General features: G+C 41.1%; 2 protein-coding genes across 6 annotated transcripts in view; one reads left to right on the top strand and one right to left on the bottom strand.

Moving 5' to 3' along the window:
* Positions 1-27,040: 27,040 nt before the first annotated feature.
* On the bottom strand, positions 27,041-68,816 carry LOC134321266 (uncharacterized). 4 transcript variants are annotated; one of them, XM_063002906.1, is made up of 8 exons: positions 68,691-68,816; positions 66,365-67,616; positions 61,347-61,502; positions 58,371-58,528; positions 52,594-52,732; positions 48,492-48,555; positions 47,488-47,602; positions 27,041-27,478 (listed from the first exon to the last, which is right to left on the bottom strand). In XM_063002906.1, exons 1-8 carry the CDS (start codon positions 68,712-68,714, stop codon positions 27,440-27,442), a joined length of 1,947 nt encoding a protein of 648 aa, XP_062858976.1. In that variant the 5' UTR covers positions 68,715-68,816; the 3' UTR covers positions 27,041-27,439. The 4 variants fall into 4 exon arrangements, with proteins under 4 accessions (XP_062858976.1, XP_062858975.1, XP_062858977.1 ...); XM_063002905.1 differs by lacking the exon at positions 27,041-27,478 and adding an exon at positions 38,414-40,647 and having other exon boundaries at positions 68,691-68,812; XM_063002907.1 differs by lacking the exon at positions 27,041-27,478 and adding an exon at positions 41,087-41,647 and having other exon boundaries at positions 68,691-68,815.
* A 38,786-nt stretch (positions 68,817-107,602) lies between these two features.
* The window catches only part of dock1 (dedicator of cytokinesis 1), a 469,250-nt gene continuing 432,673 nt past the window's right edge, over positions 107,603-144,179 (top strand). For both annotated transcript variants that reach the window (XM_063002899.1, XM_063002901.1), the window contains exon 1: positions 107,603-107,767. In XM_063002899.1, the coding sequence (XP_062858969.1) occupies positions 107,725-107,767 (43 nt within the window). In that variant the 5' untranslated portion in view covers positions 107,603-107,724. The remainder of the gene's footprint in view (positions 107,768-144,179) is intronic.

Raw genomic sequence — 144,179 nt, 5'->3', positions numbered from 1 at the left:
AGACCTTAACAGATCTTACTGGACCTTAACAAACCTTATTGGACCTTTCCAGACCTTAGTACACCTTAACAGGTCTTACTGGACCTTAACAGGCCTTACAGGACCTTAACAAACTATAATACCCATTAACAGGACTTAATAGACCTTTACAGACCTTACTGGACCTTTACAAACCTTACTAGACCTTAACAGATCTTACTGGACCTTAACAAACCTTACTGGACCTTACCAGACTTTAGTACACCTTAACAGGTCTTACTGGATTTTAACAGACCTTACTAGACCTTAACAGGCCTTACTGCACCATAACAGGCCTTACTGGACCTTGACAGGTCTTACTACACCTTAAAAGGCCTTACTGGACTTTAACAGACCTTACTGGACCTTAAAAGGCCATACTGGACCTTAACAGGCCTTAATGGACCTTAAAAGGCCTTTCAAAACCTTAACAGGTCTTAATGGATCTTAACAGACCTTACTAGACCTTAACAGGCCTTACTACACGTTAACAACCCTTACTGGACATTAACAGGCTCTACTGGACCTTAAAGGAACTTAATAGACTTTAACAGACCTCACTAGACCTTACTGGACCTTAATAGACCTGAAATGGCTTTACTAGATCTTAACAGACCTTACTAGACATTAACTGGCTTTACTGGACCCTAAAAGACCTTACTGGACCTTAACAGACCTTACTGGACCTTAACAGGCCATACTAAACCTTAACAGACCTCACTTGACCCTAACAGACCTTACTGGACAATAACAGACCTTACTGGACCTTAACAGATCTTACTGGACAATAAAAGGCCATACTAGACCATAAAAGACCTCAATGGACCTTAACAGAACTTACTGGACTTTAACAGACCTTACTGAAACTTACCAGACCTTACTACACCTTAAAAGGCCTTAACGGACCTTAACAGACCTTACTAGATCTAAACAGGCCTTACTGGACCATAACAAAACTTACTGGACCTGAAAAGGTCTTACTACACTCTAACAGTCCTTACTGGACCTTAACGGACCTTACTAGACTTTAACAGGCCTTACTGGACCTTAACAGGTCTTACTACACCTTAACAGGCCTTACTGGACCTTAACGGACCTTACTAGACTTTAAAAGGCCTTAATGGACCTTAACAGGTCTTACTACACCTTAACAGGCCTTACTGGACCTTACCAGACCTTACTAGATTCAACAGGCGTTACTGGACCTTAACAGGCCTCACTGGACTTTAACAGGCCTTAATGGACCTTAAAAGGCCTTAATGGACCTTAAAAGGCCTTACTAGACCTTAACAGACCCTAATGGACCCTAACAAACCTTACTGGACCCTGAGAGACCTTACTGGACCTTTAAAGGCCATACTAAACCTTAACAGACCTTACAGGACCTTAACAGACCTTACTGGACCCTAACAGACCTTACTGGACCTTAACAGACCTTACTGGACCTTAACACACTTTAGTGGACCTTAACAGACTTTACTACACCTTAACAGGACTTAATAGACATTAATAGACCTTACTGGACCTTAGCAAACCTTACTCGACCTTAACAGATTATTCTGGACCTTAACAAACCTTACTGGACCTTTACAAACCTTACTAGACCTTAACAGATCTTACTGGACCTTAACAAACCTTACTGGACCTTACCAGACTTTAGTACACCTTAACAGGTCTTACTGGATTTTAACAGACCTTACTAGACCTTAACAGGCCTTACTGCACCATAACAGGCCTTACTGGACCTTGACAGGTCTTACTACACCTTAAAAGGCCTTACTGGACTTTAACAGACCTTACTGGACCTTAAAAGGCCATACTGGACCTTAACAGGCCTTAATGGACCTTAAAAGGCCTTTCAAAACCTTAACAGGTCTTAATGGATCTTAACAGACCTTACTAGACCATAACAGGCCTTACTACACCTTAACAAACCTTACTGAACATTAACAGGCTCTACTGGACCTTAAAAGAACTTAATAGACTTTAACAGACCTCACTAGACCTTACTGGACCTTAATAGACCTGAAATGGCTTTACTAGATCTTAACAGACCTTACTAGACATTAACTGGCTTTACTGGACCCTAAAAGACCTTACTGGACCTTAACAGACTTTACTGGACCTTAACAGGCCATACTAAACCTTAACAGACCTCACTTGACCCTAACAGACCTTACTGGACAATAACAGACCTTACTGGACCTTAACAGATCTTACTGGACATTAAAAGGCCATACTAGACCATAAAAGACCTCAATGGACCTTAACAGAACTTACTGGACTTTAACAGACCTTACTGAACCTTACCAGACCTTACTACACCTTAAAAGGCCTTAACGGACCTTAACAGACCTTACTAGATCTAAACAGGCCTTACTGGACCCTAACAAAACTTACTGGACCTGAAAAGGTCTTACTACACCTTAACAGGCCTTACTGGACCTTAACGGACCTTACTAGACTTTAAAAGGCCTTACTGGACCTTAACAGGTCTTACTACACCTTAACAGGCCTTACTGGACCTTACCAGACCTTACTAGATTCAACAGGCGTTACTGGACCTTAACAGGCCTCACTGGACTTTAACAGGCCTTAATGGACCTTAACAGACCTTACTAGACCTTAACAGACCTTAATGGACCCTAACAGACCTTACTGGACCCTGAGAGACCTTACTGGACCTTTTAAAGGCCATACTAAACCTTAACAGACCTTACAGGACCTTAACAGACCTTACTGGACCCTAACAGACCTTACTGGACATTAACAGACCTTACTGGACCTTAACAGGCTTTAGTGGACCTTAACAGACTTTACTACACCTTAACAGGACTTAATAGACATTAACAGACCATCCTGGACCTTAACAAATCTTAGAAGACCTTACCAGAACTTACATCACCGTAACAGGCCTTACTGGACCTTAAAAGACCTTACCAGACCTTAACAGGCAATACAAGACCTTAAAAGGCCTTACTGGACTATAAAAGGCCTTAATGGACCTTAACAGACCTTACTAAACCTTAACAGGACTTACTGGACCTTAAAAAGCCTTACTGGACCTTAACAGGCCTTACTGGACCCTAACAGACCTTACTTGACCTTAACAGACCTTAATAGACCCTAACAGACCTTACTGGACCTTAACAGGCCTTACTGGACCTTAACAGGCTTTAATGGACCATAACAGGTCTTACTACACCTTAAAAAGCCTTTCTGGACCTTAACAAACCTTACAAGACCTTAACAGACCTTACTAGACCTTAACAGACATTCCTGGACCTTAACAAACCTTAATAGACCTTAAAAGACCCTCCTGGACCTTACCAGACCTTACTACAACTTAACAGGCTTTAAAAGACGTTAACAGACCTTACTACACCTAAACAGGACTTAATAGAATTTACCAGACCTTACTGGACCTAAGCAAACCTTACGAGATCTTAACAGACCTTCCTGGACCTTACCAGACCTTACTACACCTTAACAGGCATTAATGGACGTTAACAGACCTTACTACACCTAAGCAGGCCTTACTGGATCTTAACAGGCTTTAGTGGACCTTAACAGACTTAACTACACCTTAACAGGACTTAATAGACATTAACAGACCTTACTGGACCTTAGCAAACCTTACTCGACCTTAACAGATTATACTGGACCTTAACAAACCTTACTAGATTTAACAGGCGTTAATAGACCTTAACAGATCTTACTGGACCTTAACAAACCTTATTGGACCTTACCAGACCTTAGTACACCTTAACAGGTCTTACTGGACCTTAACAGGCCTTACAGGACCTTAACAAACTATAATACCCATTAACAGGACTTAATAGACCTTTACAGACCTTACTGGACCTTTACAAACCTTACTAGACCTTAACAGATCTTACTGGACCTTAACAAACCTTACTGGACCTTACCAGACTTTAGTACACCTTAACAGGTCTTACTGGATTTTAACAGACCTTACTAGACCTTAACAGGCCTTACTGCACCATAACAGGCCTTACTGGACCTTGACAGGTCTTACTACACCTTAAAAGGCCTTACTGGACTTTAACAGACCTTACTGGACCTTAAAAGGCCATACTGGACCTTACCAGGCCTTAATGGACCTTAAAAGGCCTTTCAAAACCTTAACAGGTCTTAATGGATCTTAACAGACCTTACTAGACCTTAACAGGCCTTACTACACCTTAACAAACCTTACTGGACATTAACAGGCTCTACTGGACCTTAAGAGAACTTAATAGACTTTAACAGACCTCACTAGACCTTACTGGACCTTAATAGACCTGAAATGGCTTTACTAGATCTTAACAGACCTTACTAGACATTAACTGGCTTTATTGGACCCTAAAAGACCTTACTGGACCTTAACAGACCTTACTGGACCTTAACAGGCCATACTAAACCTTAACAGACCTCACTTGACCCTAACAGACCTTACTGGACAATAACAAACCTTACTGGACCTTAACAGATCTCACTGGACATTAAAAGGCCATACTAGACCATAAAAGACCTCAATGGACCTTAACAGAACTTACTGGACTTTAACAGACCTTACTGAACCTTACCAGACCTTACTACACCTTAAAAGGCATTACAGGACCTTAACAGACCTTACTATACCTTAACAGGCCTTACTGGACCTTTAAAGGCCTTAACGGACCTTAACAGACCTTACTAGATCTAAACAGGCCTTACTGGACCCTAACAAAACCTACTGGACCTGAAAAGGTCTTACTACACTCTAACAGGCCTTACTGGACCTTAACGGACCTTACTAGACTTTAACAGGCCTTACTGGACCTTAACAGGTCTTACAACATCTTAACAGGCCTTACTGGACCTTACCAGACCTTACTAGATTCAACAGGCGTTACTAGACCTTAACAGGCCTCACTGGACTTTAACAGGCCTTAATGGACCTTAAAAGGCCTTAATGGACCTTAACAGACCTTACTAGACCTTAACAGACCCTAATGGACCCTAACAGACCTTACTGGACCCTGAGAGACCTTACTGGACCTTTAAAGGCCATACTAAACCTTAACAGACCTTACAGGACCTTAACAGACCTTACTGGACCCTAACAGACCTTACTGGACCTTAACAGACCTTACTGGACCTTAACATGCCATAATAGACCCTAACAAAACTTACTTGACCTTAACAGACCTTACTGGACCTTACCAGACCTTACTACACCTTAACAGGACTTACTGGACCTTAACAGACCTTACTACACCTTAACAGGCTTTAATATACCATAACAGGCTTCATTGGACCTTAACAGACCTTAATAGACCTTAACAGGTCTTACTACACCTTAACAGGCCTTACTGGACCTTAACATGCCATAATAGACCCTAACAAAACTTACTTGACCTTAACAGACCTTACTGGACCTTACCAGACCTTACTACACCTTAACAGGCCTTACTGGTCCTTAACAGACCTTACCAGATCTTAACAGGTCTTTCTGGACCGTTACAGGTCTTACTACACCTTAACAGGCCTTACTGGACCTTAACAGGCCTTAATGGATCTTAACAGACCTTACTAGACCTTAACAGGCCTTACAGTACCTTAACAGACTTTATTAGACCTTAACAGGCCTTAATAAACCTTAACAGGCCTTACAGGACCTTAACAGACCTTACTAGACCTTAGCAAGCCTTTCTGGACCTTACCATACCTTTCTGGACCCTAACAGGCCTTTTGGACTTTAAAAGGCCTTTCTAGACCTTAACAGGCCTTAATGGACCTTAACAGACCATACAAAGCCTTAACAGGCTCTACTGGACCTTAACAGACCTTTAAAGACCTTAACAGGCCTTACTAGACCTTAACAGACCTCAGTAGACCTTATAGGACCTTAACAAACCTTACTAGACATTAAATGGCTTTAACACACCTGAACAGGCCTTACTAGACTTTAACAGGCCTTACTGGACCCTAACAGACCTTAATTGACCTTAAGAAACCTTACTGTCCCTAACAAACCTTACTGGACCTTACCAGACCTTACTGGAACTTAACAGATTTTACTGGACCTTAAAAAACCTTATTGGACCTTACCAGACCTTAGAACACCTTAACAGGCCTTACTGGACTTTAACAGACTTTACTAGATTTAACAGGCATTACTAGACCTTAACAGGCCTAACTGGACCTTAACAGGCCGTAATGGACCTTAAAAGACCTTAATAGACCTTAACAGGCCTTACTCGACCTTAACAGGCCTTAGTGGAAATATAAAAACCTTACTAGACCTTAACAGGCCTTACTGGACCTTAAAAGGACTTAAAGGACCTTAACAGACCTTACTAGACCTTAAAAAACCTTAATAAATCTTAACAAGCCTTAATAGCCTTTAAAAGGCTTTTCTAGACCTTAACAGACCTTCCTGGACATTACAGACCTTACTGGACCTTAACAGACCTTACAAGACCTTAAAAGACTTTCCTGGACCTTAAAAAACCTTCCTTGACCTTAACAGACCTTAATACACCTTAATCGGCCTTACTGGACCTTAACAGACCTTACTAGACCTTAACAGGCGTTACAAGATCTTAACAGGCTTTACTGGACCTTAACAGGCCTTAATATAACTTAACAGACCTTACTAGACCTTAACAGAACTTACTGGAGTTTAACAGACCTTACTGGACCTTACCAGACCTTTCTACACCATGACATGCCTTAATGGACCTTAACAGACCTTAATACTCCTTAACAGGCCTTACTGGATCTTAACAGGCCTTAATGGACCTTAACAGACCTTACTAGACCTTAACAGGCCTTACTGGACTTTAACAGGTTTTAATACACCTTAACAGGCCTTACTGGACCTTAACAGACCTTACTGGACCTAAAAAGGTCTTCCTACACTCTAACAAGCCTTACTGGACCTTAAAAGACCTTACTAAACCTTAACAGGCCTTACTGGACCTTAAAAGGTCTTACTACACCTTAAAAGGCCTTATTGGACCTTAACAGACCTTACTAGATTCAACAGGCGTTACTAGACCTTAACAAGCCTTACTGGACCTTAACAGGCCTTAATGGACCTTAACAAACCTTACTAGACCTTTACAGGCCTAACTGGAAATTAAAAAACCTTACTGGACATTACCAGACCTTACTACACTTTAAAAGGCGTTACTGGACCTTAACAGATCTTACTGGACCTTTACAGACCTTACTAAACCTTAACAGGCGTTACTGGACCTAAACAGGCTTTAATGGACCTTAACAGGTCTTACTACACCTTAACAGGCCTTACTGGACCTTAAAAGGTCTTACTACACTTTAAAAGGCCTTATTGGACCTTAACAGACCTTACTAGATTCAACAGGCATTACTAGACCTTAACAAGCCTTACTGGACCTTAACAGACCTTAATGGACCTTAACAGACCTTACTAGACCTTTACAGGCCTAACTGGAAATTAAAAAACCTTACTGGACCTTACCAGACCTTACTACACTTTAAAAGGCGTTACTGGACCTTAACAGATCTTACTGGACCTTTACAGACCTTACTAAACCTTAACAGGTGTTACTGGACCTAAACAGGCTTTAATGGACCTTAACAGGTCTTACTACACCTTAACAGGCCTTACTGGACCTTAAAAGACTTTAAAGACATTAAAAGGCCTTAATGGACCTCAATAGACCTTACTAGAAATTAAAAGGCTTTAATAGACCTTAACAGACCTTAATGGACCTTAACAAAACTTAGTACAACTAAACAGGTCTAAATGGACCTTACCAGACCTTACTAAACCTTAATGGACCTTAACACACCTTACTAGACCTTAACAGACCTTACTGGACCTTAACAGGCCATACTAGACTATCAAAGACCTTACTGGACCTTTACAGACCTTACTGGACCTTAACAGACCTTACTGGAACTTAACAGACCTTAATGGACCCTAACAAACCTTACTGGACCTGATCAAACTTTACTGGACCTTAACAGGCCATACTAGACCTTAACAGACCTTACTGGACCTTAACAGACCTTACACGATCTTAACAGACCTTCCTGGACCTTTACAAACCTTAGAAGACCTCAACAGACCTTACTACACCTTAACAGGCCTTGATTGACATTAAAAGACCTTACTAGACGTTAGCAGGCCTTAATAGACCTTAACAGACCTTACAGGACCTTAACAAACCTTACAAGACTTTAACAGATCTTGCTGGACCTAAACAAACCTTACTGAACATTATCGAACCTTAGTACACCTTAAAAGGCCTTACTGGACCCCTAACAGACCTTAATGGACCTTAACAGACCTTACTGGACCTTAACAATACTTAATGGACCCTAAAAGACTTTACTGGACCTTAACAGAACTTACTGGACCTTAAAAGGCCATACTAGACCGTAACAGACCTTACTGGACCTTAACAGACCATACAGGACCTTACCAGACCTTCCTGGACCTTAACAAACCTTACTGGACCTTACCAGACCTTAATACACCTTAGCAGGCCTTACTGGACCTTAACAGACCTTACTAGACCTTAACAGTCCTTAATTGACATTAAAAGACCTTAATAGACCTTAACAGGCCTTACTGGACCTTAACAGGACTTAATGGACTTTAAAAGACCTTACAAGACCTTAACAGGCGTTACTAGACCTTAAAAGAACTTACTGGATCTTAACAGGCCTTTCTGGACCTTAACAGGCCTAACAGGAACTTAACAGACTTTAATACACCTTAAAAAGACTTAATAGGCCTTACTGGACCTTGACAAACCTTACTAGACCTTAACAGATCTTACTGGACCTTAACAAACCTTACTGGACCTTACCAGACCTTAGTACACCTTAACAGGTCTTACTGCACCTTAACAGGTCTTACTACAGCTTAACAAGCCTTACAGTACCTTAACAGACCTTACTAGACCTTAACAAGACTTACAGGACCTTAACAGGCCCTACTGGACCTTATAAGGCTTTACTGGACCTTAAAAGGACTTAATGGACCTTAAAAGGCCTTTGAAGACCATAACAGGCCATACTGGACGTTAACAGGCCTTACTGGACCTTAACAGGCTCTACTGGACCTCAACAGGCTCTACTGGAACTAGACCTTAAAAGACCTCACTAGACCTTGCTGGACCTTATTAGACCTAAATGGCTTAACTAGACCTTAACAGACTTTACTACACCTTAACAGGCTTTACTGGACCCTAAAACACCTAACTGGACCCTAACAAACCTTACTGGACCTTAACAGGCCATAATAAACCTTAACAGACCTTACTTGACTTTAACAGACCTTACTGGACCCTAAAAGACCTTACTAGATATTAAAAGACCTTACTGGACCTTAAAAGGCCATACTAGACCCTAAAAAACCTCACTGGACCTTACCAGACCTTACTACGCCTTAACAGGCCTTAATGGACCTTAACAGACCTAACTAGACCTTAACAGGCCTTAGTGGACCTTAACAGGTCATAATACACCTTAACAGGCCTTACTGGACCTTAACAGACCTTACTGGACCTGAACAGGTCTTCCAACACTCTAAAAGGCCTTACTGGGCTTAACAGACCTTACTAGACCTTAACAGGCCTTAATGGACCTTAAAAGGTCTTACTACACCTTAAAAGGTCTTACTACACCTTAAAAGGCCTTACTGGACTTTAACAGGCCTTACTGGAAATTAACAAACCTTACTGGACCCTACCAGACCTTACTACACTTTAACAGGTGTTACTGGACCTTAACAGATCTTACTGGAACTTTACAGACATTACTACACCTTAACAGGCCTTACTGGACCTAAACAGTCTTTAATGGACCTTAACAGGTCTTACTACACCTTTACAGACCTTACTGGACCTTAACAGGCCTTAATGGACCTTAAAAGGTCTTACTACACCTTAAAAGGCCTTACTGGACCTTAACAGGCCTTACTGGAAATTAACAAACCTTACTGGACCTTACCAGACCTTACTACACTTTAACAGGTGTTACTGGACCTTAACAGATCTTACTGGACCTTTACAGAAATTACTACACCTTAACAGGCCTTACTGGACCTAAACAGACCTTAATGGACCCTAACAGACCTTACTGGACCTGAACAAATTTTACTGGACCTTAACAGGCCATACTAGACCTTAACCGACCTTACTGGACCTTAACAGACCTTACACGATCTTAACAGACCTTTCTGGACCTTTACAAACCTTAGAAGACCTCACCAGACCTTACTACACCTTAACTGGCCTTGATTGACATTAAAAGACCTTACTAGACGTTACCAGGCCTTAATAGACCTTAACAGACATTACTGGACCTTAATAAACCTTACAAGACCTTAACAGATCTTACTGGACCTTAACAAACCTTACTAAACATTACCAGACCTTAGTACACCTTAACAGGCCTTACTGGACCCTAACAGACCTTAATGGACCTTAACAGACCTTACTGGACCCTAACAGACCTTACTGGACCTTAACAATACTTAATGGACCCTAAAAGACTTTACTGGACCTTAACAGAACTTACTGGACCTTAAAAGGCCATACCAGACCTTAACAGACCTTACTGGACCTTAACAAATTATACAGGACCTTACCAGACCTTCCTGGACCTTAACAAACCTTACTGGACCTTACCAGACCTTAATACACCTTAGCAGGCCTTACTGGACCTTAACAGACCTTACTAGACCTTAACAGTCCTTAATTGACATTAAAAGACCTTACTAGACCTTAACAGGCCTTACTGGACCTTAACATGACTTAATGGACTTTAACAGACCTTACAAGACCTTAACAGGCGTTACTAGACCTTAAAAGGCCTTACTGGATCTTGACAGGCCTTTCTGGACCTTAACAGGCCTTACAGGACCTTAAAATACTTTAATACAACTTAAAAGGACTTAATAGACCTTACTGGACCTTACTAGACCTTAACAAACCTTAATACAACTAAAAAGGTCTAAATGGACTTTACCAGACCTTAATAGACCTTAATGAACGTTAACACACCTTACTAGACTTTAACAGACCTTCCTGGACCTTAACAGGCCATACTAGACTATCAAAGACCTTATTGGACCTTAACAGACTTTACTGGACTTTAACAGACCTTACTAGACCTTAAAAGGCCTTAATGGACCTTAACAGACCTTACTAGAAATTAAAAGGCCTTAATAGACCTCAACAGACCTTACTAGACCCTAACAAACCTTACTACAACTAAAAGGTTTAAATGGACCTTACCAGACCTTACTAAACCTTAATGGACCTTAACACACCTTACTAGACCTTAACAGACCTTACTGGACCTTAACAGGCCATACTAGACTATCAAAGACCTTACTGGACCTTTACAGACCTTACTGGACCTTAAAAGACCTTACTGGAACTTAACAGACCTTAATGGACCCTAACAGACCTTACTGGACCTGATCAAACTTTACTGGACGTTACTAACAAACCTTACTAAACATTACCAGACCTTACTAGACGTTAACAGGCCTTAATAGACCTTAACAGATCTTAATAGACCTTAACAAACCTTACGAGACCTTAACAGATCTTACTGGACCTTAACAAACCTTACTGGACGTTACCAGACCTTAGTACACTTTAACAGGCCTTACTGGACCTTAACAGACCTTACTAGATTTAACAGGCGATACTAGACCCTAACAGGCCTTACTGGACCCTAACATACCTTACTGGACCTTAACAATCCCTAATAGACCCTACAAGACTTTACTGGACCTTAACAGACCTTACTGGACCTTAACAGACCATACAGGACCTTACCAGACCTTCCTGGACCTTACCAAACCCTACTGGACCTTACCAGACCTTAATACACCTTATCAGGCCTTACTGGACCTTAACAGGCCTTAATGGACCTTAGAAGGCCTTACTGGACCTTAACAGGCCTTACTGGACTTTAACAGACTTTACTAGGCCTTAAAAGGCGTTACTACACCTAAACAGGCTTTACTGGACCTTAACAAACCCTAATGGAACTTAAAAGACCTTACTACACCTTAAAAGGCCTTAATAGACCTTAAAACGCCTTAATGGACCTTAACAGGCCTTAATGGACCTTAACAGGCCTAAACAGACCTTAACAGACTTTACTACACCTTAACAGGATTTTATAGACCTTAACAGACCTTACTGGAAATTAACAAAACTTACTGGACGTTAACAGATCTAACTGGACCTTTACAGGCCTTACTACATCTTAACAGGCCTTACTGGACCTTAACAGGCTTTAATGGACTTTAACAGGTCTTACTACACCTTATCAGGCCTTACTGGACCTTAAAAGACCTTACTGGACCTTGAAAGGCCTTAATTGACCTTAACAGACCTTACTAGACCTTAAAAGGCCTTAATAGAACTTAACAGACATTACTGGACCTTACCAGACCTTACTACACCTTAACAGGCCTTACTGGACCTTAACAGATCTTCCTGGACCTTTACAGGCTTACTACATCTTAACAGGCCTTACTGGACCTTAACAGGCTTTAATAGACCTTAACAGGTCTTACTACACCTTAACAGGCCTTAATGGACCTTAACAGATTTTACTAGACCTTAACAGGCCTTACTAGACCTTAAAAAGCCTTACTGGACCTTAACAGATTTTACTACACCTTAACAGGACTTAATAGACATTAAAAGACCTTACTGGACCTTAACAAACCTCACAAGACCTTAACAGAACTTCCTGGACCTTAACAAACTTTACTGGACCTTACCAGACCTTAGTTCACCTTAACAGATCTTACTGGACATTAACAGACCTTACTGGACCTTACCAAACCTTAAGAGACCATAACAGATCTTAATGGACTCTAACAAACCTTACTGGACCTTAACAGACCTTACTAGACCTTAACATGCCTTACTGGACCCTAACAGACCTTAATGGACCTTAACAGACCTTACTGGACTTTAACAGGCCATACTAAACCTTAACAGACCTTACTGAAGCTTAACAGTCTTTACTGGTTCCTAATAGACATTACTGGACCTTAACAGACCTGAAAAGGTCTCACTACACCTTAACAGGCCTTACTAGACCTTAACAGACCTTAATAGATCTTAACAGGCCTTATTGGACCTTATCAGGTCTTACTACACCTCAACAGGCCTTACTGGACCTTAACAGACCTTAATAGATTCAACAGGCGTTACTACACCTTAACAGGCCTTACTGGACCTTAACATGCCTTAATGGACCTTAAAAGACCTTACTAGACCTTAACATGCCTTACTGGACCGTAAAAGACCTTAATGGACCTTAACAGACCTTACTGGACCTTAAAAGGCCATACTAAACCTTAACAGACATGAATGGACCTTAACAGACCTTTCTGGACCCTAACAGACCTTACTGGACCTTAACAGACCTTAATGGACCTTAACAGGCCATACTAGACCCCAACATACCTTACTGGACCTTAACAAGCCATACTAAACCTTAAAAGACCTTACTGGACCTTAACAGACCTTACTGGACCTTACCAGACCTTACTACACCTTAACAGGACTTACTGGACCTTAACAGAACTTACTACACCTTAACGGGCCTTAATGGACCTTAACAGGCTTTAATACACCTTAACAGGCCCTGATGGACCTTAAAAGGCCTTAAAATACCTTAACAGACTTTTCTAGACCTTAACAGGCCTTAATGGACCTTAACAAGTCTTACTACACCTTAACAGGCCTTACTGGACCTTAACAGACCTTACTGGACCTTAAAAGACCTTACTGGACCTTGAAAGGCCTTAATTGACCTTAACAGACCTTACTAGACCTTAAATGGACCTAATGGACTTTAAAAAGCTTTTCTAGACCTTAACAGGCCCTAATGGACCTTAACAGACCCTACAAGACCTTAACAGGCCTTAATGGACCTTAACAGCCCTTACTGGAACTTAAAAGGCTATAGTGGACCATAACAGGCTCTACTGGACCTTACTAAACCTTAAAAGGCCTTACTAGACCTTAACAGACCTCACTAGACCTTACTAAACATTAAATGGCTTTACCAGACGTTAACAGACCTCACTAGACCTTACTAAACATTAAATGGCTTTACCAGACGTTAACAGACCTTAATGGACCTTAAAAAAACCTTAATGGACCCTAACAGACCCTGATGGATCTTAACAGACCTTAATGGACCCTAAAAGACCTGACTGGACTTTAACAGACCTTACTGGACCTTAACTAACCTCACTGGACCTTAAAAGACCTTACAAGACTTTAATAGACCTTAAAAGACCTTAACAGGCCTGACTGGACCTTAACAGACTTTACTACACCTTTAAAGAACTTAAAAGAGCTTAACAGACCTTACTGGACATTAACAAACCTTACTGGACCTTACCAGACCTTACTACACCTTAACAGGCCTTACTGGACCTTAACAGACCTTACTAGATTTAAAAGGCGTTACTAGACCTTAACAGGCCTTACTGGACCTTAACAGATCTTATTAGACCTTAAAAGGTCTTACTGAACCTGAACAGACCTTAGTAGACCTTAACAGACCTTACTAGACCTTAACAGGCTTTATTTGACTTTAACAGACCTTACTAGACCTTAACATGCCTTACTGGACCCTAACAGACCTTAATGGACCTTAACAGACCTTACTGGACCCTAACAGGCCATACTAAACCTTAACAGACCTTACTGGAGCTTAACAGTCTTTACTGGTTCCTAATAGACCTTACTGGACCTTAACAGACCTGAAAAGGTCTCACTACACCTTAACAGGCCTTAAAATACCTTAACAGACTTTTCTAGACCTTAACAGGCCTTACTGGACCTTAACAAGTCTTACTACACCTTAACAGGCCTTACTGGACCTTAACAGACCTTACTGGACCTGAACAGGTTTAACTACACCTTACCAGGCCTTACTGGACCTTACCAAAACTGAACAGGTCTTACTACACCTTAACAGGACTTACTGGACCTTAACAGACCTTAGTAGACCTTAACAGGCATTACTGGACCTTAACAGGTCTTACTACACCTTAACATGCCTTACTGGACCTTAACATACCTTACTGGACCTTAACAGGCCTAATGGACTTTAAAAGGTTTTTCTAGACCTTAACAGGACTTAATAGACCTTAACAGACCTTACTGGACCTTAACAAACCTTACTACACCTTAACTGGCCTTAAGGGACCTTAACAGACCTTAATAGACCTTAAAAGGCCTTAATAGACCTTAACAGGCCTTACTGGACCTTAACAGACCTTACTGGACCTTAAAAGACTTTACTAAACCTTAACAGGACTTAATAGACTTTAACAGACTTTACTGTACCTTAACAAATCTTACTACACCTTAACAGATTTTACTGGACCTTAACAAATCTTACTGGACATTACTAGACCTTACTACACCTTAACAGGCCTTACTGGACCCTAACAGACCTTACTAGATTCAACAGGCGTTACTAGACCTTAACAGGCCTTACTGAACCTTAACAGGCCTTAATGAACCTTAACAGACCTTACTAGACCATAACAGGCCTTAAGAATAATAATAATAATAATAATAATAATTACACTTATATAGTGCCTTTCACAAAAACCCAAGGTCGCTTTACAAACAAAAATAACAAAGACCTTACTGGACCTTAACAGGCCTTATTGGACATTAACAGACCTTACTAGACCTTAAAAGGCCTTAATGGACCTTAACAGACCTTACTGGACTTTAACAGGCCTTATTGGACATTAACAGAACTTACTAGACCTTAACAGGTCTTACTACACCTTAACAGGCCTTACAGAACCTTGACATACTTTACTAGACATTAACAGGCCTTAATGGACTTTAACAGGCCTTACAGGACCTTAACAGGACTTAATGGACCTTAACAGACCTTACTTGACCTTAACAAGCCTAACTAGATCTTAACAAGCCTTCCTGGACCTTAACAGGCCTTAATGGACCTTAACGGGCACTAATGGACCTTAACTGGCCCTAATAGACCTTAACAGACCCTACAAAACCTTAACAGGCCTTACTGGACATTAACAGACCTTACTGGACCTTACCAAACCTTAAGAGACCATAACAGATCTTAATGGACTCTAACAAACCTTACTGGACCTTAACAGACCTTACTAGACCTTAACATGCCTTACTGGACCCTAACAGACCTTAATGGACCTTAACAGACCTTACTGGACCCTAACAGGCCATACTAAACCTTAACAGACCTTACTGAAGCTTAACAGTCTTTACTGGTTCCTAATAGACCTTACTGGACCTTAACAGACCTGAAAAGGTCTCACTACACCTTAACAGGCCTTACTAGACCTTAACAGACCTTAATAGATCTTAACAGGCCTTATTGGACCTTATCAGGTCTTACTACACCTCAACAGGCCTTACTGGACCTTAACAGACCTTAATAGATTCAACAGGCGTTACTACACCTTAACAGGCCTTACTGGACCTTAACATGCCTTAATGGACCTTAAAAGAACTTACTAGACCTTAACATGCCTTACTGGACCGTAAAAGACCTTAATGGACCTTAACAGACCTTACTGGACCTTAAAAGGCCATACTAAACCTTAACAGACATGACTGGACCTTAACAGACCTTTCTGGACCCTAACAGACCTTACTGGACCTTAACAGACCTTAATGGACCTTAACAGGCCATACTAGACCCCAACATACCTTACTGGACCTTAACAAGCCATACTAAACCTTAAAAGACCTTACTGGAACTTAACAGACCTTACTGGACCTTACCAGACCTTACTACACCTTAACAGGACTTACTGGACCTTAACAGAACTTACTACACCTTAACGGGCCTTAATGGACCTTAACAGGCTTTAATACACCTTAACAGGCCCTGATGGACCTTAAAAGGCCTTAAAATACCTTAACAGACTTTTCTAGACCTTAACAGGCCTTAATGGACCTTAACAAGTCTTACTACACCTTAACAGGCCTTACTGGACCTTAACAGACCTTACTGGACCTTAAAAGACCTTACTGGACCTTGAAAGGCCTTAATTGACCTTAACAGACCTTACTAGACCTTAAATGGACCTAATGGACTTTAAAAAGCTTTTCTAGACCTTAACAGGCCCTAATGGACCTTAACAGACCCTACAAGACCTTAACAGGCCTTAATGGACCTTAACAGCCCTTACTGGAACTTAAAAGGCTATAGTGGACCATAACAGGCTCTACTGGACCTTACTAAACCTTAAAAGGCCTTACTAGACCTTAACAGACCTCACTAGACCTTACTAAACATTAAATGGCTTTACCAGACGTTAACAGACCTCACTAGACCTTACTAAACATTAAATGGCTTTACCAGACGTTAACAGACCTTAATGGACCTTAAAAAAACCTTAATGGACCCTAACAGACCCTGATGGATCTTAACAGACCTTAATGGACCCTAAAAGACCTGACTGGACTTTAACAGACCTTACTGGACCTTAACTAACCTCACTGGACCTTAAAAGACCTTACAAGACTTTAATAGACCTTAAAAGACCTTAACAGGCCTGACTGGACCTTAACAGACTTTACTACACCTTTAAAGAACTTAAAAGAGCTTAACAGACCTTACTGGACATTAACAAACCTTACTGGACCTTACCAGACCTTACTACACCTTAACAGGCCTTACTGGACCTTAACAGACCTTACTAGATTTAAAAGGCGTTACTAGACCTTAACAGGCCTTACTGGACCTTAACAGATCTTATTAGACCTTAAAAGGTCTTACTGAACCTGAACAGACCTTAGTAGACCTTAACAGACCTTACTAGACCTTAACAGGCTTTATTTGACTTTAACAGACCTTACTAGACCTTAACATGCCTTACTGGACCCTAACAGACCTTAATGGACCTTAACAGACCTTACTGGACCCTAACAGGCCATACTAAACCTTAACAGACCTTACTGGAGCTTAACAGTCTTTACTGGTTCCTAATAGACCTTACTGGACCTTAACAGACCTGAAAAGGTCTCACTACACCTTAACAGGCCTTAAAATACCTTAACAGACTTTTCTAGACCTTAACAGGCCTTACTGGACCTTAACAAGTCTTACTACACCTTAACAGGCCTTACTGGACCTTAACAGACCTTACTGGACCTGAACAGGTTTAACTACACCTTACCAGGCCTTACTGGACCTTACCAAAACTGAACAGGTCTTACTACACCTTAACAGGACTTACTGGACCTTAACAGACCTTAGTAGACCTTAACAGGCATTACTGGACCTTAACAGGTCTTACTACACCTTAACATGCCTTACTGGACCTTAACATACCTTACTGGACCTTAACAGGCCTAATGGACTTTAAAAGGTTTTTCTAGACCTTAACAGGACTTAATAGACCTTAACAGACCTTACTGGACCTTAACAAACCTTACTACACCTTAACTGGCCTTAAGGGACCTTAACAGACCTTAATAGACCTTAAAAGGCCTTAATAGACCTTAACAGGCCTTACTGGACCTTAACAGACCTTACTGGACCTTAAAAGACTTTACTAAACCTTAACAGGACTTAATAGACTTTAACAGACTTTACTGGACCTTAACAAATCTTACTGGACATTACTAGACCTTACTACACCTTAACAGGCCTTACTGGACCCTAACAGACCTTACTAGATTCAACAGGCGTTACTAGACCTTAACAGGCCTTACTGAACCTTAACAGGCCTTAATGGACCTTAACAGACCTTACTAGACCATAACAGGCCTTAAGAATAATAATAATAATAATAATAATAATTACACTTATATAGTGCCTTTCACAAAAACCCAAGGTCACTTTACAAACAAAAATAACAAAGACCTTACTGGACCTTAACAGGCCTTATTGGACATTAACAGACCTTACTAGACCTTAAAAGGCCTTAATGGACCTTAACAGACCTTACTGGACTTTAACAGGCCTTATTGGACATTAACAGAACTTACTAGACCTTAACAGGTCTTACTACACCTTAACAGGCCTTACAGAACCTTGACATACTTTACTAGACATTAACAGGCCTTAATGGACTTTAACAGGCCTTACAGGACCTTAACAGGACTTAATGGACCTTAACAGACCTTACTTGACCTTAACAAGCCTAACTAGATCTTAACAAGCCTTCCTGGACCTTAACAGGCCTTAATGGACCTTAACGGGCACTAATGGACCTTAACTGGCCCTAATAGACCTTAACAGACCCTACAAAACCTTAACAGGCCTTACTGGACATTAACAGACCTTACTGGACCTTACCAAACCTTAAGAGACCATAACAGATCTTAATGGACTCTAACAAACCTTACTGGACCTTAACAGACCTTACTAGACCTTAACATGCCTTACTGGACCCTAACAGACCTTAATGGACCTTAACAGACCTTACTGGACCCTAACAGGCCATACTAAACCTTAACAGACCTTACTGAAGCTTAACAGTCTTTACTGGTTCCTAATAGACCTTACTGGACCTTAACAGACCTGAAAAGGTCTCACTACACCTTAACAGGCCTTACTAGACCTTAACAGACCTTAATAGATCTTAACAGGCCTTATTGGACCTTATCAGGTCTTACTACACCTCAACAGGCCTTACTGGACCTTAACAGACCTTAATAGATTCAACAGGCGTTACTACACCTTAACAGGCCTTACTGGACCTTAACATGCCTTAATGGACCTTAAAAGAACTTACTAGACCTTAACATGCCTTACTGGACCGTAAAAGACCTTAATGGACCTTAACAGACCTTACTGGACCTTAAAAGGCCATACTAAACCTTAACAGACATGACTGGACCTTAACAGACCTTTCTGGACCCTAACAGACCTTACTGGACCTTAACAGACCTTAATGGACCTTAACAGGCCATACTAGACCCCAACATACCTTACTGGACCTTAACAAGCCATACTAAACCTTAAAAGACCTTACTGGAACTTAACAGACCTTACTGGACCTTACCAGACCTTACTACACCTTAACAGGACTTACTGGACCTTAACAGAACTTACTACACCTTAACGGGCCTTAATGGACCTTAACAGGCTTTAATACACCTTAACAGGCCCTGCTGGACCTTAAAAGGCCTTAAAATACCTTAACAGACTTTTCTAGACCTTAACAGGCCTTAATGGACCTTAACAAGTCTTACTACACCTTAACAGGCCTTACTGGACCTTAACAGACCTTACTGGACCTGAACAGGTTTAACTACACCTTACCAGGCCTTACTGGACCTTACCAAAACTGAACAGGTCTTACTACACCTTAACAGGACTTACTGGACCTTAACAGACCTTAGTAGACCTTAACAGGCATTACTGGACCTTAACAGGTCTTACTACACCTTAACATGCCTTACTGGACCTTAACATACCTTACTGGACCTTAACAGGCCTAATGGACTTTAAAAAGCTTTTCTAGACCTTAACAGGCCCTAATGGACCTTAACAGACCCTACAAGACCTTAACAGGCCTTAATGGACCTTAACAGCCCTTACTGGAACTTAACAGGCTATAGTGGACCATAACAGGCTCTACTGGACCTTACTAAACCTTAAAAGGCCTTACTAGACCTTAACAGACCTCACTAGACCTTACTAAACATTAAATGGCTTTTCCAGACCTTAACAGACCTTAATGGACCTTAAAAAAAAACCTTACTGGACCCTAACAGACCCTAATGGATCTTAACAGACCTTAATGGACCCTAAAAGACCTGACTGGACTTTAACAGACCTTACTGGACCTTAACTAACCTCACTGGACCTTAAAAGACCTTACAAGACTTTAATAGACCTTAAAAGACCTTAACAGGCCTGACTGGACCTTAACAGACTTTACTACACCTTAAAAGAACTTAAAAGACCTTAACAGACCTTACTGGACATTAACAAACCTTACTGGACCTTACCAGACCTTACTACACCTTAACAGGCCTTACTGGACCTTAACAGACCTTACTAGATTTAAAAGGCGTTACTAGATCTTAACAGGCCTTACTGGACCTTAACAGATCTTATTAGACCTTAAAAGGTCTTACTGAACCTGAACAGACCTTAGTAGACCTTAACAGACCTTACTAGACCTTAACAGGCTTTATTTGACTTTAACAGACCTTACTAGACCTTAACATGCCTTACTGGAACCTAACAGACCTTAATGGACCTTAACAGACCTTACTGGACCCTAACAGGCCATACTAAACCTTAACAGACCTTACTGGAGCTTAACAGTCTTTACTGGTTCCTAATAGACCTTACTGGACCTTAACAGACCTGAAAAGGTCTCACTACACCTTAACAGGCCTTAATATACCTTAACAGACTTTTCTAGACCTTAACAGGCCTTACTGGACCTTAACAAGTCTTACTACACCTTAACAGGCCTTACTGGACCTTAACAGACCTTACTGGACCTGAACAGGTTTAACTACACCTTACCAGGCCTTACTGGACCTTACCAAAACTGAACAGGTCTTACTACACCTTAACAGGACTTACTGGACCTTAACAGACCTTAGTAGACCTTAACAGGCATTACTGGACCTTAACAGGTCTTACTACACCTTAACATGCCTTACTGGACCTTAACATACCTTACTGGACCTTAACAGGCCTAATGGACTTTAAAAGGCTTTTCTAGACCTTAACAGGACTTAATAGACCTTAACAGACCTTACTGGACCTTAACAAACCTTACTACACCTTAACTGGCCTTAAGGGACCTTAACAGACCTTACTAGACCTTAAAAGGCCTTAATAGACCTTAACAGGCCTTACTGGACCTTAACAGACCTTACTGGACCTTAAAAGACTTTACTAAACCTTAACAGGACTTAATAGACTTTAACAGACTTTACTGTACCTTAACAAATCTTACTACACCTTAACAGATTTTACTGGACCTTAACAAATCTTACTGGACATTACTAGACCTTACTACACCTTAACAGGCCTTACTGGACCCTAACAGACCTTACTCGATTCAACAGGCGTTACTAGACCTTAACAGGCCTTACTGAACCTTAACAGGCCTTAATGGACCTTAACAGACCTTACTAGACCATAACAGGCCTTAAGAATAATAATAATAATAATAATAATTACACTTATATAGTGCCTTTCACAAAAACCCAAGGTCGCTTTACAAACAAAAATAACAAAGACCTTACTGGACCTTAACAGGCCTTATTGGACATTAACAGACCTTACTAGACCTTAAAAGGCCTTAATGGACCTTAACAGACCTTACTGGACTTTAACAGGCCTTATTGGACATTAACAGAACTTACTAGACCTTAACAGGTCTTACTACACCTTAACAGGCCTTACAGAACCTTGACATACTTTACTAGACATTAACAGGCCTTAATGGACTTTAACAGGCCTTACAGGATCTTAACAGGACTTAATGGACCTTAACAGACCTTACTTGACCTTAACAAGCCTAACTAGATCTTAACAAGCCTTCCTGGACCTTAACAGGCCTTAATGGACCTTAACGGGCACTAATGGACCTTAACTGGCCCTAATAGACCTTAACAGACCCTACAAAACCTTAACAGGCCTTACTACACCTTAACAGGCCTTACTTGACCTTAACAGTCCTTAATGGACCTTAACAGCCTTTACTGGACCTTAACAGACCCTACAAAATTTTAACAGGCCTTAATACACCTTAACAGGCCTTACTGGACCCTGACAGGCCTTACTGGACCTTAACAGGCCATACTAGACCTTAAGAGACCTTACTGGACCTTAACAGAACTTACTGGACCCTAACAGACCATACAAGAATTTAACAGACCTTCCTGGACCTTAACAAACCTTATTGGACCTTAACAGAACTTACTGGACCTTAACAGACCATACAAGACCTTAACAGACCCTCCTGGACTTAACAAACCTTACTGGACCTCACCAGACCTTAATACCACCTTAATAGGCCTTACTGGACCTTAAAAGGCCTTACTGGTCTTTGCTGGTCTAACTCTTTGCTGGTCTAAACAGGGGGAATTCCCTGACGTCATCACAGCTGGCAAAAATGAAAAGCGCTTTATAAAAAGCTCTGCTAATTCCTCTAAAGCTACAGATACAACTGATGCCTTTGTGAAGACCAAAAGGCCTGTAAAAAGGCCAGAAATTAGCCATTTTCCATGTAATATGCATTTTGCTGTGAAATTCTAAATGTAAGGTTTGTGTTTAGCAATTTAACATTTTCCATTCGTGTAGCGTTATATGAGCAATATGAGGAGGTAATTAATCAGTTTGCAATCACTTACTCAAAATGTCAAGATGTTGAAGTCTAAAGCAGCTAAAAACACTACTCGGGTAACTGAGTTTTAAAAACAGGTGGGGCAGTCTGGGTCCTTTCTGTGTGGACTTTGCATGTTCTCCCCGTGTCTGCGTGGGTTTCCTCCGGGTGCTCCGGTTTCCTTCCACAGTCCTAAGACATGCAAGTCCATGACTGTATTCGATATAACCTTGTGAACTAATGAATCTTGTGTAACGAGTAACTACCATTTCTGTCATGAATGTAACCAAAGTGTAAAACATGACGTTAAAATACAAATGACGTGGACCAGTGGTTCCCAAACTCAATCTCTTAGACCCTGAGACAATAACCTCCTTTGAAGTACAATCTCCAGCTCCATTCACTTAGACACATTTATATGTTTGTTACTCTTTATACACTCTACTGTCACTCTACATACACTACATGGCCAGAATTTCTAAATAGACCCCCGGGACAGAGCTTATTGAGTTCTGGTGTTTCAGGTACACTCATTGCTTAGAGGTGTTTACACTGGTACCCCTTCTAATTTTTCAATGAATGTGTTTCCACAATAATTGCTAAAAGGTGTAACAAATGTAATCATATAATTTCCTTAATATTGAAATTGGAAATTATATGCTTCCAACTTTCCAGAAACAGTTTAAAAAAGGCCCTTTCCTGTTCCAGCATGACTGTGCCTCTGTGCACAAAGCCAGATCTAATAAGACATGAAGAACACCTTGTTTTATTTAAAGTAATTCAAGTGTTCTGCCCTCAGCCCCTCTGAACAGCTTTGGAATGAACTGGAACATCAGTTGAGGCTTTGCCCAGCCATACAAATGCTCTTTTGACTCAGTGGGCACAAATTCCCACAGACATACTTCAAAGTCTTGTGAGAAGCCTTCACAAAAGAATGGCTGTTAATATCGCTGAAAAGATCACATCAAGGTCAGTCTATTTAAATATCACTTGTTTTTGAAGTGGGATGTCCATCAAGCTCATGGTCAGGTGTCAAAATATTTTTATACTATGACCTGTCTAGGAGCTTGTTGGAAATCCCATTTCAAAAATAAATGGACTGTGCCCCTGTGCACTAAGCAAGACTCATAAAGACGTGATTAGGCATGTTGGTGTGGAGTCCTGACCCTGACCACATTGAACACCCTTGGGGTGAACTGAAACATAAAACTGCAAGCCATACCTTCTTCTTAAACATCAGTACATGAACTTACAAATGTTCTTTGTTTCAATGGCCACAAATTCCAACAAATACAGTTGTGGAAAATCTTGTGGAAAGTCTTCCAAGAGAAGTGGCAAGAACAGGGGGCAACTCCATAATCATGCCCATGGTTTTGGAATGGGCACATATCACTGTGGATTTCATCCAGGGACTGTACGTGAGAAAGTGAATGTGTTGCGTTGTGGATTGATGCACTTTATAGGGTGTTGTGTTTTTACAATTTAGCAAAATTGATCCCTGAAACATTAATCTGTGTGACATTAGTACTACATGCTGTACCACCACACCCTTAACAGTTTTAAAGAACTTGTACTGTTTTGAAAGAAGACAGCATGGTCATACAGCTGGGACAGTGGGGGTAACTTGGGTCATTGATTTGATACTTGTGTATGTTCTCCCCATGTGGAGTTATTTTTTTTCCAGTGGCCCCTGCTCAAAAAGATGCAGTTAGTATTAACAATAGAATGATGTACATTATGTATGCATGGTGACACAAATAATTGAGTTGATTCTGCCCAGCAACATGGGTCCTAAAGGCATGGCTCTAATCCTCACCTGTGGACATGCTTTTGCATGTTCTCCCTTTGTCTGCTCATGAGTTTCCTTCAGGTTTTTTTGGTTCCTCCTATCTCCTTAAAACAACATACAGAGGACTGGCTCCTGTACTGCACCTGGATGTAAGTATGTATTTCTTTATTAAGATTTCAATGTCATGTTTTACACACATTGGTTACATTCATAACAGAACAGGTAGTTACTGGTTACACAAAATTAACAAGTTCAATGTCAAACACAGTCATGGACAATTTTGTATCTTTAAAGCACAAGGAGGAAACCCTCACAGACACGGGGAGAACATGCAAACTCCACACAGAAAGGACCCTGACCGCCCCACCATGGGATCGAACCCAGGACCTTCTTGCTGTGAGGCGCCACTGAGCCAACTCCACCTGGGAGTAAGATTTCACCTTGCCCAGGGTGTATATTGTGTTAAGACCTGGAGGTTCATGTAAAATGAATGAATGTGTTATCACAGAGTATCAACAAGTAAAAGTGTTTGAAGTAAGTTTAGTCTTGCTCTAGTTGCTGTTTTTTCATATGAAGTCAGGGTGCCTGGTGGTTTACAACATGTTATTTGCAAAAAGATATATATATATACTGAGTTAGACTCATGGAGAATGATCTAGCACTCTGTTTATAAAGACTATATTACACATCTGTTAATATTTACTGCAATGAACACTTTACAACAGTATATTACATGTTACATATCTCATCTAACAATATTTTTTATTTTTTTATTTTTTTTATTTTTACCCCTTTTTCTCCCCTTTTAGCGCATCCAATTGTTCAATTAGCATCGTGCTTCCTCTCTGTCTATGCCGAACCCTGCCCTGACGGAGGTGATTGAAGCTAACCCGTATCCCCTCCGAAACACGAGCAGCATCCAGCTGATCCCATCAGCTTTACAAACATCCAGTCCGCTGCTGTCCGAGCAGTTCTGTGTTCATCAACTTTCCCGATCACTTCAGCGCCCTTGAGGATCCACTGAGAGCTGCACTGCTCTAGTTAACACTTTACTTCTGCGCGCAGTGAGAGAGAGAGAGGGTGAGAGACAATGACACACACAGAGGGAGAGAGAGAGGGTGAGAGACAATGACACACACAGAGGGAGAGAGGGAGAGAGAGAGAGAGAGAGAGAGAGAGAGAGAGAGAGAGAGAGAGAGAGAGAGAGGGTGAGAGAGGGTGAGAGACAATGACACACACAGAGAGAGAGAGAAAGAGAGAGAGAGAGAGAGAGAGAGAGAGAGAGGGTGAGAGACAATGACACACACAGAGGGAGAGAGAGAGAGAGAGAGAGAGAGAGAGAGAGAGAGAGAGAGAGAGAGAGAGAGAGAGAGAGAGAGAGAGAGGGTGAGAGACAATGACACACACAGAGGGAGAGAGAGAGAGAGAGAGAGAGAGAGAGAGAGAGAGAGAGAGGGTGAAAGACAATGACACACACAGAGAGAGAGAGAGCGCTGTGTCTTTGTGTGTGTGTTTTTTACGCGCACGTGTCAGTCTTAGCATGGGTTAGTTTGATCCGCGTGGTCCTAGCGCCGCATGTTCATTTTCGCTGACACGCTGTATCTTTGTCAGGGTCACAGTGGGTTCTGGAGCAAATAGCCTACTAATACTTAATACCACACAACAGTGTAGCAGACTTGACATAAGCAATACAGTTTAGCAGTAATAAACTGTTGTTATTGGTATTTATTTACACTAACATGTTTATTGTTGTTATTATTGCACTGAGAAACAGGACGAAATGCATAAGGCAGGAACACACTATGAGCAGTTTTTGAAGGGCAACACACACCCCGAGTACATACACACACAAGTCAAGTCAAGTCAAATTTATTTTTTATAGTGCTTTTTACAATAGACATTGTCTCAAAGCAACTTTACAAAATCCAGGACCAACTGATACAAAAACCCCTGTTGAGCAAGCCGAGGGCGACAGTGGCAAGGAAAAACTCCCTTAAAATTACAGGAAGAAACTTTGAGAGGAACCAGACTCAGCAGGGCCCATCCTTCTTGGGTGGTCTGGAGGATACTTTAAATGAATAAGATTTACACAAATCATACAAACACAGAATTAAATGAACTAAAAGTTATAACTAGCAATAAATAAATAAATAAATAATAATAGAGTTATTATTCAGTCCAGTCTGTAATAAAGTCTGTAGTGAATTGACGCCAGATCCCGTCACATCCGGCAGGAGCAGCATTGTTGGCAGTCTCGACTTCATTCCTTAACCTCGGGCGGGTAAACAGGTTTCCATCAGAAGGACCTCGGGGTAAAACAACAGAAACTGTAGTTAAAAATGTAAAATGTGAGTTAAGTAAAATATCAGTTTTACAGAGAGTTTTAGACTCAGCCAGCCCTAGACTGACACACACTAGACTGACCTATCTGTTAGTCACAAAAAAGGTTGAAATTAGAATTACATTGTGATGAATATCAGTGCATGGCAGCAAATTTACAGTAAATGGGCCTCATAATGCCAGCTATTGATCTGTCTTCTCTATCTCAGCAATAAGATGTGGTTGATAATCAGGTTTAAGAGTTAAAGGAATGGATCAGGGTAAAATTAAATTAAGATGAATGCTCTACCTTATATGTAATCAAGCAGTTCAGACGTGCAGTGTGTAATAGTGCTTCTTTAGTTTGGTACTGTAGCTTTACAACAATGTAAATAAGTATTTGATGTTTGTGGACACGTAGATTTTATGCAGAGACGTTCACACAATCACATTGCAAATAGACTTTGAATAGGATTTGTTTCATAGTAAAGTTGGTGCTACATAGCTCAAAAGTGATGTGTCCGTTCATTAGCTACAGTTTTATATGTGTGTAGACTTCTGGGTCTCTCTAGAACAACAGTTCTAGATTGTGACTATGTATGGATGGGGGGGGGGGGGGGGGGGGTTAACAAAGACATGATGGATACAAATGGGCATTAGAAACATCACCTGCTGATGCTTGAGTGTAAAATGATCTGCTGTTTTTTTATCTTGCCAATATTGATTTCATTATTACTGTTAACTTTAAAACATTGACATTAAAACATTGTAGTCCTTTGTGATTAAAATGTAATTAATTAACATTCTGTTTGTCACCACTGCTTTAAATGTAGACCATTTAAAATTTGGAGCAACCTACTGTCATTTGTTTCTGTTTTACCGGGCACATGATTTAAAGGGATGTACCATTATTTCACACCGGATTTGCAACGTCCGACTAGTTATGCCCACACTGACAGGCGGAAGGTGGGGTGTTCAGTGGATGACAAAAAGTGTAGTTCTCACTGAGATGCATTTCCTGCACCTTATTAATCCTTGAATTCTTTTTTGATTCCCTGTCTCTTCTGCTGGCTCTCTAGCATTCCTCAGCTCTGGCTTCCACAAACTTAGTTGTTAAACAGTACCAGCATTCTGGGTACTGTAGCTGTCATGGGCACCTTTCTGTTTTGAGTTTTCCCATGGGTGGCCTGACAGCTTTCTGTTTTATTAGCTGCTCTTGTCTGGGTGTTTAATTGGTAGAGTTGCACCCTAGTAAGTCTGTTACGTTGTTTTAGTTTTTTTCAGGCCATTATGTTGGATAGAGTTCATTGTTTCTGCTCCCATAATGTGGTTACCTACTGTTTCTTTTCCTGAGTCCTGCTTTGAACTGTGGCTTTGGTTTGATGAATTTCTCTAGTTTGATTAAGTTGTTTCTTTAATTGCTCCCTGGCTATGCTTGAATTTCTCTTACACCTTGTGTCCCTTCATGAGGTACTCACCAGCTCATTGCAACTTTTTAAAAACTTAAAATTTAAGGACACTATTATTAATGCACAGTAGCTACACCGATAGGGGATAACATTATTACCACCTTTCTAATATTGTGTTGGTCCCCCTTTTGCTGCCAAAACAGCCCTGACCCATCAAGGCATGGACTCCACTAGACCCCTGAAGGTGTGCTGTGGTATCTGGCACCAAGATGTTAGCAGCAGAACTCCTGTAAATTGAGAGGTGGGGCCTCCATTGATCGGACTTGTTTGTCCAGCACATCCCACAGATGCTTGATTGGATTGAGATCTGGGGAATTTGGAGGCCAAGTCAACACCTCAAACCCATTGTTGTGCTCCTCAAACCATTCCTGAACCTTTTTGCATGGTGGCAGGGTGCATTATCCTGCTGAAAGAGGCCACAGCCATCAGGAAATACTATTTCCATGGAAGGGTGTACATGGTCTGCAACAATGCTTAGGTAGGTGGTACTTGTCAAAGTAACATCAGCATGAATGGCAGGACCCAAGGTCATCACACTGCCTCCGCTGGCTTGCCTTCTTTCCATAGTGCATCCTGGTGCCAGGTAAGTACACGCACCCGGCCATCCACGTGTTGTAAAAGAAAACGTGATTCATCAGACCAGGCCACCTTCTTCCATTGCTCCGTGGTCCATTTTCTATGCTCATGTGTCCATTGTTGGCGCTTTCAGTGGTGGACAGGGGTCAACATGGGCACCCTGAATGGTCTGCATCTATGCAGCCCCATACACAACAAACTGTGATGCACTGTGTATTCTAACACCTTTCTATCAGAACCAGCATTAACTTCTTCAGCAATTTGAGCTACAATAGCTCATCTGTTGGATCGGACCAAGTGGTTACAAGTCAGATCCTTGAGGTGCTTTGCATAAAAAGACAAAATCCTAATCCTAATCTACATAATTATTTATTATGAAATAGCTTTTTACACTCAAAAAACAAAGAATTGGCATTCATTCTTGTTAAGCAAACAAATCAAATTGATATTAATTGATTTGACCCATTTTTAAAATGTACTTAAAATATCTGTGTTAATACAACATAATTATCCTAATTGTTAAATTGACCTAAATCAATCAACTGAAATAAAAGAGAATAAATTGAGTTTATCCAACTCTCGCAAGGTTTTAAGTTCATTAAACAAAAAAAAATTACTTTTGATTAACTTAAAAAAGTTAAGTAATTGAACAGAAAACCCCTCCCCTAAACGTGTAAGTCCGCCCCTTTTCAGCTGATTTTCTTGTCTTAGTGTAGCAATTTTTTCTTGTGTTCAAATTACTTTTTACTTTTCATTTAAAGCTTTTTGTAAAAGTAAACGTGTCTTTCTCGAATATCTTGTTAAACTAAGTCGACAAACTTTATTCCCCTGACTGTGCTGTGTTTGAGTAGCATGTACACCAGTCTGACGGAGCTTTTTCATCTTTCATCCGTTAACCCAACTCCAGTCTAATGTTGGTAAGTGTTGTACTTTACTTAACAATTTTGTTTAAAATAAATGATCTTAATGTTGACACTAAATAAATAATCAAACAGCGCTGCTTTATTTGCCGTATTTAGGCTACATGCTAGCATGCTAGCCTTCATACGAAGCAAAGAGTGTGCTGGCTTGTTTTATTGTAATCCTTAAATGAACGCTATTAATGTTTATATGAATATTTTTGTTTCTTGTTTCTTTGTTTTGTTTTAGAGAGCTGCCAGCCAAACGTTAAGAAATCAGCTTGCCGTGTGAAACAGTACAGGTTCATGGTTACTGTAAAGAGCTGTTTGTGCTTTCATACAGTTTGTAATGTTTCCTTGACATGTTGTATTTTAAGTAAATACTTCTGAAGTGAAATAAAAAAGAGAAGAATTTTATGATTGTCAGTTTTTCTATAAATAAACATTTCTAATTGATATTTAAAATGTATTTAACAAACTATTTTAAACTATTTTTTTTAATTGAGCTCAAGATAAGTAGAATTATTGGGAAAAGCAGTTGGTATAACAAAAAAAAGAATTTAATCAACTTGCCATTTATGTGTAATAACTTATGTTTTAAAATCATAAGTTAAATCAACAAAATTAACTCAATTGTTACATCAATTTTAGTACAATTAGTAGAACCAACATAAGTAAAATAAGTAAATCAACATGGTACATTATGTTTGGAACAACTTAAATGAAATAAGTTGCATCAACTTAAGGAAAATAAGTTGGACTAGAAAATCTTGTCCAGATTACCTTAATGAGTTGAGTTAAATTTAACAGATCAAATTAAGTTTAGACTACTTAAATAAATTGTGTTGGATAAACAAAATTGCTTTATGTCCAAAGAAATAAATACAATTGTGTGGAAATACTTTCCATAATTCAATGAAGTTCAGCCAACAAATTTTTTTTTTGAGTGTAGGTGCTCAAATTACACAGCAGTCTATTCTGCTAGCCCACCACTCCTGAGATCTGGGTTTGAAACTCCAGAGGTGTTACACATGGCACCTACACAGACACCACAGGCATGATTGCTACAGCAATGAAATGACACCTGCAATGGATTAACGCCTTGTCCAGGATATTTCTGTTTTGCGCCCAGCGTTTCTTGGTGGAACCAGGACCAGCGCGAATGAAAGTCAAGGATACCTTGGCTTAAAAAAAACAAGTTTAAAAATCACTGCTTTACACATTTTGGTTTGACCCAAAAAGTGTACTGCCTACTCAAAATTACACTGTTAGGTGTGAATGAATGTGAACAAATAAGTAAGTGTGGAGTCCCCAGTAATAGACTAATGCCCATGCACTTTCACACCTTGAATACTTTATAGGTTTACTTAAAATTAAGACACAAATGATTACTTTTTTATGTTCACTGACTGCTTGATATTGGTTAGGGTTATGGTGGGTCTGATGCCACTTGTAAACACCAGCCACAGAGAAGAATACACCTTGGTTTTACTAATGACTTTATAATGAAACCACAGTATATCATTGTGTAAACAATACCAACAATGTGTCAGTCAAGTCTGTGTAACAATTTGACATTTAACAAAAAAAATTAAAGTGCAGGGATGTAAAAACAAGTTGCTCCAGCATTTATAGGCACCTAGTTTTTTTTTTAGATTATTTTTATTATCTATTTGAATAACTTCAATGTACAATAAATTAACTTTAAAATGTGCAGGGGGAAACAGACCCCTGTTTTTTTTTTTTTAAGTATAAACAGCTGTCGTAAACTCACCTGTTAATACTTACTGAGTATTGGTTGCTTTGACTGTGTGTAAATAAATATTGGTTGCTGACCTTCCCAGGCTGTATTTACTGTTAGGAGTTCCACCTATGCTGCTTATTCATCAGGCACCTGTTGGAGAGGTTTGGCGACTTCTGGTGTAGCTGAGGGGAACTTCACCCCATTGACTCAGCCAATGGATCTCCTCCCAAGCTAATCAGACACACCTGTCATCAATCAGCTCATTTCCACTCAGTCTTTAAAAGCCCCTGGTTTTCATTCACTCACTACCAGATCGTCCGTTGAAGTCGGCGTTTTGCTGCTCAGCTCTACTGGTTGTTTTTCTGACGCTATTTTGACTGTTTCTGCAGTTTTTCTTCCCTGGACTCTCTGCCTCCTCGGTTCCGGTCCCAGCCGCCTCCTTTCCTGGTTCCCTGGTTCCTTGCCTCTCTCCAGTCTCCAGAGTTCCTGCAAGTTCCTTCGGCCGCCACTCCAGCCTTCTGGTTCCCTGCTGATTCTCCTGAGCTTCGCCAGCCTCATCACCCAGGCTTCTGGTTCTCTGCTGACAGCTTCACCTGCTCCTTGGTTCCCTCCCTGCTGTTCCGGTGTCCAGGCTTCCCCACTCACATCCTCCGTCGCTTCCTGGTTTCCCAGTTGTCCCTTTTGAGTTCATTTGCCCCTGGCCTGGTGTTTCAAATAAATTTTTGTTATACTCATCTCTGTGTCTGTGGTGTGGTGTTCGCCTCGGGGTTCCTCCAAAACCTTTGTGTTGGCTCAGTGCCAACCGTAACAGTACGATCTGGTCCCATGGAACCCGCGAACCCACCCTCAGAAGACCAGAGGTCCCTGGAGGCCCATCTTTGCCACCAAGCCACTCAGCTGGACCAGCATGACCAGCTGCTGAAGTCCCTGATTGAGAGCAATCGTCAACTGGTTCAACAGTTGGGGAATGTCTCCAGGCAGGTTGCCGCCCTTACCTCCTCCCAGGCCAGCTCCTCCTCAGACCCCAGTGCCATCCCTCAGGCCCCTGTTTATGTTCACCCCGATGCTGGCTTTCCTCCTCCTGCCCTGATGTCCTCTGCCCTGCCTCAATCCCTGGCAGAAGGACTCACCACCCACCCAGAGCCTTATCATGGCGAGTTGGACAAATGCCGGGGGTTTTTGTATCAGTGTGGACTGGTTTTTGCTCAACGACCCATCACATTCGCCACCGGTGCCAGTAAGGTCTCGTATATTATAGGGCTCCTTAGGGGAAGAGCTCTGACTTGGGCTGAGGCCGCCCAGTCCGTCGTTGGCCCACAGGTGGGGTCGTACGAAGACTTCCTCAGCCGGTTTCAGGCAGTCTTCGACCACCCTAACTATGCCGGGGATGCCGCCAGCCGACTGTTGGGGCTACGCCAGGGCTCCCGGCCAGTCGCTGACTATGCCGTGGAGTTCTGGACTCTGGCTGCTGACTCCGGCTGGAATGACGTGGCCCTCCGCGGCGCATTCCGTCGAGGCCTGGAGGAGCGCCTCAAGGATGAGCTGGCAGCCCGCGACGAGCCCTCCGAGCTCCAGGGGCTTATTGACTTAGCAATTCGGTTGGATGGACGCCTTAGGAACGCCGCCTGGAGAGGTTGGCGCGCCCAGTCCAGACCCCGAGGCCCATCGCTTCCAAGCCCTTTTTATCCGAAATCCCTTGTGGTCCACCTCCAGCATTCCCTACCGCCAATGCCCCTGAACCCATGCAGCTAGGTCGGGCCCGGCTTACCCCAGAGGAACGCTCCAGAAGGCTCCGCTTGGGGGAATGCCTCTATTGTGGCCAGATGGGGCACCTCATTGTTTCCTGTCCGGTGCGCCCAAAAGAGGGAGCTCGTCAGTAGGAGTGGGGACTCTGACGAGCAAGGTCCCTGATTGCCCACCTCCACAGCCCCGTCTTTTGGTCCCTGCCACCCTTTGTCTTCCAGGAGGTCCCCTCTATCTCTCCGCCTTGATTGACTCAGGGTCCGAGGACAACCTCATTGACGCTGACCTGGCTACCCACGCTGGTTGCACCGTTGAGGCCCTTGACACTCCTGTTACGGCTTACGCCCTGGACGGCCGTATCCTTGCCCGTATCACCCACCGCACCGCTCCTATAACCCTGGTCCTTTCAGGAAACCACCGCGAAACCATGACCTTCTCTATTATCAAGACCCCCAAATCCCCTCTAGTCCTGGGTTTTCCCTGGCTGGCCACCCACAATCCTCACCTCGACTGGCAGCAAGGGAAAATTACTACCTGGAGCAATTTCTGCCACTCTTTTTGCCTACGCTCTGCGAGCCATCCTTCTGGCCCTCGACGGAATTCTCCACCTCCCAACGACCCTGTAGACCTCTCTAGGGTACTCGGTGAGTACCACGATCTCCGGGAGACCTTTAGCAAAACCCGCGCCCTGACCTTACCTCCTCACCGCCCATACGACTGTGCTATAGACCTTCTCCCAGGGGCCCCGCTTCCGACTAGCCGCCTGTACCAGTTGTCTCGCCCCGAGAGGGAAGTTATGGAGAGTTACATTTCGGAGAGCCTGGCGGCAGGCCTAATCCGTCCTTCTTCATCCCCCCTCGGTGCTGGGTTTTTCTTCGTGGAAAAGCGGGACAAGACCCTGAGACCCTGTATTGACTATCGGGGCCTTAACCAAATAACGGTCAAGAATAAATATCCCCTTCCGCTGACCTCATCTGTATTTGAATCTTTACAAGGAGCTTCAATTTTTAGTAAATTGGACCTCCGCAACGCTTACCATCTTGTACGTATTCGCGAGGGGGACGAATGGAAGACGGCCTTTAACACCCCGCTAGGGCACTTTGAGTACCAGGTCATGCCTTTCGGCCTTACCAACGCCCCCGCTGTCTTCCAAGCACTTGTGAATGACATTCTGCGTGATTTCCTGTATAGATTCATCTTTGTATACTTGGATGATATCCTCATATTTTCCCAGACCCCAGAAGAACATGTCACCCATGTCCGTCAAGTTCTGACTCGCTTGCTGGAAAACCAACTTTTTGTCAAAGCGGAGAAATGCGAGTTTCATGTGGACACAGTTATCTTCCTGGGTTTTGTCATCCAGCCAGGACAAGTCAAAGCAGACCCGGAAAAGATCCGCGCGGTGGTGGAGTGGCCGACCCCCTCCTGCCACAAGGCCTTGCAGCGCTTCCTTGGCTTTGCCAATTTTTATCGGAGGTTCATTCGTGACTACAGCAAGGTAGCCGCTCCTCTTACCCGCCTGACCTCCACCAAGGCTCCTTTCTACTGGCCCCCGGAAGCCCAGTCTGCCTTCGACCATCTTAAAGAGCTATTTACCTCGGCGCCCATCCTCATCCAGCCCGATCCTTCCAAACCATTCATCGTGGAGGTCGATGCTTCTGACTGTGGAGTGGGCGCTATTCTATCCCAGCGTTCTGGCCCAAGTAATAAGTTCCATCCATGTGCCATCTTCTCCCGGCGACTTCCCCCAGCTGAATCCCACTATGATGTCGGTAACCGTGAGCTCTTGGCCATCAAACTTGCTCTGGAAGAGTGGAGACACTGGCTGGAAGGTTCGGAACAGCCCTTTGTTGTTTGGACTGATCATAAGAACTTGTCCTATGTCCAGACTGCAAAGCGGCTCAATTCCCGGCAAGCCAGGTGGGCCTTGTTTTTCAGCCGATTTAATTTCACCATGACTTATCGTCCTGGCTCTCGCAACACCAAGCCAGACGCACTTTCCCGCCAGTTCTCTTTAGAGGACTCTCCGTCTTCCTCTGAACCCATCCTACCCTCTGATCGCGTCCTAGCCAGTGTCACATGGGAAATCAAGAGAGTCGTAAAAGAGGCCCAGGAACATGAACCAGACCCTGGTAATGGACCCTCTAACCACCTCTTTGTACCCAGTATGGTGAGATCTTCTGTCCTTGAGTGGGCCCACAGCTCTAAGTTTGCTTGCCACCCTGGAGCCAACCGAACTGAATCCCTCCTAAAAAGACATTTCTGGTGGCCCACTCTAGAGGCAGACACTATGGAGTTTGTGGCCGCATGCCCCACTTGTGCTCGGAGCAAGTCCTCCCACCAGTCTCCAGCAGGCCTGCTACAGCCCCTCCCCATCCCTGGGCGTCCTTGGTCCAACATAGCCCTAGATTTAGTTACAGGCCTTCCCGAGTCACAGGGTATGACTGTCATCCTCACGGTTGTGGACCGTTTCTCAAAAGCCATTCGCCTCCTAGCACTTGCTCCTTTTGTAAGGCTTTGGGAACATCGATTAGCCTCTCATCTGGGTTTCACCCCCAATCTAATGGCCAAGAGGAAAGAGCTAATCAGGAGCTAGAGGCTGCTCTGCGCTGCGTCACTGCCAGCAACCCCTCACAGTGGTCCTCCCACCTTGCCTGGGTGGAGTATGCCCACAACTCGCTCACCTGCTCTGCCACTGGGCGATCCCCATTTGAGGCCTCCCTGGGTTACCAGCCTCCCCTATTCCCCGAACAGGAACAAGAACTGGCAGTTCCCTCCGTTGAACATCACATCCGACGATGCAGGAAGGTCTGGAAGTTCGTTAAAGCAGCCCTGAGAAAATCGAAGACCTCCACCCAGCTTTCCGCTAATCGTCACCGGAGACCCAGCCCCCACTACATCCCCGGCCAATCCGTTTGGTTATCCTCCCGAAATATCCCCCTTCGAACTGACTCCAGAAAGCTGGCACCCCGCTTTATCGGCCCCTACAAAATTGAAAGAGTAATCAGTCCCACAGCAGTCCGTCTCAAGCTTCCCAGTCACATGCGTGTCCACCCCACCTTCCACGTCTCACAGTTAAAACCCGTACACCACTCTGTCCTGTGCCCTCCTTCCAACCCCCCACCTCCTGCCCGACTCATCGAAGGTCACCCAGCATACACAGTCCGCCGCCTTCTAGACTCCAGACGCAGAGGCCGGGGCCTCCAGTACCTTGTCGACTGGGAGGGCTATGGTCCCGAGGAACGCTCCTGGGTTTCCCGTTCAGCCATTCTAGACCCCAACCTCATCAAGCAATTCCACCAAGACAACACTGACAAGCCAGGTAAGCTGCCTAGAGGCAGCCGTTGAGGAGGGGGTACTGTTAGGAGTTCCACCTATGCTGCTTATTCATCAGGCACCTGTTGGAGAGGTTTGGCGACTTCTGGTGTAGCTGAGGGGAACTTCACCCCATTGACTCAGCCAATGGATCTCCTCCCAAGCTAATTAGACACACCTGTCATCAATCAGCTCATTTCCACTCAGTCTTTAAAAGCCCCTGGTTTTCATTCACTCACTACCAGATCGTCCGTTGAAGTCGGCGTTTTGCTGCTCAGCTCTACTGGTTGTTTTTCTGACGCTATTTTGACTGTTTTTGCAGGTTTTCTTCCCTGGACTCTCTGCCTCCTCGGTTCCAGTCCCAGCCGCCTCCTTTCCTGGTTCCCTGGTTCCTTGCCTCTCTCCAGTCTCCAGAGTTCCTGCAAGTTCCTTCGGCCGCCACTCCAGCCTTCTGGTTCTCATTTGGTCATTTGGTCAAGTTTTTAATGAAAATGTGATTAAGCACAAGCACTCACTGACATATATTTATTAAAATGTAAATAGGCAAATACAGTGGCTCTGTTCTGGGGATGATTATCTCTTCCTAACATAATTTATTACACATACACAGATGAGCCAAAACATTTGGACCACCCGCCTAATATGCTGTAAAACAGCTCTGACCCACTCTGACGTTTAAATTTTTTAAACATTTACAGCAGTTAGCAGGCGCCTTTATCCTGAGCAATTTACAGTTGTGACAAAATACAGTGCAGGAAAATGTGTTAAAATGTGTTACAACAGTAGTTACTTGGTGGGGATTAAAGCAGAGATCTTCTGATTACCAGTCCAGTACATCACTAAGCTACAACTTTACCAGCAGGTCCCTCAGCTTCTGTATGTTGTGAGGTAGATTATACATGCCCAGAGGTCCACATGATCTTGTTACTAAAACATACAGTATAATGTATGATTTACTGTGATGTGCACAATTGTTGCAAAATTGTCATTGCAAGCACATTTTGTGTGGTTGTGTTGTTGCATATATGTAAAGGTGTTTATCTTTATTAGAGGTGCTTTAATTATTGTGAAGAGGACTGTATACTGGATCTAACAACTAAAGTGGTATGTCAAAATGCACACTCAACACCATTCCTCATTTGCCTGTACAAATTTGCCATAGGAAGGATGACATTCTCTGAAATAATTTCCTTTAATCTCGGCACTAACACAGAACATCTTATATTTCTGTTTACAACAAAACAAACACAAGAAAACAAAGTATGTATAAATCTCTCCATTACACAACATCATACATAAACTCAGCAATGCTATTTTCAAATGAAATAATGTTATAGTATACGTTTTACAGCTAACAGAAAATAGGACACACGTATTAAATCAGATGTGACAACACAGAGTCAAAAAGATGCATGAACTGTTGAAGCATTGCACATTTTCTATTATACCATATTTCAATAGTATATTGAGTGTAGTGACACATTGACACATGGCACCCTGAGCTCTCTTTTGTCCTCTACCAGCCCATAGACAATAAACTCTTTCTTTTTTGGTACTCTGTCCAGTGTCCAAATGATGAGGCATTTCTATAATAAGCAGTAGATGATGGCATGCAGGTCATGAGAGACATAATGCTTCTGAAATTCTTAGATTGATGAAATATTTTAATTCCAGCTGTAAATTGTGGTAGTTTAACAGCGTATAAGCCATTGTACTTGCTAAAACATGGTCACACTGCCCAACAAACCTGCTGATGGAGCCAACATATAATTCATTTTTGTATATATACTGTACTACTGTATTTGGGTTTGCTGGGTCAAGCCTTAGATTTTAGCACTAGTTTGATCAGACATTACGACAGGTGTCTTTGAGGCTTTACCTAATTTCTATCCTGAATGCTGCTATAACTAGGTGGCTAGTACAGCCCAGACATGGAAAAACCACATAAGACAAACGTTTTGGCCCCAAATGAAGTCAAATAAGTTATCTATTTAAACCCAAAATACTTTACAGTTTACAGATACCATGAGATGAAGAAGCAAAGACACAAATCTTGCTGTCACGTATCCAGCCTGTATATGGAGTGCTCCTGTGTGCCATGCCCCTCTCTCCAGGAGCACATGTTTGTTATGTTTTGTTTTCAGGTTTAGGCCAACACCCCCTCATTGTGATTGGTCTTCAGATAATGATCCACAGCTGCACATTTTGCCTTTGTCATGTCATTTGTGGGCGGCACGGTGGTTCGGTGGGTAGCCCTCTGGCCTCACAGCAAGAAGGTCCTGGGTTCGATTCCCAGGTGGGGCGGTCTGGGTTCTTTCTGTGCAGAGTTTGCATGTTCTCCCCGTGTCTGCGTGGGTTTCCTCCCACAGTCCAAAAACATGCAGTCAGGTTAATTGGAGACACTGAATTGCCCTATAGGTCAATGGGTGTGTGTGTGTGTCTGCCCTGCGATGGACTGGTCCCCCGTCCAGGGTGTTACTGTGTGCCTTGCACCGATTTAAAAAGCTGGGATAGGCTCCAGCACCCCCCACCCGACCCTAATTGGATAAGTGGTTAAGAAAGTTAATGAATGAATGTTGGTTTGCTTCTTGTTTGAGTCTTGTTTTGTTCATGTCTTGTCTTAGTCTAGTCTAGTCTAGTTCATGTTTAGGTTTAGCATTCTTAGCGTAGGGTCTAGTGTAGTTGAGTCAGGTTGCATGTGTGTTTAGCGTTAGCATTTAGTTTAGCTTTGTTCTTGTGTGTTTAGATTAGCGTTAGCTTAGCGATTAGCATTAGCATTTAGGTTAGCTTTAGCACAGGTCATGTTTTAGTGTCTTGTCTTGTTCAAACCTGTCTTGTGTAACCTTGTCTTGTCTTTTGTTATTATTAAATCATTGTAAACATCTCTGTGTGTGTGTCTGCCATCTCATGCCCAAATTTTGAAATATTTACTTGTTAAAAATACACTTTTATGAATTAGAGATCTTTCATAAGTTCATTTATCTAAAAATATGACAAAATATGAGGGGTCAAAAATATACATACAGGAACTTTAAACTTGATAGTAAAGAAAATGATTGCTGCATATGCTTTGTAGTACTAGTTTAAGTTAAGCAAGCAGACTTCAGATAACAGTGATAAACAACTTAACTTGACTTAAGCACATTTGATGTTATGCCCAAACTCTTCATGTTATGACAATAGTAGTACTCGTTCTTCTCTATCAGAAGACATTATAGAGTAGATCAGTAAACATGGAGCATTGGCAAATTAGTCTGTACTATACTATTGAGAGGTTGTAGTATAATGGGCTGAGGTTAATGGAGAGTCTTGGTTGAACTTCACCTTTTGCCCACAAAAGGCACGAGCAGGAGAAAAGCTCACTTTTTCTTTCACATTTTGCCTCTTCTCAGAACCTGATCCAGAACTTTCTGCAAGCAAAGCAACATTACAGTCACAAGTGACAGTGATCAAGTGAAAAGAAATGGAGAAAACAGACAGCTGATTAAACCTGAGATGTACAAGGAGAATATTTGAAGGGGTTTTAGTGCACTTTGGTGGTAAAGACAATACAGTATAATAAAAAATCAGTTCAAGTAGGTTGTAAGATGTCAATGGCTATAGCATGTTTACACACTGGCTCATGCTAAAGTATGCTAAAACAGAGTGACTGCAGAAAATCTGCTCCAAAATAAGTCATGAGTAGAGTACTGTACTGATTATCTCTCATTCAACATGCTATAAAGTCAAAGTGAAATTGCATCCATTTGATAATTGTGGTGGCATGGCACTGCTAAGTGGCACAGCTCATATTTTGGCCAGGTAGGTAACAAACATCAAGTAGCCGTAAAGATGTCATTGAATGTATTCCAGTAACAAGCTGAGGCATGGCAGTAATCACAGCAACCCATCAAATCAAAGCACGACATACAGTATATGGGTTTATTAATAAATAAAGTTTAAAGTGAGTCTAACAGTTTACATTGAAATGTTGGTGGCTGTGGCGTAATAAGGGGCCTTCAGATGTTCAAATGAAAAATAATAAAAATAAATATGTAGATATATAGATAATTTTAAAATATGTACTTGTTAAAAATACACTTCAATGCCGCTAAAACACACTAGCACACCAGAGCTGGGATTTCGAACACATCGTTTAAAATCTCAGCTCTGCCATCCGGCTGCACGGCTACATGAACAACAATAAGATGTTGTTTACACAGGGTGGGAAAGCCAGACCAGGGCTCATCATAACTGATGCAGGTACGTCCTCTGCTGGCTGATTGATGGCGCCTCCGAAGAGCGAGGAATAATGCATTGATCAGGGTGTGGCTTTCCGTGGCTGATCCGCATATGAACTCGCCTCATGCAGGTGAAAAGATGTAGTCAGTACTGCACACGTGTAGGAGGAAGCATGTGTCAGTTGCGGCGCTATCGGTAGAGAGGAAGCATAATGCAATCAGGTAATCGGATACGACTAGATTAGGGGGAAAATTGGGGGAAAAACAAGCTGAGGCATGGCAGCAATCACAGCAACTCATCAAATCATAGCACAAGAAAGATGGATTTGTTATTAAATAAAGTTTAAAGTGTGTCTAACATTAAAATGTTGGTGGCTGTGGCTTAATAGGGGCCCATAAGATGTTAAATTAAAAAATAATAAAAATAAATATGTAAAATAAGAACTTACTATCTGACCAAACTAAAACATATACAGTTAAATGCAAAGGTTTACATGCTTGGTGATATGGGGATTTCAATATTTATGTAATTTGTTTATTTTTTGTGACTGAACGATTGGAACACATACCTGTCAAAAAAGGTAGGGTCATTGAATTTTGTGCCTCCTAGCTCATTGGTAATGACTGACTACAGTTTGACCCATTTAAAAGTACATGAAACAGTGGTCTTTCGGCAAGGTCGGAAAGAATATCCAAATTGTAATCTTTGGCGGTGAGGAAATCCAGGTGATTAGATGTTAGCAGACAACCACCAAAATTAAGATCTGCAATGACTTAGAACCTGCTAAAACACAAGTGGCTTTTTCACAGTCAAGACTCCTTTATATTGCCATGAGCTTAGAGGCTGCTATGAAAGATAGTCAAAAAAATGTGTGTATATATATATATATAAAATGTATACTGTATATGCAAAAATAATACCTGAAAATACAGCTACAAATAAAATTGTGAAATGTCATTTAAAGAGAAAACAAAAAGTACAAGAGGTAAAATAGCTGTACAGGGGTTTTAAAATGTCTGGTTAAGTTCATTATTATTTGCTACTCAGGTGGTGCAGTGGTAAAAACACACACTGGAACAAGAGCTGGATCTTGAATACATCGTATCAAATCTCAGCTCTGCCTACCGTCTAAGGCTGAGCGGCCACATGAACAACGATTGGCCTGTTGTTCAGATGGGCGGGTCTAAGCCGGATGGGGTCTTTCTCTCATGACTGGTGCAATTATGACCTCTGCTGGCTGATTGATGGCGCCTGCACAGAGATGAGAAAAGAGTGCTCTCAGGGTGTGTCTCTCCGTACACAACGCTGAGCTGCACTGCACTCGTCAAAGTGTAGGTGATAAGATGCATACGGCATGCTGCCCACGGGTCGGAGGGGGCGTGGGTTAACTTCGTTCCCCTCAATCAGAGCAGGGATCGGCATTGGTGGAGAGGAATCATGATGCAATCGGGAAATTGGACGCGTTAAAAGGGAGAAAAAGGGGAGAAAATGCATAAAGAAAAATATATTTAAAAAAAGTTCATTCATATTTATTCGTCTTTCCTGATTAGATCAGATTCTAAGTATATTCTAATAAGTATATGATGACTAACAGAAGTAGTAAAAGAAAGAGAATTATACTGACAAAGAAGCAGTTTATAAAACGATTAATGCTGGATTTAAATGTAATATTTATCCATAATTCACAGTCTCTACTGAAGTGTGTGTGTGTCTGTGTGTGTGTCTGTGTGTGTGTCTGTGTGTGTCTGTGTGTCTGTGTGTGTCTGTGTGTGTGTGTGTGTGTGCGCGTGTCTGTGTGTGTGTCTGTGAGACAGATCCAGTGGCAGTTTCCTCCCAGTAAACACTAGCTCATACACACAAAACACAATGAAGCTGTTCAACAGAGCAACAGTTTCTCTGGCAGAGCGGCCCACCAGAACACGTGCCCAGCCACCCTCATCATATATCTATTAACACCACTACACACAAAGAAGTAAAATATAAATCAAACTACTATTCATTCAGAGCGTATTCAAACTTCACTATATTATATAGCTACTGTCTCTACTGACCATAACAACACTGACATTAAATGGACATGATTAGCTCACACAAACATACATAACTGCTAAAGTAGTATTCTTAAGTAAATGCGGTGCATGGGGCAGAAATACACTTACCAGTCACACACTTATTTATGAAATATAATATGATATATAATATATAACAATATATAACATATAACCCATAAACAGATAACCAGAGTACCAAAGTACCCAATAGAAACCACACAAATAGTAAGTTGTTCAGGATCCAAGAAAGGTCAATAAAAATGTCCAGCTGTGCTTTACTGTATTTGTCATCTCGTTAGACTAAAATGACTGTAAACACAGTTCATCTAAATCTGGTAAAGAGCGACATCTAGTGGACATGTTCTGTCCTTACAGCACACAAAAAGCTTGACGTAGACCAAAGCCATTCAATTGTATACAGTACATTAATGTATCATTATTAGGGCTGTCAAACGATTAAAATTTTTAATCGCGATTAATCTCAGAATTTCATATAGTTAATCGCGATTAATCGCATTAAAAAAAATCTGTGTAAATGTTATAGAAAACAAGGATTTTTATGTGAAATGTTACAATTAAAATGGTGAACACATTTTATGCTAAATGTACTGATGTTAAAAACTGCTGGGACAAGAGAAAACTGTAAGGGAGTTTTATTCACTCACATACTAGGCAGTAAATGTCAGATTGTAGGTTAGAATTTCTCCATCAGCAAACATTGTAGATCAGCGGTGCTTTAGATGGGATAAGGCGTAGTTATTGTAACAGACTTGTCTGTGGTTGTATCGTGACGATGGTTTGATGGACGTTTCTACACGAAGTGAGTGTGTTTTGACCCTTTGGGGCTTCCATAGTTCATGAACTAACGTGCTCGACTCAGCTTTCCGGTATTCGGTACAGAAGAAGAAGTTAATTAAGTGTAATAAAGTGTTCTGCTCCCGACAATTTGTGAATATAGCGTGTATTTATTTCTTTATTATGCAAGTGCATCACTACCACGATCGGTTACATTATGTTAACAAACCGCAAATAAAAAACGGTGGCAAGTCCGACATTAAAATGTTTGTTCTACCAGTCAAGTGTCAACATGAACTAGAATTTGCGTTAATGGCACTAATTTTTTTAATCGCGTTAAATTGAGGTCGCGTTAATGCGTTATTATCGCGTTAACTTCGACAGCCCTAATCATTATTATTTGTAATCAATTTTTTTAATAAAATGAAACATAATTATATTATTTATAATATATGATATAATAATATATCAATAATAATAATAATAATAATAATAATAGTAATAATACATACATACATACATACATACATACATACTGTTTTGAATATGTTTTTAACTCTTTACCAAGAGACACAAACAGAATGTGTACACATCGTTTTTAGTCTAGTCTATGTTCGTATTTTAGACTTTGAGATCATTGGCCCAATATTTTGAGGGGCCACCCCAGTCCAAATGGGTTTCTGTATTGCGCATGGAGAGTAACACACCAATCTCCATTATCCCCAGTCACTTTGCAGGCTCCATCGATCAGCCAGCAGAGGCTGTACTTGCATAGGTTATGAGGAAGTTCTTATGGCATTCCCTTCCTCAGACCAGCCAGTTGTGTAGGTGCCCAGCTGGTCATTAGCAGAGCCTAGATTTAAGCTTGCAAGCTATGATGTCAGCACTGATGGGCCAGCATGCTTTACCACTGTGTCCTCCGAACGCTAGTGTAAGTTTTAAGACAGATATATACAGTTGATGTAATTTACTGACCCAACGAATGCACATTACACCTACTCTTCTACACTAAACATTTACACATCAGAATTGCAGCAGTAGCACAGCAGTTAAGATTAGTGGTATACAGCACCTAGTCCTGGAGATGGACCTGAGTTTAAAAGTAATGCACCCTATATTGTATGAACTCATTGACATCTGTGGTAGACTAATGCAGCACTGATTGACAGGAGAAAGAGAAATGCAAGCCTGCTGTTCCCTTAGGTAAAAATAGTTTGTATATTTTGGACACCCCTTTCCAAATTACATATTTTTTGGATTTCTTTGATGCAAAAAGAAGGAAACACAACATTTGCAGCAAATTATTAATAACTTAAGTTAAAGTTATTTTAGATTTAGTGAAATAAATAAAGAAAATATGAATACAGTAGTAATTGTGGCAGAACTATGGTAGTACTTGGTAATTCTTTTTTTATGTATTTCATAGCTAGCTAGGAGTCTTCATATTCTTGTTCTAGGATTTTTAGCCACTGTTTAATGCAGAAAGTATCTAGTTATATCTTTCTGGGTTGTCTTGCATACACAGAATGCTTCAGACCCCTTCTTAAATGTTCAATAATGCTATGTCAGAGAATTGTGAGAGCCACTAAAAGCTTTTAATGATATTTGTGGTGATTTTTATACCATTTTCCTGCTGTAGAAGCCAGTCGCTTTTCAGTATCGGTTTCCTAAATGTCGAATTTGCATTAAGAATTGGCTAATATTTGTAAGAATGCATTCTTTCATCTACCTATGTCATATATGCTTTGCCACTGGCTGCCAGACAACCCCAAAACAGAATATGTAGATCCAATCCTGGGCTTAACAGCTTTTCATCAAATGCTGCTAAGAAGCTTTTTTTTATTATTATTATTATTTAACATACCATCTGTGATTTGGTATTTGTGGTCATAGAGCTTAATTCTCTGGTTTATAAAGATGTTATAGAGTTTTGTGACATTTTATACTGGGTGAACAGAGCTCCTGTGTCCATGTAAGCAGTTGCAAAAGCTCCAACATGCAGCCAAGTCAATAGCTTACAAACCAAATTGCCGGAAAAGGTTGGGACAGTTTGTATAATGCAATAAAACCAGAATCTGTGAATCTGTTAAGTTGTTCAATTAAACTGGTGCTTGAGTGTTGCAGTGACCTATTACACAGGACATCTGGGTATCTACACATACACTGATCAGCCATAACATTAAAACCACCTCCTTGTTTCTACACTGATGGTGGATCATTCTCAAAACTGCAGTGACATGGTGGTGGTGTGTTAGTGTGTGTTGTGCTGGTATGAGTGGATCAGACACAGCAGCACTGCTGGAGTTTTTAAATACCGTGTCCACTCACTGTCCACTCTATTAGACACCACTACTTAGTTGGTCCACCTTGTAGATGTAAAGTCAGAGACGATCGCTCATCTATTGCTGCTGTTTGAGTTGGTCATCTTCTAGACCTTCATCAGTGGTCACGGAACGCTGCCTACAGGGCGCTGTTGGCTGGATGTTTTTGGTTGGTGGACTATTCTCAGTCCAGCAGTGACAGCAGTGTCTTATCTACTCATACCAGCACAACACACACTAACACACCACCACCATGTCAGTGTCACTGCAGTGCTGAGAATGAGCCACCACCTATTGAATGTTGACCATTGAAGAACAGCATGAAAGAGGGCTAACAAAGCATGCAGATGAACAGATGGACTACAGTCAATAATTGTAGAACTACAAAGTGCTTCTATTTGGTAAGTGGAGTTGATAAAATGGACAGTGAGTGTAGAGACAAGGAGGTGGTTTTAATGTTATGGCTGATCGGTGTACATGATTGGTTATGTCTGAGGGGAAGAGGAGGACGGGTGGCCGAAGCCTTGCGATAACCTGATGCCCTCTCCAGGGTATTCCTGCCTTGCATCCAGTGTTTCCTAGAGAAACTAGACCTGCTGCGACCCTGACCAGGATATAGTGGTTGAAGTAATTACTTAATTCTTTCATTGACCAACTTGATTGTTTTTTGTTAATCTAAGTTTGAATTTGATGCCTGCTACACTCTAAACAACACTACGTAGTTCCATAGTGAGTTGAGTTAGAAAGGACCATCCAGACTGTTATCAGTGATAGGTGCAAAAGCCAACATCTGTCATGGTATTAGGGTACATCAGTGCCCATGGCATGGTGGGCCAAAGTATATGAGAATGATCATTCATACCTTTTTAAAAAGCTCTGCCCTTAGCCTGTTGGTTTTATAGATTGATATTCTCTTTTCTTCCTCCATCTTTCTCTTCTCCTCTTCTTTCATTCTCTTCACTTCAGGCAGGTCATTTCTGTTATAAACAGATTTAGAGACAGAATGTGGGACAAGAAGCTTGCCTACTTCATCTAAAATATTAATAATATTAATAATATAACATAAATGTAATATAATACCGCTGCTCCATTCAAGTATCTGCTGAATTTCACACCTTATTATACCTTATTGATGTATTGATTAAATTATCAGTAAAACAAGTACAGTAACAAGTAAAGTATAAAAAATATCTTCTTGCACTAAGACCAGATGGATGGTAAAATTGTCCTACAAAAAGACTCATAAATAGCAGTTGGGGTGCACTTCAAGGATGGCTTGAAACAGGCTTTAGGGACAGGGCTGAAGTTTTGCCATGCTAGAAAAAACCTTTTGTCACTGAGAAGCAAGGTTTCTCAGTAAGAATAGGACTGCTTTAATGTATCTTCTTTTCTTAGTTCAATTTTTAGCTTGGCCTAATGCACAATTCAAGCCACACTAGATAATCCTAGAAAAAGCTCTCGAGGATTGTTTTTTTTAGCAGGACAATGCCACACAGCCAGATCAATAGAGACATGGATAGAAGACAATCAGGTCAGGACTGTCCTGGTCAGCCCAATCCCCAGACCTGAACCCCATTGAAAACCTCTAGAATGTGATTAAATGGAAGCCATCAAAGTATAAAGTCAGGCAATAGCAATGTGAGAGACTGGTGGAGAGCAGGCCAAGATAGCTGGTTTCAAATTTTTAGAGATATTAATGCTTATTAATTAATGACCGACAAATTAATGCTGTCAGTTAAAATGTAACTTAAATTAATTAAAGTGTAAAAGTGCTAAAGTGAGGTGAAGTAGTGAAACTGAAATTCAGTATTGAGAGTGTAACATAACAATCAAAAGTATTTGATACTGGCTCAGTTTAGAACTCACCGTCTTAACTGTGATTGCATCTGCTTTCCCAAGGTATTTTGGTTGCGGGATTTGGACATATTATCTGCAAAACATACACACACCTCATTATCACACTTTCTATATCGTTTCTATTCATATTAAATAGCAAAACACTTAATCTTTTACAGTTTGTAAAGTAAGATTTTTTTTCTATTTTATTTATGTATCCCTGATTGTAGTCGAGGTGGGTAATATACCCACCTGCTAACGCCTCCTCCGACCCACACGCAGCCCTTAGTGGAACACTTTTTCACTGATGCACTCTGCACAGGTGCCCCTCTATCTGCTAATCAGGGTCCTTACACAGCATTTGAAGACCCCACCCACATAGTCCAGTCATCCCACCCTAGCAGAAACGTGTCTGCTGCAGGCACTGTCAATTATGTCCGCTAGATGGCGCCCAGCCGACTGGTGGCAACACCGAGTTTTAAACCGAGGAGTTCAGAATCTCGGCGCTGGTGTGCTAGGTAAAGTAAGTTTTTAGAAATAAATATTGGAAACATTTTTTGTTTTACAGGCATACACAGATGAACCAAAACATTGGGATTATCTGCCTAAAATGCTGTCAAAATAGCTCTAACCCAACAAAACATGGACTTCATAAAACATCTGACGGAGTCCTGTGGTATCCATACGAGGACATTACCAGCAGGTCCTTTAATTCCCATATGTTGTGAAGTGAAACTGACACTCAGAAAACCGGCAGTGGCCAACCAACTCAAGATGCTGACAGGCCTCCCATGGGAAACCTTGAGAACAGAAGGGTGCCTGCAGAAGAGTTAGGACACTTTTTATTTAAATAAACTTGCAATAAATACTGAACTCTGTAATCTGTTAATCTGCTTTGATTTCAATAACGAACTTAATTGTATTTGGTAAATATAACCAAATTTAGAAACTGATGCCTCCAACTGATGTATGTTTACCACTGTATCACATCCTCCAGGAATAAAAAATACTAATTGTTGGAGTTTTGCAAGTGGATTTTTGCTGTATACAAGACTGAAGCTGCTCAACAGTCTGGGGTCTCCATTCTTGTGATTCTTGTTTTCAAGAAGCTCCATACATTTTAATAGTAGACAGACTGGACTGCAGATAGCTCAGTCAAACACACACATTCTACGTTGATGAAGCTACACTGTGGTAACTTGTGCAGAATAAGGCCCTGCATTGTCCTGCTGAAATAGACATGGAGTTCCTGGGAAAAGTAATGGTCTTGATAGCAGCATCTGTCTCTCCAAAATACCAGTATGGGCCTCCACATTAATGGTCCCTTCACATATATGCATATGCTGCTTTTTGCACTTTTTGTTAGTAACAGTCGGGTTGGACTCATCTGACCACAAGACACATTTCCACTGTTTTTTAGTCCATCTCATGACTTTGGGTCCAAAGAACTCACTGGCATTTCTTCACAAAAGTAATATATGGCTTTCTTTTTGCATAATACAGTGTCAGGTTGCATTTCTTGATGCAGTGGTGGACTATGTTAGGTGACAATTATTTTTCCAAAGTACTCCCTAGCCTGTGTCCATTACAGTAGCATGATAGTTTCTCAAACAATACCTGCTGAGGGCTCAATGGTCATGAACACGCTCTTGTTCTTTACGCCCTAATTCTGTGTATCTTTTTACAATATGATCTACTGTAGATGGTAAAAGATCTAAATTCTTTGCAGTCTTGGGCTAAGAAACATTGTCTTTAAACTGATTGACAGGTCTTCACCAAGTTTTGCACAAAAAGGTGAACCACGACCCTTCCTTGTTTGCAAAGACGATGTCTTTTTAGATGCTCCTTTATACTCAACATTGATGACCTCACCTGTTACCAGTTAAACTGCTAATTATGGTACCTCTCAGAACAGTGTTACTTGTATAACCTTACTCTTATTTTGCCCCTATCCCAACTTTTTTGTATATTTACAATTATTCTTGTCAGTGAAAATACTGAAAATGTCTTCTTTGTACTTTTATAAGTTAATCATAAAGGTTCAGGTGTTTTAACAAATTAAAGTTTTTAACTTTTATTGAATTTTTAGAAAGTGTCCTAACTTTTTTGTATTTCTGCGTTCCAAAAAGCAAAAGCATGTGAATGTTAGCAAGAACACTTGTGAGAGAGCTAATAAGGCATCAGAGAGTCAAAGGATTTAGCCCGGAGAACCTGACCTGACCTGACCTGCTGGCCAAGTGAGAGAATAGCAGGTCAGCATGTTACACTTTTACTGGCCGTGACTAAGCAGTTCCATACACAGAAGGGTTTGATGCAGGGTGTGTTGTGAGTCACTCATCACCAGTGTTAAAATAATCTGCAATTTGAGCCACAGTAGTCTTTCTGTTAGTCCATAACAGACACTATAGTCCTGATGTGCTCTGGCTCATAAGTGAGTCTTGACTGCTCAGCAACCTGTTGGTGGTTTGTGGCTCGTCCCTCCTGGGACTACTGTTGGTGGGTACTCACCATGGCTGCCTGTGAGCACCTCTTTCTGATTTGGAGATACTTTTTCCCTGTCGTCTGGCTATAATGGTTTTTGTAAATGTAAATGGCACAGGGTGTGTTTTAAATCCGTACTGAAAACTGTAATTCTGTAACATCCATTATGGTCCAGCAGATGGCGAAAGCTCCATATGTAAAAGTAACAGTTGCTGAAAGTGCTGACAGTAGACAGTTCAAATGAACATAGAAAATGTGATTTGTAATTTTCTTTGACCTGTATTAAAGTAAAACAGTACAAAAACAATGTTGTGTTTATTTTTTCATGAATTGGTTGTTTGTTATGTTAGCCCTGCAATTAATTGCTGCCCTGTTGGTAGGTCGTGGGGTAGGTTGTGCCTTGCCACTGAGGCAAAAATAACCAAAATAGTGACCAAAATAGGAGAAACCCCCAGACAATCTGCATGACAGGTTGGTCTGTTATGAAGTGTCTAAATTGTGTTCATCTTTTGCTTAAAGAACACAACGTATATCCATTACAATCTGAAAAACTGACTTATCAAACAACAGTGCAAGTTTTCACTGAGCATCGGCCAGTTCAGGTGATTTTGAGTCCAGACACGTTAACACAATTGTTCTGGACATTGACAATATAATAACTTTAACTGCGCATAGTACAGTTATACCTTGCATTTGTAGATATAGTAAAGAATCAGCCATGCCATGTAGACATGTTGTACTACTTTAAAAGAACAAGGGAACATACAGTGGAATAAGGAATTAATAGATATCTTCAACCACTAACAGTTAATAAAATAATGCTTTATATTGGGATACATACTGTTACACTGATATAAAAGTTGTTGATAAAAACAATTGGTAAATAAAATCATCCCCTAATTTTTGCCATTTCCATGGACAAACTTCTCTTTTTTTTTTACTCATTTTGGGAGGAATGCCCCAGCAGTACTGATGCAATGTAAATACAAATAAAGGCTAGAAGCCAATGAAACAATTGGTCAGCTAATGTAATCTAATACTAATTACATTAATTAGCATTAATAAAATGCCAAAAAAAATCCTTATAAACACACATTTATTCATTCGATACTATTTGTTTAAACTACCAAACATAGTTGCTGTGTGTGGCAGTGGCGTAACTAGGAGGACTAGTGGCATAACTACCCCCCGGTAGTTACGCCCCTGGTGTGTGCATTGCTCTGGGGTTGCCAGGCTCTTTGTTGAAAGCAATAGACAATCAAAACTAGCCATGTATCAGTGTATAACCATTACCTGACTCATAAGACACAACATAGACTTGGACTGTGTATACTGCCTCGTATACCGCCTTCAGTACCCACATATCTAGCTGCCCCTATTAAAAAAGCTCTGTTGCTAGGCTAAGTGCAGCTGGTAGAACAATGTGCATAACTTCATTTTCTAAATTAAGTGTTACAACTGTTATAATGAATTAGTTTAAAGTGCATAGGAATTAGCATTCATCTCTTTTCCCTGTGTTAGTTTGGGGATTTTTTTGTTGCATTCTTGCCATATCTCTCTCTTAACCGGCAGGTAAAAAATCTGCTGTCATAAATGCAAAACTGTAGGCATTTGTGCCACTTGTAACAATGTGCATGGTAAAAATGCTCACCTCTCGGTTTCTGAGCAGGCTTTGGTGCTGGTGTTTGTTTGTTGAGCAGGTGTTGTCTCTTTTGTGCTCGTTTCTCCACAGCTTGAACCCGGGCCTGAGATCGTCTGATAAAGTCTGGACGTTGCTGCTCTAGTGCTTTCTGTATAGACACACAGCAGGCATGAGAGGCCATTGTAGGATGCTTGTATTGGTTCTTGTATTCAGCATGTCAGTATAAGTAAACACAGATATTTTATTGTTGCTAATGTTTTATTATCTTAAAGCAATTTTTGATGTTGCTAATACTGGCAGTGCTGTCTGGGCTGAGACTAATATACACTGATCAGCCATAACATTAAAACCACCTCCTTGTTTCTACACTCACTGTCCATTTTGTCAGCTCCACTTACCATATAGAAGCACTTTGAGATTCAGCAATTATTAACTGTAGTCGATTTCTCTACATACTTTTTAGCGTGCTTTCACCCGGTTCTTCAATGGTCAGGACCACCACAGAGTAGGTCATATTTGGGTGTTGGATCATTCTCAGCCCTGCAGTGACACTGACATAGTGGTGGTGTGTTAGTGTGTGTCCACTCACTGCCAACTCTATTAGACACTCCTACGGCTGCATTTATCTGTCTCCCTGTTCCTGCTGCTGAGAAGCACCGCCACAGTATGATACTTCCACCATCATGTTTTATTATAGAGATAGTATTGGCTAGATGATGTGCAGTGCATATTTTTTTACCAGACATTGCTGTTCTGCCCAAAGAGTTCAGTTTTCATCTTATCAGACCAGAGAAGTCATTTATATGCCATTTAGCAAACTCCAAGTGGGCTGTCAAATGCCTTTTGCTTAACATTGACTTTCATCTAGCCACTCTGCCATAAGGGCCTGATTTATGAAGAGCTACAGAGATGGTAGTCCATCCAAGTTCTTTCATCTCTGCACAGGATTTTTGGAGCTTTTTTTCAATGACTGTAGGGTTCCTTCCTACCTCCCTGACAAAGGCTCTTCTTGCTTGGATGCCCAATTTAGCCAGACAACCAACTCTAGGCATGTTTAAGATTGTGCCAGGCTTCTTTCATTTTCAAAATTAGTGTGACACCTTCTTGTATTTCACGGCTTGATTTTTGTCCTGACAGTGCCGTGTAAATTGTGGGCTCTTACAGACCCGTATGACTTTGTGCCTTTTCAGACTTTGTTCAATCTATTCAAATTGCAACAATCAGACTCCAATTGTGTTTTAGACAAATCTCAAGCATAATTAAAGAAAACAGGACACGTCTGACCACGATTTGGAGTACAAAAGAAGAAAGTGCTTTTGTGAACAAGAGATTTTAGTTTTTAGTTCTTTGAATACATTTGTGAAAAACATGTTTTTCATTTCATGTTGGGCATTATGGGTGATGCAGTGTAAATCATACATACAGTGCCTTGCAAAAGTATTCGGCCCCCTTGAACTTTTCAACCTTTTGCCACATTTCAGGCTTCAAACATAACGATATGAAATTGTAATTTTTTGTGAAGAATCAACAAGTGGGACACAATCGTGAAGTGGAACGAAATTTATTGGATATTTTAAACTTTTTTTAGAAATAAAAAACTGAAAAGTGGGGCGTGCAATATTATTCGGCCCCCTTGCGTTAATACTTTGTAGCGCCACCTTTTGCTGCGATTACAGCTGCAAGTCGCTTGGGGTATGTCTCTATCAGTTTTGCACATCGAGAGACAGAAATTTTTGCCCATTCTTCCTTGCAAAACAGCTCGAGCTCAGTGAGGTTGGATGGAGAGCGTTTGTGAACAGCAGTTTTCAGCTCTTTCCACAGATTCTCGATGGGATTCAGGTCTGGACTTTGACTTGGCCATTCTAACACCTGGATACGTTTATTTGTGAACCATTCCATTGTAGATTTTGCTTTATGTTTTGGATCATTGTCTTGTTGGAAGATAAATCTCCGTCCCAGTCTCAGGTCTTTTGCAGACTGCAACAGGTTTTCTTCCAGAATGGTCCTGTATTTGGCTCCATCCATCTTCCCATCAATTTTAACCATCTTCCCTGTCCCTGCTGAAGAAAAGCAGGCCCAAACCATGATGCTGCCACCACCATGTTTGACAGTGGGGATGGTGTGTTCAGGGTGATGAGCTGTGTTGCTTTTACGCCAAACATAACGTTTTGCATTGTGGCCAAAAAGTTCGATTTTGGTTTCATCTGACCAGAGCACCTTCTTCCACATGTTTGGTGTGTCTCCCAGGTGACTTTTTATGGATATCTTTGAGAAATGGCTTTCTTCTTGCCACTCTTCCATAAAGGCCAGATTTGTGCAGTGTACGACTGATTGTTGTCCTATGGACAGATTCTCCCACCTCAGCTGTAGATCTCTGCAGTTCATTCAGAGTGATCATGGGCCTCTTGGCTGCATCTCTGATCAGTCTTCTCCTTGTTTGAGCTGAAAGTTTAGAGGGAGGGCCGGGTCTTGGTAGATTTGCAGTGGTCTGATACTCCTTCCATTTCAATATGATCGCTTGCACAGTGCTCCTTGAGATGTTTAAAGCTTGGGAAATCTTTTTGTATCCAAATCCGGCTTTAAACTTCTCCACAACAGTATCTCGGACCTGCCTGGTGTGTTCCTTGGTCTTCATGATGCTCTCTGCGCTTTAAACAGAACTCTGAGACTATCACAGAGCAGGTGCATTTATACGGAGACTTGATTACACACAGGTGGATTCTATTTATCACCATCAGTCATTTAGGTCAACATTGGATCATTCAAAGATCCTCACTGAACTTCTGGAGTGAGTTTGCTGCACTGAAAGTAAAGGGGCCGAATAATATTGCACGCCCCACTTTTTAGTTTTTTATTTCTAAAAAAAGTTTAAAATATCCAATAAATTTCGTTCCACTTCACGATTGTGTCCCACTTGTTGTTGATTCTTCACAAAAAATTACAATTTCATATCGTTATGTTTGAAGCCTGAAATGTGGCAAAAGGTTCAAAAGTTCAAGGGGGCCGAATACTTTTGCAAGGCACTGTATATATATATATATATATATATATAGAGTGTAGAAACAAGGAGGTGGTTGTGATGTTATGGCTGATCAGTATATATATATATATATATATATATATATATACTGTATATATATATATATATATATATATATATATATATATATATACAGGTCCTTCTCAAAAAATTAGCATATTGTGATAAAGTTCATTATTTTCCATAATGTAATGATAAAAATTAAACTTTCATATATTTTAGATTCATTGCACACCAACTGAAATATTTCAGGTCTTTTATTGTTTTAATACTGATGATTTTGGCATACAGCTCATGAAAACCCAAAATTCCTATCTCAAAAAATTAGCATATTTCATCCGACCAATAAAAGAAAAGTGTTTTTAATACAAAAAAAGTCAACCTTCAAATAATTATGTTCAGTTATGCACTCAATACTTGGTCGGGAATCCTTTTGCAGAAATGACTGCTTCAATGCGGCGTGGCATGGAGGCAATCAGCCTGTGGCACTGCTGAGGTGTTATGGAGGCCCAGGATGCTTCGATAGCGGCCTTAAGCTCATCCAGAGTGTTGGGTCTTGTGTCTCTCAACTTTCTCTTCACAATATCCCACAGATTCTCTATGGGGTTCAGGTCAGGAGAGTTGGCAGGCCAATTGAGCACAGTAATACCATGGTCAGTAAACCATTCACCAGTGGTTTTGGCACAGTGAGCAGGTGCCAGGTCGTGCTGAAAAATGAAATCTTCATCTCCATAAAGCTTTTCAGCAGATGGAAGCATGAAGTGCTCCAAAATCTCCTGATAGCTAGCTGCATTGACCCTGCCCTTGATAAAACACAGTGGACCAACACCAGCAGCTGACATGGCACCCCAGACCATCACTGACTGTGGGTACTTAGTCTTCCTCCAGACTCTGGCACCTTGATTTCCGAATGACATGCAAAATTTGCTTTCATCCGAAAACAGTACTTTGGACCACTGAGCAACAGTCCAGTGCTGCTTCTCTGTAGCCCAGGTCAGGCGCTTCTGCCGCTGTTTCTGGTTCAAAAGTGGCTTGACCTGGGGAATGCGGCACCTGTAGCCCATTTCCTGCACACGCCTGTGCACGGTGGCTCTGGATGTTTCTACTCCAGACTCAGTCCACTGCTTCCGCAGGTCCCCCAAGGTCTGGAATCGGCCCTTCTCCACAATCTTCCTCAGGGTCCGGTCACCTCTTCTCGTTGTGCAGCGTTTTCTGCCACACTTTTTCCTTCCCACAGACTTCCCACTGAGGTGCCTTGATACAGCACTCTGGGAACAGCCTATTCGTTCAGAAATTTCTTTCTGTGTCTTACCCTCTTGCTTGAGGGTGTCAATGATGGCCTTCTGGACAGCAGTCAGGTCGGCAGTCTTACCCATGATTGCAGTTTTGAGTAATGAACCAGGCTGGGAGTTTTTAAAAGCCTCAGGAATCTTTTGCAGGTGTTTAGAGTTAATTCGTTGATTCAGATGATTAGGTTAATAGCTCGTTTAGAGAACCTTTTCATGATATGCTAATTTTTTGAGATAGGAATTTTGGGTTTTCATGAGCTGTATGCCAAAATCATCAGTATTAAAACAATAAAAGACCTGAAATATTTCAGTTGGTGTGCAATGAATCTAAAATATATGAAAGTTTAATTTTTATCATTACATTATGGAAAATAATGAACTTTATCACAATATGCTAATTTTTTGAGAAGGACCTATATATATATATATATATATATATATATATACTGATCAGCCATAACATTACAACCACCTCCTTGTTTCTACACTCACTGTCCATTTCATCAGCTCCACTTACCATATAGGAGCAGGACTCTCCCAGGACCACCACAGAGCAGGTATTATTTAGGTGGTGGATCATTCTCAGCACTGCAGTGACACTGACATGGTGGTGGTGTGTTAGTGTGTGTTGTGCTGGTATGAGTGGATAAGACGCAGCAATGATGATCAAGTTTCTAAACACCTCACTGTCACTGCTGGACTGAGAATAGGCAGCATCTTGTGACCACTGATGAAGGTCTAGAAGATGACATACTCAAACAGCAGCAATAGATGAGCGATAGTCTCTGACTTTACATCTACATCTAGGTGGAGTGTCTACTAGGTAGGAGTGTCTAATAGAGTGGACAGTGAGTGGACACAGTATTTAAAAACTCCAGGAGCGCTGCTGTGTCTGATCCACTCATACCAGCACGACACACACTAACACACCACCACCATGTCAGTGTCACTGCAGTGCTGAGAATGATCCACAACCTAAATAATACCTACTTTGTAGGGGTCCTGACCATTGAAGAACAGGGTGAAAGCAGGATGAAAAGTATGTAGAGAAACAGACGGACTACAGTAAGTAATTGTAGAACTACAAGGAGGTGGTTTTAATGTTATGGCTGATCAGTATGTATGTGATATCCAGCGGTCCAAAAGGAGCTGGTCTGATGGTCAGTATCCCCAAACCCGCATGATCTTTGTGATACTTGTGTAAGAAGGGATAGTGGCAGAACAAATCTCTAATGTGATTCATATTTATAAATAATGGATTAATTGAGAGTAATATCTTTCTTTGCTAAATGTGTGGATTTTTGATCTGTTCTACATTTGTCTTCTTGAGACTTAATGCAATGCCTGCTGTAGATTTTGATATGTTCTCAGTAGATTTAATAAGAGACCTCAGGTGAACAGGTGGTGTTTTGACATGGTTGGGTGTTACAATACTTAAGAGATAAAATCAGACTTACACTGAGAGGACAACTGTATGATGAAAGTTCATCTGTGGTTGCTAGTGGGACAAACTCTACATGCCAAGGCTTTACAGGCGCTGCTGTCTCAGGAGTTGTGATGGAAAGGAATGTTGCACCACCCTGGTTATCTGTATGTGTTTCCTCAGCTCTGCATCCTAAAAGATAATGAATAAAATCTGTATGTCATACTAAGAGTAATTACTAAATTATTAAAAACCATAAAAGTAATAATACTTATGGATGTTAATATAATATGAACACAATTTTATATTATATATTTTATACAGTATGATCAATTTTATATAGGGTTTTATAATAATAAAAATATAATATGAATATAAAAACATAGATTATGATTATCTCTTCAATGGCAAAAAAAAATTATAATTAATGTAATTCATTCCTGTTATTCGTGTTTCCCAATAAAATTTTGCATTTCTTCAGCACCACATTTCTTATAAGCCATAATTCATTCAGTGTAAACTGGGGACATTTTACATGCCAAATTATTATTTTAGTGAAACTTGCAGCAAAAAGGTGGACGCAAATATTGCAATATTTCACATAGAGTATACATTTTGTAATAATTCATATATATATATATATATATATATATATATATATATATATTTATATTTATATATTTTCATATATTTTCTTTTCCCTTTTTCTCTCTTTCAGCCCGTCCAATTGCCCGATTGCATCATGATTCCTCTCCACCAATGCCAATCCCTGCTCTGATTGAGGAGAACGAAGCTAACCCACGCCCCCTCCGACACGTGGTCAGTATTCCATATGCATCTTATCACCTACACTTTTGACGAGTGCAGTGCAGCTCAGCGTTGTGTATGGAGAGACACACCCTGAGAGCACTCTTTTTCTCATCTCTGTGCAGGCGCCATCAATCGTAATTGCACCAGTCATGAGAGAGAGACCCCTTAGCCGGCAGGCAGAGCTGAGATTTGATACGATGTATTCGAGATCCCAGCTCTGGTTCCAGCGTGTGTTTTTACCGCTGCGCCACCTGAATGGCGAAATTTCGTAATCATTAACCAGTGAATTTGTGTCTGTGATTAAGAGAACGAGGGTTTCGCAAACGTGTTTACTGTTGCATTGTAACCATTGGCAAGGTTTAAACAATACAGTTTAAGCTTAACAAACAAATTTAAACACAATGCAGTGACACGTTTTGCAGTTAGTCAGGAGGTTGAACGAGATTAAGTAAGATTAATCTAAAAGTGTCTTTTTTTTTACAGGAACCTGTCACATATTCAGCCTGTTTGTGCTCCTGGAGTGCTTCTAAGTGCCACACCCCTCTCTCCGGGAGCACTCTTAGTCTCCAGCCAACACCCCTTTTATGATTGGTCCCCTGCTAATGACCCACAGACATATAAGGAGGCAGCTGTGGAGGTCTCATGGGGGACTGTTCTTGTTTGACTTTTGTTTGGTCCGATTTCGAGTTTGCTTTGTTTGTCCTTGCTTTTTATTTGGTTTGTTACGCTCTTGTCTAGTGATGGGCAGATGAAGCCTCCTGATTTTGCTGAAAATGATTTGAAGCATTGAAGCATTGAAAGTGAACATCAGAGCAGAGTGACACCTAGTGGCTTTAAGAATGTATTGCAGCCTGCAGCTACTCAACACTGTGAAACATAGGAACCCTTGGTTCAAAAGCTTTGAATCAGTCCTGCCTATTTCTGGTGGTTCACTGACGTTTTCGAAGCTTCCGATGTCATAGTCACGTGAGGGTAGGAACTTCAATACATGCTCCGATACACTGAGTCGACTCAGCGAGTGTTACAAAAGTGAAACAAGCTTCGAAGCCTCTGTATCTAATGTCCCATCCCTACTCTTGTCTATTTATGCTCTGGTTAGTTTGTGCTCTTGTTAGTGTGTTAAGTCGTTGGTCTTGTTCATGTTTAAGCCTGAATATAATTTTGAAGGAATTTTTAAAAAGTAATTGATAACTGAAAATATTTAGTTAAACTATTTTAGCCTAACGATGCACAATTTAAAAAGCAATGCAAACACTTCTGCTGTGATTAGGCTTTAATACAGATGAACATTGCTATGGTGTTTTAAATGTGTCTTTTTATAATGTATTGTAATTGTTTTGTACATAGGTAGTTTGAGTAGCTTGTCCAGTGTTGGGCTAAAGGATATATAAAATGGTGGGGTAGTCTGGAAAGGCTGACAACTGCTGATTTAGTGTGTGTTGTGCTGGTATGAGTGGATAAGACACAGCAGCGCTGATGGAGTTTTTAAACACCTCACTGTCACTGCTGGACTGAGAATAGTCCACCAACCAAAAACATCCAGCCAACAGCACCCCCTGGGCAGCGTCCTGTGCTCACTGATGAAGGTCTAGAAGATGATCAACTCAAACAGCAGCAATAGATGAGCGGTCGTCTCTGACTTTACATCTACAAGGTGGAGTGTCTACTAGGTAGGAGTGTCTAGAGTGGACAGTGAGTGGACACGGTATTTAAAAACTCCAGCAGCGCTGCTGTGCCCGATCCACTTATACCAGCACAACACACTAACACACCACCACCATGTCTATTTCAGCCTGACCATGCACAATTCAAAAAGCAATGCAAACACTTCTGCTGTGATTAGGCTTTAATACAGAGGAATACTGCTATGGTGTTTTACATGTGTCTTTTTATAATGTATTGTAATTGTAGTCTACATGAGTAGTTTGAGTAGCTTGCCCAGTGTTGGATTTATATGAATGACTGTTATATTAAATACTTCTTGACATTATCAGATCATATATTCCTACTTTGGCAGATTTGTAAAAAAGTTATTCTATTACTGCAAAGGGGTGCATGGGCTAAAGGATATATAAAATGGTATGGGGTAGCCAGGAAAGGCTGACAACTGCTGATTTAAGCTGAATACATTAAGCATTTTACACAACCTGTAAAATGCAAAAACCTAGATGATAAAGTAGCAGATAAGAAACTTGCTTACTTGCAGTTTTGCTCTGGGATGCTGAGTCTTTCTTGTTGTTAGTGCTGCCGTGGGTCTGGGTTTTCTTCTTCTGCTGGCTCTGAAGCTTTATATTGGCTATAACAGCAGCTGCATTCAGGGCCATGATAGCATCGTATGTCTCATGGGTTGAGCTTTCTGGGAAGGAAGCCAAATTTGTTACTGAGCATAAGTGTCCCAGAAATGCTGATGTAGTGTACTAAATCCACTATATACACTAAAATATAAACCCCAAAATACATGTTGTTTTTAAAAATACCATTACATAAGCCCAGGTTATGTATACTGGTAATGACACCTAACGACACTTAACTGAAAATTAAGTGATAATAGATAATTCCACATTACAGACCTGACACTAAGACAGCGTCTTATTGCGATCACTCAAACTGGCAAACCCTTATCTTGTTCTCGATTCTCTTTACTTGGAAAGGTCACTAAAAATTGTACTGTACATCAGATGTAAAACTAACCCCAGGTCATACAGTGGGGCCAAAAAGTATTTAGTCAGCCACTGATTGTGCAGGTTCTCCTACTTAGAAAGATGAGAGAGGTCTGTAATTTTCATCATAGGTACACTTCAACAATGAGAGACAAAATGAGGGAAAAAAATCCAGGAAATCACATTGTAGGATTTTTAAAGAATTTATTTGTAAATTATGGTGGAAAATAAGTATTTGGTCAGAAACAAAAGTTCAACTCAATACTTTGTAACATAACCTTTGTTGGCAATGACAGAGGTCAAACGTTTCCTGTAAGTCTTCACCAGGTTTGCACACACTGTAGCTGGTATTTTGGCCCATTCCTCCATGCAGATCTCCTCTAGAGCAGTGATGTTTTGGGGCTGTCGCTGGGCAACACAGCCTTTCAACTTCCTCCACAAATTTTCTATGGGGTTGAGGTCTGGAGACTGGCTAGGCCACTCCAGGACCTTGAAATGCTCTTTACGGAGCCAATCCTTCATTGCCCGAGCGGTGTGTTTGGGATCATTGTCATGCTGGAAGACCCAGCCACGTTCCATCTTCAATGCTCTCACTGATGGAAGGAGGTTTTGGCTTAAAATCTCACGATACATGGCCCCGTTCATTCTTCCCTTAACACGGATCAGTCGTCCTGTCCCCTTTGCAAAAAACCACCCCCAAAGCATGATGTTTCCACCCCATGCTTCACAGTAGGTATGGTGTTCTTGGGTTCTTCTTCTTCCTCCAAACACGACGAGTTGAGTTTTTACCAAAAAGTTCCATTTTGGTTTCATCTGACCACATGATATTCTCCCAATCCTCTTCTGGATCATCCATAAGCTCTCTGGCAAACTTCAGACGGGCCTGGACATGTACTGGCTTAAGCAGGGGGACACGCCTGGCACTGCAGGATTTGAGTCCCTCTCGGCGTAGTGTGTTACTGATGGTAGCCTTTGTTACTTTGGTCCCAGCTCTCTGCAGGTCATTCATCAGGTCCCTCCGTGTAGTTCTGGGATTTTTGCTCACCGTTCTCATGATCATTTTGACCCCACGGGATGAGATCTTGCATGGGGCCCCAGATCGAGGGAGATTATCAATGGTCTTGTATGTCTTCCATTTTCTTACAATTGCTCCCACAGTTGATTTATTCACACCAACCTGCTTGCCTATTGTAGATTCACTCTTCCCAGCCTGGTGCAGGTCTATAATTTTCTTCCTGGTGTCCTTCGACAACTCTTTGGTCTTGGCCATGGTTGAGTTTGGAGTCTGACTGTTTGAGGCTGTGGACAGGTGTCTTTTATACAGATAACGAGGTCAAACAGGTGCCATTAATACAGGTAACGAGTGGAGGACAGAAGAGCTTCTTAAAGAAGAAGTTACAGGTCTGTGAGAGCCAGAAATCTTGCTTGTTTGTGGGTGACCAAATACTTATTTTCCACCATAATTTACAAATAAATTCTTTAAAAATCCTATAATGTGATTTCCTGGATTTTTTTTCTCATTTTGTCTCTCATAGTTGAAGTGTACCTATGATGAAAATTACAGACCTCTCTCATCTTTCTAAGTAGGAGAATTTGCACAATCAGTGGCTGACTAAATACTTTTTGGCCCCACTGTATATATTATGTGTGAATGGACAAGTTGGTGAGAAGACATCTGGGACACACTTTTATGAAGTTATCCTTTTTTTGGATAAGGATTTGAATCAGCAGTTTGTCTGGTGCATGAAAGCCAGAATAATGACTAGAAGAATACTATCCACACTGTCAAGGAGGTGGGTCAGTGATGATGTTTTTCTGCTGCAGGAACTGCCAATCTTGACTTTGTGACTAGTTTTATGGATCCACAGAAACACCAGGCATTTTGAAAAGGAATGTTCTGCCTTCTGTGATGAAACCGAACCTTGGTGATAAACATAGACTTAACAGAATGACAATGATCCCAAGCACACTCAAAAGTCAAACAAAGCTTGGTTAAGAAATGCTGGAGTGGCTTTCTCAGTCTCTAGATTTAAATTCCATAGATAATCTTTGATTTGATTATAAAAAGCAGTTGCAGCACAAACCTCAATGAGCTGGAAGCTTTAGCATGAGCTTTAGCATTAGTGTAGATATCCCAAGAGAGGTAAGAAGCTTGTTAGAACTGACCAAAAGTGATTATTAGAGGTTAACAAGGCAAAATGATATTCCACCAAGTACTGAGGCTCTCTCTATCTGCTAATCAGAGTACTTACACAGCGTTTGAAGACCCCACCCACATAGTCCGGTCATCCCTCCCAAGCAGAAACGTGTCTGCTGCAGGCACTGCCAATTATGCCTGCTAGATGGTGCCCAGCCGACCACTGGAAACTCCAAGTTTCGAACCGAGGAACCGTTTCAAATCTCAGCGCTGGTGTGCTAGCGGAATATCCTGCTGCGCCACCTGGGCGCTTATGTTTAGAATTTTTGTACTCAGTGGTTAAAGTACTGGATTAGTACTGGACTAGTAATCAGAAGGTTGTCGGTTCAAGACCCACCATTGCCAAGTTGCCACTGTTGGGCCCCTGAGCAAGACCCTTAACCCTCAACTGCTCAATATTGTGTTCAGTCATAATTGTAAGTCGCTTTGGATAAAAGCGTCTGCTAAATGCCGTATTTGTAACAGTTATACTGTATTTCAGCATTATGTTACAGACAGGTGACTTTATGTACATTCTCTTTAAGGCTGTTTAATAAAGTGAAATTTATTAGTCATATAAACTCATCCAGATCCTGGCACAGCAAAACACCATCACGTTTCCACACCACCTTTGCCATGTTTATTCTTTTTACTTGTTTAAACTATGAAAGGCTGTGTTGGCTTTTGGTTGGAGATAATGACATAAACCCTCCTTGTTAAAGGGTTTCTGTCTGTCCATTATCTCAAAATGTTTGGGCATTATCCAGGTGCTTTTGTCATAATGTCTGTTAAGCGCTGACATTTCTGTTGCTTAGCTGTGATTTCCTCAGTCTTTGCTGCCTTTTCTACTGAAACCCTGTTTTGACAAGTCCCTTTCATACTGTGGAAAATCAGGAACACTCACCTTGGCTGAGGATAAAGATGTCTAAATTACTTAAGCTGTTTTATGAAACAGTTAATGATTTCCTAAATAAGTAATTTTAGGAAACTGGGTAAATTCATCACTGTTCCATTTTTTCTCCATGTCTTCATAATAGCTGTGGTTTCACTGTGGTTAGGTGGAGTCCTAGAGCGTTATGGCTTTGTAAGCCGTTCATACTGACTTTCTTCCACTATTTTCTGTACAAAGCTGGTTAAAATCAAGCCAAATTGTGTGAACCAGTTATTTGTACTAAAAATACTTAAAATACTTAAACATGACAAAAATAATACAGCCAGTCAGAAAGTGGACAATTACTTTTTCACACCAATGTAAATGACTGGGTGTGTATGTGTGTGTTTTGATTTGGCTACTGTGAATTTAGCTGCTTATGGCTTTCATGTGGATAATTTCCCCAGAAAGACACGCTCTGTTGCTGGAAGCAAGCTGGTAATAGAATATGCATGAAAAGAAGTGCATCAGAAAATGAAAGCGAGTGAAAATGAGAAAATGAAACAGAAAATAAGGAAAAGAAAAAAAAGAATGTATAACGTATAACACTAATGATCTGCTTCAGGGCATGGATATAAATATATATACACTGATCAGCCATAACATTAAAACCACCTCCTTGTTTCTACACTCACTGTGCATTTTATCATCTCCACTTACCACATAGAAGCACTTTGTAGTTCTACAATTACTGACTGTAGTCCATCTGTTTCTCTGCATACTTTGTTAGCCCCCTTTCATGCTGTTCTTCAATGGTCATGACCACCACAGGACCACTACAGAGTAGATATTACTTTGGATGGTGGATCATTCTCAGCACTGCAGTGACACTGACATGGTGGTGGTGTGTTAGTGTGTGTTGTGCTGGTATGAGTGGATAAGACAGCAGCGCTGCTGGAGTTTTTAAACACCTCATTGTCACTGCTGGACTGAGAATAGTCCACCAACCAAAAATATATCCAGCCAACAATGCCCCGTGGGCAGCGTCCTGTGACCACTGATGAAGGTCTAGAAGATGACCAACTCAAACAGCAGCAATAGATGAGCGGACCAACTAGGTAGGAGTGTCTAATAGAGTGGACAGTGAGTGGACACAGTATTTTAAAACTCCAGCAGCGCTGCTGTGTCTGATCCACTCATACCAGCACAACACACACTAACACACCACCACCATGTCAGTGTCACTGCAGTGTTGAGAATGATCAACCACTTAAATAATACATACTCTGTAGTGGTCCTGTGGGGGTCTTGACTATTGAAGAACAGGGTAAAAGCAGGCTAAAAAGGTATGTAGAGAAATAGATGGACTACAGTCAGTAATTGTAGAACTACAAAGTGCTTCTATATGGTAAGTGGAGCTGATAAAATGGACAGTGAGTGTAGGAACAAGGAGGTGGTTTTAATGTTATGGATGATCGGTGTATATATCTGCTGTTAGAAAGAATTCCTACCTGGCACTTTAATGAGAGTAAAATGCTGGTTTCCTGGGATATCGCTCTGTCCCACATTCGAAGCAGATCTTGCTCTTCTTAGGTTAATCTTCTCATGGCTGCCTGGCCCTCCTTCGGAGTTTAGGCACCTGTTTGAGCTACTGCCAGTGAAGCTTGAATGATCAATATTTGTCTCATGGGGAGAAGCAGCTCTCCTGCTCTGAATTTTAGGATCTTTTGAAGCATTAACACTATGCTCAGCAGGGCTAAACAGGGTAGCATGACAACTAGCAGGCCTCCTCGGTCTGCGATTAGGATGCGGTTTGTTCATTAAGGGTTCTTTGAAGGATGGAATGGATGGATCCTTCAGTTTCAAGGATAATGAGGATTTGTACCTTTCTGTTACCTTTTTGTTAGTAGCATCTGAGTGGACAAGCCTAGGAGCTGACCCAGATTCAGTATCTTCTATGGATGATGGACAGTTTTGATATGCTTGTGAACTGGTGGCTTTAAAACCTTCGGTGTAGCTGTGCCTGTAGTTTAATATCCTCCCATCCTCATTAGTGCCTCGGTTATGGTTTTCTTTGTGCTCCATTGCTTTGATGATTGTGTTTTTTTTCCTAAGGACCACTGGTTGGTGGGTATCAACAGTGGTTTGGTTAATAGATAGTGGAGAATAACATTCTTTGCTGTAGATATCAAAGAGCGTAGGAATATGGTTTTCTCTGACAGTCAGTTGGTTATGGTTTTCTATTGTGTCAACCCTAGAAAAGGCTGGATCAGGGCTTCTTCTATTGTAGATGTTGGAGAAACAAGGGGAATCATTATCAATAGTATTAGATCTAAAAGGTAACCTATAGGCATGGCCATTCTTGGCCTTTGGTTGGACGATTCTTCTGGTCACTTCTCTCTGTTCTGTAATTTTGACTGCAATGGCTTTTCTCTGCGGAGCCTGCCTAAAGGAGCCAATGTGCTTGTTGTTCAGGGCCATAGGACTTGGTGATCTTGAACCAATCTGGGTGGGAAAGTTTGTATCAGGCAGGCTGGAGGAGCGAGTGACCCTCCTTGAGGTCATAGTGATGGAAGTTATGGAGCTCCTATATTTTGGAGTATTATTCCCAACACTAGGTGATGCTGTGCAGGGCAGTGGTGCACTCCCTCTCCTGTGCATTGGGGTTGGTCGTGGCAAAGCGTTGATGGTCTGCACAGTGGTTGTCTGATCATATGCCGTATCCAGGTCCCTCTTTGCCCCAGTGGGTCTCTGATCAGCAGCCTGGCAAAAAAAATAATTTAAATGTTGAGACCCCTCATGTGAAATGAAGCAGTTTATTTTCGTTTATGGTCACAAGCTTTACAGCTCACTTTAAAATCCTCTATTCCGATGCTTCCTCAACGGAAATGGCTTTCCGTGTTGCCGTAGCAACCGCTTCAGCGTTAGGGGAGCTGAAGGATAATTTAATTAAGTTTGAAGCCAAAACTCATCTTTATTATTTGCTCAAGTGTTACATGAGATTGCTTTCTTATTCCCAGCATGACACTGCTTTGCCTAATCAGTGTCAGGTAGGCAGGCGGATGTACCGAATTTACATTCCAGTATTTAAGCTAGTGTATCAAGCCAAATTAAGGTCCAAATCATTCTCAGAGACGCAGTGCACTGAGACGGTCACCGTTACAGCTGAAATGAGAGAATGTCCAACCTTTAGCTTAAAAAAACAAAGAATCAGGCCTTCACTTTTTACTTCTTTTATATCATGTCTTTTTACTGTATAGTGTAAAGTAACTTAGGGTAGGGCAATCAGCATTCCTGGTCTTTTTTTGAAAAAAATGGATGCTGTGTGCACCGAGTGTGGTGTCAAAAGTCAAATAAAAAAAGTCAAAGTAAATGTAAGAAACTCTTTTTTTTATTATTATTTGCATTTTCCATGCCGTCCCAGATTTTTCTGATTTGGGGTTGTATGTTTACAGTCAAAACTTCTCAAAAGTAATTAATTACAGCATTTAGGAATAACAGTATAAATCAGTAGCATGGAAATTAAGATAGCAATGTATTTCCTGCTTTATCAGACTTTCTGGTTTCGTTATTATTCATGTTTTTCTATGTTTAGAATAAAGTTATGTATTTGATCACTAAACATACAGTATTTACTAACAACAGCATTTACTATGTTTAAATCATTTACATTGTTTACATCGTGAACTACAGACCTGAATAAAGATTTAATTTTTATGTTTTCTAACACACGCTTATTTTAACTTATTGAGTTAAATCAGGTTTTCTACAACAGAAAAAAGCTATACACTGAAAAATAGAATTTAAATGTTTTAGAATATAATGACATGTAGTTACCTGCTGAAAGCTAGATCTAGGCATCCAAGTGAGTCCAGCAGTTCCCCTGACTCCAGCTGCCTCTTCTGTATGTCAGACAGATTGCTTAGTTTAGTTGAGTGTATATGACAGCTAAAAGAGATGTTACATTTTGTCAGCTAGGGTGGGAAGTAAAAGTTTCATTTCATGCTGTGTGTGTTTACATAGTCAACAAAGTGCTGCTCATGTTGACCAAACCAACATTGCATCATTATATTTAGCTGGTGGAGCAGGGAGAGTGAGTATGTGTGTGTGTGTGTGTGTGTGTGTGTGTGTGGGAAGTGTACGCTTGTGTATGTGAAGAGTCAGAAAAAAACTGAAAATCTTTCTCCTGTTGGGTTCTACCCGTTAATGATAGTTTGCACCATGCCCTTGTTCCCATGTTGACCCTTCCACTGACTGACAGTTACTGTGTCCCATGACCTATGTCTTTCTCTTCTGCAGAAGCAGAAACGTTGTCCCATAGTAATGAACACCTGACAGTTGAAGGCCTCACAGGCAATGTTTCCCTCCCAGGTGGAGTGCTCATCTTAATGGTTCAGGTGTTGTTTACTTAGGTTGCAGCACTGGGGTTAAGGTAATTTGCTTCTCCTCAGGTTTTAGAAAAACTGGGAATATGTGGGAGGAAAAAGTAGCAGACTTGGCAACCCTTTGTTCTCCTTAGTGACAGATCAGGCTATATTGGCCATTGGCCGCTCATACTGAGTTAATGATGATGCTCATGCTTGAAGAATCTACACACACATAACGGTGCATGAGGTTGGATTTTCTTGGCAATTAAAAAGGGGTAAGCTACTGAAGGTTGTTTCATTTGTGTAGCCTCATTTTGTTTAAAATGTTTAAATTTGATGATAGGGTGGAAAGGGGGGATAGTCATTTATGAAACTACTTTTAAATACTAATAAAAGTATGTATTGAGTCATTATCATCCTGAAATACACTGATCAGGCATAACATTAAAACCACCTCCTTGTTTCTACACTCACTGTCCATTTTATCAGCTCCACTTACCACAATTACTGACTGTGGTCCATCTGTTTCTCTACATACTTTTTTTACATGCTTTCACCCTGTTCTTCATTGGTCAGGACCCCCACAGGACCACTACAGAGTAGGTATTATTTAGGTGGTTGATCATTCTCAGCACTGCAGTGACAATAACATGGTGGTGGTGTGTTAGTGTGTGTTGTGCTGGTATGAGTGGATCAGACACAGCAGCGCTGCTGGAGTTTTTAAATACTGTGTCCACTCACTGTTCACTCTATTAGACACTCCTACCTAGTTGGTCCACCTTGTAGATGTAAAGTCAGAGACGATCGCTCATCTGTTGCTGCTGTTTGAGTTGGTCATCTTTTAGACCTTAAACAGTGGTCACAGGATGCTGCCCACAGGGCGCTGTTGGCTAGAGATTTTTGGTTGGTGGACTATTCTCAGTCCAGAAGTGACAGTGAGGTGTATAAAAACTCCATCAGCATTGCTGTGTCTGATCCACTCATACCAGCACAACACACACTAACACACCACCACCATGTCAGTGTCACTGCAGTGCTGAGAATGATCCACCACCCAAATAATACCTACTCTGTAGTGGTCCTGTGGGGATCCTGACCATTGAAGAACAGACGGGGTGAAAGAGGGCTAACAAAGTATGCAGAGAAACAGATGGACTACAGTCAGTAATTGTAGAACTACAAAGTGCTCCTATATGGTAAGTGGAGCTGATAAAATGGACAGTGAGTGTAGAAACAAGAAACAAGGAGGTGGTTTTAATGTTATGGCTGATCTGTGTATTTTTGGCCTCTTTAGAACTCCTAGCTGCCTTGTGGAGCTGTAAAAAATTAAGTATTAAATTGCCAAGTGTCTGAGTCATTTTACTGACTATATTCCTTGCAGGCAACATTGAAGAAGGTCACTCATTACACCACACCCCTCACTGTTGATACTACGCCCCCTCCATGGATGCCCTGCCCCCCACTCCAGATCAGGTTCAACAGTCTGAAAGGGAAAAATCAGATCTAAAAGTGGAGAAAAGGTCAGAAGCCAAAAATATAAGATTTAAAATAGTAAAAAAAAAAAAATAATTAAAAAACAAGATCTAAATCTAAAAACATAACCTAAAATGTGACATCAAATATCAAAATAAAAGTGAAAAATGCAAATATTTAATTTATTTAAAAGACTTTTGGTGTCCAGGTGGTGCAGTGGGATATTCCACTAACTCACCAGCACCAACATTCTGAACACCCCGGTTCGAATCTCGGCTCTGCTACCGGTCGGCTGGGCGCCATCTAGCAAGCACAATTGGCAGTGCCTGCAGCAGACTGTAATTGACCACTGTGTCTGCTGGGTGGGGAAATGACCGGACCAAGTGGGTTGGGTCTTGGAACGCAATCAGTGATGCAAAAGATAACTTCACTCACTCACTGTCTTAACTGCTTATCCAATCAGGGTCGTGGGGGGAGGGGTGCTGGAGCCTATCCCAGCTTTTCAATGGGCGCAAGGCACACAGTAACACCCTGGACGTGGTGCCAGTCCATCACAGGGCAGACACACACTCACACACATACACATCCATTCACCTATAGGGCAATTCAGAGTCTCCAATTAACCTGACTGCATGTTTTTGGACTGTGGGAGGAAACCGGAGCTCCCGGAGGAAACCCACACAGACACGGGGAGAATGTGCAAACTCCACAGAGAAAGGACCCGGACCGCCCCACCTGGGGTTCGAACCCAGGACTGTCTTGCTGTGAGGCAACAGTGCTACCCACCGAGCCACCGCGCCGCCCAGAAGACAAATTGACTATGCTAAATCAGGAGAAAATGCATAAATAAATAAAGAAAAAAATTCTAATTTAAACTTCACCTCCTGTTTATTTTAAATACATTGTTGTATCCCTAATGGTTTAAACCTTTGGCCCAGAATTGGCCCCATACCAACATAATTGATTCAGCTAAAGAAGACATAAATTAAGCTCTTTAGTTGGACCTGGTGTGTTGAAAGTAGGGAAATCCTAAAGCTCTGCAGGGCAGTGGGCCTCCAAAACTGCTATCTGGGGGAAAGGGGTGGCATTTTCATTTCCCTTATTAATGATCAGACACCAGCTATTCTTGTATGTATCCATCTGTGTAGCCATCAGTTTCACAGTTTCAGGAAAGCTGAGAAAATTTTTTAAAAAGTGTGTGTGTTTATTATCAAGCAAAAAAGAACATATCTGTCTCGAGGCATCCTTCCAGACTCTTTTATATTAGGGGAAAACAGTGGATGGGAATTGAAAATGAATAAAATTAGGAAAATAACAGAAAAGAAGTACTAAAACTATACAAAGCTTAAAGACTACACACCCCTCTTTAGTAGGCTGCATTCTCAAATATGATTGACATGTACACTTACCACCGGTAAACAAATCATAAAAGCAAATCATCAAGTTAAATAAATAAGTAATTATGATGATATAAACCTCCATAACTCACATGGCTTTCCTGTTTGGAATGCATTAGTGAGAGAAATCAAACAAGGCTGGTAGTCTGACACCTGACACTCTGGATCACTTTTATTTACAACCCCCAATGAGAAAATTATGGACCCCAAATCAGACAGTATGGAAAATGCTAATAAAATAAAAATGCAGCGTTTCTTACATTTACTTTGACTTTTATTTGATTGCAGACAGGATGAACCTGAGATATTTCATGGTTTATCTGCTCAACTTCATTTCATTTGTTAATATACTGTACCTCCATTCCTGCATTTCAGGCCTGCAACACATTCCAAAAAAAGGTGGGACGGGGGCAATTTAGGGCTAGTAATGAGGTGAAAAAGCTAAATAATGATGTGATTCCAAACAGTTTATGTCAACAGGTGATTGTAATCATGGTTTGGTACAAAAGCAGCATCCAGGAAAGGGTCCAGGAAGAGTCTTTGATGAGTAAAGATGATCAGAGGATCTCCAGTTTGTCAACAAATGTGTGAGAAAATGATTGAAATGTTTAAAAACAATGAACCTCAAAGAAAGATCGGAAGGGATTTGCATATTTCTCCCTCTACAGTGCATAATAACATTAAACCATTGAAGGAATCGGAAGGAATTTCAGTGCATAAAGGCTAAGAGAGCAACGCCCGTGATCTTTGATCCCTCAGACGGCGCTGCATCAAGAACCGCCACTCAACAATAGCTGATATAACCACATGGGTGAGGGATTACTTTGGCAAACCTTTATCAAGCACTACAATACAGAGTTACATGCACAAATGCTACTTAAAACTTTACAGTGCAAAAAAGAAGCCTTATGTTAACCATGTCCAGAAGCAGCATCAACTTCTCGGGGCTCTGAGGCATCTAGGATGGACCATCACACCGTGAAAATGTGTACTGTGGTCAGATGAACCAGTATTCCAGGTCTTTTTTGGAAGAAATGGACGCCGTGTGCTCTGAACCAAAGACTAAAAGGACCATTCAGACTGTTATCAGCAACAAGTCAGAAAGACAGGATCTGTCATGGTGTGGGGCTGTTTCAGTTCTCTTGCCAAAGGTAATGGCAGCATTAATTAATGCAGAGAAATACATTAAGATTTTAGAGCAACATATGCTGCCTTCAAGACGTCATCTTTTTCAGGGACCTCCATGCATTTTTCAACAAGACAATGCAAAACCACATGCTGCACACATTACAAAGGCATGGCTGTGGAAGAAGAGGGTATGGGTACTGGACTGGCCTGGCCTGCCTGCAGTCCTGACCTGTCCCCAATAGAGAATGTGTGGAGAATTTTAAAACAAAAAATGTGACAACGACGACCCCGTACTGTTGCACATCTTAAGACGTGTTTGCAGGAAGAATGGGACAAAATTAAAGCTGAAACATTAAATCACTTGGTCTCCTCGGTGCCAAAACGTCTTTTAAGTGTGGTGAAAAGGAATGGCACCATTACAAAGTGGTAAATGCTTTACTGTCCCAACTTTTTTTGTAATGTGTTGCAGGCCTGAAATGCAGGAATGGATGTTTATTAATAAATGAAATGAAGTTGAGCAGATAAAACATGAAATATCTCAGGTTCATCCTGTCTGCAATCAAATAAAAGTCAAAGCAAATGTAAGAAACTCTTGCATTTTCCATGCTGTCCCAACTTTTTCTGATTTGGGGTTGTAGAACATAAAGCATCCTTTGAGGAAATATAATTTTTAGGAAATAAAGTGATTCAAAAATGTAGTGTTTATTACTATACCATGGTAGTTGTGAGGAAACTGCCCTGATGTAACAATCTGATGCAAACAATGAAAACCACACTATCATAGAAAAACAAATACGTATAATTACAGGAGAGGGAAATGAGTATTAAGCTCTTTTGTTTTGTTCTGTAATATATTCTCAGTGCATCTGTTCTCTTTCATTTATGGACATATTATCTTTTTACTTTATTCTTTTAAACAAAACAATGTACTGGCATTTATGAGTTCAACTGGGAATTTGAGTCAGAAGATTAAATAGGATATGCACTCACTTTACTGCTCTTTTTTAATCCTTTTTAAGTTATTTATTCTCCAAAGAATGAAATTAAATTCTTATAATATGTCCCTGTACATCGCTTCATTGTAAGTGAATTTAAACTTGATATATTATGCACTATGTATAATATATGCATATGTATAATATACTTCTGGGGCAGCACTGTCGCCTCAAGCTAAGTGGGTAGCACTGTCGCCTCACAGCAAGAAGGTCCTGGGTTCGATCCCCAGGCAGGGCGGTCCGGGTCCTTTCTGTGTGGAGTTTGCATGTTCTCCCCGAGTCTGTGTGGGTTTCCTCCAGGAGCTCTGGTTTCCTTCCACAGTCCAAAAACATGCAAGTGAGGTTAATTGGAGACACTGAATTGCCCTATACGTGAGTGGGTGTGTATGTGTGTATATGTATGTGTGTCTGCCCTGCGATGTACTGGTGCCTCGTCCAGGGTGTTACTATGTGCCTTGCGCCCATTGAAAAGCTGGGATTGGTTCCAGCAGCCCCCAAGGCGACCCTGATTGGATAAGCGAGTGAGTGAGTGAGTGAGTGAGTGAGTGAGTGAGTGAGTGAGTGAGTGATATACTTCTGGTAGTAGTAAAGGACTAAAATGTGGATGCAATGTGTTTAAGAATTAACTTTTGCTGAAATTATTTATCAATTCAGTAAGATAACTACCTCTTTGTGCTGATCCATGTGCTTTGACAGAAATGCTTTTGAACACGGGTGTGATAGGAGGCTTCAGCTTCACCTACAAAAAATTACAGTCCCATTATTTTATCATTCAAAACCTAATCGCATGCTGTAAAGCAAGCTCTGTGCAGTTTAGCACACCAATTTATCACAGAGCATCACAACCTTACATATTTACTCAATAGTTTACATCAAGGAGCAATTTAAAGCAGCCCATACACGTCTATCCCAAGTGTTCAAACATTTAAAAGCTTCATGTGAAGTGATAGTCATGTGATTTTCAAATTTGACTTGTCCTTTAGCTATTTACATGCCTTTACTGCAAGTGGTCAGCCCCGGGAATTTTGTATTTATTATTTGGTGGTGAGTCTGACAAACTATTCTTTCACCTGCACAGACGAGTCTTTGACCCCAGCAGTAGCTGTATTGCTGGTTTACTAATTACACATGATTTATGATTTTCATTCCCTCTATATGGCTATATATATATACCGATCAGCCATAACATTAAAACCACCTCCTCAATGTCCATTTTATCAGCTCCACTTACTATATAGAAGCTATATAGTTCTACAATTACTGACTGTAGTCCATCTGTTTCTGCATGCTTTGTTAGCCCCCTTTAATGCTGTTTTTAAATGGTCAGGACCCCCTCAGGACCACCACAGAGTAGATATTATTTAAGTGGTGGATCATTCTCAGCACTGCAGTGACACTGACATGGTGGTGGTGTGTTAGTGTGTGTTGTGCTGGTATGAGTGGATAAGTCACAGCAGCGCTGCTGGAGTTTTTAAATACCGTGTCCACTCACTGTCCACTCTAGACACTCCTACCTAGTAGACACTCCACCTTGTAGATGTAAAGTCAGAGACGATCGCTCATCTATTGCTGCTGTTTGAGTTGGTCATCTTCTAGACCTTCATCAGTGAGCACAGGATGCTGCCCACGGGGCGCTGTTGGCTGGATATTTTTGGTTGGTGGACTATTTTCAGTCCAGCAGTGACAGTGAAAACTACATCAGCATTGCTGTGTCAGCATCCACTCATACCAGCACAACATACACTAACACACCACCACCATGTCAGTGTCACTGCAGTGCTGAGAATGATCCACCACCTAAATAATATCTACTCTGTAGTGGTCCTGTGGTGGTCCTGACCATTGAAGAACAGGGTGAAAGCAGGCTTAAAAAGTATGTAGAGAAACAGATGGACTATCTGGTATGGTAAGTGGAGCTGATAAAATGGACAGTGAGTGTAGAAACAAAAAGGTGGTCATAATGTTGTACCTGATCAGTGTTTAATAGCCAGTAAATATGAGGTCACCTGCCTATGAATCTTGAGTTAACTCTTTGCACAAGAGTGGTAACTGTGACTCCATATTAATGTTATTGAAATTACACGTACAAAAAACTAATGATCACGTGACATGTAGTTTAGCTCTTACCTGGCATGTGGCACCTTCATGTTCATGGGTATTGTTAGGCCTTTCTTTTTTCACCACATGTGTCTGCAGAGGCAGCCATCCAAACTGGACTGGAACAAAACTGCAGAGTTTGGCCATCTGAGGACTGAGTGCTGTTCTAATCTGAACTCTTTCCTTTTTTTCCAGACCAGACTGAGACTGCAGAGACTCCAGGCTGCTCAAAGAGCTTTCTGCCAAACTGGGGCTAATGCAGGGGGTCCTCTCCCCTGCCTGGAAGTATGAATGTCCTAAACAGTCCGGGGATTTAGGGCCTCTCTGGTTTGGCAGTGCAGGCATAGATGTAGTTTGGTCGACAAAAGCATGGACCTGGTGTTTTATAGGATGAGCCTGGAGGTTCTCAAGCTTTTGTAGCCAGTCATCAGAAAGCTTGCCCTCAAGACAGCTGTGTGGACGAGCTGCACGAGGAGGCCTGTCAACCTGTGCCATGAGACCCTCCCAGCAACTTTCATCTTCAGATCTTCTCCATGCTAGGTGAGATGTGCTGTCCTGTCTGGCATGTCTATGAGGCTTAGGTTGCCTTTGCCAGCTCTCAGAATGTCCATTTTTATCTTTTACACCCTAACACACTTGTTAAAAACAGTTCAGTTCAGCTGCCCTAGCAACCATCTGAAACAAAAAAAGGAATTTTGCAAGATATTTGACCCTATTTGTGATTTGTGATTTCAATAAAACCTTTTTTGCTTTTATTTATTTATTTATTTATTTATTTATTTATTTATTTATTATTAGGTTTTTAATGTTGTTTTACACACTTTAGTTACATTAACGACAGGACAGGTAGTTAATGGTTACACAAGATTCATCAGTTCACAAGTTCAATGTCAAACACAGTCATGGTGTTAGGGTGCCTGCGACGCCTGGTGAACGTAACACCAGTTCCCAGCGTTGCAGGCGTTACAGAACAAGGAACAGCATGGCCTCAAATAGGAGGCCAGCTGATTAGGGCGAACGACCTGCAGCTGCGAGCTCCCTATTTAAGGGGGCGTCGCCAGACTGCAGGCGTCGCACCTTTTGTTCTTTGTTCTTTGGGCTATGCTGCACTGCACCAGCCCGTACCCTTTTCAGGGCCAGTTCGGTTACCCCAGGCGCTAAAAGGGCGCAAGGGTGTGTAGATCGCAAGGTCGAGGTATTGAGGGTTTTATTTCTCTTTATAGGGAAAGACGGTGCGATTGGTGCAGCCCGCGAGCTGCGGTTTGTTTTCAGCGTTGCTAGGCGCCCGGCTAACGTGAGTAGCATCGGGCTAACGCTAGACGCTTCGCTCCAACTACCGCAGCCCTTTAAGGCACTAAGCGGATACTGGGTTCGTCTGCGCCAGTTTGGCTCAGCGGTTTGAACGCCGCATTACCAACGGCACAACCCCGGTTCGAATCCGCGCCTCCCCTCTCTTCTTTCCTTCATGTAGATCGGCTCCTTCCCAGCGCCTTGCTGGTGACACAGCCGATTATTCACGCTTTAAAAGGCGTTTACCTTTTTCTGCGCGATTTCCTCGGACAGTGTCCAGGGTTTCGCTTTTCTTAAACGCTCCTTATAAGGCATAGGGGCAGCGTCTGTCTCAGCCACGGTGTAGTGTGGTGAGATACGCATTCGCTTTGCGAGCGAGCGACCCGGGTTCGCGCCTCGCATAGGCAGACTGTTTCATTTGTGTTTTGTTCTGTTCTTTTTCTCTTTTTCAGTTGCCAGCAAGCCAGCGGCTCCGTTCGGGCTTTCCCGAATCGTTTTCTGTTTTGCCAGTTTCCGTTTTTGTTTAATTATTATCATTTGTGTTGTAAAGAATTATTATTTATTGTAAATAAATATAATTTTTCTCTGCATCTTTGGGTCCTAAAGCCTCTCTTCATAACAGAAAGGTGCGACCATAGATGGACCCAGCAGAGACTCCTCCCATGGCTGACGTCCTTCGTCACCAGGGGGTCGCACTGGGGAGACACGAGCTGGCGCTGTCAGTGTTGACACAGCGGGTGACTGAAATTGCCCAGCTGTTGCCGACTCTGGCAGCCGGTTCGGGTAGCCCCAGTCATTCTTCCGCTCCCCCAGCGCCTCCTGTAGGAGTTGAAACCTCCATTCCGCCCCCCGAGCGTTTTTCAGGGGAGGCGAAGAAATGTCGAGGCTTCCTCCTACAATGCTCCCTCACTTTCGAGCTGCAACCCTCTCGCTTCCCTTCCGAGCGCTCCAAGGTAGTGTTTATTATATCTCTGCTATCTGGTAAAGCCTTGGAGTGGGCTACCGCCCTCTGGGAGCAGAATGCCCCCGAGTGTTCTTCGGAGCGCTCTTTTAAAGAGGCTCTGAAGGACACTTTCTTCCATCCCACAGGGGGAAGGGAGGCGGGACCGCGCCTGCTCGAATTGTCCCAAGGAGGGCGCTCAGTCGCTGATTATGTAATCGAGTTTCGCACTCTGGCGGCTGAGTGCGGTTGGGACGAGGGGGCATTAGTTGCTATTTTCCATCGCGGGCTAGGAGAGAGAATTAAAGATGAGTTGGCCACTCGAGAACTTCCCACTTCTCTTAAGGCCTTCTATCTCCTAGCTACCTCAATCGATACCAGACTCCGACAACGATCCCGGGAGCGAGGGTCTCACCCACCCTTTTGTCGGCCTCAAGGCCAGCCCCAGCCCGTGTTGCGAGATCAGGACCCCGAACCCATGCAACTAGGATCGACCCGGGGGGCCACCCCATTACCATCCGACTCCGCCTCGAGGGCCCGACCTCGGTTAAACGAGTAGGCCGCTCTCGTGGCAGGGAGTCGGGGGCGAGCCGTTCCATCATCCCTGAGCAGGGTCTTTTCCTCTGCGCGTCGTTGCGTTGGGATTCTGGGAATACTGATCTCAAAGTCTGTGTCGATTCAGGCGCGGTGGAAAATTTTATAGATCGCCACCTGGTACGCGGGTTGGGGATTGAGCTTCAACCCTTACGAGTTCCCATTGTGGTTCATGCTGTGGACGACCGGGCGGTGGCCGGGAGTCCAATCACGCACCAAACGCCTCCTCTCACGATGCGTTTGGGGGGGCATGAGGAGCGGATCACATTTTTAGTGACCCAGGTTCCTCAGCTCCAAGTGGTGCTGGGACACTCGTGGTTGAGGAAGCACAATCCCCAAATTGATTGGCAAACCGGGTCAATCTTTGCTTGGGGAACACGGTGCCAGGATGCATGTCTGCTGCAAGTGAGCATGTCATCGGCGCCATCATCGCCTGAGGCGATGACCCCTGATTTGGCCCGGGTACCCCCCGTGTACCATGACCTGCAGGAGGTGTTTAGCAAGTCCCGGGCGCGGGACTTGCCCCCACACAGACCTTTCGATTGTGCGATCAACTTGCTTCCTGGCACTTCTCCTCCTAGGGGGCGCCTCTTCTCCCTGTCGGGACCGGAGAGGATCGCCATGGAGGAGTATGTCAAGGAGGCACTCGATCAGGGGTTCATCCGACCATCGTCCTCCCCAGCTGGGGCAGGATTCTTCTTTGTGGGAAAGAAGGATGGAACCTTGCGCCCCTGTATCGATTATCGAGGTCTGAACGCAATAACGGTTAAGGATCGTTATCCGCTGCCGCTGATGGCCACGGCTTTCGAAGCCCTTCAGCGGGCTTCAATTTTTACGAAGCTTGACTTACGCAGTGCGTATAACTTGATCCGTATCCGGCGAGGGGATGAATGGAAGACTGCGTTCAAGAATCTGTCGTTTATCCAGCAAGCTAAGCGGATGAATTCCCGTCAGGCTCGGTGGTCACTTTTTTTTGGTCGGTTTCGTTTCACCCTGTCTTATAGACCAGGGTCGAAAAACGCTAAGCCTGATGCCTTATCCAGGCAGTGGGAACCAACCAGACCTGAGACCGAGCCTGACCCTATCATCCCCCAGAGCCAAATTGCTGCCCCAGTAACGTGGGGCATATTTAAGACAGTTCGGGACGCTCAAGCGGTTGAGCCCGACCCAGGTGGAGGTCCACCTGACCGGCTGTTTGTACCATCAACAGTCCGACGTCAGGTGTTTGAATGGGCTCATGCGTCCTCATTTGCGGCTCACCCAGGAGTCTCTAAGACCCTGGTGCTGTTGCGCCGAAGGTTTTGGTGGCCGGGGATGGAGAGTCAGGTCAAGGACTTTGTCCGTACCTGCGCTGTCTGTGCGACTAACAAAAGCACAAGAGAGCGTCCTCGTGGACTTCTCCATCCATTGCCAGTACCCTCAAGACCGTGGTCCCACCTGGCACTGGATTTTGTCACGGGTTTGCCAAAATCCAGGGGATTCACGGTGGTACTGGTGATTGTTGACCGGTTCACTAAATCTTGCCTTTTCGTTCCGATGCCCAAGCTTCCGTCCGCCATGGCTACCGCACAGGCTGTTCTGCAACATGTGGTGAGAGCACATGGGGTCCCGTCCGACATTGTGTCGGATCGGGGTCCGCAGTTTATTAGCCAGTGCTGGCGAGCCTTTTGCCAACTTCTTGGCGCGACGGCCAGCTTATCCTCGGGATACCATCCCGAGTCCAACGGGCAATCTGAGCGAGTCATTCAAGATCTAGGCAAGATGCTTCGGTGCCTGACTGCAGGTAATCCAGCCACTTAGGCGGATAAGTTGTTGTGGGCTGAATTTGCCCACAATACCCTGCACCACGCCGCATTGGGTATGTCACCATTTGAGGCACAGTTCGGCTATCCCCCTCCGCTGTTTCCTGATCAGGAACAAGAGGTTGCGGTGCCGACTGTGCAGCAACATATCCGTCGCTGCCGCACTGCCTGGCGGAAGGCAAAACAGGCCCTTTTGGCCTCTCAGCGCTCCATGAAGCGCAATGCTGACCGTAGGCGGCAGCCAGCTCTAACGTTCCGGCCGGGCCAACGTGTCCTCTTATCGACGAGGGATCTCCCCGTCAAAGGTACCACTCACAAGCTGGCACCGAGGTACATTGGTCCGTTCAAGGTAGTTAGACGGATAAACCCGGTGACATATAGGTTGGAGCTGCCTCCCAGGATGAAGGCGCATCCAACCTTCCATGTCTCCCAACTTCGCCCGTTCGCGAGCGGGGGAGCTTTACCCCCCCCACAACCTCCCGCCCCTCGTATCATCCAGGGTGCCCCTGCATTTACGGTTCGCCGCCTCCTGGATAGCAGGAGAGTGCAGGGCAGTACCCAATACCTGGTGGATTGGGAGGGTTACGGCCCCGAGGAACGTTCATGGGTACCGGCTCGACGCATCCTGGACCCTGAACTGATCCGTGAGTACCGAAGGAACCGGTCTGCGGGTCTTGGGACCTCGGGAGCTGTCCCTAGAGGGGGGGGTCCTGTTAGGGTGCCTGCGACGCCTGGTGAACGTAACACCAGTTCCCAGCGTTGCAGGCGTTACAGAACAAGGAACAGCATGGCCTCAAATAGGAGGCCAGCTGATTAGGGCGAACGACCTGCAGCTGCGAGCTCCCTATTTAAGGGGGCGTCGCCAGACTGCAGGCGTCGCACCTTTTGTTCTTTGTTCTTTGGGCTATGCTGCACTGCACCAGCCCGTACCCTTTTCAGGGCCAGTTCGGTTACCCCAGGCGCTAAAAGGGCGCAAGGGTGTGTAGATCGCAAGGTCGAGGTATTGAGGGTTTTATTTCTCTTTATAGGGAAAGACGGTGCGATTGGTGCAGCCCGCGAGCTGCGGTTTGTTTTCAGCGTTGCTAGGCGCCCGGCTAACGTGAGTAGCATCGGGCTAACGCTAGACGCTTCGCTCCAACTACCGCAGCCCTTTAAGGCACTAAGCGGATACTGGGTTCGTCTGCGCCAGTTTGGCTCAGCGGTTTGAACGCCGCATTACCAACGGCACAACCCCGGTTCGAATCCGCGCCTCCCCTCTTTTCTTTCCTTCATGTAGATCGGCTCCTTCCCAGCGCCTTGCTGGTGACACAGCCGATTATTCACGCTTTAAAAGGCGTTTACCTTTTTCTGCGCGATTTCCTCGGACAGTGTCCAGGGTTTCGCTTTTCTTAAACGCTCCTTATAAGGCATAGGGGCAGCGTCTGTCTCAGCCACGGTGTAGTGTGGTGAGATACGCATTCGCTTTGCGAGCGAGCGACCCGGGTTCGCGCCTCGCATAGGCAGACTGTTTCATTTGTGTTTTGTTCTGTTCTTTTTCTCTTTTTCAGTTGCCAGCAAGCCAGCGGCTCCGTTCGGGCTTTCCCGAATCGTTTTCTGTTTTGCCAGTTTCCGTTTTTGTTTAATTATTATCATTTGTGTTGTAAAGAATTATTATTTATTGTAAATAAATATAATTTTTCTCTGCATCTTTGGGTCCTAAAGCCTCTCTTCATAACACATGGACAATTTCTTATCTTCAGTTCACCTCACTTGCATGTCTTTGGACTGTGGGAGGAATTCGGAGCACCTGGAGGAAACCCACACAGACACAGGGAGAACATGCAAACCTAGGGATTGAACCCAGGACCTTTTTGCTGTGACACTGTTACCCACTAAGCCACCATGCTGCCCTTAGCAGCAATGCTTGCAACTGGATCTCTTGCAATCGGGAGTCTTTTAAGTCGTTGCGTATTTCACACTACACGACTGATCGGCGATAGGGGGTTTTCACACTACACGATCCATCACCGGGAGGAATCGCAGGCGAGTCTATCCGGTCTTCCGGACTATGTTTTGTCATGAAAACACACGCGAGAAGTGATGAGGGGTTTAGTGATAGCACGTCCAAAAATGCACTCCAGTAAGGAGCGAGCGATCAAAGTTGTTTGTGCACTGTCCACCAGCAGGGATTGTCTGTTCTGTAGTGAGTTGGGGGTTAATAAATATTTTTTGCAATGCATTGTTGGTATTATGGTTTGGTGAGAACAATGAGATCACAAATACTGCAAAGCTTGCGTGTGTGCCGGTGTATTCTGATAGAAATCATATTATGCCCCTGTCCCACGTTTTTACTCTCCTCCCCCGGGTTTCCCCTCACACCGTATCTGGTGTTCTTATTGGGTGTAGTTCGACACATCACTTGCAACCTGCTCGCAGCGCCTTCACAGTACACGATTTAAAGTCAGCAACAGGTCCAGATATTTAACAGGCTAGATATTTTTCTTCAGTCGCCGAGCGCTCGACAAGCCACTCGCATTGAGTCGTTGAACAGTTCACACATAGCAATTAAGAGCCGAGTTTCGATCGCCACATCTAGCGGCGACCAGTCGGCGAGCAAAAATCTGGGCAAAAGTGTAAACTAGTCATAAGTTTACCATTAGTCATTCTCTACGACCATGTATTTAAGAAATGTTAGTGCTTCTTTTCCTCCTTTTCAGCAATTAAGCTTTTTAGATGCATACATCCACATCCTTTGTTTTTAGTATTATTATACAGTACTTATTGTATAAGTTTAACTACATCTAGCTTAAGCTCACAGAAAGATCACTTTACATGCTTCTAAATTACAACCCCAAATCAGAAAAAGTTGGGACAGCATAAATAAACAATAAATAAACACAGAATTCCTTACATTTACTTTGACTTTTATTTGATTGCAGATGGGATGAACCTGAGATATTTCATGTTTTGTCTGCTCAACTTCATTCCATTTATTAATAAACATCCATTCCTGCATTTCAGACCTGCAACTCATTCCAAAAAAAGTTTGGACAGTAAAGCATTTACTACTTTGTAATGTTGCTATTTCTTTTCACCGCACCGAGTATACCAAGTGATTTAGTGTTTCAGTTTTATTTTTCCCTCTTTTTTCCCCCAATTTCTATCCCCCAGTCTAGTCGTGTCCAATTACCCTGATTGCGTCCTCTATACTGATTCGACCCCTCACCGCTGATGAGGACGCCTCTCAACTGACATACGCCCCCTCCGGCACGTACAGTCAGTACAGATAGTGCATTTTTCACCTGCACGAGTCGAGTTCATACACTTGACGGGCACTGTGCACGGAGGGCCACACCCCCATCAGCATTATTCCTCAGCCCTGTGCAGGCGCCATCAGTCAGCCAGCAGGGGCCGCAGTCGCACCAGTTATGAGGACCTATGATCCGACTTTCTTACCCCTAACCCCCACTGCGACCCAGCCTAGTCGGAAAGGCAGAGCTGAGATTCGATACGATGTATTCGAAACCCCAACTCTGGTGAGCTAGCGTACTTTACCGCTGCGCCACCTGAGCGGCGTGTTTCAGGTTTTATTTTGCCCCATTCTTCCTGCAAACACGTCTTAAGATGTGCAACAGTATAGGGTCTTAGGAACTAAGGAACACTGCATTTTTATTTCATTTGCATATTACATGCTGTCCCAACTTTTTCTGATTTGGGGTTGTAGTTTAATTACACCTTAGCTTAAGCTCACAGAAAGATCACTTTATATGCTTCTAAATTATTTATTGAACTAAAATTATTAAGACTTACAAGTAGACAATAATTGTGTCAATCAAAAGAGGAATTATTATTCATACCATATTTTTTCCATTTAAGTTGTCTTTAATAGCCACTTCAACATAGCAAGTAATGTTAAATACATTTGGCTTTTAAAGATGTTTTTACATGCATGTATTTTTTTCTCAGTTGAAAAAGAATAAAAAGAATGAAGATGAGAGGAAACACAGATAGTAGAACATTATTCTTTCAAATTTCTGAGCAGGCTCTTTGAAAAAAAACATAACAAATGCATTACACCACGTGTATCCTGCAGTGACAGTGAATAAGCTGTACTTATTATCACAGTGCAGAAAGAATCTGAAATGAACAATCAGAGAACGAGAGTGTGAGAGCAGCTGGTATTGTGAAAAGAATTTTGTTTACCTAATTGTGAAGCACTCCTGGAGAGAACAGATCAATCTGAAGCATTATTAGATGCATTAGAGAAGTACCTAACAGCACCAACACTACCTCAATGAATTTATTAACAGAGACGTTGTTCCTGAATTTATGGCATTCTCTCTCTCTCTGTTTGAGTCTCTGTGGCTGTAGAAGCGCTGTTGGTGGTGCTGTCTCCAATCAGGCATGAATACGACTGTGCACGTTGCCCTGAATGAACAAAAGACTTACAGAAAAGCTAAACATCTACCACAGGGAGAATGCCTCATGTTTGTGTGTGAGCAAACAAGCCAATGTCTCTTTTATGCTTAATTAGACTTAAAATTGTAAGTTGTTTTACATTTGCTTTACTTTTGGGGCCCTGTTGTTGTTGTCGTTGTTGTTTATTACACTGTCAGGATTAGGAACACACCACTCATACACAAATCCACACAAGTTTTATTAGTTTTATTAATAAGTTTCATTAATAATATGCGTTTATAAACTGGAAAAAACAACCACTTCTTAAAACGTTCAGAGCATCCCAATAAACCACATCTAAAACAAATGAGAATCCCTCTAAAATAGTGTTGTAAAATATATTATAATAAAATTATGGACAAAATGTACAACCCCAAATCAGAAAAAGTTGAGACAGTATGGAAAATCTAAATAAAATAAGAATGCCGTGTTCCTTACATTTACTTTGACTTTTATTTGATTGGAGATATTTCATGTTCATTTTATTTGTTAATATACCTCCATTCCTGCATTTCAGGCCTGCAACACACTCCAAAAAATGTTGGGAAGGTAGCAATTTAAGGCTAGTAATGAGGTGAAAAAACTAAATAATGATGTGATCCCAAACAGGTGAGTCTTTGATGAGTAAAGATGATCAGAGGATCTCCAGTTTGTCAACAAATGCATGAGAAAATGATTGAAATGTTTAAAAACAATGTACCTAAACGAAAGATTGCAAGGGATTTGCATATTTCTCCCTCTACAGTGCATAATATCATTAAATGATTCAAGGAATCGAGGGGAATTTCAGTGCGTAAAGGCCAAAGGTGCAAGCTTAAGCTAAACGCGCCGTGATCTTCGATCCCTCAGACGGCGCTGCATCAAGAACCGCCACTCAACAATAGCGGATATAACCACATGGGTGAGGGATTACTTTGTCAAACCTTTATCAAGCACTACAATACAGAGTTACATGCACAAATGCTACTTAAAACTTTACTGTGCAAAACAGAAGCCTTATGTTAACCATGTCCAGAAGCGGCGTCGACTTCTCTGTGCTCTGAGGCATCTAGGATGGACCATCACACAGTGGAAACATGTATTGTGGTCAGATGAATCAGCATTCCAGGTGTTTTTTGGAAAAAAATGGACGCTGTGTGCTCAGGACCAAAAACGAAAAGGACCATCCAGACTGTTATCAGCAACAAGTCTAAAAGCCAGGATCTGTCATGGTATGGGGCTGTGTCAGTTCCCTTGGCAAAGGTCATTTACACTTCTGTGATGGCAGCATTAATGCAGAAAAGTACATTAAGATCTTAGAGCAACATATGCTGCCTTCAAGACGTCATCACAATGCAAAACCACATGCTGCACACATTACAAAGGCATGGCTGTGGAAGAAGAGGGTACGGGTACTGGACTGGCCTGCCTGCAGTCCTGACCTGTCCTCAATAGAGAATGTGCGGAGAATTTTGAAACAAAAAATACTGTACCCCGTACTGTTGCACATCTTAAGACGTGTTTGCAGGAAGAATGAGACAAAATAAAAGCTGAAACACTTAATCACTTGGTATCCTCGGTGCCAAAACGTCTTTTAAGTGTGGTGAAAAGGAATGGCGACATTACAAAGTGGTAAATGCTTTACTGTCCCAACTTTTTTTGGAAATATCTCAGGTTCATCCTGTCTGCAAAGTCGAAATAAATGTAAGAAACTCTGTGTAAAAAATGTAAGTACCAGTATGTGATGTTATACCACAACAACACTGGTGTGATTTAATAATTAAGTTGAGGTGTTTCAGCCACGCTTCGCTAGCACTTTGACAATTTCCCATCACTTTATCCTGTTCAGAATCATGATGGGAGCAGAATATGCTTTGTGATGAACTGGCAACCTCTATTGGGGTTTTCTCCCAATGAAATTCGCCCAATGAATCAAACCCATTGCAACCCTGACCAGGATAAAGCAGTGGTAAAAAAGACAACGAATGAACAAATTAATGCTGTAACTCCCTGGACAGGACACCAATCCAGCACAGGGCCTCAGCATTTTCCTACACCCCAGACATAGCCACCCATATCTGTACCTCAGAGGATACGAACCCTGGATCCCAGCAGTAGTGGGCTAGAACAATTTACCACTGTACCACCTGAAAACCAATGTATAAAATTAATAATATAATATGAACTATATGCTTTCAACTTTGTAGCAGCAGCTTGTGAAAGACCTTTCATTCCAGCACAGCTGTACTCCTGTGCATAAAACAATTTTAATGAAGACCTAGTATGAGAGGTTTGGTGTGAGGGAACTTTGGTGACCTGCACAAAACCCTGACCTACACCCTATTAAACACATATGTGTAAACAAGCAAATATGGATGCAGTTTTAGGGTGTCCACTTATATTTTCCAATTTTCTAGGAAGGCGGGGACATTTGTGGGTAAATGCAATAAAAATAAAATAAAAAACAGAATAATAATTTCCATTATTTTTAAAAACTACTTAAAATACGCTAGCACACCAGAGCTGGGATTTCGAATACATCGTATCTCAGCTCTGCCATCCGGCTGGGCTGGGTGGCTATATGAACATTTGACTGTTGTTCATCTAGGTAAGGGAGCAGGATAGGGACCTCATAACTGATGCAATTACGACCTCTGCTGGCTGATTGATGGCGAGTAAATGAATAATGCTGATCAGGGTGTGGCTCCCCATGCACAACGCTGATAGCATATGAACTCGCCTCGCGCAGGTGAAAAGATGCAGTCGGGTACTGCTCACGTGTCAGAGGGGGCGTGTGTCAGTTTGCTCTCCTCAATCAGAGGCGGGGGTCAGCACCAGTAGAGAGGAGGCATAACACAACTGGGTAAAAATTGGACGCACTAAAAATGGGGAAAAAAAGGGAGAAAATGCATTAAAAAAAACTACTTGTAGTTTGTAAATGTATGCATTTTTTTCTATTTATTTATGCATTTCTCAATTTTTCTCCTGATTTAGCAATCCAATCTTCCGCTGCTGGGGATCCTGACTGCATTCGAGGACGGTATATTTTCTTGCTCCACACCTCCTCCGACATGTCCAACCCCTTTTTTTTGTTTTTTTACTAATGTTCGGTCTGCTAACCAGGGTCCTTGCAAAGTGTTTGAAGACCCCACCCACTTAGTATGGCCTTTTCCCACCCAGCAGACTCGGTGGCCAATTTTGTCTGCTGCAGGCTCGCTAGATGGTGCCCAGCCAACTGGTAGCCGACCATATCTCAGTGCTGGTGTGCAAGTGAAATATCAATTAAACTTAAATTTTATCAATTAAACTTACAATTTGCATATGGTACTGTTTTTATTTGCACAGTTTTAAATTGCACGTCTGTAACTGCATCTTTAGGCTCCCCTCTTTTTAGTTTTTAGTTTCTTTTGTTCTTGTCCTGTTAGATGTTTTTATATTCTTATTTTTTATTTTATTATATTTTATTTTATTTATATATATATATTGTTTTAGATTTTATATCTTACTTGTATTTACATTTGTTTTAATTTTTTTATTCTTTTATTTACCTCATTGTAATGTCATTGTGTGATGTTTTTTGTAATAATTTTTATTGCTGCTGCGACACCACAATTTCCCTTCGGGGATTAATAAAGTACTCAATCAATCAATATCCTGCTTTAGGCATTTTTTAATTGATGCCTGCAAAATACCCAGCAAATATTGGGACAGATGCATGTTTACCACTGTGTTACATCAATGTTACTGTGTTTTAATCATTTTGGAACTGAGGATGATCACTGTTGAAGTTCTGCAAGTAAATTGTTTGCTCATTTTGGCTTACTACAAAACTTCAGCTGCCTAGGAGCCTGTGATGTACCATGCATTTTACATAGAAGATATTTGGACTGCAGACAGGACAATCAAGCACATGCACTCTTTGTCTATAAAGCCATGCTATGAATGAATGTAGAATGAGACTTGGCATTGTGTTACTAAAATATCCATGGACTTTTTAGGAAAAGACATTGCCTTGACATGCATCTCTAAAATCACAATATAAGCCTCAGCATGAATGGTACCTCAATACATATGCAATGTATGCCTACCCATGCCATGTGCACTGATGTTAGCTTTTGCATGGTCTTGGTTCAAAGAACTGGACGTCGATTTCCAGAAAACAGGCCAAAACCTAGACTCATTCAACCACAGCACACATTTCCACTGTCTTTCAGTCCATCTGGGATGAGCTCTGGTCAAGAAAACTAGGCGTTCTAGTGATGTACAGCTTTTTTTGTGTATTGAAGTTTTGGGTCGCATTTCTACATGAAGTGGCTTACTGTTGTTAAGTGACAACTGTTTTCTGAAGTACTCTCGAGCACATGTGGATATATTTATTACTGTAACATGATGATTTCTCATTAAATGTTGCCTGGGGCTCAATATTGTGTCATCGGTTTAGGATGATGTACAAAAACTTGCGCAACTTTAGCCAGTTTTTGAATGCTACTTGAATATGTATTGACTTTCTATTCACAACCATCTAGTAGGTTTAAATTTCTCAAAGAATAATCAATCAGTTAGGTCAGTTAAGAGCATTTTTGTCATCTATTAGTCTAATTCTCAATATAGTGGCTGTAATATTGTGGCTATTAATAAAGAGTGGTTCCTGCTTGCTGTGTGTTTGCGTGAGCAAGTTCAGACAGGAGACATAGCCATAAGCTCTATAAATGTCATGTGATTGCTGGCTTTCTGCTCTGAAAGGAGCTATTAAACTGTGTATGAGAGGAACAGCTTTTTTATTGCAGTCAGCATCAATCACATGTTTCTTAAAATACACTAATAGAATGAAAATACTCAGAGCCTTTGGGCTGAGATCACTGGTTTGTTTATCATTTTTACCTGAACACTTTTGATAAACAGTGATACATAAGTATTTATTTATTTATTAGGATTTTAACGTCATGTTTTACACACTTACATTAATGACAGAATTGTAGTTACCCGTAACAAGATTGATCAGTTCACAAGTTTAATGTCAAACACAGTCATGGACAATTTTGTATCTCCAATTCACCTCACTTACATGTCTTTGGACTGTGGGAGGAAACTGGAGCTTCTGTCAGGAGCCCATGAAGACACGGGGAGAACATGCAAACTCCACACAGAAAGGACCCGGACCCGGACCCTCCCACCTGGGGATCGAACCCAGGACCTTCTTGCTGTAAGGCAACGGTGCTACCCACTGAGTCACTGTGCCGCCCATGAGACATAAGAAATGCAACAGATGAACTATATTGGGTCTTCTAGCTGGTCAGTTGTAATCCTTGCTTCCAATTAGACCTTAAGAAAAACAAATAATACAAACACTCACTCACTTTCTTAATCGCTTATCCAACTAGGGTCATGGGGGGTTGCTGGAGCCTATCCCAGTTTTTCAATGGGCGCAAGGCACACAGTAACACCCTGGACGGGGTGCCAGTCCATCGCAGGGCAGACACACATACACATACACACACCCATTTACCTATAGGGCAATTCAGTGTCTCCAATTAACCTGACTGCACGTCTTTGGACTGTGGGAGGAATCCGAAGCTCACGGAGGAAACCCACACAGACAAGGGGAGAACATGCAAACTCTACACAGGAAGGACCTGGACCACCCCACCTGGAGATCGAACCCAGGACCTTCTTGCTGTGAGGCGACAGTGCTACCCACTGAGCCACCATGCAACCCATGATACATAAGAAATGCAACAGATGAACTATATTGGGTCTTCTAGCTGGTCAGTTGTAACCCTTGCTTCAAATTAGGCTTTAAGAGAAACAAGTAATACAAACATTTATTTATTTTTTAAATAAATGATAGACAGCCAATAGCACCACAGAAATTCAAACCTGGATTTTAGTTGTGGTGGGCTAGCATAATAGACCAAACCTTTATTTAACTAGCAAATTTTTTAAGATCATTTAAATCTTATATTTAGGATTTTTTTAGGCATACACATGTGTGTATTGTGTATATGTACAGTATATACTTCTTGTTCCTATGTTTACTTATTGTATGTGTAAGCACCGTTGGATTGCTGCTCAATTTCGTGGTACACTGTGCAATGACAATAAAGGCATCTTATTTATTTACATTACAAAATCGATTAATTATGGTTGGGTGGTAAATAATCGAGAGACTGTTCTCGAAACTCTGAGCACTAGGTGGGAATAGATCTTGGAGTTTGTCCATCCATCAGTCACTCTTATGTTATTAAAGGTGAAACAACCAGGAGAAACGGACGTTGACCAATCTGAGAACTGGAAAAACAAGCCTAACATGACACAGAGTAGCTGTGCATCAACAATGTTGCATGTTGCACCAGATTGCTGTATTAGTAGTACAAACATACAATTTGAGCATATTTAAAAGAATGCTCTAGCACATTTCAACCTGATTTCTAGCCAAAATATCTTTAGCGTTTTAACATGAACACTATGTTTGTCAAGTTTAACTGTCAGTGCATTTTAAAACAACAAATTCAAGCTATTAAATGTATATATATTTACATATAAATGTAAATCTATATGTGCTTATAATTCTAGTAAAATCTACACTTGGTCTGACTCACATACTCCAAAAGAACAACTTTAAAAAATATATGAATATACAGACAACTTTATTTTACCCTTTTTTCTGCCAATTTGAACACATCCAATTGCCCATTACATTCATAACCCCAACCAATGCACATAACCTACACTGGGTAAAGGGCCACAAGCTAGCACACTCTTCCCTTGACACGTGTAGCCTGCAGTGACTTATTTTTACCAGACAGACTGTAGGAATTCCTACAGAAAGCCCTAATTGCATGAAGAAACAGAATTAGTTCTCTGTGTACCTCATGCTGGCACCTCGACCAGACAACGTGTATTTGTGTATTTCTGCTGTAGTCGCACTGAGATTACCTTTGATTTAACACAGCCAACTGTGTCTGTGAAGCACCGTACCAGGCTGGTGACACTGTTGAAACTAGGACCTATGTCTCTGTGGTAGTGGGCTAGCTAGCACATTAAACTGCTCACAAAACTGACCTTAACTTGTGAAAAATGCATGAAAGTTTTTAATAAAAAAAAAAAACTGGAGAGTGCTCGGGTGGCACAGCAGTTAAATATGCTAGTCCACCAGTGCTGAAGCTCTGCTATCATCCGGCCGGGGTGCTTACACAGACACATGATTGTTGGTGTCTGTAAGGGGCTGCAGTTGTGGACTTTGCTGGCTGATTAATGGTGCCTGCACAATGAGACGGGGGATAATAGAGACCAGTGCGTGAAAAGATGGGTCAGCACTGCACACGTGTCAGAGGGGGTGTGTGACGGTTGCGACTCTCCTCAACAATTGGTTGAAATAGATATTTTTGTTTTTACAAAAAAAAAAATTCTAATACGTCATTTATTGCTGAGTTTTGAGCAAGCATACTTTTTGTATTTCAGTTTGCTTGATTTCATTTGATTTTATGTTATTTTTGTCAACTGCTTTATTCTTGTCATGGGCACAATGAGTTTTAATTACTATTTATTGTTTGGCAAAGAGTAACCAGCCATAAATTATTTTATCCACACATACCAGCACAACACACGCTAACACACCACCACCATGTCATTGTCCCCTCAGTGCCGATAATGACCCACCATCTAAATAATACCTACTCTGTGGTGGTCCTGTGGGGGTCCTGACCATTGAAGAACAGGGTGAAAGCAGGCTAACAATGTATGTAAAGTAACAGATGGACTCCAGTCAGTAATTGTAGAACTACAAAGTGCTTGTATATGATAAGTGGAGCTGATAAAATGAACAGTGAGTGAAAAAACAAGGAGGTGGTTTTAATGTTATGGCTGATCGGTGTAGTCAACACATTCACTGCCTCACAGCAAGAAGGTCCTGGGTTCAATCCCCAGGTGGAGTTTGCATGTCCTCCCCGTGTCTTTGTGGGTTTCCTCCAGTAGCTCCGGTTTTATCCTACAGTCCAAAGACATGCAAGTGAGGTGAATTGGAGATACAAAATTGTTCATGACTGTGTTTGACATTAAAATTGTGAACTGATGAATCGTTTCTGTCATGAATGTAACCAAAGTGTAAAACATGACGTTAAAATCCTAATAAATAAATAAATAAATTCTCTGTATTGGCACTCAGGTGCTGAATTAATTTCCCCTAGTGGTCTAAGAAGCTGAGTTCCTAGAAGTCTTTAAGAGCAATTTCTTAATTAAGCACTTAACTTAATCTATTAAAGTAACTAAAGTATTAAAAACATCACCTAAAATATATAACTATTATTAAAATATGTATTGGCTCTGACTGTGTGTGTGTGTGTGTGTGTGTGTGTGTGTGTGTGTGTGTGTGTGTGTGTGTAAGTGTGTGATGTTTTCCAAGGCATTAAAACAGCAGCATATCTGGCTAACACACTTCCTGTGAGCTCCAGACGGATGGAATGCTGTTAGATAGTTTGACAGTTGAAAGAGACAAAGAGCGCCCTCTGCTGATTGAAGGATAATCACTGAGTACCAACCAGATGTTCTCGGTCATGACACACCAGTATGTAATTCCTGGTCTACGGTACACTAGGACCACTGGCTAATGAAAAGAACTGACACGTGACAGATGAGGCGTGTGCTAGTCTGCTGTGTTCCTTGGCCAGCATGCATGTTGTGGAAGAATCAGAGGTTGACAATGCAGTGGAAGGGAATTGAACATCTCTAAATTAGGTCCAAGCTGACACTGGTAAATGATTGCAGTATTTTGCAGTTGGAACTGGGATCTTACAGTGTATGCATGATATGGAATACACAAATGTGGACAGTTTGTGAAATGCAAATTTTGCTTTGACTGGTATTAAACTGAAAATACAAACAGACGGTGCTCAGGTGGCGCAGCGGTAAAACACGCTAGCACACCAGAGCTGACATTTCAAACTCGTTGATTTAAAACTCAGCTCTGCCATCCGCCTACATGAACAGTGATTGGCTGTTGTTCATACAGGGTTGGAGTCGGACAGGACCTCATAACTGATGCACTTAAGACCTCTGCTGGCTGATTGATGGCGCCTGAACAGAGTCGAGAGATAATGTGGACAGGGTGTGTCTCTTCGTACACAAAGCTGATCCGCATATGAACTCGCCTCGTGCAGGTGAAAAGATGCAGTCAGCTACTGCACACGTGTCGGAGGGAACGTGTTGTCAGTCTCGGCTCTCCTCAACCAGGGTGAAGATCAACATCAGTAGAGAGGAAGCATAATGCAATTGTGTCATTGGTACATTTTGGTAATGATATGCTTCTTGTGAATTTAATGCCTGCATCACATACAAATAAAGTTGAGACAGATTTAGGTTTACCACGGTGTTACATCACCTTTCCTCTTAACATTGCCTATCAAGTTTCGAAAGCAGAATGCTTTGCCTTTCTTCTGTTAAGCAAGTCCTTTTGTATTTTGCACTGCATAATGCTCCACATGTTTTAATGAGAGACAGGTCTGCACTGCAGTGTGCAGAATGTGGTTTGGGGTTGCCATGTCCCTGGAACCTTATCTGTATATACATTTCAGCATTAATAGTGCTCTTACAGATGTGTAAGTTGCCATGAGCACTAATAAACCCACATACCATGATGGATCCTGTCTTTTTAAACCTTACCATGGTATAAATAGGCACGGTTCATTCGTTTTTTGGCCAAAAGAAGACTTACATTATGTGTTTATTGATGATGCTTTGTGATTGTGTGTGAGCCCATGTGGTGATTTTAGTGATTAATTTGCCTACAGTCTAAAAAAATGGTCTCCTTCCACCAGCTAGAGTTTTTCTTTACACTGATCAGCCATAACATTAAAACCATCTCCTTGTATCTACACTCACTGTCCATTTTATCAGCTCAACTTACCATATAGAAGCACTTTGTAGTTCTACAATTACTGACTGTAGTCCATATAATTCTCTGCATGCTTTTTTTACCTGCTTTCACCCTGTTCTTCAATGATCAGGACCCCCACAGGATCACCACAGAGCAGGTATTATTTAGGTGGTGGATCATTCTCAGCACTGCAGTGACACTGACATGGTGGTGGTGTGTTAGTGTGTGTTGTGCTGGTATGAGTTTTTAAATGCCGTGTCCACTCACTGTCCACTCTATTAGACACTCCTACCTAGTTGGTCCACCTTGTAGATGTAAAGTCAGAGACGATCGCTCATCTATTGCTGCTGTTTGAGTTGGTCATCTTCTAGACCTTCATCAATGGTCACAGGATGCTGCCTACGAGGCGCTGTTGGCTGGATATTTTTGGTTGGTGGACTATTCTCAGTCCAGCAGTGACAGTGAGGTGTTTAAAAACTCCAGCAGCATTGCTGTGTCTTATCCACTCATACCAGCACAACACACACTAACACACCACCACCATGTCAGTGTCACTGCAGTGCTGAGAATGATCCACCACCTAAATAATACCTGCTCAGTAGTGGTCCTGTGAGAGTCCTGATCATTGAAGACAGTGAGTGTAGAAACAAGGAGGTGGTTTAAATGTTATGGCTGATTGGTGTATTTTGAAAAGCAATGATTAATGCCAAATGTAAACATTATGACAGAAGTAGCTTACAGTAAAACAACTTTGGTAATAAGCATGTTAACAAGAAGTTAGGTAACAGGTTAAGCAATAAGTATGTTTGCAAGCCAAGTATATACAGTGGTACCTTGTAACTCAACGTCCCCTAAACTTGAATCTTTGAAACTCAATGCTTTTCATCAAGAAATTTGTACCCTTAAACTCAACGTGTGTGCGACTGCTGCTTTGTTCAGCACTCGGCTTGATCGGTGCTGTAAAATGGCATCAAGGTGTAAATATGAGTCAAATCTGTAAATATGAGACAAATACGAGACAAATTTGTGTGGAATAACCGTCAAATCCACTCTGAAAGCTCCACATGTATTTGTGTTTAGCTGGATTTTCCTCACTGTTTCAGTTTTAAACTTGTGTTACAGCTCGAGGTTCTGTGAAGTTGTGAGAATCAGAATCAGCTTTTCCGAGAGAGTTTAAAATGCTTATCATTAAAAAAGCTTAATATGACTTAATGTATTAAAAGAACAACATAGAAACACTAACTCTCTTAATTATTACAGCTCATAAGTTCTCTCCACTAATTAAGAATCATAAGGAAACAATAAAGAAGTGAAAGTAAAGAGCAGGTTTTATTGTATTTACCTGTTTTTCAATTGCCTATTTTACATTAGCCTAAATTATCTGCAGTTCCACAGGACCATGTAGCGCATTAAAAGGTTTTCCATACATCCTTATGGGAAATAAAATACCTAGAAACTCAACACCTTTTAAACTCAATGCCACTCCCAGAACCAATTGACGCTGAGTTTTATAAACACTGTATATGTGTTTATATAAGAGGGAAACCGTCAATGCCCTCTACACCCTCAGAGAGATATTAATATATTAATATTAAAAGTGAGCAGTTGGCCGCTCAGGTGGCGCAGCGGTAAAAACTCACGCTGGAACCAGAGCTGGGATCTCGAATACATCGTATCAAATCCCAGCTCTGCCTTGCCGGTTGAGGCTGAGCGGCCACATGAACAACGATTGGCCTGTTGTTCATATGGGCGGGACTAAGCCGGATAGGGTCTCTCTCTCATGACTGGTGCAATTATGACCTCTGCTGGCTGATTAATGGCGCCTGCACAGAGATGAGAAAAGAGTGCTCTTAGGGTGTGTCCCTCCGTACACGCAGCTAGGCTGCACTGTACTCGTCAGAGTGTAGGTGATAAGATGCATACGGCATGCTGCCCACGTGTCGGAAGGGGTGTGGGTTAGCTTCATTCTCCTCAGTCAGAGCAGAGATCGGCATTGGTGGAGAGGAAGCATGATGCAATGGGGCAACTGGACGCGCTAAAAAGGGAGAAAAAGGGGAGAAAATGCATAAAGAATGAATAAGCTTTACTTTGAATCTGAGAATTCTTTACAAAGATTTAGGGTCATCTGTCCATAACTGAAGCTGAGATACAATTTGATTATACAGTAAGGCTATGTTCCAAAATAAAATATTAAAAACAAACAGAATTTAAGTTGGGAGAGGCCGAGTTAAAATTGACCTGAACCCAGTTCCTTAGGGTGATCGGGCGATGCACCACCAAAGGGTGAAAGGGAAGAAATTTTTCTATTCGGAGGCAAGACAGACTGTCCAGAACAGTCACGTTCTGGACAGTCTGTCTTGCCTCCGAATATCGTAGTCCAATCAGCGTTGAGTTGTGTTGTGTTCCGTACAGTACCGCCCCTTTTGGGGTGATTGCTCTCATAGCCTCTCATGTTAAGGCTCTTTTTTTCGAACTGCAGGCGCTGCAATACATTCTGAATGAGTTCCGGGAGGGCTCGCACTTGCTTGTTTGCGTCACACGTAACCTGGCGTCGCGATCTCGTCAACATGACTACCATTACCTCAGTTCGGAGCAACTCCATCATGTCATTAAGGGAAATGCCATTCAGTCGTAGTAGTAATCAGGATAAATTAGCAACTTAAGAATTAGGGCCACCCAGACCAAATTTAAACATCAAGCAAGCAAAGAGGGGAAAATCATATAAGCTACACGTAAATTACAAGTAAGTAATGTCATTTTTAAATTGTGAATTGTGATTGCACTTATTGTATCTCCCCAATTGTTTAATTGTACTTTTTTATTCATTGCACATCAGCCCCGATGCCAATCTTTATTCTGGATCTGCTGCACCTAAAATAAAATGCTATCTGATGAAGACTGAATTTAATTGTTAGTGTGAAGGTTTTACTTAATTTTATGATTAATGGTAAAGCTGGTCTCTCTCCATGTTCAAAGTTATTTGTGAGGGCAAACTGACACATGACTTAAGATGTTAATTATTTAAGCTTTAATTTACCCATTGAACGGGTCACCTTGGCCATCATCGCAACAATTGCCCCCCCTGAGAGATTTGGCAGGAGCCGCCACTGCCTGAACCTAATACGGATGCTGTGGTGAGAAGTGAAATCAGCAGTTCATGTGAAACAAATCTAGCAGTGCGTCTGTATAAATAAGAAAAAGCAAAAACAAGTTCAGTTCAGATTTTAACGTTAATATTAGTGTCAGATAACTTTGTCCTTGAATAATAAATAACTGAAATAATGTTTTCACATGTTTTACAAAATGTATTTGTACTTAAGTTTCCTTTGTTTAATACTGTTTTGTTTACTGAGACAAAGTTACTTTTTCTATTTTATTTATGCATTTTCTCCCATTTTTTTCCCAATTTAGCATAGTCAAATTGTCTTCCGCTGGGGGGGATCCCTGATTGCAGTCGAGGTGGGTATTTTGCTGCTCACGCCTCCTCCAACCCGCGTGCAGTCCTTAGCGGAACCCCTTTTCACCTATGCACTCTGCACAGGCACCTCTCTATCTGCTATTCAGGGTCCTTACACAGCGTTTGAAGACCTCTACCCACATAGTCCGGTCATCCCGCCCTAGCAGAAACGTGTCTGCTGTAGGCACTGCCAATTATGCCTGCTAGATGGCGCCCAGCCAACCGGTGATCCAAAGTAATTTAGTGTGACATTCATGTAATAACAGAGAGGCCAACAGAGAGGTTGCAATTACTTTTTCTCTTTAGGACAAAGATGGTGGAGATGCAAATTACACATGAATACAAAGACTCTTATTAGTGTTTCCCCAATTCAGACAACGTGTTAGTGTCTCACTGCAGGGAGCCAGCAGTTCTTTTCAGGGTATGTTCTCAGTAGAGAAGCCTAGTTAATGTTTTATGGGTCTGTGTGTGAGTATTTGTAAGTGTGTGCATGTGTGAATGTGTGTGTGTTTGTACAAACCCCATTTATGTTTAAAAAAAAATGCAATAAAACAAAAATCTGTAATTTGTTCATTTTCTTTAACCTTTAACTGACAAAAGTACAAAAAAGTTCTTAAAATTTTAAATTAAATTCTTGCATCACACTCCAAAATAAGACAAACAAGAGCGAAAAGTTTATTTAGTATTTAACTTACACTATTTTGAAACATTCTACACTAAGTGGTGGCTCAGTAGGTAGCTCTGTCGCCTCACAGCAAGAAGGTCCTGTGTTGGATTTCCAGTTGGAGTTTGCATATTCTCCCCGTGTCTGTGTGGGTTTCCTTCAGGAGCTCCGGTTTCCTCCCACAGTCCAAAGACATGCAAGTGAGGTGAATTGGAGATACAAAATTGTCCATGACTGTGTTTGACATTAAACTTTTGAACTGATGAATCTTGTGTAATGAGTAACTACTGTTTCTGTCATGAATGTAACCAAAGGGTGTAAAACATGATCTTAAAATCCTAATTAATAAACACTAATTAAGTGAAATGGTAACAAGTGAGGGTATGATTATTCATTATAAAAGGAGGTTTCTCTTAGGACTCAGTCTTTGCAAGCAAGGATCTGTTGTGGCACACCACTTTGTGCCAAACTTTGTAAAAGAATTGTCATTCAGTTCAAAAAACAAATTTCTCAACATAAGATTGTAAATCATTTAGTCTTTCACCATCTTCCATGCATAATAGTATAAAAAGATTCCAGGAATCTGGGGAATTTCAGTCTATTTAGGGCAAGGCTGGAAACTAATGTTAAATGTTCATTATCTTTGAGTCCTCACATGGCACTGTATGCTACTGTGATAAATATAAATACATAGGCTCGGGAGTACTTTGCAAAACAGTTATCTCTAAAACAGTCCGCCGTTGTATCAAGAAGTGTAACCTAAAACCTGATTAAGCATAGAGAAAGCCGTACGTCAATTGTTTTTTTTCTATTTTATTTCTATAATAGTTCTCCCAATTTAACGTAGTCAATTTGTCTTCCGCTGCTGGGGGATCCCTGATTGCAGTCGAGGTGGGTATATTGCTGCTCACGCCTCTTCTGACCCGTGTGCAGCCCTTCTGACCCCTATGCACTCTGCACAGGAGCCTTTCTATCTGCCAATCAGGGTCCTTACACAGCGTTTAAAGCCCTCACCCACATAGTCCAGTCATCCCGCCCTAGCAGAACCGTGTCTGCTGCAGGCACTGCCAATCATGCCCGCTATATGGCGCCCAGCCGACCAGTGGCAACACCGAGTTTCGAACCGAGGAGTTCAGAATCTCGGCGCTGGTGTGCTAGCAGAATATCCAGCTGCAACACCTGGGCACTTCCATATGCCAATTCTATTCAAAATCTCTAGTTCTCTGGGCTCAGTTTAATCTCAGATGGACCAAAAGACAATGGAAAAGTGTGCTATGGTCAGATAAGACCACATTTCAGCTTTGTTTTGAAAAAAAAAATGATGAAGAAGGAATTTCTCTGTGTCAAAGACAAAAATGGATGTCTATGGTTTTTCCAGCGAGGCAATGCTAGGCCTTATTTAGTACGCACTACATGTGTGAATTCTTAAACAATGAGTGCATGTGCTTGACAGCTCTGACAGCTGTCCAGATCCATCTCTTATTGAAAATGTATGGCTCATCATGTAACATGACAAGATCGTGCCGGTTCCTCCTCTACAACATCAGGAAGATTCGGCCATTTCTCTCCATTGAAGCCACTCAGATCATTGTGCAGTCACTTGTAATCTCACAGCTGGACTACTGCAATCCCTCCTGGCAGGTGCTCCTCTGTCCACTATTAAACTCTTGCAGCTCATTAAAAATGCAGCTGCCCGTCTGGTTTTTAACCAACCTAAACACTGCCACATCACCCCACTGCTGCATTTTCTTCACTGGCTTCCTATAGCTGCACGCATTCAGTTTAAAACACTGATGCTCGCCTACAAAGCCAAAAATGGACCAGCCCCAAGCTACCTTCGAGGTCTAATCAAACCCCGCTCTGTACCACGCAACCCCCGAGCCACTAGTCTCGCTCGACTTGATCCTCCACCCAGGACTCAAGGAAGACAAGCATCAAAGCTCTTCTCTGTACTTGCACCCAAGTGGTGGAACGAACTTCCCTTGTCCATACTTCTGAGTCACTCGCTGTCTTTAAAAACGATTAAAACCCTCCTCTTTACTAAGCACTTAAGCTGATTTGTACTTACTTACTTACTAACGCTCTTATTCATTTCTTGCAAAAAAAAAACAACAACAACTAACTTTGGTTCTAACAGGTTTTAGCAGATTTGTGTTCTTGAACTGTTGTCTACTTAAACTAGAGTAAGGTAATGTTTACTATGGAAGCATTTCTGTAAGTCGCTCTGGATAAGAGTGTCTGCTAAATCTTCTTCTTTTTCTTCCTCTGCCTTTTTCTCATTCGGTTACGGGGTCGGCTCTCGGCAGATCATGATCCGCATTGATTTGGCACAATTTTTTTACGCCGGATGCCCTTCCTGACACAACCCTCCCTATTTTATCCGGGCTTGGGACCGGCACTACAATGCACTGGTTTGTGCATCTATCTATAGGACAATTCAGTGTTTCCAGTTAGCCTGGTGGCATGTTTTTGGACTGTGGGAGGAAACCGGAGCACCCAGAGGAAACCCACGAGGACACGGGGAGAACATGCAAACTCCGTACAGAAAGGACCCAGACTGCCCCACCTGGGGATCGAACCCAGGATCTTCTTGCTGTGAGGCGACAGTGCTCCCCACTAAACCACCGTGCCGCCCCAGAGTGTCTGCTAAATGCCGAAAATGTAAATGCAATGTAGATGTAGAGGAGAATCAGACAGTGGCGACTGCAGGCTGTTAGCAGCTTAAGTCTTTAATAAAAAATCCACTTGCAAAACTGCAACAGTATCCTCAGTTTCTTAAAATATTAACATTTTCAATTAATAGGAGAGCTGAATTGATACAGTGCCTCTGTTCAGACTTAACATAATGTGTTGCAGACATGACATTCTAATTATTTTTAATATTTACACAGTGCAGTTATGTTGGTAAGTAAAACATTGGGAATCTTTGGGGTTTCTGTGTGTGTGTGTGTGTGTCTGTGTCTGTGTGTCTGTGTGTCTGTGTGTGTGTGTGTGCGTGTGTGTTTTAATATGTCATTTTGTAATTGTTACTAATTGTTTGGCACGATCCCCCCCAGGCAGCTTGGATAACACAGTACAGGAGGAAGAGAGCTGTCAGGCTCGAGCTCCCTTGTCATGCAGTTTAATATGAAGAGTAAACAGAAATACTACAGCTCAGACAGTGACGAATGGTTATATAGCCAGTTCCATTTAATATGTTGTGAAAACCTTATCTCAAATAGGGCATGTTAATGAGAGAGAAAAAAGAATACACTACAGTGTCTGGTAACTCATATATTATTTTACCATGCTTCATTAGATTTGACAGTATCTAATATAAAATAGCTTTCTCATCTGTTTAATTTAAATGGATTTAAAGCTACTGTAACATGTTCTTTAGGGCAAGAACTAACTAGGCTCAGGTCACACCCAAGTTCCTCCTGAGCATGATAAGATATGTTTACGTTATAACTCACGCTGCTGTTACGATTATGTGAACTTCCTGTTTGAGTTAAAACTGTGTGAGGTTTGATTTAAGTCACAACCCATGGTATACATAGTATCTCTATCTATCTATCTATCTATCTATCTATCTATCTATCTATCTATCTATCTATCTATCTATCTACAGTATATCTATATAGTTAGATATATATACAGTACACTGATCAGACATAACATTAAAACCACCTCCTTGTTTCTACACTCACTGTCCATTTTATCAGCTCCACTTACCATATAGAAGCACTTTATAGTTCTACAATTACTGACTGTAGTCCATCTATTTCTCTACATACCCCACAGGACCACTACAGAGCAGGTATTATTTGGGTGGAGGATCATTCTCAGCACTGCAGTGACACTGACATGGTGGTGGTGTGTTAGTGTGTGTTGTGCTGGTATGAGTGGATGAGACACAGCAATGCTGATGGAGTTTTTAAACACTTCACCATCACTGCTGGACTGAGAATAGTCCACCAACCAAAAATATATCCAGCCAACAGCGCCCCGTGGGCAGCATCCTGTGACCACTGATGAAGGTCTAGAAGATGACCAACTCAAACAGCAGCAATAGATGAGTGATCGTCTCTGACTTTACATCTACAAGGTGGACCAACTAGGTAGGAGTGTCTAATAAAGTGGACAGTGAGTGGACATGGTATTTAAAAACTCCAGCAGCGCTGCTGTGTCTGATCCACTCATACCAGCACAACACACACTAACACACCACCACCATGTCAGTGTCACTACAGTGCTGAGAATGATCCACCACCTAAATAATACCTGCTCTGTGGTGGTCCTGTAGGGGTCCTGACTATTGAAGAACAGTGTGAAAGCAGGCTAAACAAGTATCTAGAGAAATAGAAAATACAAAGTGCTTCTATATGGTAAGTGGAGCTGATAAAATGGACAGTGAGTGTAAAAACAAAGAGGTGGTTTTAATGTTATGGCTGATCAGTGTATTTATTCATAGAGTTCACCTATTCTCCTGCCTGTACCCCACCAAAACGTTGGTAAAAAAAAAAAAAACTATTGTATGAAAAACAGTGCATAGCAACATAATAAAATCCACCCCCACAGATTTCATTATTATTTTTTTAATTCAAACATAAAACATATTCTTGTAGCACTCTCTTTCCACATTTAGATCAGACGGCAGCACTTCCATTACTCGTCACATGGAACGTTTCCCATCAATCCAACATCTTTTTCAAAAGCATTTTACCTATGCAAATGCATTCCAACACCTTTGCCTCTAGCAAGCTTGTCTGTTCAGTTTTCCAGCCATGTTACTCACTCATCCTCCTTGCTATTAATCTGCAAAAAACATCAATTTATTCTGGATACTTCTTTCTAACTGCTGCAGTGGCGGCTGCTGGTCTTTCAAAGAGGGAAGCTCATTGTCGGCTTACATTATAAAATTTGTCAATTTATTTATACATAAATTCTGCCCTCCGTTCCTTTTCAAGAAAATGTCCTGAAATGGGTTGCAGTTTGTCTTTCGACTTCACTCGCAAAATCCGCGATGGGACTGAAGCTTTAAGTGATAGCTGTCAATCAAAACGGGATCCAGCCTTTCGACTGATCCTCCAATCATCTTGCAGAAGCTCAGCGTCCAGACCCGCCCACAGCTCCATTCACCCCCAGAGACGCTCAGCGTCCGGGGGCGGGACAAAATCACGGCATTTATCCAATGACCGACGAGTTTCAAAGCAATGAAAAAAACAACCCATGCAGCCCCACAGAAGTGAAGAGACGCTCAGCTTCTGCGGGCAAATGCATTGACGCTAAGGGAATGTGTGATAAGTAGCTGATTCTGAACGAACTCGTCTTCGAGATGAACGTGTTCTAACGCATTTGTAGTCGATGAAATGTTAACACAACTGTACATATTTGACCATTTAATTTTTGACATTTTAGGGGAAGCTGAGCTTCCCTTGCAGTCTTAGAGAAATCGCCACTGAACTGCTGCCATCAGCCTAAACCATAATCTTACTTCATTAATCAGACTTCCAAATACTCAGAACTGACTTTCACCACAAACACATCATCTCAGTTGCTGTCTTTGGTCCTTGCTAACCTAAACAAGGACACAAAGTCCACCAACTGGCAAAGCAAGACACACTCAACTCAATAATATATCAACACTGGTTTCCAGCTGTTGACAACAGTCCCTCTCTGAAACTGAAGACACTTCTAAACTAAGCTTATTGAGATGCAAGGAAAATCAACAAACTGATCAAGAAGGCTGGCAGTTGGTGGTTGAACAGAGGTCCCTTATCAAACTCATTTCTACATTGGACAACTCCTCACACCCACTATGGCAAGCCAAACAGGAAATATATAGCAAACACTGATATATATATATATATATATATATATATATATATATATATATACAGTACAGGCCAAAAGTTTGGACACACCTTCTCATTCCTGTGGTTTTTCTTAATTTTTTTTAAATTTTCTACATTGTAGATTAATACTAAAGACGTCCAAACTATGAAGGAACACATATGGAATTATGTAGTAAACAAAAAAGTGTTAAACAAACCAGAATATGTTTTATATTTTAGATTCTTCAAAGTAGCCATCTTTTGCTTTAATGACAGATTTGCACACTCTTTGAAATGTTCTCAACCAGCTTTATTAGGTTTCCACCTGGAATGGTTTTCAATGAATGTTTGTGCCTTGTCTAGAGTGAATTTTTGGAATTTGTTGCTTTTTTAATGTGTTTGAGACCATCAGTTGGGTTGTGCAGAGGTAGAGTTGGTAAAATATAAAACATATTCTGGTTTGTTTAACACTTTTTGGTTCACTACATAATTCTTCATAGTTTGGATGTCTTCAGTATTAATCTACAATGTAGAAAATAAAAATAATCAAGAAAAAACATTGAAGAGAAGGTGTGTCCAAACTTTTGGCTGGTGTGTCCAAACTTTTGGCCTGTACTGTATATATATATATATATATATATATATATATATATATATATATATATATATATATATACAGGGGTTGGACAAAATAACTGAAACACCTGCCATTTTAGTGTGGGAGGTTTCATGGCTAAATTGGACCAGTCTGGTGGCCAATCTTCATTAATTGCACATTGCACCAGTAAGAGCAGAGTGTGAAGGTTCAATTAGCAGGGTAAGAGCACAGTTTTGCTCAAAATATTGCAATGCACACAACATTATAAGTGACATACCAGAGTTCAAAAGAGGACAAATTGTTGGTGCACGTCTTGCTGGCGCATCTGTGACCAAGACAGCAAGTCTTTGTGATGTATCAAGAGCCACGGTATCCAGGGTAATGTCAGCATACCACCAAGAAGGACAAACCACATCCAACAGGATTAACTGTGGACGCAAGAGGAAGCTGTCTGAAAGGGATGTTCGTGTGCTAACCCGGATTGTATCCAAAAAACATAAAACCACGGCTGCCCAAATCACGGCAGAATTAAATGTGCACCTCAACTCTCCTGTTTCCACCAGAACTGTCCGTCGGGAGCTCCACAGGGTCAATATACACGGCCGGGCTGCTATAGCCAAACCTTTGGTCACTCGTGCCAATGCCAAACGTCGGTTTCAATGGTGCAAGGAGCGCAAATCTTGGGCTGTGGACAATGTGAAACATGTATTGTTCTCTGGTGAGTCCACCTTTACTGTTTTCCCCACATCCAGGAGAGTTACGGTGTGGAGAAGCCCCAAAGAAGCGTACCACCCAGACTGTTGCATGCCCAGAGTGAAGCATGGGGGGGGATCAGTGATGGTTTGGGCTGCCATATCATGGCATTCCCTTGGCCCAATACTTGTGCTAGATGGGCGCGTCACTGCCAAGGACTACCGAACCATTCTGGAGGACCATATGCATCCAATGGCGGTGCCGTGTATCAGGATGACAATGCACCAATACAGACAGCAAGACTGGTGAAAGATTGGTTTGATGAACATGAAAGTGAAGTTGAACATCTCCCATGGCCTGCACAGTCACCAGATCTAAATATTATTGAGCCACTTTGGGGTGTTTTGGAGAAGCGAGTCAGGAAACGTTTTCCTCCACCAGCATCACGTAGTGACCTGGCCACTATCCTGCAAGAAGAATGGCTTAAAATCCCTCTGACCACTGTGCAGGACTTGTATATGTCATTTCCAAGACGAATTGGCGCTGTATTGGCCGCAAAAGGAGGCCCTACACCATACTAATAAATTATTGTGGTCTAAAACCAGGTGTTTCAGTTATTTTGTCCAACCCCTGTATATATATATATATGGAATAAAACGTATATATATATATGGGGGCCCCAAATTTTTTTTTGCACTGGGGCCCATGAGCTCCTAATTACGCCACTGGCCTTGCACCCACTGAAAAGCTGGGATAGGCACTAGCACCCCCAACTCCCCCGCACCCCGCGACCCTAATTGGATAAGCGGTTAAGAAAGTGAGTGAGTGAGTAACTTTGAGGAAAGTTCTGCTCATTCGATTCAGAGTCGACTCACAAATACGTTCATTGAGACGAATCGATTCACCAGAGAATTTAAAATACATACCTTACTACAGAACACATAACAAATTGGTCAAACACTTTTCTTTATTAAACACTTTGCTTTCCATGACTTAATGGTAATATGAGTGCATTATATCGGTGTATACATTTATTTATTGTGCAGTTTAATGGTCAGTTGGACCCACGTGATTAAAAGTTTGCTCTGGCGCGCTGTGCACCCTCTTGCGGATCAGACGCAGTTTTTTTCTGGAAAATGGCGCCTAGATGCTGTCCACCAACACACCAAGAGTGAACGCGACGACTGATAAAAAGTCCGGGAGTAAACCTGTGGACGCATTGCTGGATCCGTGGACTTAATTCCGAGCTGTTTGGTTGAGAATTCGAGTCAGAATGTCGCGCTGGGTGCCCACCAAGAAGGAAAAGTACGGTGTTGGTGAGTAGCTGAAGTTTTACAGGAATGAGTGGTTTGATGTGCGTTTTTCCTAACACACACACCCTGGTGTTACTTTTCCAGCTCGGTTATCTGCTTCTGTACTGGTTTATATCTCGGGGAAGTTAGTTCGGGTAACTGGGAACAGTTTGGGAAGTTCTGAATGCGTATTTGAATAAATGCAAACTCAGATTGGAGGAGTTTATTCAGCAGGGAATTGACACAGACGCACCTAGTTCCTACGGTTTCCTGTGTCCTGGGCCTGAACGGGAATGATGGAGCACTGATTACAGCGCGTTATGTTTGTTTATATTTCGGCTATATTTGCGCATTTATTTTGTAATAATAGTTGCGTGTGTTGTGTGTTTTTTGCGCTTTGTTTTGTAAACTTTTGCATTGTTCTGCGCTTATTTGTGTCTGTAGCTTAAAAAGTAACAAAGTTACTCACTCACAACACTGCGCATGTGCTGACGCCTCGTGTTTTGTGCGTGTGTTTTTATTATATTAGAATGTTTTTAAACAGTCCTAGTGTACATATTTGAAAAGTTTGCTCTTTTGGTTATAATAAACGCGTTCATGGTTCTACATGTTCGTGCAGGCTAAGAGAATGGAAGAGAATGTTCGGCTCGGCTCGGCTCGGCTCGGCTCAGCTCGGGTGCTGTTCGGTTATTGCAACTTTTTTTTTTTCCTCTAAACATCCGGGAATTCAGAGCTCAGCTTATAGCCACTCTTTATTATAGGCTCATCATAATCAAACCATCCATATATACACTAATATACATAAATAAATAAATCATCTACACCGATCAGCCTGATTAACCCTACATACTTCATACCGTGTTAGCCTGCCTTCACCCTGTTCTTCAATGGTCAGGACCCCCACAGGACCACAACAGTGTTGTGCTGTTATGAGTGACTCAGACACAGCAGCGCTGCTGGAGTTTTTAAATACCGTGTCCACTCACTGTCCACTCTATTAGACACTCCTACCTAGTTGGTCCACCTTGTAGATGTAAAGTCAGACACGATCGCTCATCTATTGCTGCTGTTTGAGTTGGTCATCTTCTAGACCTTCATCAGTGGTCACAGGACGCTGCCTATGGGGTGCTGTTGGATGGATATTTTTGGTTGGTGGACTATTCTCAGTCCAGCAGTGACTCCATCAGCATTTCTGTGTCTGATCCACTCATACCAGCACAACACACACTAACACACCACCACCATGTCAGTGTCACTGCAGTGCTGAGAATGATCCACCACCCAAATAATACCTACTGGGAGAATCCTGACCATTGAAGAACAGCATGAAAGAGGGCTAACAAAGCATGCAGAGAAACAGATGGACTACAGTAAGTTTTTGTAGAACTAAAATGGACAGTGAGTGTAGAAACCAGGAAACCAGGTTTTAATGTTATGGCTGATCGGTGTATAATAATATTATTCAGTGATCAAACTATCTATCTTTTATAAAGGCCTCCTTAAACTGCATAGTTTTGGGGATGGGGTGTGCAATACATCAGAGTGTACAGAGCATATTTGCATTTTTACCAAAGTGATTTACAGTACTGTGACAGTACACATTCTGAGCAACTGAGGGATGAGGGCCTTGCTCAAGGGTCCAACAGCAGCAACCTGGCAGTGATGGGTCTTGATTGCTAATCTTCCTATTAATCAGCCTTGTTATTTGAATGTGTGCTTGTCACTATTGAATTGTTCTACTTTGACAAACAGAAGTGATGCGTCACAGAGCACAATGAGCAATTGAGGGTTAAGCACCTTGCTCAGGGGCCCAACAGCGGTGGTGGCGAGGCTTGAACCGGCAACCTTATGATTACTAGCCCAGCATCTTAAACACTGAGTTACCACTGTGAATGTATCACAAAACAGAATCTGAGGTCTGAACATAGTTTAGGCATGCAGAACTTTTACAAATGAAAGCATGGTGGACTTCCCTGCCAAACTGCTGCATGCCACTCTACTATAGTTGCATTTTTAAGGGAAATCAAACCACTGGAGCCATAACTCTACTCCTATGCATTTTTAGTATATGATTTATTTACTTTATTATTGAGAACATATTAAGAACTTTACATGGACGATTTTTCAACCTGTGGGGAAGGTGTTTACTTTTAGGTAGATGTATGTATTTATTTGTTTTACATAAAGCTGCTAAATGAGAGTGCAGATAAACTGGCACAGAAGCCTTAAACACACAATTAACCCTTTAATGGTCTGCTTAACCATTTGATTGAGCTTACTTTGAGTCTAAATACTGGGGTAAAAATAAGCTGTATTTAAATGATCTTGTTTGGGCCATATCTACTCTTTGGCTGACCTGTGTTAAACTCAAAACTGGTAGATGGTTTTAAGAAAACAGCCTTTCTAATCTATATGTCAACTTGAAGTTAGAAGCTGAAAAATCATCCATGAAAGTTGCATCGTTTTTGTGATCATCTCAACTGTTTGGTAGAGGCTCATTAAAAATACTGTGTGCACTAGTAAGAAGTCCCAATAAACTAAGATTATTTTCTTGGTTAGATCATTAAAGGGTTAATGGACCATAAACTCTTTCCAATGGTCGCAAAACCCCTGACCACCGCCTACATAATGAACCTATGGCAAATAGAATGGTATAACAAGACCAGAAACAAACTACATGAAATATGCCCCACCATACACAACCAAAAAAAAGTAAGTAGACCAAGTAGTTCTTTCCAGATGCTACATCGGCCACACAAGACCCTTGTCCATCAACCATCTTTTAAATGAATACCCCAGATACAAACACACCAGACTAATACTTCAAATACTGAAATCCTTAAAAGAAACTTATAACCAAGAATATTTAGGTTTCTTACAAACACAGGATTGAAACCACACATCTAAAATCTTAAAGTTAGGGACAGCTCCAAAAAGCAAATATATTAGACCCAAACGAATAACACATCCTGCCATGAACATAACGTCGCTGCCCGATGAAAAACACGTATCTCCAAAAACCCAACTGACGGTGCAGACAAACCACAGATGGCACAGTTCAGCACAGAAATAAAAATATATCTTTATCAGGTCGTCAGTCAGTCGGTTTCATGTGTAAAATGGACTTGTGTGTGTTGTAGACAGCAAACAGGGACATACGTGGATTTCTTTTGATGAATTCTAAAGAGAACGTCCAACTTCCTGCACAGCCTGTTGTGTGTTCTTTTGAATATTGCTGGTATAAATGCATGTTTTACCATGAGCAGAGTCTAATATTACTATACTAGACTATACCTGGTCACAATCAGCACATTTAATTTAGCAGCTAATGGAGATACTCGTTAAACAGATTGCATGATTTTTCCATCTTTTCATTGATCATTTTGATATTAGCTGCTATGGACAGACAGATTTATACCCACAATCAACACCTGTAAAAACGTGAAAACCGCTAAAAGTGGAGATACGTGTTTTTCATCGCATAGCGACGATAATCTGTGTAACAAAAGGGTTAAAACAAACTAATGTAAAGCTACTTTATTTTAGATTCACAGCTTACTAAGTACATAACCCATATTAATATATTACGTACTTTTGGCAAACAGACCATAATGCTGTATATATATACTGTATATATTCTAATGATGGGATCATACTTCATGTGAATGCAAAGACTTTGTTATGCAAGATCATCTTCACCCATTTCAAAATCTGTTGATTGCATTTCATAATGCAGAGCGGGAACTAATTGCAGTCTGAATGTTGCGGTGACGGGCGCATATTACAAACACATTTTCCACATTGTCAGGTCGCTGTTCACTCAAAGAAACTGTTGTTAAAGTGGAAAGTGTTGAGAATGTGTGGATGAGCCGGTCATTCTCATAAGTCCTGCTAGGTAGAACGTTCATTAGGTATGTATTAGGGATGTTCATTAATAGGGATGTCCCGATCCGATCAAGGCATTTTTTAACTGATCGGTATCGGCTTTACTAAGGCCGATCCTAAGCCCGATCCTTTGTTTTACGTCAGCATGTTCGCTGTGTGGAAATACTTTAAATTGGAAAGTGAAACAAGTCCAACAGTGAAGTGTAATGTCTGCAATGCGAGCGTTTCACGAGGCGGTAGTAGCAGAGCTGCGTTCATTACTGTAGTATGAGTATGAAAACTTCAGGACCATAACATACAGCTTTTACGAGTTTACGTGTTACAAGACTGAACGACATCTCAGTATCAAGCACTCTGATTGGCTTAGTTATGTAACCGAGCATCGTAGTGATGCACTCGCTTAATAAAGAAATAAATATACGGTATATTCAATTGTCGGGAGCAGAACACTTTATTAACTTCTTCTGTTACGGTACCGAATAGCAGACAGCTAGTCATCGCGTTAGCCAAGCACGCTATTCCATGCACTATGGAAGCCCCAAAGGGTCAAAACACACTCACTTCGCGTAGAAACGTCCATCAAACCATTGTCACAATACAACCACAGAAAAATTTGTTACAGTTACAACACGCATACAAGTACGGTGGCTCAAACCAGATATCATTTAACCAAACGATCTACAATTACTACCAATTTGATACGGCACCTAAAAAATAGTCAGTCAGTCGAATACAGCGAGTTTATTATTATATGATGAAAAGAGGAACCGGCTGTCCGCTAACACGGCAGAGATGCTGATTTTCCTCAAAAAGAACCTTCACTTTATTTTGAGTGTTCCAGTTTTACTACTACAATTCTGCACTAAGTTTGTTTACTTTTATTTTGTAAAAATAAAAGAACATTAAGCAATAGCTTGGGTGCAGGCAGTTTTTTTTCCTACAGCACTGCAGAGCTAGTTAGTTGTTAAACATATACATTGGATTAATTTGAATAACTGTAATGCACTACACTGTAATAAAGTGTGCACTGTGTGAACAGTATTATCTAGTTCTTATCTAGACAATATCTAGAAAATACAAGTATCGGTTTAAGACTTGGTATCGGATTGGGATCAAAATTAATGATCGGGATCGGTAACGGGAACAAAAAAACGGGATCGGGACATCCCTATTATCAATCGATAACTAAAAAAAGAAGTCCATTGTTCCAGCAATGCTGTTGGTTAAAATGTCATAATTAATTTTCCAAATCGTATGCTGATTGGAATTGAGAGTGAAGCTACAGTTTTTCTCTCTCACACACACACTGTACAGGGTGCTGAGTTCTGACTCACCTTTACCCACTCTTAGTATGCACCCTCAGTTTTGTTTACAGATGTGCAGACAATAAAACATTTTAATACATTTGTATTATTTAAATTTATTGCACATCAAAATCCCAAACAGGATTTCATATATGAATCTGTATTATTTTTTACAACAGTAATGATCTTTTGCATCATGCCCCAGATTACAGGAAGAACTTAAAATAACTATGCTGATGTTTTCTGTAAGAGCTATAAGACACCGGCAACATCCCTTTTCTGAACAGGATGTTGATTTGAAACTCAGAGATGTATTATACACCGATCAGCCATAACATTAAAATCACCTCCTTGTTTCTACACTTACTGTCCATTTTATCAGCTCCACTTACCATATACTTTGTAGTTCTACAATTACTGACTGTAGTCCATCAGTTTCTCTACATACATTTTTTTTAACCTGCTATCACCCTGTTCTTCAATGGTCAGGACCCCCACAGGACCACTACAGAGCAGGTATTATTTAGGTGGTGGATCATTCTCAGCACTGCAGTGACACTAACATGGTGGTGGTGTGTTAGTGTGTGTTGTGCTGGTATGAGTGGATCAGTCACAGCAGCGCTGCTGGAGTTTTTAAATATCGTGTCCACTCTGTCCCGTCTTTTAGACACTCCTACCTAGTTGGTCCACCTTGTAGATGTAAAGTCAGAGACGATCGCTCACCTATTGCTGCAGTTTGAGTTGGTCATCTTCTAGACCTTCATCAGTGGTCACAGGACGCTGCCCACAGGGTGCTGATGACTGGATATATTTTTGATTTGTGGACTATTCTCAGTATAGCAGTGACACTTCAGCAGCGCTGCTGTGTCTTATCCACTCATACCAGCACAACAGACACTAACACACCACCACCATGTCATTGTCACTGCAGTGCTGAGAATGATCCACCACCTAAATAATACCTGCTCTGTAGTGGTCCTGTGGTGGTCCTGACCATTGAAGAACAGCATGAAAGGAGCTTACAAAGCATGCAGAGAAACAGATGGACTACAGTCAGTAATTGTAGAACGACGAAGTGCTTCTACTGGTGCTGGTCATAAAATTAGAATATCATGAAAAAGTTGATTTATTTCAGTAATTCCATTCAAAAAGTGAAACTTGTATATTATATTCATTCATTACACACAGACTGATATATTTCAAATGTTTATTTCTTTTAATGTTGATGATTATAACTGACAACTAATGAAAACCCCAAATTCAGTATCTCAGAAAATTAGAATATTACTTAAGACCAATACAAAAAAAGGATTTTTAGAAATGTTGGCCAACTGAAAAGTATGAAGATGAAAAGTATGAGCATGTACAGCACTCAATACTTAGTTGGGGTTCCTTTTGCCTGGATTACTGCAGCAATGCGGCGTGGCATGGAGTCCATCAGTCTGTGGCACTGCTCAGGTGTTATGAGAGCCCAGCTTGCTTTGATAGTGGCCTTCAGCTCTTCTGAGTTGTTGGGTCTGGCGTATCTCATCTTCCTCTTCACAATACCCCATAGACTTTCTATGGGGTTAAGGTCAGGCGAGTTTGCTGGCCAATTAAGAACAGGGATACCATGGTCCTTAAACCAGGTACTGGTAGCTTTGGCACTGTGTGCAGGTGCCAAGTCCTGTTGGAAAATGAAATCTGCATCTCCATAACGTTGGTCAGCAGCAGGAAGCATGAAGTGCTCTAAAACTTCCTGGTAGACGGCTGCGTTGACCTTGGACCTCAGAAAACACAGTGGACCAACACCAGCAGATGACATGGCACTCCAAACCATCACTGACTGTGGAATTTTTACACTGGACCTCAAGCAACATGGATTCTGTGCCTCTCCTCTCTTCCTCCAGACTCTGGGACCTTGATTTCCAAAGGTAATGCAAAATTTACTTTCATCAAAGAACATACCTTTGGACCACTCAGCAGTCCTTTTTGTCTTTAGCCCAGGCGAGACGCTTCTGACGCTGTCTCTTGTTCAAGAGTGGCTTGACACAAGGAATGCGACAGCTGAAACCCATGTCTTGCATACGTCTGTGCGTGATGGTTCTTGAAGCACTGACTCCAGCTGCAGTCCACTCTTTGTGAATCTCCCCCACATTTTTGAATGGGTTTTGTTTCACAATCCTCTCCAGGGTGCGGTTATCCCTATTGCTTGTACACTTTTTTTCTACCACATCTTTTCCTTCCCTTCGCCTCTCTATTAATGTGCTTGGACACAGAGCTCTGTGAACAGCCAGCCTCTTTAGCAATGACCTTTTGTGTCTTGCCCTCCTTGTGCAAGGTGTCAATGGTCGTCTTTTGGACAACTGTCAAGTCAGCAGTCGTCCCCATGATTGTGTAGCCTACAGAACTAGACTGAGAGACCATTTAAAGGCCTTTGCAGGTGTTTTGAGTTAATTAGCTGATTAGAGTGTGGCACCAGGTGTCTTCAATATTGTACCTTGTCACAATATTCTAATTTTCTGAGATACTGAATTTGGGTTTTTTATAAGTTGTCAGTTATAATCATCAACATTCAAAGAAATAAACATTTGAAATATATCAGTCTGTGTGTAATGAATGAATATAATATACAAGTTTCACTTTTTGAATGGAATTACTGAAATAAATCAACTTTTTCATGATATTCTAATTTTATGACCAGCACCAGTATATGGTAAGTGGAGCTGATCAAATGGCTACTGAAATGAATCATTAATTAATTTTACTTGTTAACTAATTAGCTAGACTTTTCTAGGCTGATTTTTGTGTCGTGGAAGATCGGAAACACAATGCTGCTTCACTTCATTGCCTTCAGGATGTGGGCTTTACACCCCTGGCAAATGCCATACTGCTTATTCAGGGGATTGGGTCCTAACCTTGTTGTCAGGCTCATATCTGCATTTTGTTAATGGTCCCAGTCGTTTACTGGCAGATGTTGCGCAATCATCCGAGGTCTGCATGCCCATACTTAGGGGGTTGTGAGGCAGCTTGGTACATTAAGGGCCTGGGTACAATGCAGGATTGCGACTCCAATCAAGAAGCTGGAAATAGAGTTAAAAATGGAAAACAAGCATGCATATTTAGAAAGATCTTGCACTGTGGGATAAGGGACATAGGTAAGCATGCAGCATATCCTAGTTCAGCTAGATTACAGACCTGACATATTTGCTGCTTGAGTGTCATTTAGCGATGTTAATGTTTAACTGATTGACTGATAACTGACAGAGAAATCATTTTCTATGTTGGTTAGAAATGTCTTTTAAATTTATTCCCAACAGCTGGTGGTTGATTTGAATGCAGAGTAAAGCAACAGATCTCTTAGTAGTACAGAGTGGGGTATGGAGCAGTGTTCATTTATGATTTACCAAACAGCCAAACTAAAACCTTTTTATGCATTTGTAAAATCTAAAAAAAGATTAAACAAAGAAACAATTACACATTGAGACCACAAATCAAAGCTGTTTTATGTTTGTGTGGTGTGTAACCATGTAAAACTCAATTTAATTATTTATAAAAGCTGGCGCAGTAATCTAATGTGCTAGCTTTCTACCACAGAGATCCTAAGCTCTAGAGTTTGATTTGAGCTCTGCTATCGACTAAATGGGTGCCCACACAAGACACAGTTGGTCGTGTTTACTGGGAGGGAAGTTGATAGGGTTCCTCATTACAAACGTAGTTGCGAATTGACTTTTAAAGTAAAAGTGCTGCATCACAGCAAGAAGGTCCTGGGTTCGATCCCCAGCTGGGGCGGTTTGGGTCCTTTCTTTGTGGAGTTTGCTTGTTCTCCCCATGTCTGCTTGGGTTTCCTCCGGGGTCTCCGGTTTTCTCCCACAGTCCAAAGACATGCAAGTGAGGTAAACTCGAGATACTAAATTGTCCATGACTGTTTGACATTAAACTTGTGAACTTATGAATCTTGTGTAACGAGTAACTACCGTTTCTGTCATGAATGTAAACAAAGCGTACAACTTGGTGTTAAAATCTTAATAAACAAACAAGTGATAGTGCTCGCTGTTAAACTTCGTCTTTGGCAAGTGAAAAGAAGCAGTCGGCGACTGCTCAAATATCGGCATGGACGCTAGATAGTGTGGCCCTCCTCGATCAGGGTGAGGGTCCGCACTGGTGGAGGAAGTTACAATCAGGGAATTGGACACAACTAGTAAACTAGTAAAAGGGGAAATGTGAAAAGAGTAAAATCAAAGATTTCCAACAGCTGACGCTTGACACATACTAACACACCTCCACCATGGCATTGTCACTGCAGTGCTGAGAATCATCCACCACCTAAGTAATACCTGCTCTGTCGTGGTTCTGACCATTGAAGAACAGGGTGAAAGCAGGCTTAAAAGATATGTAGAGAAACAAATGAACTACAGTGAGTAATTGTAGAACTACAAAGTGCTCCTATATGGTAAGTGGAGCTGATAAAATAGACAGTGAGTGTAGAAACAAAGAGGTGGTTTTAATGTTATGGCTGATCAGTGTATATGTTCTTTCTTAAAAAAAGGGACATATATTAACTTGGTTGTTAGTTAAATTGAAGATGATGTTTACTTTGCTTATTTCATATATCTTGAGAATCAGAAATGAAGTAAAAGCTTTAAGACGTGTGTAAGCACAGGCAAGCTGCATTTTATTCATGTTTAAACACGCTGCCACTTCAGGATGGGGTTTGGGATGCATACACGTATTAAGCAATAAGCTAGTGCGTCTGTCTTGTTAAGACACATCTGACTCCGCAAACATCCTAAAACAATACAACATCTTGTGCATGATCTGTGATATTCACTCCAGTATTACCATCTGAACAGTCATGGTGGACTGAAATCACAGTCACAGTGTATTTAACAGATTAATTCCTGAAGTTTGCACCTCATTGTAATCCTGAAATTAAACATGTCATGTACAGCTAGGACTTTTTATACCTTTCTGAGTATTTGTTGTATTGAGCTGGAATGACTTGTAACACACATGTGGCTTTGAGCAGGAAATCATAAAATTGTGGCATACTCCTGTCCTACATATTGTGAGACTGACACCTTTGAAAGGCTCTGGTTGATCACAGTGTTGTGGCCAACACGATAAGTCAAGTGTAATAAAAAAGTGTGATGCATTATTGCAGTGGGGAGGAAAGTTACACAGACCTTTTAACCACAAGCTGTGAGTCTGTGTGTGTGACGTGGTTCTTTATTACACTTTTGCACATAACTTTGAATTTTTCTGTCTTTTTTCTCCCCTAATCTAATCATGTCCAGTTACCCTGATTGCGTCCTCTATACTGATTCGACCCTTCGCCGCTGACTGAGGACGCCTCTCAACTGACATACGCCCCCTCCGGCACGTACAGTCAGTACAGACTGCATTTTTCGAGTCGAGTTCATACACCAAGGGCCCACACCCCCATCAGCATTATTCCTCAGCCCTGTGCAGGCGCCATCAGTCAGCCAGCAGGAGCCGCAGTTGCACCAGTTATGAGGACCTATGATCCGACTTTTCACCCCTATGAACAACAGCCAATCGTTGTTCATGCAGCCGCCCAGCCCAGTCGGAGGGCAGAGTTGAGATTCGATACAATGTATTCAAAACCCCAACTCTGGTGTGCTAGCGTACTTTTTGCCGTTGTGCCACCGAAGCGGCACTTTTGCACATAATTAACATTATGGAACATATTCTGTATATATAAACAGTACACCAATATTTTTGACTTAAGGAAAAACGTATACACCGAAGATCCAAAACATGCCTATTTCCAACACAATGCTTATTTAGTAACAGTTGTGTATCTTAGGTTCAGGGATATTTTGAATGTTGGGCTGGTAGTAGTAGTTGCTTGTAGTACGTATGTTGAACCAACAGATATAGGTAGCATAAAGACTTGAGTGACTGATGAGCTCCAGATCGTAATGGCCAGACAAATTGGTTCAAGTATGGTAAGTGGAGCTGATAAAATGGACAGTGAGTGTAGAAACAAGGAGGTGGTTTTAATGTTATGGCTGATCAGTGTATATGGAAATACCATCTCCTCTTGTCTGTCTTGTGACTCTTTTCTGTGGCATTTGCTGTTTATGGCATTTGCTGACACCTTTATCCAAAGCAGCTTACGGTTGTGATGGACCCCTGAGCAAAGTCCTGAAACTTCAATTTCACTTTTTATATCCAACAGTGACTGCATGGCAGTGATGGGGCTTAAAACAGTAACTATATGTCACTCACTCTTAATAACTTAACTGCTGAGGTACCTCTGCACTTGTGCCATTTAAATAAAAGATTATTTTGTAGACACTGACATTTGACAAAAATGCCTGATCTGCAATCCATGTTCCTAATCATTCTGTAGTTGTTTAATGAGGTTGAGGTCACAGAGGCTCTGTGCAGGCCGCTGTAGTTTCTTCACACCAATCATGTCAAACCACGTATATCAACCATGCTTTGCACATTCATTCAGGAAATACCCTGCCCCAAACTGTCACAAATTTGGAAGTCTGTGTTATTTATATAATTTATTTTATGCACCTGGTAGAGATGTGTGGCTAAAGCACAACTAATAATAAATTAAATGCGGTGTGCACATAATTTTGCCCATACAGTGATCACTAGCTCCCCCTTCCATCATTCATCTTTTTCCTTAACAAATCCAGTGATTACACATGAGAAACAGAGGTAATGACTGGCTTTCCAAGTGTCTAGCCTTCTTCCTTTAGGTTTGATTGACATTTGATAGGGAGTGGATGGAAATTGGTAATGGCCAAGTTAGGGTCCTATGAAATTGGTTTAGTTTTTTCAGTATTTTGATACAGTACTGGTTTATTAGTTTATTACTAAATAAATCAAAAATCAGCAATAAATTAAAATATGAAATGAAAGATTATGTATCTATTTGAACTTGCAATGTTGTAATACTGTCTTTTAAAATAATGTAATTCACAGTGTTGTTGATTCTGCCATTATAATTAGTGTTCTGAGCAAGTGCATGGCTGATCAGTTCTAGATGTAATAGCATGTTTTTGAGCATTTGGTTTTGTGGTCTTGGTTTAGTTATAATTTTATAGCTGTCGTAAAATTTTGGTGCTGTTGTGTGATGTCTCCACCTTTAGAAGCATCTATTATTTATGCAGTATGAATAAGGGTGTGGATATTTAGACCTGATATAGTTGTGACACGATTTATAGAAAGGCAGGGTAGTTTAGTAACGCATGTTTTAGTATAGTTTCTCTGGATTGTGGATTTTATAGGGTCCCACTTACTTGGGGCAAAAGTCCTGCAGTTAATGTAGATTTTGCTTTGTGTAGATTTGTGTTATGTTGCCTTTTTTCTCTGATATAGAAATGTAACTTGGGGCTATAACTACAAGACAGGTTGACTGATTTGTTGTTTACGTGGTATGTTTTTGCCAAAACTACGACTTAAATGAATGTTATCTAAAATAGAAATCCGTTTAGCCTTTAAGTGTTAAAATTCCACATTTAAATGTTTAAGCTATCCCAGTGCCTCTGGGACAAACTATAATACATGAAACTATGATGTATTATTTATAGACTTTATTTTACACAGTTAGTTAAAGCTTCCTAAAGGTAATGAGCAGTAAACTGCTAACTTATATGAAGAGGGTGGTCATGTTTTCCCTCTGGTGATCCACTAGTTAAATCAGGTGCATCTACTATCACAGCAACTGTGTAATAAAATGTAGTGTGCAATGTTTTTAAAATTAGGACTGTGGATACAGCATAACACTTCACAGTGCAGTGCGCTCCTTCAGAGCTGTTCTCCACTACTACTGGGACTGGTTTGGGATGAATAAAGCTCTAAAAGAAGCGTAAACTCTTACTTTAGCCGTGTTCAGGCATGTGAGTCAGGGCTCAGGTATTTCAGACAGTGCTCATTAAGAAAGGTGTGAGTAGCATAGGCTGCAATCCCATCAGGAATTTCTTACAGAAAAAAAATGAAGTTTGAATTTTAGATCAAGGTACCATGTAATAATAAGCCGTGTTGCTGTTTCTATCAAGCACACGTTTGAACACAAAGGCCAAGATTTAGTTGGGGCCATAACCTATTTTTGTCTGTTGTTTTATTGACATTTTACATAACCAATTTCAACAGACTCCATGTTTTTGTGTTGTGTGGACATGTGACTGGGACTTGAATGATTGTGATCAACAGCAGAACTTGCTTGTCTGTTAGATTGTTTTGTTAGATTGGGACTAAACAGCTGTTTGGCTGTAAGAAACCCAGTTGTTGGTAAGGTTGTTTGGTAAAAAAGGCTTCAGTTTGCTTGAGAACATAGAGTTTGGACCCTGGAGCAATGGTGGTCATGTAGTGCTGGACAATAATTCGATATCGATATATATCGCGATAGAAAATTTTTCAATAACGGTGATATGATTTTTAAACAAATTCGATCGATATGCATACGTCAGTGCGTGATGACGTACGGCACAGGCACGAAGCCGGTGCTCAGCGTTACCGCTCTGATTACACTCCGCTACAACACGGGGGATATTAGCGGCTAAATGAGTTCAACAGCTGTGAGTGAACGAGCATCCACAGTTAAAAAAGAAGCAGTAGAATAGTTGATAAGAGATGAAATACTAGACTCTTTTTTTCTGTATTCTTTAAGCACAACATCTGCTGCAGCAAATTCTGCAGCAACTCTTAAGCACTTTATATATTCTTTATCCTGGTTGAGCACTTTTGTTTGAAAATGTTTACATACAATTAATAATCAGTCCATGTTGTGGATTAAAGTTAGTTAAGACCAGAGGTGGAAAGTAACGAATTACATTTACTCGCGTTACTGTAATTGAGTGTACTCTTTTGTTTTTTGTGTACTTATACTTTTTAAAGTAGATTTCACAGCCTGTAATTTTACTTTTACTTAAGTATGTTTTGTATTAAGAATTGTAATTCGCTAAATTTTAAATAAGTAATAAACGCTAAAGAAATCGCGTCTGGGAAACTGCTGCAGTGAATTCTGTGACGGGGAGTCGAATCTTTTGTCTCGGTTCCTTTTAAAGAGCCGTATGTATACATAAAGCGCGAATCGATTCCTTTGTTTCAGTTTAAAGGGCCGTTCAATAGATTCAAATAATCCCCTAAATGTTTTAAATGTTGTATCAACATGTTTCTTCTATTATATTTGAATTAAAAACAACTATTGTGAGATTTATATCCACATGTCCTGTTTGCATTACACAGAAGAGCCCCCCCCCCTTGCTGTTAATAAAGTAACTAAGTAACGTTTACTCTGAGTACATTTTAAATGAGTTACCTTTTACTTGAGTAGATTTTTAGACTAGTAACTTTACTCATACTTAAGTAAAAATTCATTAAAGTAATATAGTACTTTTACTTGAGTACAATATTTTAGTACTCTTTCCACCTCTGGTTAAGACATATGTTAATATATTATATTATATATTGTCAAAGCTGATGTTTATTTGAGAATGATGTCGTGTTTTTGTCTGTATACAAATGCTGAATACAAGTAAAAGGTGAAAGCTAATTTATTTGTATTATTATTATTATTTCTAAAATATTATGTAGTTGTAAAGGGTGAGATTTCAGATTTCAGGTTCGCATGTACAGCCTTTCAATGTTGGTGTTCCTGGCAGATTTTCTGACATTTGTATTATTCATATCGATATCGGAATTATATCGTATGGACCGAAATTAGGAGTTATATCGTGATATAAATTTTAGCCATATCGTCCAGCCCTATGGTCATGTGGTTTAACCTGTTCCAGAGCAGTTGGTGTGTCAGGATAGGAAGGGTAAGATGCATTTATCATGAGGAGTACCCACTGTACTAGCATCTGAAGGCAGTGTTATGAATTGCTTTAGTTGGTCAGGTTGAGGCTGAAATAAAGTCAGCTGACTGTCTGAATGGCATGGGCAGACTCCAGAAGGACAAACCCAAGATTCATCTGGTCCAAGTTGTTCAGAAAGCATAAGGAATCATTTTAACACATGAATTGACCACCACAGGTTCCAGGCCTTAATCACTGAAAGTCTTGGGGTTGTGCTGGAAAACACTTTATGTAGCGTCTGACTCTCCTATTGTCAGTACAAGATCTCAGCCAAAAATATATTCAACTCTGGACTGAAACAATTATTTATTTATTAAGAACGTCATGTTTTACACACTTTACATTTTTGGCATTTAGCAGATGCCTTTATCCAAAGTGACTTACAGTATTGTGACAGTATACAGTCTGAGCAGTTGAAGGTTAAGGGCCTTGCTCAAGGGCCCAACAGCAGCAACCTGGCAGTGGTGGGTCTTGACCCAGCGACCTTTTGAATATTAGTCCAGTACCTTAACCGATAGGCTACAACTGCCTACTTTGGTTACATTCATGACAGGACCGGTAATTACACAAGATTCATCAGTTCAAGTCTTTTGTCAAACACAGTCATGAATAATTTAGAATCTCCTTTTCACCTTTCTTGCACGTCTTTGGACTGTGGGAGGAAACCCTGAGCTCCCGGAGTAAACCCACACAGACACGGAGAACCTGGACGGAAATAATTGTTGACATTGAATAAGGTTGTGGATACAGTGTCACAGCCAATGCGTACTGCAATCAAAGCTAAAGGGGGTCCAGAGTAATATTACTGTGTGCAAGCTTTTATTGGGAGTGTTTATGCAGCAGTGTTTATGTAGACCAAGTTAAACCTCAACTTTGTATGTATTAAAGACCAGATTTTGTTATTTATATTGCAACTAATTGGCAGCAGTTCACTCCTATAGGGGTTTTGCTTTATGTCTCTGAGCAACATAAAGCCTGGGTAATAAAATATCATTATTTAAATTCCCCTTAACATTTTGGACATGTGGAACTGCATGCTGAGAATACCTTGATGTGTTTTCATTGCCCTTTCTTTCATATGATTTGTAGATGTTAAATATCTTTTAAGATCCCCTCCCAGCTGCTTATAGGAGACAATGGTTATTGAGTCATAGGTCAAAGAATTTATTACATGCCTAAATTATTATCTTATTACTCTTGATGACAAACCCTGACCTTCCTAATGTGTCAATCAAGGCCTTGTGATTTCTGAATTAATTTGCTACTTAGTAATTAATTAACTAAATAAACCGATCAGCCATAACATTAAACCACCTCTTTGTTTCTACACTCACTGTTCATTTTATCAGCTCCACTTACCATATAGGAGCGCTTTGTAGTTCTACAATTACTGACTGTAGTCCATCTGATTCTCTGCATGCTTTGTTAGCCCCCTTTCATGCTGTTCTTCAATGGTCCGGACACCAGGACCACCACAGAGTAGGTATTATTTAGATGGTGGATCATTCTCAGCACTGCAGTGACACTGACATGGTGGTGGTGTGTTAGTGTGTGTTTTGCTGGTTCGAGTGGATCAGACACAGCAGCGCTGCTGGAGTTTTTACATATCGTGTCCACTCACTGTCCACTCTATTAGACACTCCTACCTAGTTGGTCCACCTTGTAGATGTAAAGTCAGAGATGATCGCTCACCTGTTGCTGCTGTTTGAGTTGGTCATCTTTGAGATCTTCATCAGTGGTCACAGGCTGCTGCCCATGGGGTGCTGTTGGCTGGATATATTTTTGGTTGGTGGACTATCCTCAGTCCAGCAGTGACAGTGAGGTGTTTAAAAACTCCATCAGCACTGCTGTGTCTTATCCACTCATACCAGCAAAACACACACTGACACACCACCACCATGTCAGTGTCACTGCAGTGCTGAAAATGATCCACCACCTAAATAATACCTGCTCTGTAGTGGTCCTGTGGGGGTCTTGACAATTGAAGAACCGCATGAAAGGGGGTTAACAAAGCATGCAGAGAAACAGATGGACTCCAGTCAGTAATTGTAGAACTACAAAGTGCTTCTATATGGTTCGTGGAGCTGATAAAATGGACAGTGAGTGTAGAATGTTATGTTTTCTGCAAATTTCTTTGCAGATGTTTGCTTCAGCTAAAACAGAATGTGTTATTTAGCTAAGGGTGTGCAAACTTTTGCACAGATCTGTAAAGGTCTGTGTCTGGCTGAGTCATTTCTGCAACTGTTTCCTTCTTTGTGTGTAACTCTGGTATGGCAGCAATGTGTAGCGAGTTCGAGTCGGGTTGAACATCAAGATTACTTGTGGTTTTCTTTCCTCCTGCCTCACACTGCCTGATTTTGCTGGAAAATATGGCTTGCTTATTTCCTGTGTTCTTTACCTCATGGCCACTTTTTTTTTTTATCTAAGTGGAATTGATCTAAACCTTGGATTTTATGATTTGAGCTATGGGAGAAGCAGTAAAACTCCCTCATTTTAGCATTTCACACTTCTAGTCTTTTTAATGCTTTTATCTTTTCATTGTGCTCTTTAAATGACTGACGTGCAGCTGCTTGTCGGGAGCTGTAAAAAAAAAAAGGGGGGGGGGGCTGAACTTATGTGGTTACTGGTCAGAATGTAGAGCTCAACACATGCTGTAAATACCTCTGTGCTGTGTGGTTAAAATGAACAAGTCTTAGTCCACTTTTACAACCTGCTTTTGTGAAATGAGCAGTTTGAATCAGTTCTTCTTTCATTTCCATTAAAAATCTTTTCACATCTTCACAGCAAGTCTTGTTGTTGAAATATGACTGGATGGAAATCAATTCTTGATGGACTGTTTTCTCCTCTTAAATAAAAACCAATTCTGAAAACTAAATGCTAAGTATATTAGAGATTGATTGTTGACAGAGGCGCTTGGCTCTTTATGTGGGAATGCCATATACAGCTTTATTCCACCCACAGTTCAGCATCAGCCTGGTAATGAATCGATAAGCTTAATAGGTCATGATGGAAGAGTTGAGTAGAAGAAAAGAGAACCATCTACAGTTCATTAAAAATATCAACGATTTGGTTCAGTAATATACAGCAGACCCTTGACTTATGAATTTAATTGGTTCCAAAGGGCTGTTCTCAAGTCAAAATGTTCGTTAGTTAAACCTGTTTTTCCCATAAGAAATAATGTAAATAAAATTAATCCGTGCCAGACCTCCCAAACCCCCCCCTACCTAATCTTTCTAATGTCTTAAATGGTCTTTTTTGTTATAAATACAAATGTATTTTCCCTTAAATCTTAAATTATAGAATAGATAATACTGTAATAAACAATAATAAACAACAATACACAGTAGTACTGTACTGTACATAAAAGCACACATCACATTTCAGTACAGTACGTGTTCTGTACCATACACCATAATACATTTCCTTCTTTTTATATAAAATATACCTATCAGAAACAACAATAACTCATATTTCCTTCTTTATTTCAGTGGTGTTGTATTTTGTAGGTGTAATTGCACGAAAGAATAACTTCCTTCTTCTCTCACTAACTGTTCCCTTTGTCTGATACACAGTGACAGCTACTGGCAGAAGTAATTATACAACAACAAATAGTGATTTTTTTCATTTTCTCACTACTGCACTTCCTCTGCACATTCTCTGGGAACATTTTAATATTGAATTTTACAAAATATAAAGAAAACACCGGAAAACACCGTCCACTGTCCGAATGTTCGCTCACTGTATATGTATGTAGAGAGAGACGGTTGGAGTCAACTTGTTCGTGACTTCACGTGTTTCGCGAATTTCTGTTCGTAATCCGAAATTTGTTCGTACGTTAAGTGGAAAAAGATTGCTCGTAACCCGAAATGTTCGTAACTCTACTGTATAATAAAAACAAAACTCTCTTTTAACCACCACATCTTGGTGAGGTTTGGAGTGAATCTAAAGGCATATCAATAATACTTGGCACTATGTAGGAATACCCACTGGACAGGAAACCAAGCCATTCATTGCAGGGCCACTCACCCATTGACTGTCACTTTTGGAGGCAGTTTAGAATAGCCGGCCCTCCAGGCTTGGGTGAAAAGGCAGAAGAACTTGTGTTTCTTAATACACTATGGGTGTGTTCGAAAACCTAGTGAGCTGCCTTGCTGTCTTACTGCAGTGGCCTCAGTAGAGACGATTCTAATAAGTCATCGACTTATAAGTCATGTTATTCGAACACTACTTACACAGCGATTCCATCAGTTTTCACTTACTTAGCACACAGTTAGCATCATACCATTCAAACCAATGGAAAGGGGTGGCACAACACGCTAGCATGTCAACTAACATCTCCCTCCGTGTACCAAAAACGGTTACATTTGCTGACGAGCCCGAACTTGCAAATAAAAATACACTTGTGCAAGTTTATACAAATTAAAAATCAATAATAATTTATTTACGTTTGAAAATAACTGTTTCTCCGCAATGTTTGCCATATTTTTTATTTTTCTGTGAGAAAAGTTATGCCGCATTGAATCCTGGGATTGCCTTCACTGCTAAGGCAGCATCGGATGCTCACTCGTTCTTGAGTCAAAATAGCGTTGAAATTTTAAGTTGCCTTACTAGTAAGGGTATTAAGGCATCTAGGATTTCGAACAGTCTACTTCTCGGAAGCGCGCACAGGATGACGTAAAATGCTGTCTATGTAGAGAGCTCCCTAGGTTTTCAAACACACCCTATGTGGCCAAAAATATGTGGACACCTGACCATAAGCTTGTTGGACATCCTATTTTGACACCAAGTGTGTCTGGGAATTTGTGCCCATTCAGTGCTCATAAAAAATATTTGAGGTCAGTCACTGATGACTGGAAAGGCCAGTCATGGTATTCAGTGATGGATAAGTTGAGGGTGCTGTACAGGCCACTGGAGTTCTTTTTCACCAAACTTATCACACCGTGTTCTCCTGGCTCTTGCTTCATGTTCAGAACCACAGTCATGCTGGAACTGGAAAGGGCCTTCCCCCAAACCAGTCATAAAGCGTTTACTTGGTTTTATATGCCTGTTAGCAATGGGTGTAGCTATAAACACCTAAAGTCAACGGTTAGGAAGGGTGGATGCATATTTTTGGCCATACGGTGTACCTGCAAGCTGCCATGTATTTATTTGTCAAAGTCTCTCAGATCTGTACCCTTGCCCATCTGTCCTGCTTTCAACACATTAACTGCTTGTTCACATGCTGCTTAATATAAATGCCCTTGACAGCTGCCATCACAACAAGATCAATGTTACTTACGTCACTTGGCAGTGGTTTTGATGTTGTGGCTGATTAGTGTGTGTGGAGATTTAGATGTGCTTATAGTCTCAACTTTCCTTGGAGAATTTAAACTATTTTGATTGATACATGATGTGTGTTATGCTTTTAGAAAACTCAAGTTATAAAACAACTTATTAAAACCTTACGTGAAATATTTCTAATGTTTTGTTCCATTTATAAAACTATTTTTTTGCTGTTAATGTAGATGTGACAAATTGACACTTATCAACACAGTCACCATTATTAACTAAAGCTATTGGACTTTGCTTAATATTTGGGCCCTGCTAAACAAATTATTATTTTTTTTTCTTTTAATTAATAAATGGCAAATTAGTGGGGGAGCTTCTTTCTGTTTAAAGAGCAAATCATTAAGTTAAACATTTATTAGGCAACTATTAGGGATGTAATGATACATTCTACCCACGATGTGATTCACGATACTGGGTTCATGATAAAAACATTTTCCCAATTTTTTTTAAACAAAATGAAACTATAATAAAAGTTTCCTTTTATTTCTCTTTAAAAAAATAAAATTAAATGCTGCACATTTCCCTTTTTGTGTAAAAAAACAAAACAAAACAAAAACAAAACTGAAATGAATTTTTAAAACAAATCCCACATTATATAAGTAAATGAATAATACAAATAAAGAAAGTATCCTCACATGAATGAATTTGGCTGTAAAACTCCGAACCTGGCAACTGTAGTGACACCAACCAGGCAAGGTAAATAGTGCCAGTGCCCTCTGCTGTTTAAAGTGAATATTGATTCATTGTACAGGTCAACCGATTTGAATCGTGCCACATGTGAATAAATTTTTAACTGTCTTGTGGTGCATCGTTACATCCCTAGCATCTATATTAAAATGTAAATGTAAAATATGAGTTTTTGACTGTTTTTAAAAGAGATGTTTGCCTAATGGTCAGGACCAAGAGGAAATTAAATCTATGTGAAAGTGGTCACAGGAACCATCAAAAACTTAAAAGAATCACAACCCAGCAGTGAGGATGTATTAGTATAGTAACATGTAATGGTCAATACTTGGGATGCATGACTACACAAGAAGTTGATAGTAAAGTTTACCTATCAATCATTGTGTGTCTTGTGGGTTTCAGAGAGCTGGCGCATTATATGAGAGCAGCAAACAGTGCAAGCGGGATTATGTCAGACTAATATTTTATTATTCTTTGCTGAAAACTACCAGCAATGTAAAAGTAACCAGTTTAGAAATGCTGCAAAATCTTCCAAAAACCATTTTTGTTCATTAACTTTTACATAATCAATCACAAGCAATACAACACAATGTTTATTCCAATATTACATACACAATGTGAATTTTGGCTGTGGATCATTAGTTTGCTAGTTCTTTTAGAAAGCACTGGAACAGTTAAAGACTGCTGTCAGTGCAACACTCTGACAGTCATGTGATGTCATTGCAGGGCGTGTTCAATGAAGGGCTTTAACCAACTGATGTTTGGGCGGCACAGTGGCTCAGTGAGTAGCACTGTTGCCTCACAGCAAGAAAGTCCTGGGTTCAAAGGTCCTGGTCCTTTCTGTGTGGAGTTTGCATGTTCTCCCAGTGTTTGCGTGGGTTTCCTCCGGGTGCTCCGGTTTCCTCCCACAGTACAAACACATGCAAGTGAGGTGAATTAGAGATACAAAATTGTCCATGACTGTGTTTGACATTAAACTTGTGAACTGATGAATCTTGTGTAATGAATAACTACCGTTTCTGTCATGAATGTAACCAAAGTGTAAAACATGACGTTAAAATCCTAATAAATAAATAAATAAACAAATAACCAACTGATGTTCCGAATGAAGGGCCTTAACCAACTGATGTTCCCTTAAAGATATCATGTGATTAGTGTGTAGGAACTACAAGGTCACTGCGTAGGGACCCTATAAAATCTAGCTTTAGCTCTCTCATATCTGTTGTCAGTAACAATCAGCTATACTGAATCGTCTCAACATGTGAGTAAAAGTCAATTTTTTGCAGCGGGATATTCCGCTTGCACACCAGCACAGAGTTTCTGAACTCCTCGGTTTGAAACTCGGTGTTGCCTCCGGTCGGCTGGGCGCCATCTAGCGGGCCTAATTGGCAGTGCCTGCAGCAGATACTAATTGGCCACCATATCTGCAGGGTGGGGGCCGGACTGTGTGTGGGTGGGTGGGTCTTCATACGCTGTGTGAGGACACTGATTGGCGGAAGAGACGCCTGTGCAGAATGCATGGGCGAGAAGAGGAGGGCTGTGCACGTGTCGGAAGAGGCGTGTACAGCGACATGCTCTCCTCGGATGCAATCTGGTATCTCTCAGCAGCGGAAGACAAAATTAAGTGCACTAAATCAGGAGGAAAATGGGGAGAAAAAATAATATATATAAAGGCAATTTTATGAATAAATATGAATATAAACAATTTAAAACAAAAAATACAGATCATCAAAGTTTGACATTTGGGTCAGAGGAACTGACAATACCCTGAATTCTCAGAAAAGTATGTTCAAACAGCTATAGCAGCATGGCATTATTTTGGACTCTAAAATGAATATGTGAACTGCTCCACTTCTCCCTGCTGTCCCTGCCAATACTCTGCTGTGATGTGATGATGTAACAAGCCAGCAGATGAAAAGAGTGGCAGTAGTTTGTACTGGTGCTTGTTGTTGGCCCTGTGTGTAATCTGATCCAGATCCCTGCGGGAGTGTGTATTGTTTTCAGCCATTCTCCCCTCTGTGTGACGAATGAATTGAAATCCCCTTTGATGAGGAACTTTTACTGTTTCTTTGTGAATGTTCAGTTTGAATACTGCTGTTCCTGTGAGAGCTGGGTTGTTAAATATAAAAAGAAAAAAGGGCACGGCTGTCTACTTCTGTGTTTCCTGCCCACAGAGAGTGCCGCAGCAGGACAAAAGCTAGGCCACTAGTAGGCATGCATCAGGAGGGGCTTCCAGTGTAGAAACTCAAAACATCTTCTGATTTAAATGGTTATTAGTTCTGGCATTTTTATTACATTCTGGCATTATATTATTTGAGTCTCTCCTCAGCAGTCTGAACCCTAACACTAATTCCTCTCTAAGTTTAAATGAATTATTTGCTGTTGGAAATTAATTAAAATTACAGCATTAATTGAACCACTTGGTCGGTTATTGGTTAATCATTAACATCCCTATTCACAATAGTTGTTTACACAAAAGTAAGAATGAACCTGTATATAGCTACACTATATTGCATTTTTTTAACCACAACATTTGCCAACAGGTACAATAAGTTAATTATATAAAGGATATTAAATGCTTCTAACTTTGTAGCAGCAGTTAGGGTTTTTCTTTTCTTGTTCTAGCATGATTCTACCCCTGTGATATTAAGTAAAAAAAGCATATTAGTGGAAGAAAATGTACCGCACCAAATTAAAATAAATATATGTAGTTTGCATGCACAACATTAAAGCATTTGTTTAGGAAGAAAAATCCCTCATTTAGTATACTCCCTCCTAGCAGTTCTTGTTTTTGCCACACCCCAACCCCAACCTCCACCCCCAAGGCCCCAGAGATTGAATGAACCTATACACCGATCAACCATAACATTAAAACCACCATACCATATAGGAGCACTTTGTAGTTCTACAACTACTGACTGTAGTCCATCTATTTCCCTACATACATTTTTAGCCTGCTTTCACCCTGTTCTTCAATGGTCAGGACCCCCACAGGACTACCACAGAGCAGGTATTATTTGTATGGTGGATCATTCTTAGCACTGCAGTGACAATGACATAGTGGTGGTGTGTTAGTGTGTGTTGTGCTGGTATGAGTGAATCAGACACAGCAGTACTGCTGGAGTTTTTAAATACCAAATACCGTGTCCACTCACTGTCCACTCTATTAGACACTCCTACCTAGTACCTATCTATTGCTGCTGTTTGAGTTGGTCATCTTCTAGACCTTCATCAGTGGTCACAGGACGCTGTTGGCCGAATATATCTTTGGTTGGTGGACTATTCTCAGTCTAGCAGTGACAGTGAGGTGTTTAAAAACTCCATCAGCGCTGCTGTGTTTTATCCACTCATACCAGCACAACACACACTAACACACCACCACTCTGTAGTGGTCCTGGGAGAGTCCTGACCATTGAGGAACAGCATGAAAGGGGGCTAACAAAGCATGCAGAGAAATAGATGGACTACAGTCAGTAATTGTAGAACTACAAAGTGCTTCTATATGGTAAGTGGAGCTGATAAAATGGACAGTGAGTGTAGAAACAAGGAGGTGATTTTAATGTTATGGCTGATCGGTGTAATTAATAGTTCATTTAAAAATGTAAGTATATTAAGTATACTTAATGATAATTTCTTAGACAGAATTAGTTTTAACTATTTAAGACATCACTAATCAACAAGTGTTTTGCTTCACATTGCTTCATTATATCTCATTGAATTTTATTGATCCTTTTGTTGCATTGTTGATACCACTGTGGGACAGTGGTAGCCTAGTGGGTAGGGCTTTGGGCTATCAACTGAAAGGCTGAGAGTCTGAATCCCAGCTCTGCCATGCAGCCACTGTTGGTCTCCTGACCCTTAACTCTTTCTGCTCTAGGGGCTCCATACGAGCTCTGACCCCAGCTTTTAAGTAAGCTGGGATATGTGAAGAAAGATTTTCGTTGTGCTGTACGTCTGTATATGTATAAATGACAAATAAATGCATCCTATTCTATACTTAAATATCCTTTACTTAGTTTATTTTTCTTTTTAGTAAGTTTCAAAGCCCAGCTATTCAGCTTTTATTTTCTGATCAACTAAACAATTTAAATCATCTGTGTGTCTGGATAAACAGCATTTACCTCAGTAGAGATGTAAAATTGCACACACTTTATTCACTGCACCACCACTGCATAGTGGCTCTTTGGCCAGTAACAGCAAACTGCTTCCTCTCTTTTCTTGCCCACATTTCTGTGCTGCTGAAGGTGAGCTTTGTTCAGACATCTCAAAGCTAAGCCTGTCTGCTCCCCTCCCTGTTCATCAAGCTTCTCTGCATGAATGTCATGATCTAGGATTTAGTCTGAATGACTACACTTTTCAACAAGTGTTGAATGAAAAATTACAATCCTAGTGTTGTTTGTTTTTGGCACTAATATTGTAAAGGAAAAGATGTTGGCTCCCTACAATCTCATGAGATTTCCTGCCATGGGTACTGTTATGCCTGAGGTTGCATTATAACATAAGGTTAAACAGTAAACACAATGTATCTAGAGATATTATTTTATTGGCCAGGAAACCTATTTTAGAAATTGGAGCATAGCTTAGTGTTGCTGGCACAGCTCTGTATGTGCTGTGTCAACTAGAGTAGCTGTGTACCGAGACTTTCCTCTAGTGAACACTAAACAAGCTGCTGTTCTGCTGTTCTGCCTGCTTACCACATACAGTGAATTAGAGAACAAGGGTGCCGGGCATAAAGCATATTTAGGGCATTGCATAACAGCCACAAAAGAGTATCAGCATTCGAGGAGAGACTGGAGTTCACTTAGGGGCCACATAAATATACATGCAAACCATATGGGATGTTCAAATGTATTGGCACGTTTAATAGTTAATTGGCTTTAATATAATAAATGTATTAAATTAAAGGAAATGGTGCACAAACATGTGCAGAGAAGTTATACACTGATCAGGCATAACATAACATATGACCATCTTCCTAATATTGTATTGGTCCCCCTTTTGCTGCCAAAACAGCCCTGACCCGTCGAGGCATGGACTCCACTAGACCCCTGAAGGTGTGCTGTGGTATCTGGCACCAAGATTTTAGCAGCAGATCCTTTAACTCCTGTAAGTTGTGAGGTGGGGACTCCATGGATCTGACTTGTTTGTCCAGCACATCCCACAGATGCTCGATTGGATTGAGATCTGGGGAATTTAGAGGCCAAGTCAACACCTCAAACCATTCCTGAACTATTTTTGCTGAAAGAGGCCACAGCCGTCAGGGAATACTGTTTCCACGAAAGGGCGTACATGGTCTGCAACAGTGCTTAGGTAGGTTGCAAATGGACGGCAGGACCCAAGGTTTCCCCAGCAGGACATTGCCCGAAGCATCACACTGCCTCCGACGGCTCCTTTCTAGAAGTGAAAACACATGGAATTTAGCAACCATATGCCATGTGCTACTTCAGCTGCAAATAAGAAAAAGTTGGGACAGTATGGAAAATGCATAGACAAATGCAGTGTTTTTCACATTTACATTAATTTTTAATGTAATGTTTAATGACAGGCTGTTTAGGGCTAGTACTGATGTAAAACATATAATTGTGTGATTTCAAACAGGTGGTGTTAATCAAAAATTGAAACAAAAGCAGTATAAATGAGAAGGCTGATTCTCTGACTAGAAATCCTCTGCCTATCTTTGCTCCTCAGTCAACAGATGTGTGTGAACATTATTAAAATGTTTAAAAACAGATTGGGAAGGATTTGCACATTTCTCTCTCTACAGTGCATAATATTAAAAGATTTATGGAATCTAGAGGAAGTTTAATGTGTAAACGGCAAGGGCACAAGCCTAAGTTGGACATGTGATCTCCAATCCCACAGACGACGCTTCATCAAAAACCGTCATTCATCAATAGCTGATATAACCACATGGGCAAGGGATTACTTTGGCAAACCTTTGTCAAGCACTACAATTCGGAGTTACAGTGTGATCATCACACAGTGGAATGTGTATTAGTGGTTGGGCGAATCACTGTTTCACCGTTTTCTTTTTTTTGGATGAATTGGACGCTGTGACAAAAAGGACCATCCAGACTGTTATCAGCAACAAATCCAAATGCCAGGGTCTGTCATGGTATGGATTTGTTAGTGCCCTTCGTAAAGCTAATTTACACTTCTGTGTTGGCAGCATTAATATGAAAAAGTACATAAGATTTTAGAGCAACATATGCTGCATCCAAGACGTCATCTTTTCCAAGGACGTCCATGCATTTTTCAACAAGACAATGCAAAACAACATGATTCACATGTTACAAAGACATGGCTGATGGACACAGGTACTGGACTGTCCTGCCTTCTTATCTGTCCCAAATGGATAATGTGTGGAGACTTGATGGAAAATGCTAAAACGACAACCCTGTTATGTTGCTCACCATAGAATGACGTTTGCAGGATGAATGGGACAAAATAACACTTCATCGCTTGGTATCCTTGATGCCAAAACATCTTTGTATAAAGGAATGACAACACTGCAAAGTGGTTAATGCTTCATCATCCTATTTTTCATAATGTCTTAACTTTTTCTGAGTTGGTGTTGTTGTTGAATTGTTGTATCAGTCATGTTCATCGTTAATCTCATTTTCAGACCGGTGTGTATTCAAAGTGACTCATGGTAGGTAGGTAAGAGAAATAAGAATTTTAATTTGATGGTATATACCACTGGAGGATGTTGGCAAGCTTTAATAGATTTTAAGATCTAAGTTGTGTAAGCTGGGAATTACCTAGAAGCTTTGGAGTTATGACAGCAATATTATGACTTTGTGCTACTGAGACGAGGATTACAGAGTTTTGTATGGAAGGTATTTAGGGTTACAAAAAACAACAACACTTGAAATCCCACATAAGTAGTAGTTCTAACTTTATCATTGCATGTATGTTATGTTATCTGGTGGTCCAAGATCTCAGACATTGTGTTGTTTGGCTGTGTTTGGTAATCTATTCATTAATTCCTTGTATTATGAAAAAGCTGGTGCATTATTAACGATTACACTGTGAAAATAAGACAAATGAAAGTCTTATGCAAAAGTTTGGACGTGCCTGGTCAAGAATGGCATTTTCCAGCAAAGTTTAAACATCTTTGCTTAATTTCAGTCATTTACATTTACGGCATTTAGCAGACGCTTTTATCCAAAATGACATATGCGTAGTTCATACTACACGATTTTTGCCCTGATTTTCGCTCACCGACTGGTTGGCGCTAGATTTGTTGGCTCGGGAGCAACTCGGCGTTCGCTCAATTGTTCTCAATTGCTATGTGTGAACTACTCAACAACTCGATCTGAGCGACTAAAGAAATATATCTAGCACGTCAAATATCTGGATATGAGTCGCCCAACTGGCAATGAGTGCTATGTCGAACAGCCAATGAGAACGCAAGATACGGTGTGAAGGGAAACGCATGGGAGGTGTTATAAAAAAGGTGGGACAGGGGCATAATGTAGTTTTTATCAGTACACTGGCACACACACAAGTTTTACAGTATTTCTGACCTTATCATTCTCTACAAAGCATAACACCAACGTTGCTTTGCAAAAATTTTTTATTAACTTCCAACTCGCTAGAACAATCCATGCTGTCCGTGTAGCCAAATCCACTCAGATTCTTTTATTTTTTATCCTTGACTTTACGCTGCACATCAGCGCACAAACTTTGATCGCTCGCTACTTGTTGACGTGCATTTTTGGACGTGGTATCATTAAACCTTTTGTCACTTCTCGCGTGTGTTTTCTTGACAAAACATAGTTTGGGAGACTCGAGAAGCTCGCCTGCGATTCCAATTGGTGATAGATGGTGTAGTGTGAAACCCCCTATCGCCGATCAGTTGTGTAGTGTGAAAGCCACACCGACTTGAAAGACTCCCGATTACAATAGATCCAGCTGTTGAACTGTACAGTGACCTGAAGACTTGGAAAGTTGTGTAGTGTGAACTTGGCATTACAGTATACAATCCAAGCAATTGAGGATTAAGGACTTTGCTCAAGGGCCCAACAGTGGCACCCTCAAAGTGGTGGGGTTTGAACCAGCAATTATCTGCTTCCTAGTCTTGTACCTTAATCGCTAGGCTACAACTGCCCAGTCAAATTGTTGCTTGAAAGTAAAGCTTTCATTGCATGTCCCTGCCACCTTATGCAAGTACGATAAATTCAACCTCCTCTATAATACCTCATGCACTTCACCAGTGCTCTCCCAGATGGGACGTAAGCTATCACACAGTGCCTCACACACACGTGTGTAGCCGTCTGCTGCTACTTTTTACAAGACAATGGCTGGTTCCTACAGAGAGCCCTACATACTAAAAGTAACACCAGGCTCACAATGAATCTCTTCCTGTCCTGATTTCTTGACCAGACAATAGGCTTTTCTGTTAAAGCAGCATGAAGGTTACTCCCTATGCTGCCTTTACTTGTTTAGACACAACGCCATAAATACCGGGTTGCTCCCTCGAGATTTAAACTCGAGTCTTCCGGGTGATGAGCTGGTACATTAGACTGCTGTGCTTTCTGTGCTTGTGCACATGCCACTGTTTGTTCATTTCTTTAAATAAAGAGTCATTTATTTTGTCCTCCATACAGATATTTGATGTAGCATTATTCATAAATTAAATCAGCTAATACAAATGGTAATAAAATCATAAGTAAGAAATGTAAGTAATCATGTTTTGATATAAACAGATTACAGCTAAATCCACAGTTTCCACTCTACTGAACTGACATTCTTATCTAAATCAGTCACTATATTATATAAAAATCTTACACGTGCAGTCACCGGCTGCTTCTTTTCACCTGTCAGAGGTGTAGTTTTACAAATAGCAAAATTATGTAGAGACAGACACACCATGCAGTTTATAACCCCTCAGGTTATTTAACTACATAGCATAGGCTCCATTAGCAGCCGCACTTAGGTGCAGCCAGTTGGCCTGGTAGATAGCACAGCTAAGTTTTAAGCCAGAGGTTTCGACAGTGGTGGGCCTGCATATTAAACCACTGCACCATCCACCATCTTATTAGAAAGAACTGTATAGAAGAAAAGTCCAGGGTTCAATACTTTGGGCAAGTTTTATGGTGCTACTGTGCTTAATGTTTTGAGTGAGATCACTGTGTTCTGTGTTAAATTAAATCATACATTTTACATTTGATCTTTAATTTTTAATCGCTTTTAAATGGTAATTTAATTCAGCACTTGGCAATGACTGATGAAATTATACAGTTAATGGTTGGCTTTTTATTCTTGATATTTATATGGTTTATCAAGTACATTTTAAATCCAGTTGACCCCTTTACTATAAAACAAAAAGATTTGCACTGAGATGTCAAATTAATGTATATTGGGAGGAAACTTGCACTATACAGAGAGAAAGAATGCTAACTGACTAACGCAGGTTTTCTAAAGCTGTACCGCTAACTGTGTTTTCACTAGGGATTTAAAAAGATCTCAAAACAATTAGAAATCAGCCATTGCACTGTCTGGAAAATCATTTACAAGTGGAGAACATTTAAAACAACTTCCAACATGGCAGCCCAAAAAGGCTGTGCATGCAAGAAACCCCTCACACCTCACACAGCTGAAGAAATTCTGCATGGAGGAGTGACATCGACTGGGAGAAAGTTTTTCCCAGAGACTGGTAGATGGTTATAGGAAACGTCTAACTGAGGTTATTTTAGCCAAAGGGAGAAATACCAGCTATTAGGGCATAGGGTGTCCTAACTTTTTCCTCACAATCATTTTCCATTTTTGTGTTTAAAAGTGTCAGTTTTATTTGTTAAGTTATATAAGCTCCATCTCTCAATACTGTTCAAATGAAGCTCAAATGTCCATGTGTTTAAATATGTTCAAAAAGACAAAGGTTCTCATGGGGTGTCTTAACTTTTTCACATGACTGTATATTAGCACTAAAATCTTGCATTTTTATCCTTTTTTACATAGTTAAGCTGCTGAAGGCTGTACAGAAACTATAGACATAAATAAAGCAGTAAATAATTGTGCAAATAGTGGATTAGCATGGATCATAAAGAGTTTAGAGAACTCACATTGTAGTGTGTAAATGTTCTACAGCCGAACTGATTCTTTTTCGGGAGCACTGAGAGTAAATGTGTACAAGTATGTGTTTGTTGTAGTGAATGTCAAAATAATCTTGTTTTTGATCAGGGTTATTACATTTAAGATTAATTGCTTGTTCCTGGACTTGTGTTCTGCACTATTGGTGACAGTTCTGTTGAACTCTTTCACCTCATCTTCCTATAATAGGATTGTATGATTTTTTTTCAGTACAGTGAGTTATGGTTACACCAAGTGTAGCGTTTTTTTTGTTTCAGTAGAATTCTTGTTTTGCATCACACACTTCCAACTCAGTGGTGTTTTGCTTATTAAGACATGACAGTCTGTGTTGAGCAATAATAGCACAACTGCATTGCTGACCAGCGTTGACCTCAGAAGCGGTGATTCTATGTGAATAGTCTGTGTGACCACAGTTTAATACTAAATCTGAGGGTTTTAACGTTGTTTTTAAAAAAATATATATTTTCTTTATGCATTTTCTCCTTTTTTTTTTCCCTCCCTTTTTATCGCGTCAAGTTGCCCCATTGCATCATCTCCACCAATGCCGATCCCTGCTCTGATTGAGTAGAATGAAGCTAACCCACGCCCCCTCCGACACGTGGGCAGCATGCTGTATGCATCTTATCACCCGCACTTTGACGAGTGCAGTGCAGCTTAGCTGTGTGTACTCTTTTCTCATCTCTGTGCAGGTGCCATCAGTCAGCCAGCAGAGGTCGTAATTGCACCAGTCATGAGAGAGAGACCCTATCCGGCTTAGGTCCTGCCCATATGAACAATAGGCCAATCATTGTTCATGTGGCCGCTCAGCCTCAGTCGGCAAGGCAGAGCTGATATTTGATACGATGTATTCGAGATCCCAGCTCTGGTTCCAGCGTGTGTTTTTACCGCTGCGCCACCTGAGCGGCCTCATTGTTTTAAAATTCTTTCTTGATTGCTGTCTTTATGTCAGTGCAAGTTCTGTGTTTCATTTGTTGCAGAATCTTTTTTTTTTCTGAGTGAAAATGAGTTTACACATCTTCTATAGCAGGGGTGTCAAACTCATTTTTACTGAGGGCCACATCTGCATTATGGTGGCCCTCAAAGGCCCGACTGTAACGTATCCTGCTGTGATTGCAGTCTGCAAGTCTTGGACAATTTGTTTTTCTTGGAGGCTAAATTATGTGTTTGGTGTCAAAATGTGTCAATACTGTATATTTATAATGTATATCTACATTTATATTGTACTTCTTTACCACAGACACGTCCTCATAACACCAGAGACATACCGGTTTTCTTCTTAAACCACAAACTTGTATTCACTTTCCCATCTTTCATTAAATGACCTTCTTCTGCTTCAATTTTCTCTTCTTGTACATTTTGGGATTATTTGTAAATATTTCTCAACATCATCTAGTGGCGGGATGCGGTCACTTTGCAGGTCACAAAATTGGCATGCATTGTGGGAGATGCAGTTTATGTACAGTTTTACAGTGTATTTTAAGACAATTGTTCTGCCCTTGCTAAGAGTTTTTCCCCCTTTCTCAACTAGACAGACAGACAGACAACTCCCTCCAAAATACAGTTAGGTCAGTTTTATTTGCTTCCCAACTGTACACTGTGTGCATCAGAATTGAGTAAAACTACAAAATACAAACAATAAAAACAATTAAAAACTTAATACAGTGCATGCACATAGCTGTAGTTAAGTGTTACATCTAGTACAATATGAAATTTAACCAAATATAAAATAGCACTAACGAGTTAGCATTTGGTGTAAAAAATACTAATTGCTATAGTAATATTAACAATTTAATTACGGAATTACTGTAAATTCGTTAATGAAACGCTGTGTCCCTTTAAATTAAGTGTGTCTCTGTAACTACTCGAACCATCAAAACAATCATACGTCTTTTAAGCTCTTGTGGGTCACATAAAATGACGTGGCGGGCTGGATTTGGCCCGCGGGCCTTGAGTTTGACACCCCTGCCCTATAGGAAACTTTGTGTTTGGACAGTATGTGGCACTACTTGATGTCAGATGCACTGATACATAACGTCCCAGAGGTTCTCAGTTGGATTCAGGTCCGGAAAATGTGAGGGCCAGTCAATGGCATCAATGCCTTTGTTATCCAGAATCTGCCTACACACTCTGGCCAAATTAGGTTGGGAATTGTTGTGCACCAGGAGGAACCCAGGGCCCACTGCACCAGTCTAAGGTCACTTTGGTCAGAAACATCACACCAATAGCTTGCTGAAAATCATTTGTAGGGTTCTGACAGATACCAGTCTTGCTTCTTGGCTAATGCGCTTATACATCATCATCCAGCTCTCCTCAATTTATGGCCCATGTCCTGGTGTTTCCTTCATGCTCTTGATACTGTGCTGAAAGAGCTGGACTACCTGTGCAACCTGAATGGGCTGCAGGTACCACCTCATGCCATCGGCGGTGACAAGGACACTAGCAAAACAAAACTAGAGAAGAATCAGTAAAAAAGGATGCAAACAGAGTAATTGTCTGTGGACACGATCTGCAAAATCATCTCCTTTTTAGGGGTTGTCTTGCTGTTGTGTCTCCAGTGCACCTGTTGTCACTTATTTGCAAATAAGCAGGTGAAATCTATTCACAATCACTTATGCTTCCTGATGGGACAGGTTGATTCCCTGAAGTTTAACTTGGTGTTATACTGTGATTAAGTGTGTTCTTATGTTTTTTTGAGCAGTTAAGATAAAATTATCATCACATAAAACTTAACCAGGGGTGTCTAAACTAAATTCTAGGCCTGGTACAATTATAGATAAGGCCCTACCTAATTCACGGCTGTGAAATGAGCCGTTTACTATGTAATATGCAATTGGCTGTAAAATTCAAAAGTTTGAGGTTCATTTTTCGTTTGTAAAGTGTATGAAATATGAGGCGCAATTTGAGGCGGTCCTAGCAATCATACAGCAATTAAGTTAGTGTAACAGACTTTTCTGTGGTGTAGTGTTCTGACAATGTCTGATGTATGTGTTTACGTATTGTGTGCATTTTGTCCCCTTGAAGATTCCATAATTAATGGAAAAGTGTGCTTCTCCACACACGATCTGTAGTCTGTGCTGTACCTCAAAAGGACAAGCCAGTAAAGAATTACATTTTCAGCATGTAGCAGACGCTTTTATCCAAAGCGACTTACAGGTATGACTGAACATGATTTTAAGCAATTGAGGGTTAAGGGCCTTCCTCAGGGGCCCAACAGTGGCAACTTGGTGGTGGTAGGGCTTGAACCGGCAACCTTCTGATTATTAGTCCAGTACCTTAACCACTGAGCTATCACTGTCTATGTACAGTTTATTTATTTCTTTTTAAACTCAGCAAACTCTAAACACGCTCGGTTGCACTAGCAATCGGTTAGACAGAATGTCCAAGATGTCGAAGTCTAAAGCAGCTAAAAACACGGCTGAGTTTGGAAAACTCCCAACGAATTGTGTCAAAACATGGACGTCATTCAATTTATAAGCGTTATTTAATGACTGCAGTAAAATGTGGCACTTTAAAAAAAAAAAACTGTGAAATCTGAGGTTGTGAAATCAGGCACATTTTCCCGGGAATTTGGTAGGGCCGAGTAATAGAACATATCATTACTGGGATTAATGACTTTTCTTTCTTGTTTATTACATTATGTTGTATTAATGCCTATTCACTTTATTAAAACCTTCAACAATCAACATTTACAATGTTGGATGTAAAATTCTTACTTGGTTTACACAGATCTTCTTTAGACTGTGGTTGAGCAGAATTGTAGCTGAACAGTTCCCAATAGTCTCCAGTTGACAGTTGTTGACTGGACAACTGTGATATTTGATAGTAAACCTGGTTTGTGGTAATATAGCTTAGAAAATTAGTGATTTATGTTATTGTTACAGTCTTTTATGAATCTATGTTTATATTATCACATGTACAGAGTGAAGGTCTTGTACATTTACATTTTCGTCAATTAGCAGACGCTTTTATCCAAAGCGACTTATAGCACTGTGACAGTATACAGTCTAAGCAATTGAGGGTTTAGGGCCTTGCTTAAGGGCCCAACAGTGGCAACCTGACAGTGGTGGGGCTTGAACCAGCAACCTTCCGATTACTAGTCCAGTACCTTAACCACTAGGCTACAATTGCCCACATTGCTTTAGTCACTTGAGTTTATCAGTTAAAGCAGTTGACAAGTTTGTTAGATTAGCTTGACTGGCACTATTGCTTTTGTCGTAGCTTTGCCTTTTTTACATGTCTAGCCAGATGTCTCCTTCATCCTCTTGATACTGTGCTGGAGGAGCTGGACTGCCTGTGAAACCTGAATGGGCTGCAGGTTCATGGGCTGCATTTGTCGCTGTTTGAAGTGTTGGATAATTCTTTAGTTATTATGAAAGCTAAAAGCAGTGATCACTCTTCAGGTACATTCATTTGCACAGCCCTTATCAACAGTGCTTCATTTTCTGGCTTTCTGTCTAAATTGCGTAATTAGCATAACAATACTTCATTTGTAAAGTGTGTGTGTTTTATTTATGCAGCAGGTAGGTTAACCAATGTGCTGTCACTGCTTTCTGAAATGTCAGCATGCAGTCATTAATCTTAGTCACACACTCTTATCATCAGTGACATTCTCTACGTTGTGCTGCTGAGACCCTACAAACAATGACGTGTGTGTGCACGTTTGTGTCCATGCATGAATAAGCACACACACACAATGCAGCACAACTCAGTCATGCAGCATTGTTAAATATGTGCATGTGTGTGAAGTGAACACACACGGTCTCTGTGTGTGTAAATGAAGACCGTGAGTCATTTTTCACTGCTCTTAATGCTTTTACATCATCACCCAGTACAACCAGGATATGTTAACAGTAGTTTGCACTGACTGTAACTACATTCGCCCTCCCACCTTTATGCATGGAAACCCTGGAAAGAGTTTAGGTAGGTTTGGTACATCCTAATACACTGAACTGGACTTCAATCAATGGTCAACACACATAGTACACTTTAATTATACTGTAGATTCTTAATATACACTGATCAGCCATAACATTAAAACCACCTCCTTGTTTCTACACTCACTGTTTCTACACTACACTTATCAGCTCCACTTACCATATAGAAGCACTTTGTAGTTTTACAATTACTGACTGTAGTCCATCTGTTTCTCTTCATACTTGTTTAGCCTGCTTTCACCCTGTTCTTCAATGGTCAGGACCCCCACAGGACCACCACAGAGCAGGTATTATTTAGGTGGTTGATCATTCTCAGCACTGCAGTGACAATGACATGGTGGTGGTGTGTTAGTGTGTGTTGTGCTGGTATGAGTGGATCAGA

Source organism: Trichomycterus rosablanca, chromosome 10 (assembly GCF_030014385.1).
Source record: "Trichomycterus rosablanca isolate fTriRos1 chromosome 10, fTriRos1.hap1, whole genome shotgun sequence".
Taxonomy (NCBI): Eukaryota; Metazoa; Chordata; class Actinopteri; order Siluriformes; family Trichomycteridae; genus Trichomycterus; species Trichomycterus rosablanca.
This window is presented reverse-complemented; position numbering and strand designations above follow the sequence as displayed.

Bases quoted from the DNA above. Each gene is read 5' to 3' on its own strand.
- LOC134321266 (XM_063002904.1), bottom strand. From the start codon at position 68,714: ATGCCTAGATCTAGCTTTCAGCAG. The intron at 52,733-58,370 runs GTAAGTCTGATT...GTGTCTATACAG, and splicing joins CATACAGTTGTCCTCTCAGT to AAAGCACTAGAGCAGCAACG. The intron at 47,603-48,491 runs GTGAGTTCTAAA...TGTTTATAACAG, and splicing joins ATGCAATCACAGTTAAGACG to AAATGACCTGCCTGAAGTGA.